The sequence below is a fragment of the Diuraphis noxia genome, unplaced genomic scaffold, assembly GCF_037042655.1.
Source record: "Diuraphis noxia isolate RWA-SAM2 unplaced genomic scaffold, SU_Dnox_SAM2 contig0008, whole genome shotgun sequence".
NCBI lineage: Eukaryota > Metazoa > Arthropoda > Insecta > Hemiptera > Aphididae > Diuraphis > Diuraphis noxia.
This window is the reverse complement of record NW_028301718.1, coordinates 4,342,926-4,464,821: the sequence shown is the minus strand read 5'-3', so window position 1 is coordinate 4,464,821 and position 121,896 is coordinate 4,342,926. Positions and strand designations below refer to the sequence as shown.

Sequence of the window (121,896 nt, the reverse complement as noted above, 5' to 3'; positions counted from 1 at the left end):
TAATGATCTATTAACTGACACCACGGATTTTTTCTTAAGGTTTATTGTTTTGGCAATTAAAACTTAAATAATTGTTTAAAAAAATAAAAACTTAAAAATATAATAATGATATTTGCAAGCTAGTAAAACCTACTGAATTTGGTAACACTGTACATTTCAAATCCGACGAGGAAATACTGATTATTGAGATCTAAAACGAACTAAATCGTATTCAGTGAGATCTCAGAAATTGTCTCAATAATAATTTTCAGTAACAAAATTGAGACCTTTAAAATAGAGTCTCAAATCAGACTTTAGTGTGTAACTTAAAAAAAACCCATGGTGGCCAACCTGTTAAAGAAAATGTTCTGTAGAGAAACAAACTTATGTTTTTCTTATGAGAACCTCCTTGATCCGTGAACCGTGATTTCCAAAAATGAAAATTAAGCGCTGTGATTGGCTGAATCAATAAGTGGTTACTAATTGTTATACTACAACATTACCATACACCAGAGAGAAGAATCCAATCCTACTCATGGTTTATTTTACATCAATCATAACTAACCATTTATTTGTATATACGAACACTTGATTCATTTCATCACATTAAAAACTATGTTAAATCAAAAAATAATTTTTCTCCAGAAATCATGGTTTACATTATCATGGTGCAGTATACTGTAAATTAATTAGCAAATGATTTTTATGAAAACGTTGACGTTTCAAAATCAAAATTCGAATTCACAGTTTTCAAGTTATTTCACTTCGTGTAAGTATCTGTAGTTTAGATTCTATACTATTAATATTAAATCTATAACGATAGTAGGGTTGTAAAATATGGAGGTTATGATGGTTTTAAAATTAAAGTAATCTGTAATCTATTAACATTCATCATTTCTAAATATGGTCTAAGTTTAATTTAGTAAATCTAATAATTTACATCTATTATATATTTTTGTAAAAACTGTCTTAAGAACATTATCTAATGTCCTTTTTTAAACATTTTAAATTATAATAACTGAAAGATCTATTCGTTCGATTTTTTAAAATTATGTAGGTACCTACCTAATCATATTTTTCTTGAAAATTATCCACTAAATAATTTAATATTTATAGTGAAAAATTGGTATTTCTCATTTGAAAAACAAGAGTTTACATTGCTTCAGGATACTCTTTAAAAATTAAATAGCACAAAATCCTTAAGAATTTGAAAATATGTTTTTCAAGTATATTTAAATATTCCAAGAAACAGAATTTTTATAAATTCATTATCAAAGGAATATATAGTGCTGAGCATGCTTAGTCACTCACTCTACTAAAGTAGTAATTTATAATGTTTTAATTATACAGTTTTCAGTATTCTATATGTATTAAAGTTTTTACAAGAATTTGTGATATTAAAGCCAATTAAAAATGTAGTTTATGTTATGAAAACGTTATTTAATTCAAATTATGTTGAGGTCACGATTGGTACCATCGATTTTTTAGTATAGAATGCGACAGTTATCAATTTAGCAGAATGCCATTAAAACCAAATGTGTACTTAAAATATTTTAACACAACGTGAAACGTTTAAGTCTTCTAAAATGTTGTAATTAAATTGTTAGAGGCCAAAAGCACTACTCTAAATTCTAATAGCGTGGTGCTATAGTGCGTACTGCGTAATACTGGTACTGACACATTCTATAATATGTATAGCTGCCAGCTGGTATAATATACTTTATCGCGGAAATCTTAGGCATACTTTATTACCTTATCTATAATATTATGTCTAAAATAACTAGTTTCGACCTAAATACAGTTTATTTACAAGCTAGTTAGTATTTGAACTGCATTGCAACTTCCAAGCAATAACAACGATTTTGACGGAATGACAATATTATCTCGTCATTAATCGAGCGCAAAAAACCCCCAAAATATTTAGTATTAACATCATAATGTAAAACGAGTTTTTGGAACTCAACGATGTGGTCGGGAGATAACTCGGGATGATGGTGAAACGTTTACAGCCAGTGGCGGAGTTTAGTCAGTTAACAGTTTAGACAGGGTTGCACTATATAACGGTCAATTTCATGGTCGTTCGAGAAAAAAAACATCGTCGATCATTAATAATAATGCATGAATGCGAGTGATATTCGGAATTATTTTAGCTGCACTTTATTATAGCATAAGCAAAATACTTTTCACTCATCGAACCTTTAAAAATCCGATTTTATTTAATATCCATGACCCATATTATATTATTTTTGTTGTTTTGATTGATTTTGTTCTAAATTTCACTCCAAAAGTTTTTAAGTATGATAATTATTTTGTTTTCTTCCAGATGATCTTATTACAAATATATTAATCTCTAATTAAATATTTTGTCAATTTCTGTTTATTTCGACCGTACGATTTTTGGTTGTTGTTATTGCTAATTATATATTTATATATAAATACATAAAATAATACATAAGTAGGTACTATGCATTTGTGCATAACATTTTACTCGGTATATTATTTAAGTCGAAAGTCCTATAATAGTAGATGATAATATTATAATTTATAATAATTAATGTTACACTTTGCTGTAATAGGTGTTGGAACTCTAGAAACACGTCCCCCTGAAGACTTTTACTTTATGAATAATAAGTTTAGATTTTGTTTTCATTTATTTCTAGCAAAGTAATGATTGATTTGTCCCAGGAAACGGTTATCGTCATTCGTCATGCATTGGTAAATGGTAGGTACCTTTAATATTATAATATTAGACACATAGTTATTGACTTATCAAACATATTATATTTTCATAGTTATTATAAGAAAAATATATTAATACTATTTACTTGGAAAATGGGTTATTGTCAATGACGATATAAAATATACCTATAACACGATAAAATTTTATTTTCTTAATTTTATTATGCGACGTAATTGCGGAACCAATTTTGCGTGGATTCACGGGCTACGCACATCCCATGTCATATGCTACGAATTGATAGACAATAAAATAAGTGTCTAAACATTACAATTATTACTGTTGTGTTAATTGTTTAATTTTCTATATTATTATGTATTTATGTGTAGAGGATGCTAGGAACAAAGTCCCCCGCGGGTTACTGTAAAAATTATCCGCTATGGAACGATATATTCTGAATTAAAATCAACGTCCATTCTCAATAACTATTTTTTCCAATTTTAGCACTGTCTATAATTTACCTAAATGTTTTTGGCCGTTAGTATTATTGTTTTTAATTCTATTCTTAACCACACGCTGCGTTTTATTAATTCATTCCAATAAACGTAAAATATTATACTCGTTTATTCATTAATGCTGTCATTAATTTTTCCATTCCCTACAGAGTTCGGTTAAAAGACAAGTGTGATGAACGCCGCACAGTGCTTCAACGCCACGGTAGCGCGTAGGCTGCGAACAGACCGGTTTGCCTACGAACACCGCTAGATGTCTCCGCCTCGTCGACCCGTCACTTTTTGCCCCGGACCCACGACCACCACGACCGGTCACCGGTACGAAGTTGTTCGGAGTGTCAGTCACGCGTTCCCTCCAAAAACTATCGCACGCGTCGGTCACGCCGATTTTCCGAATTTTATCATTTCGCCATCGACAAGACCATACGTGTTACTGTATAATTGCTGCTTTAAAGTTTTCGTCGTCGTGAAAAAGGACTCACGGGGTTAACTTAATGCCGTAAACGGTCTAGTTACTGGTCGCGTTGTTCTCAACTGCAGTAGCAGCACTTGCAGCTCTGCAGTCCTCGATAGCGTACTGCACGTCCAGAAGATAGAAACGACCAAAAACACAAGGTAAGAAATCCAAAAATTTTATTTTAAAATGGCAGTATTGGCCAACCGTACGTGCACATATTATTATGTACGAGTCGAAGTTAAGCAAATGTTGTAATTTATATTCAATAATATAATATTATGGAGGCGTGGTAGTAATATTAATTAACGAACGCGTGTCATAATAAAAATAAGACTTGCTGCTGCCCAATAAGCATCTACAAAGTATAAATTATAATAAATCCTATAGTTATATAATTTAATAATTAATTATAATATAGAATCACACCTCGTTGACATTGGAATTCACAATTCATAATTTATTTTTGTTTCTGTCCACGAATACCTACCTATTGTTTTGGGATAGGTCCACTATCCACGGGTTACATATCCACAAACACGGGTCGTGTGTTTGTAGTCAAAGGTCGTACATGGCATTCGCATTTTATTAAGGCGAAATTGAATAAAAATCAACAAGTTTTATAATAATTTTAGTGAAAAAATTGTAGCTTATCTAAAAACAAAATGTTATAGTTTAAATTATAATTGCTACCTACTGAGATTTTTAATTTTAATTTATATTTCTTAATATTCGTGGTAGTGAAAATACTAACAAAATAATAATAACATGGTTGGAATTTTCATAAATTTTATTCTTATGTGCTTTTTCATATTTACACTACATATTTAAAATAAATAATTATAATTTATAATATAGTAGAATATAAATTGGTATATTTTATATTTAAAATCCATCAAGCAAATTATGGTAAAATCTGGTTCGGAAATATTTTATGCTTGAGTTTCTCTACAATTTTCGTTGTTCTTAAAAATTATTTTAAGTTCCATCGTGATAAATTTTATATTACCTACCTATTGTTTTACTAATCTTCATTTTTCTTTGTGAATAAATTTAAAGTTAGAAAACAAATCGTTTTCTTAACACTTAACTTCGGGTATTTTCTTAAACAATAAAAATAATACAAAAACTAGTATCTAAAACATTATATTGTGGTCACTTTTACACTTTTAAATTAAATCAGAATATAGAAATATTCCATTAAAGTTGATATTGAAATACATCGTATTATAATTAGATCAGTATAATACAAAAATTTTCATAGGCTTTTTTTTGTGATTTTTATCATGTAATATGTAATCTGTACAATTTAGCACAATAAGCATATGCGAGAAAAGTAACACAACAGGCGAGAAAAACGAGATTAAAGAAGCCATCCATTAGTGACACTTTAGACATAGGCGTTTTAAGAGAGGTTTTAAGTTTCACCGCTTATTAATTTGAGAAATGCTGGATTGTTCGATTATCGTGTTTTGGCTTTATAATTTAATTTAGTTTGATTTATTATGTTAATTTCGAAAGAATAGTTCGCGTGCTAATATGTATGTACCACTACCAAGCTAAATAGCACTTATAAAATAGTAATAATTTGCCGGTTTTTTTTAAATTTAACAATAACACGTCGTAGTTACGTCTTACGTATATGGTACCTAAACATACACACATGTTTCGGCAAAGCACTCTTACCTCCGGTCAAAGATAAATAGTAATTTTCTGGTTTACAATAACACACGATACGGTGCGGTGGTTGTATTTGGGTGTAAGGTGTCGGCATACGTACGTGGGGGTTATGAAAATAACATATAAACACAGCGCGCATATACAAGATCTGAGAGTCAATAATTTTTTCGCATGTAGGTAGTAGGTACCGAATTAATGTTGCACACGGGACTATATTATGACCGCGCGCGCAAAAAAAAAAAACATAAATACTTTCGAAATAGAAATCTGCGACGTCTGCGTCTGTTGCAGAAAATAAGCAAATTCATATTCTCCGCGCGGTTTTATATACCATCGAGTATAAACTACCTTTGTATAGTGTATATTGTATATATATATGGGATAGGTGTGCACCTATATATACATATAATTTGTATTTATTTATACTTCATCATAATATTATGTTGTGATAATAATTCTCGACTCTACTTTCGTGTAAATTGAATTAGACGTCAAATCGCATGAATGCCTACGTCACAAATCCAGAATTTTTTAGCATTTTAATTTTTAGTCTTGACGTATACCTATGCCGTGCCTCCGCATATTAAAGTACTAAACCGCGAGTTCCTGGAACTGGAGAATTTGAAGTATGACGGATGTAACGATGACTAAGTCGGATGTTCGTCATCTGATTACGGTGTGACATCATAATATTATAATGACGTGATGGAGACGCGGTGCGGACAGAACCAATATGATATTATTATGAACAGGTGCAGCAGTACGTTTCCACTGTTCGCGGCGGCATAAAAATAATGGTTTAACAGTGACGGCGGTGGTTGTTTTTTAACGTGTCAAAATGCATCATCATTGTCTGGCATGCGTTGCTGTCGGCGTTAAACATATTATAATCCGAACTGTTGTGAAAACTCGTTGAAAATGCCTAATGTAGTTTTCAGTCTTTCGGTTATTTTAAAATGAGCTTTGCTATGGCGATCAACACTATATATACGTATTATAGCATATACTATATTATATACATACGCGTGTAAAAACTAATATAATAAAAGGCGGCTGTCATTCGTATACATATATTGTTGGTGCAATTTTATAGCACGTCGTCAAACTCGTCAAAGTGTTTTCAAATGATTAAATCGTTCGCTCGCTACCAGTGAAAACATTATTTATATAAACATAAAAACGCTGTCTATACTCGCGAGTACGCTCCTATATAATGATAATATATCATCACATATTGTATTGTTTAATCGATCGCATACGAGACGACGAGCGTCACTGCCGAATGGCTTACGCGTGCAGACTTTTAATCAAGTCCAAGTAGGTAGTCACGCGGAATATGTAAGAAACATTTACTGCAGGCAGAGTGGAATGAGAGTAAAACGAACGCGCATATAATTTTTAAATATACTAATTCCATGAAGCTATTGTCGTTTTCATGGATGTTAAACGTGAGGACGGAGACAAAACTGTGAACATTTATGCGTGTACGAAACGTATAAGATAGTATGATATATTATATTATATGTATGCGTTATATGTGAATGCTAAAAAATACCGATCTCGACCGACCGTCGTCAGCTGTAGCATTTTTCAAACAACAAATATAAAGAAATATCTCATCACGACAAGATCCTTGAAGTGTATGTACCTATATAATTCACTATGCATATACTGATGTTTAATATTAATAGTAATAATAATACACAAAAACGTGTACACACTCTATGATGACGACGACCTGCAAAGATTACATTTATCGTACATAATATTAAAATAATATTCAATATACCGATGGCGCGTTTGTGGTGGGGAAGGGGTGTTGTACTGTGCAATAAAAACAATAATGTTAAGGTTTGTCAGCTAGTCTGTTCATCGCGATTCTGATTTGAACGAAGTGTATTTGACGACACTTCGAATTATGTTGAATGTAAATAGCACGTTGTGTATATATTATGCATATCGTGATGGTATATTACAACTTACAATAAAACGTATTACCTATGTATATTGTATATATGTTTACATATTACATAGACAGTTTCACGATAGTAAGATTATTCGCTCCAATAATTTGTGTGAACTAAATCGATGGCAGCGCGCGGCGATGGACATCAGTGTGGCGATAAAAATAGAAAATAATATACTTTATTGTTAGTTTTGAATTGTCTCAATTTTTATGCGGAGAACGATTACTTACTGAAATGTCAAATTTGTATAAATTACAGAAAATTAAAAAATTTTAGATACTGCATATTTTATTTTATTTGTGTACCTACATAAATATAATTTGTAACATATACGTTTATCTAGGCGAATTTATCACATAAAATATAATATCTTGCATATCTTTTCATATTATGCAATATTCATACAGAATACAGAAAGTCAAAAGTTTTTGAATTTATTTTAAATTTTAAGAATAGTAAAAAACTTTTTAAAATATATCATAGCACACTGTTTATTATGATATTATGATTATGATAGATACTTGGAATATCATTTGAATGTTTTAATTTGTTAATCATTTATATCCAAAAAAATTTATATTATGTATAGCCCAAATAAAATGTATCGCAATATGGCTTACTACTAACTGCTAACGCTAAGTTAGCTAAATATACTTATCTTAATTAGCGATGCATAGTGCAGAATTATTACGTATATATTATGTGTATCAATTTTATATATGTATGTTGGATATGATACTTTAAATCCAAGATAGTGGGTGGACTCGTAAACTGCACTAGTAAGTTATAAATGTATAAACAAACTAAACAGAATATTATACTTATATGTTATAAGTTTCGGAGAAAATCGATTAAACGTGAAAAAATAATAAACATTGATTATTGTCCAAACAGCTTATAACTGATTTTATAATCAATTTAAAAATATTATAAACAGTTCACGTGCTGGAGCTACTGGATCTAAAATTATAGACGTATGCGTGCGGTAGATGTATATCACACAATATCCGTGACAGAAAAAATGCTTGCTTTATAGTTTCCATATACTTTCATATTATGGGTATTGGGTCTAGTTTATCTATTTGTATACTATTTGTACAAGTCTAGAAATAATAAATAAACGTAAAAATTGCAATTGTTGTTAAATCCGTTAAGCGAGGAATTTATGTATATTACTAATTATCAGGCATACCTCTGTGTATCAGCTTTACAGTGGCGGTCGTTGAGTGGTGACACTTATTCAATGTTGTATTTGACCCCGGTATAACGCATGCTGCAGCTGGACACAATCGAGTTGATTTAATTAGATATCGATACCATATAATATAATAATAAATTCAATTATCTTTTAACAAAGGTGGTAATAATATTCGTGATCATACAATAATGTAAACAATAACACGTGCACGGTCACCTGATACACCGCGCATATAGGTGCCTATCACGTGTCCTTGACACATATTGATTTCAGGTGATAATGTTACAAAACATCAAACATAAAGTGCCCATCCCCGGAGGCTCGGCAATGCTTGTGGAATTTTGTTCGACTAGGAATCCTTTTTCAGACAAGTCCATTAAATTAAATTAAATTTGATTTAAAATATAATCATGTTATTATTATACGGCGGTGACAATAATAATGTGTTCGGGTATTTTATGATACGTTCAATCGCAATTATAATATTGGCCGCAAATCTGGGTGAGACATGCTAGTAAAATAGTAAACTGCTGAAAAGGTATCAGCTTAGCGCAAAGCGTAGGCTGTGTTCAGCAAATTATTTTATTTTTTTTTAATATTGAAGTCTCTCACCGTGCGTCCTTGTTGACGGTGCGTGCGGCGGCGACTTCTGCCTATAATATTATACATTTGTACATTTATACATTATACACCATCGTTTCCGGCTGTATCCGCAAAGCTTCCTACCTGCTTTTAACAAACGAGTTATATAATATACATAAATATTTTAACTGGGTTATTACAATGCCACGGCCGTTCGTTCCTAGACTGATTTGTAAAGTCGAGCTGAGTTTGGCGTTAACCTTGAAAATCCCAAAAAAGTTAACAGGGCTGAATAGAGTAATTTATTACGTAGCAAATAGGTCTACACTCTATGTTGACTGTTATACAGATATAGTGGACATTCCATATGACTTAAATCGTATATAATCAAAATCATTTGTAGAACGTAGGTTTATACGTCAACTAATAAAATAGTGCCTTTATTTCCTATATATTATTATTATTAATCGATGTATATATAATTTAAAATTTCGTCGAGCATCACGGGTGTTATACGCAAATTCCATAAATCCCAAATTCAAAATTGTGTAAAAGCATAATTTTTGTGAAGAAAATAATATAGGTACGTAAATATATCGTTTTAGTTTTTACTATTGATAAAATATTAAAAGCATATAACAGTTAAGTGGCATGAATACTACTTTTTCTATTGCTAAAGTAAGAATACACAATATTCAGTCATGGAAAATAGAGCGTAAGTTTTTCAACTGTTGACCTCAGTCTTATTGTTTTTGATATAGAAACAGCGTTCGATGTACGTGTCTACAAGGCAGCATGGGACGTGGGTATTGCTTTTATTTGAGAATCCTTGAAACGAAGAGGTTATGAAATAATTCTAGGGAACTATATAAAATATTTTTAAAAAAAAATTACAAATGTTTCCTAAGGCTGCAATATTCATTAAAAGCCGCATATGAAGTATTATGAATTTATAAGAAATTAATTATATTGAGAACAATAAATCCATAACATTTGAAAATTGTGTACGTGTCTACAATTCAATTATAATTACTAAATAATATTATGTTCGGCATAAGTCAATGATTTTTTTATGTTTCGAAGAACAATAATATGTAATTTTAATTTTCACTGATCATAATTCATAATTTCGTACCTATACTTACAAATTAGTTTTTTAAATGAAAATAAGCCCGTGGATTCGCATATTATATATAGTGTATACTCTGTATACACACACACACACACAAACACATATATATCGAATGAGTGTTATGAAATCGGATAAGCAGCTAAGTACATTACGTGCATGATAAAAACAAAAATATAACTATAATATGAAAAGGCGTATTCAGCGTGAACCACTGCGATGAACGAATGAGTCATTCGATACTGTCCACCAGGCACCAGCAGATTTTACCTTGTTTGTCCGTATATGGACGAACGACTCTCGTGCCGGGGGACACTTCTATACATGGCCGTAACCTTAAAAACCGCTAGCGTTAATAATACGCGAGTATTAGCTAGATATTTCACAAACGGACAAACGAAAGATTCACCCCCGAAATTCGGAAATTCTAATAATATAATATCGTACGTGACACCTATTAATATTCTGGATGTCTGGAGGATATGTACACATCAGTACTGCTGAAAACATACGATTAATCCGAACGACACAATATTGTCCACGAATGGATGTGCAACACAGCATCATATAATACATATATTAATTTATTATATACAACAGCCGAGTGCATCCGATGTGTAATACGCGGTGCATTGACGGGGAAGTGTCGTGGTCCAATGCAGACGACTACTATTATGTTATTTTACACACGACCGCGTGCCCTTGAAATCTACACTAGTTTTTGGTCATGACACTGACGTCGTGACTCGCCGGGTACCGTGAATTAATAAGGGTGGGAATTATATAATATTATTGTATACCGAAAAACTAAAATGTAGATTACAATGTGAGCTGTATCATTTTAAACAACTTTTTTATGTCAATATTATTGTAGTTTTTGACAGTAAACTACAAAGATTTCAATTTAATGACATACCTTCCTAGTAGATTGCTGTTGAAAAAATCGTATTTATTGATTTTGGGGCATAACTACATATTCCATGCGCGTGTCTATTACAACACCTTTTACTATGCAATTCTACCTATTATTATTGATGATAAAAAACGTTACAAATTCGTAGCGCAAGTTTTAAGCTATAACAAATTTAAAAAAAGAGTTAATTTTAATCATAATATACTAATTAGTATTATGCGTTTTAGTGCGATATCTTCTTATCACCACAATTTCAAGGTTATCCTTAAATAAAATATTATCTTTTTAAACATTACTCCAAAGCTACTACTTAATAGTTACCAAACAAATTATATAACTTAAAAATTAGTAGGTATGCCAGTAATATAAATTCTTATATTTGTTGAATACAACACTGTACGTAGTGTAGGTACGTCATAATATTGCATAATAATAAAATATTAATATAATGCAACTTAGGAAAAATTTTTTGATCTGTAATAATCGCGTAATAGCTTGCAACAACGTGGTACTGCCAATCCCTTTATCGTTTACCGAGAATAATCTAGTTAATTATTTGTACACACTGACTACACAGGTATACGTATACGGCACATGCACTATAAAAATAGTTTTTAGAGAAAACGTTTTGCCCAATATAATATTGCACATGCAAATTTATCCCGGTAACTTCGACGATAACAATAATCATATATTAAGCTGTAATTAATAAAGAATAATAAGGGTATTTATTGATTTATAATTAAAACAGAACTTTTATAAGGGATATGTCTATATAAAATAGATAAAATAGGAGACTAGATAAAAATATGCACTAGAAATAATCGTACACCTAGTTAAATTATACGGTTATAAAGGCTAAAAGATATAATTTTTTTTTTAATCAACTATAATAAAGGAATGATTGTTTTTAAATATTATCTAAGGGTGCAGAGTTTCAGCCCACTCGGCGACTCAATCACCTCCTTATTGTTTTGTATTATCTTGTATCCCACCACTTGGACTAAGAATCGTGACTCAGTAATAAAAACAATAACGCAGTTCTAATGTCAGTGGTTAAAACAAATAAATAAAAACCATCTAATATTCAGGTGCGCGAGTTGAGCTTATATTACATGGCGTATTTTATATTCACTGTACGATAAAAGTGCTATCATTAATTAATTTTCCGTAGGATGAGGTGGTGGGTAAATTATAATTTAGGGTGAAAGTACGGTCGTGTCAAAGCACATGTGTTGTAACTGGTAGTTCTTGTTATGTTTTTTTATTTTTTTTTTTTACCACTGTCTTCGATAAATACGATAAACAACGACATATTATTTTATAAAATCCCATATCTTTGAGATTTCTCGTTGCAAACAAGCAATAACAATATTATTAATATTATTATTATTAAAAACTTTTATATAGACAGTGCACACACATAAAATATAATTTAATCGCAATCACGGATTAACCTCGTTGAACTTACACTCGAACGGATCACAAAGAGGGAAAGTCAGCGACGGCGCGGTGGTTGCTGCAGCGCTGACCTTGGCAATCAATCGAGGGATTTATATTCGTTATATAGACTTAAACTGCAACGGTAGGAGTGTGCTTGCTTTCCTTATCTTCGATAAAAAAAATGTCCCTAAAATGTTTACTTAATTTTCCATGCATCAGTTTGCTCATAATTACCAGGCACCCAGTTTACATACTTTGCAAATAAATAATAAACCTGAGACTATTTCTCAAGTCTCGTTTCTCGTGACACCACAAGCGACACTCTTCTCTCACGATTTATACGCATAATCCGTACCAAGTTAATGATAGTCACACATAAATTCATAAAATTATATAGTTATAATATAGATGCAGATCGTCATCGCGTCCACGAAAAGACCCAAAACCTCTCGTCAGTTGTTTCTATGTAACTCCTGTGTATAAATTCCATCTCTTATTTTCTTAACTGGTCATCATCTCATGCAACGAAATTCCCAGCGCCTTTACAGCAAACGTGTATTTTCTGTAATCAAATTCATTCTTTGTAATAATCATTATTTAAAATATTATATTAATTTCCTAACCTGTAACTCTAAAAAATCTTATAGGCTACAATAACATAATAACCATCGCATAGGGATTTCTCGTCGTGAATGAACACAATAACAATATTGTTATTATTATCCGGAGATATAAATCGCTATCACGGATTAACCCCGTTGAACTTATATACTCGGACCGTAGGGGGAAAGTTGACTATAGTAAGTTGACCTTGACAATCGTATGTACCTTACTCGTTTTATATCACTCGTAAAACGGCAGCTGCGGTGTCGAGGAATTCGCTAAACACTATATATAATTGTAATATATCGGTGTATATGCTTGTACCTATACATATGTACTCGACGTGGATATAATATGACTACGTCTCTGTCGTCGATGTTGTGTGAAAGTGGTCCTGGTGTGGAATTTGCTGGCGTCCAGTAAAAAATCTTCGACAGACGAGCTTAGGAGAAAAAAACGAATTAAATTTTTTTCTAATGTAGTTATCCGCGACTGGTTTTCACTTTTAACGCGCGCGGAGAAATCATTATTATTCCGTTCTCGATCTGGGTCAACAACAAAAATATATTATATGTATGTGCGCACATATGACTTTAGTACGTATAGGTACCTGATATATGCATAATTTTGTATACGATTCCCGGAGGGGGATAGGGAACAGATATATAAAAATATTATTATGATGTATTTATCTATATTACGAATACACGCAGGGCGAGCGAACGGTATCAACTTTTTAAAACCCGCGCGCAATCGTTAGCCCCGTGGCCACAGATCGTAATAGCTATTCGTTTATCATAATAATTGTTATTACGCGAACAGTGGCCTGAGCACCGTTTGGAATAAAAACGCACATAATTATTACATATTATATGACTTGAAATATCGAATATTATATTATATCAACGGTTGATAATATAATCTGCACAGAAAGTATATATTAATATTATTATTATAATATACGCGTAGGTACCTATAAATTTGGCTACCGGTTTTTACAGTAGCACCGCGTAGCTATATATATTATTTGATTATTCCTTGAAAGCGCTCGTTTAATTTCATTTTTCGATTCGTCTATGATGGTAGCCTTTATGTGTCCAATGTCCATCTATCCTAGTAAAACGTATAAAATATGAAATATAAGTAATCGACTGTTTGCTATAATAATTCCGTCACGTAATATCGACCATTTACTATACATTTATACATTTAGACGATCAAAAAATGTTCAGTTGTCCAGAGACACCTTACTTAACCCAACCTGATAACATGAAAAAACCAGATAGTGTGATGTCAACCAGGATTCGACAAAAAAAAAATCCTTATCCGGTTATAACGAGTATCTGACTTATTCCTCGCAGACATGTAGGTGATTTTTTCCACCAGTTATTCCTCGTTTATATTACGTACAAATTGTTATACTATAATACATTCGCATATCGCATACATAATAATAATGTATAAAATGAGATACATCTTGCAGACACCAGCCAATAATTGAGTTAAAGACTACATTCGTCTTATTGTATCGTATAATATATTATTATATGATGAGTGTAATTCTTGATGGCAAGCTGTTGTATAATTATTTACCAACGTAATGTTTTACTGCATAATATGAAAAAAAATTAGATTTATATTACTTATATATAGTATATATTTTATATATACTTTATTGTACGAATATCATATCATAGGATATTTGAATTTTCATTATGACATTATTAATCAATATCTTAGGATTATTTGTAAACGTTCGATTGTTATAATTAATAGTAACACATTATTTTATCAGACCAATTTTGATTGATGTGTCATTAACTCATTCGGTTTAGATTTGAATCGTATCGTAATTTGAATACCTTTGGAGGCCACACCTTCACGTCGGGCGTTAATATGCTAAAAAATCGGATTACATTACTGTGCATCAAACATAATTAGAGGATTAATTTGTTCGCACCCAATGTTGAACTCTTACAAAAAATGTGATCTCTGTTATTGTAATGTAATCGTGTATCAACTATTGACGTTTATTTAAATTTTAGAAGCATAAAATTAACTTCGACGTTATAATAAGATAAAATATATTTTTAAGTGTAAATAATTGTTACTTAAAACAATTATAAATGCTTGTAAAATTATTTTGTGTTAAACATTATTAATTTAATTTTTAAATTTATATAATCTTTTTAACATGATAGGAGTCTTTAAAAAAATATATTTATATTTTATTTTTGTATGCAATAGATATACAAATTAAATATTATGCCAATATGGTACAAGTATTAGGAACAAAATACTTAAGCGCAAGCAGCTTACCTAATACTTTAAGATTTAAATTTAAATTTAATAACCGTAATATAATTACTGAAATAAGAAAATTATTAACATATATTTAATTATAGATATCTGTAAAATATGGAAATGATATATTGAAAGAATTCTAGTGAAACAATTATCAATTCAGTAATATTTTAAACATACTAAAGCGATAGTGAATTTATTTAAATTTAAAAGTACTATAAATAAGAATCATAAAAATTTTTCCACAACAAAATTTAACCTTTAAATAACCATATAGAAAAGGCCAAGGTTAGACAATTTATTGAATAATAATTTAGAGTCAAATAAGTTAAATAAAAGTAATTGACTTAAGATGGTTAATTCACCGTGTAATATTTTTAAATACCTATAATTTAATCAAATTAAAAAAATATATGTAATATGTCAACTCAAGTTAACTTTTTGACTCCCGGGTGAAAATATGTATTCGGAATATCACACACGTGTAAAAGTGATAATATATTAAATCGAACTAAGATCCAATTTAAAATTAACTCGTTATTTTAGGAAGTTAAATTACTATTTTATAGTTAGATAACTTAACTTAAAATAATTAAATCTGTAAATATTTATACCCTGTGCTTTAGAAATATCCACACTTTATTTATCAGAAGTAACCGACGTGTAATGAATGTATTCTTATAAATGAAATTTAAAAAGAACTGTTAAGCACACGTGTAAAGAGTAGGCATGTGTGAAAAATCCATAAAGATGTTTGAGAGGAGAAACAAAATCTAAACGATGCAATTAATTATTGTATTGTACTTACATCAATACATCATAACTATGTTTTTGAAAACTTTGTTCAGCCACTCTAGTGTAATTGTACCTTATATTTGTTAAACCTATCTGCTCGTCGTTATTTTGTTATTATTGACTTAAACTCGAATCTGTAAACGTACGCACACAAAAGCGGTACCTACGCCATGCACTTTAAACGATGCGTTCAGATCGTAAGAATGAGTACCACGTGGGAAGAGACCTCCAAAACGCCCAACGGTGTGCTATCAAATTTTCGTCGACTTTATAATATTATATAGTATATAATATATATTATTATTATTAACGACGCCCAATCCGGTGCGCCGACACAAATTTCGAGGCCTCAAAGCAATTAACGATACCGTTTCGGGAACACCGTACACATGCCAATATATATGTACATAATATCTTATATTATAGACACGGTGTACCAATTAATCATCGACGGATAGTTATTTTGTCGGAGACACCCTCCGATGAGCCGTCCGCGGAATGCCGCGAATAAAATATTAAAATACTAATTAACACTTATTAGTATCATATATACCAATATCGTTGGCCGCTGTGTAAATAAATTACGAATAATTACATTATAATATTATAGAAAAACGGTTCCCATCATAAAGAGCTGAGAAGACGACTGCAGTTATCAGGATCTAATCAGATTGTAACCATAACAAGAGGAAGACTTAGACAATTTAGTATAAAGTTTTAAATATCATGCAAAAGTTATTAAAGTTAAAAAAAAAAGCAATAGTGTGGAGTTCTTAAAATACCTAGGTATAGGTTAAGAAATCTAAAAAATAAAAGTAACATTAACAAAATTCGCAGATAGTTCTCTTCGTATTACAGTGAAAATGTTTATTACTAGCCTACGATTTATAGGATTAAATCCCGTGTGGTTCTTTTTCATAAGAAACCGTTTTATCCAAATATTTTATGAAAATGTGCTCTTAAACATTATATATAGGTAGATGGGGTACTAGTTGAATATAAATTATAAAAGTGTATTACTCAGTGCCTCAGTGGCATAGTAAAAATGTATAAAAAGAGAAGCAATACAAAATATTAATAAATAAAATTTCTATAGTGATGCTATATTGTATATTATCGATATTATCACATAGGATAAAATTATATTATTCTACTGTCCAACTGTTGGATTCGCACATTCAATTATACGGATAAGTGTCGGTGAACTAGCGTTCCACATAAATATATTGTTGTATCAAAGTGTATAGAATATGTATATAAATTATAGGCACACCTTGTCAGTTTGATATCCAAGAACAGTTATTTCATTATTGATTATTGTATCTCGATTAGAATAATGTACAATATTATAAATCTACCTATTATATATTATACCTGCTGTGTTATAAGCAGATATGATAAGTATAATCATTTGTATGGAAATTCAATTGTTCGTGCATATAAAGCACTTGTCAAACACATACGCTACTGATTTTTCAATTATTAGTTACAATTGGATGGTTTATATATGTAGAATAGTAATAGACAATAGATTTACATATGTTATTTGCATCGCAGTTCAGATTTGTGTTCACGCTATCATGCAATTACCTAAAAGTTTAAAAAATGCACCAGTATCAATTACATTTTTAAAAGCATTTTATTATTCACTTAAACATTTGTGTAACATACATAACTTGTATAAGTTTGAGTAAGACTATGTAGAAGGTAGAGTTGCAGAAGAACATAATATACAATTTTTCATTCAAATTTATAGCGCGTTACATAATTTAAAAAAATTATTTTATAAAATACGAATGGTGAAATATCTGATATACATATTGTAATAGCGATATCATTATTAAATATCCAAGGTCGTTTTGTGGATGTCATATAAAGCTTAACATGAGAGACTTCCATTTTGGATGATTTTATCTAACTATGTTATCGACAAAACAACATAACAAGCATTACGATTTTTTTTCACTCGTCATGCACTAACACAATGAATAATATTAAGATTAAATGACTGAATTTCGAGTTAGTTAATTCAAGCTTCTAAAGCTAAACTGAATCTTGGCACATGATTGAATGAATAATATAGACAAAACTATAAACGTTATTTGGCACACTGTGGATAGTAATTACTAAAAAATTTAATTAAGTTTTATTGTTGTTCACTATATAGATTACAACAAGATAGAAAGTAGAAGGTATGTAGATAATAATATGCCTAACGAAAATTATGCGTTTAGTTTACAGTTCACTGGAGTTTTTAAATTACGTATTCAGATTCATATCTCATAAAATTATATCAAATCTCAAACTAGGTAGTTTATAAAGTGTATCTTTTTATAAGTATGTGTATTATGTACCTATTCATTGCGGTCATAAGATAATGCCGCGGAGAGTTATACTCACGCGTCATACACTTATACGTGTTTATAAATACCTTGGCCTATTGGCAATTTTTTAACATTGACCGATTTTTATCGAGGAAAATAATCTTTTCAAGATATTTATATTACTATTATTATGAACCATCATCATTCATCATTTATATTATGATAAACCAACATACCTCCTTAGGCGTTTTTACATGTCAATATTTAAGACAATGCGTTTAACAAAATTACAATATATATATTATAACAAGTAACGGCTATAACAAGAACAAACTTAATGTTGTATAAATTAATATTTTTAATTTCAGATTTTCGCTAAACACTATGCATAATATATTAAATTTTTAAGCCAGAAAATAAATTTGTAAAAATAGTTAATTTTATATTATGAAATTTTGGTTTTTATTTCATATGCAGATATAACGGTTATAATATATGGTATTTATATTAAAATAAAACATATCTTAGGTAACCTAGCTAAAGCTTAAATTTTAGCTGAAGAGTATTATCATCTCTGCGTTTAATATAATTACAATAATTTTCGAGATTATAAGGTATTAAACAAAACAATGTTATTGACTATTATAGTAGTTTAATCAATAGTTTGTGTATTGTGTATACAAAACTTAAATTTTGGTTGATGATTATTATCTCCATATCTACTTAATGCGTGTCTTTAATAATTTTGAAATTATTGCTAGATGAGTATAGATATATACAATATTAAATAAAACAATATTAATAGAAGTCAATTCACCTGCGAATAAATTGAACGAGGGGCGCATAGCACGTGTTTCGAATGGAAAATATAATCCTAAATATATTTTGTAACTAAAATAATAAAAAGTATACCTAAGTTTGTTTTTTTGTATAAAACCCAGGATAAAATCAATTTAAATCTGCCAGTTTCCGGTTGTCAATGAACGCCTTCGCAAGATATAGTACGCAAGCAGCTATACATATTAAAATAGCTGACAATAGTAGAATCGTCCAAAACCTGTTTGGTTGCGCTTTAAACAATATTAAATTTGTGCATATGATATTATTTCCTTCGGTCCTCGGGCCACACGTGTCAACGTGTAACATCATAAAGTAAAGATTTTTGATTAGTATATAATACTATGCTAAATATGAGTAAAAGTAGTTGTTCGTGTCTATAATATATATATTACATAAATACATAAATATAGATAAAAATATGTATGTAGGTAAATTTAACTAATACTGCACACATTACTTTCGTTTATGTACGATTATCGCCAAATTTTGCGCTACTTTAACAACCGTATTCATGTAAACCATCGCAATAACTTTAACACCATAACTTTTTTACTGCAGCCGTCGTGACGAGAAAAATATTACACAATACCCACAGAAATATTAACTAACTATTGACGTTACACTCATAGACAATCATTTTTCAATCGCGTTTTAAAGGTTACAGCAGAATGGAGTTTATACCCATCGTCAAATTTGAATTTCAAATTCACCTGTAACGTATTCAACTAACAGTGTCAAAATTGATTTCAATGTGTGCAGTATTTTACACAGCACACGAATATAGCATAGTATTGTCCCATATCATATTATAGTTGTGAAAGTCATATATAGTCACAGATATACTTATTTTGTTTTACGGTGCTTAAATGTTACAATCACAAATCAATTATATTCAGTTTTGGACGGTTTGCGTTTACCAATATTTAATATTCCTAAGTTATTTAAATAGATAATACCGGTATGCAGTAATTTTTGTGTATTTAAAAATCAAACTTGAAAATCCAGTGTAGCTTGGTTTTGTCTATCGTATATCTTAAAGAATTGCAATATAGTTTTGTATGGTCTCACACTCGAGCAATTTTTTGCGACTGTTTAACATTTATTTATATATCAAAAAAAAAAAATCAACAATCGATTGCAAAAAATCACCGTAGACCTTATAAATTATAACATATAATATAATAACATAATGGTTTCGCAATAATACACGAACGGGTGCTGCTGTTGCATAATGCGAGAACGTTGTGATTTATACGGAAGCGATCGAGAGGTATAATAATAATTATAACACATTATAAAACCAATTTGAATCGGCAAAGAAGTATGTATAATGCATGGTATAACTCTTTTTGGCAGCAATCTAGACGTTTCGAGTTTTCGACCGATATGTATAATAATATTATGTATCATGCGGAAACGCGTGTCTTACAATTATTTATCTTTAATCTATCATATACGTACTATTATCTCTATATATACATAATAGTATGTGTCTTTATTAATGAATAGTACGCGTGCGCATATACCCATACCGTAATTTTCAATCGTGAAAGTCTTATTCCTGCACTAATAGGGTGGTGTTCGACGAACAAGGCTGACACACGCGATATTATAATACATATTATAAGTAGACGATATAGTTTTCCAACCAGAGATCAGCGTCGTCGTCGGTAGCTGCAGCGGACACCCGTCAATTCGTATTAGGACCTATATAATTGATAACCGGTCCGTTGTAGATTTAGACGCATTCATTAAAATATTATACCTACATGTGGTATAATATGTGGTTATTATATGCCCAATACACAATGGGGAACGTCCTGTTTTATTTAGACCTAGCGTGTTGCCGTCGCCTTAATAAGTATGCGAGGAATTTTTACATATCATACGACCAGAGCGGCTGTTTTTTTAGGTCATGTCCGTAGAAAGACCACTATAATAATGTCATCATCGTCATTCTTTTACATCTCTGTACAAAATCAATGTTTTTGATGACGTGAAAAATGTACGTATGTACCTATCTCCTAATTTTATTCTCGTTCTCGTTTTGTATTTTTATGGCATTTCAACTTTTTGTGATCCTCGTAAATTTCTGTGGATATATTTGATGAAGATGTATATATTATGTAAGAAGTGAGCAGTGAAGTTGAAAACTAAAGATTACTTTCCAAATTTGAATAAACTGTTCGCAGAAATTCAGTGTCAATAAACATATATAAGTTTTTTTGTTTTTGTGTATTATTGTGTTTAATTAAATATAATGATAGCATAATGCGTAATAATAATGAATAAATGAAACAAAGTTTTTCTACATTTTAGACGTATTATTATGCTTTTAATGACTATCAACTCCTAATAAAATTGTTTAATTATATACAGTCAATTTTTGTACTATGATATGATTTTTTGTCTTAGCTACTGATGCGGCTCTTTGAAAATAATGATTTTGGAATTTTTTTAAAAATGGCTCATCTACTCGAAAAATTTAACGACCCTTATAGTGTCGTGCAAGTTATACTTTTTAAAATTAGTTTTGTTACCTACTCACTAACTGAACGCCGTCCCAAAGAGGATAATATAATATAATGGTACCTATATTATCGCTTTGTGTGTTGCTCTCGTATACAATAATGATCACAGCCAGAAGAAATATGATTGTTGGAAACTATAGTTGACTCGGCATGGGGTTAATCCTCTACGACAATAAAAGTCTGTCGGTATGTCAAAAGTATCGTTCTAATATTGTATAGGCACATGAGACGCAAACAAATTAATGATAAAAAAACGTGCGTAAATCTTATATAATTTATATATTCATATATTTTATTACACATATTAAAAACCTATGTAAATACTAAATTGTTATTTTTCCCTGAATTATTCTCTGAGTTATCTTATACTATTATTTACGACTTCCGATTATTTAATCTCTCAAATAAAAAAAAAAATGTTTTACATTACGTTGGCATAATAATAAATTAGAATTACGCGTGTTATATAGCTTGCAAGACAAATTATATTATTGTACCTATATTACAGTTGTTTTGAAAATATATAGGTTCAATATCTTAAGTTTATGGTCAACAGTTTTTATTTTTTATACTCGCATTATAATATTATATTACACGAAACGCGATTGTATTTTATAGCTTGATAATTTATTATACATTTTTGTATTCATCCGAACATTTTTGATGGCGAAAATTGTCGTAGGTTGTATTTTTCAATATTTCAAAATTTTTACGGTAGTCGTTGTTCATAGTCTTCAACCATAGATCGTTTAGTTAGTGAGAAAATTTTCAACCAATTAGATACTACCAAACTACTATTTAACAAAAAAAAAATAATTACATTTTGAAGAATAAATATCTATCTTTTTACATAATAAATCTTAAATCTACCTTGTAAATATTAAATTACAAGAGTTGTTGATAAGACTAGGTAAATAATAGATATTGACTAGCAAGTAAATGGCGAATGGCATAAAATGATAATGTTGGTTAGCCATTTAGTTATCTATTTGTCTTGTCTATGTTATCAATTTATCTAAATGCCTGCAATAATTTATAATTTATAATACAAACTAATTAATCACGTTGTACAGTTTTGTTTGTTTCACATCATAATTAATGTGTAGACTGTTGTAGACTACTTTAGTATATAAAATATTCTTTAAAATGTCTTCAGAATTTCTATAACAAGCAATTTAAATGATTTGTATTGGTACATAATTATAAGATATTATTATGCGTACTATAACAGGCGTAAAATGTTTAAAAATAAGAAGTTACTTTTGTTTGATGTAATAGTATAATACGTTTAATCGAAGTTATATAATTTGTATATCATATAGTAAAATAATTTTAAAAATATATTTTTTCAGAGGTTTTTAAAATCATAATAGATGGATGTACTTATTTATTAAAGTTTTCAAAACAATTGTTTTATTCTCACGTTGTTCCTAATCAAGAAAATTGATACAAAGCTATACATAGTAATTATTATATTTTACTTGACTAATACGAAAACCTAACATCATTTTCAAACAGTTTATTAAGTACTTATTAATCATCGAAGAACAAAGAAAACATTTCACTCTTTAATAATCTTAACATTCGGGTATTACATAAATTGTACCCACAAGCCTCAATTACTGTTACTGCACAGTTCAGCTTCTATACTCGTAAATCGTAATACCAGGGTATTAAGTAATTTCTGTGTTTTATTTTTCTATAAACAATAAAATGGCAATTATCATTGTTAAAATGTCATCCGTACAAATTCTATTAGAATTTAATTACAGAATAGAAAAAAAAAGTATTCTACTATTTTGCAATAAAATCGAAGACGTGATTTAATACTTGTGTGGTCGATGATGACCCCAAGAGGTCATGTTGCTTATGTTTCTGTATACTATGATTTGATTTTAATATCATTCCTTATTAAAAATATAGAAAAAAGTCATCGGAATAAAAAATATAAGAAATTGCACCCGCTCCCCAAAATTAATACCTCATTTGTCTCACAGAAAATACAAATATCCTTTGTCTTGTGCCGCTGACCTCAAACGTGTAACAATACATCTGTCATCGAATGTGTGTCCTTCGTATATGATTTATGTGTTATGGCACAGTAATCCAAAAATGCAATAAGTAAAACTATTGTGATAATAACTTTTCATAACAATTTTCACACACGACACATTCGTAAGATTGCATTATTACAATGTAGGAAATTAAATATTGCTACCTATTCAAGAATATTATAAATACAAATTATGTGACAACAATAGTCGCAAATGTTAAATATTATTATTTTACGGTTTTACGATCTTATATTTTAAGTACTTACAAATAATGACGTAAAAATTAAAAGTGTCTCAACAAACATTTCACAAACTTAATGAACTGAAAAAGTTAGATTATTATACTATAGGTACCTAATGATCTATGAAGTCAAATCTGGGCTAAACTTATAGAATCAATTATTTTTATATTGTTTCGAGTGATCTTTTATATTTCAACAGAAAAGTACAAATCGGAAAAACAACAAGTTTTAAAAAATGTTCTTTTTTAAAGTGTCATTAATTTATAAAACAAAATGTTTATTTTAATTCAAATTATTTTATATTTATTAATAAATTAAAATTTTTGTGAGCCCTTTTTATTTTAGCTTATGACTAAAAATAAACATTCATAGTTTTATAGTTTTATATAATGCATTTATCTTCATAAGTCATAACTATATTATAGAAATTAGAAATCTGAGGTTGTTAGTTAGAATAATAAGATAAATTAAACATAGACAGTCATAAATACTTAGTTAACTTTTAAATGCAAAAATTAAAGTGTTTAAAATATATTATGTTTTATATACTTTTATTTGGTTATTCATGTTTTACTAAATAATAAATTCATTATGGTACTGGGATTTTAACGTATCATTGTACAGATGTACATATATTGCCTATTTATTACGCCGTCGCTATTAGATTCGAGAATTTTATAATAGGCAATTATATTAGATATAATATAAATTATGTACTTCATCAGAATCAAATAAAAAAAAAAATCCGTTAGTTATATTATAATAAGTAGCATGTATTATGCTAGGTATTTTTCGTCTGCAAGGAACACTGAGAATTCATAGACATGTTTTTGGGTATAGTGCATTGAAAAAATATCTAGTAGTGTGCTACGTATTTTGCAAAGAATTTAATTTTTTAATTTTTTATTTAAATTTCTATTACAATAAAACAATGCGTTACAAAAATCGGTTGGGAAAAAAGTTGTGCCCCGTCCAAAAACATAATCTATACTCGTATTAAATATATATTTATTTATATATTATATAAATTATCAAGACCGTATATGGGGGGGGGGGGGTCAACCGGTAAGGGCTAAGTTAGGTTAGGGGTTCAACCCTAACTGAAATATTTTGCAACTAATATTTAATTTATAATATTGTATATTGTATATTTAACCCCCCCCCCCAGCTACGGCCCTGTAAATTATATTTTGCTAAAACCACTGAAATCTATAATAGCTTATGATTGAATATGGGTAATCAAGAAAACAATTTAAAATTTTCAAGCTTTCCCAAAGCACAATTAATTTAATAACTTATTTTTATCCGATGTACTGGGAATTTCTTGTAAACAAAAAGGATCAAGACCGAGAATCAAATAATAATTATTTATTTTGAATTTACAGGCATTATTACACTTCGAACTATAATTTCTATACCATGTACGACGGTACGTGTATATTTAATGAGCCTTCATATTACCGAGTTATTCTTATTTGAATCGCCGCTCAAAAGTGATTTCATAATAAATTAAGAAAATTTAGAATCGTATTCATATACTATTATGTACTAACTTTTAAAATACACTTCCTTAATACGCGTTGAAGAAATGCGTTTAAAAGAAAAGAAATTACGTGCCATAGGACATAGGTAGGTATATATATAATTATTATTATACGCATCGTAATAATAATTACACGTTTAATCTCATTGTGTCGAAGAAAAAAAACTTGTGTAAAGAAAAAAAAACACAACCTATTCGTTCGCACGTGAACAGAGCATCAACTGTAATTATTATTGCCCCTTGACTACCATTTGATAATTACCTTTTAAGCGAACGTATTACGGTTGCTCACTGTCAATTGCTGAACATCGTTCGCTAAACGTTACAATGTCGCACATATATCTATGCCTACCTACACTTAAAAACGATTTTATATCGTCGTAATTTGCCATCATTATTTTTATTAAGAAAAATTGTTCTGCTCACAGTAGACAGTGTGATGCGATTACTTCATTAACGTCCTCGTCGGGTTTTGATTTGTTTTTATCGCGATTATATATTATGATTTATGATACAATAGGCAATATTATCAACTTCAAAACACAATAAGAACAATTGAAAACCTACATCAGTCGTTTAAACCATAGACATATTGTTTTATATGTCTATGGTTTAACACGTAATTTAACGAAACACAGTGTTAATCGTCATTCGTAGCAATACACCAATAAATATTTTCAATATTTGGAAATTCTCTATCAATGCAAACTAATTTTGGTGTCCACTATTATCTACCAATAGGTGATTATTGAAGTACCCGGCTCTTTCTATATGTATATCAGAAACTGGTGACATTTTTTTTGCCGGACATAGATTTAGAATCCCATTTAACTCTAAAGACCACTGGGACACCACACAGGTCTATTAAGCGAAATCAACATTATCAGATTTCTATAAAGGTATTTAGGTATATTATACCTAATATAAATGTACAATTATTGTTTAAAGACAAAAAAAGGATATTATTATGATTACCCAACACATATTATGCAGTCGGTTTATTGTTTGTTTTCGCGTAATTATTATGAGTGCCTATTATATGTATACCTACTATAATTCACTCTTTTCACCCAAAATTTAATACAACGGATCCACATGTCCGTTGTATGATCTCATGTGCCTCTGTTAAGAAGAGTTACTATTTTTTTTGTTCGTATTTACACGAGGACAAACACCGTTCCGGCATTAACGGCCCGGAACATTTCTTATATATTATATACTTACCACTCGCCGTGTATGGTTCACTACTCGTCTACTCATATAATATATATATATATATATATATATATTTAAATATAATACAAATATATGTATATATTATGTAGTGACACTGGGCTAAATTAAACCGTCGAATGTTTCAGATGACTGAAGTGACAAGCAGGACCGTTGGTTTCAGAACATCTGCCGACGGTGACAGGAAAGCCTTGTCCGTGAGAAGATACGAAGCAAAACCTCCGGAAAACTTAGAACTGGTAATTTACACGTATAATCAGACTAGACTATGACGACAATAATAGATATCGACCGTCTTCTAATTTAATCTATTAACTGCATGGTAAGGTTGGGTTAGGTTAGGTCAGCCTAACCTAACTCAATCTTGTGTTTAAACCTAATCATATAAAACGGATGAAGTATACTGTTCAAGTTAAGCAGCAGTAACTTGAACGCAGGCACAAGATATGACTATACTTTTCGAAAGAACATAACTCTCATAAAATAGATAAATTAGAATGTTTAATTACTTCTAAATATTTACAACTTTTAACTTTTTATTGATAATTAATTACGCCGCATTTATGAAATAAATGGTAAAATAACATTATATTATATTGAGAAAGGAGGTAATAAAATAAATTATGATTACTGACGATTGAGCTACTAAGTGTCTGTGCTCCCTAATTTTTATTTTCCATAAAAAATATAGTACCTATATAACAATAAATAACATTTATTTAACATAATTATTATAGCTTTTTCTATATATATTTATCGTTATCGTAATTATTTATCATCGACGTCATTGATTTCAATTGAATTTATGAATTTGTCCAATTATTAATGTAGAATTATGACGAATATTCAGAATGTTTAAATGATGATTTAGGTATTCTTAACGGTTACAAAAATGCTTAAACCAAATGTTGTATAATTTCTTAAGGGAAATTTCAGATGATATGACATCTATGACCTGAGGGCTACTAAGACAAGAAATATAATCCCTATAAAATATTAATTATTAGGTCATAATTTGAATAATGTGTCGTTTTCATTATATATATATAAATTATAAATACATGCGGTTTGTAAAGTGTCATAACATTCTCCAAGATAACATGTCCAAATGCTTAACCCGTATAAACACATCGGCTTATTGTTTGTACACTTTCTAGTTGTTCAAAATATTATTCACGTTTATAACATGGCAAATATTTTATTGTTTAGCCCATATTTTTATTTTTTATTACAATCCGCTCGTACCTAATATCATATACCTAGCCTGTGCAGGAGTATTTTATAATATTAGTTTAGCATAATATGTCTATATTTCTATATTGTTTTAAGTACTTACCCAGTTTCTACCTATTATACCAAAGTTCTATGACTCTGTTATGCGTACGTTAATGTATTTTATTGGATAGTATTAAACAGCATTGTGCATATTATTATGTTGTATAGGTACTAAATCAACATAATTTACCGTATCATACGTATAGTAATAAAAACCCGTATGATGGTATGTCACGTAAATTCTCACGAAAAATAACTGGGTACCTCTATAACCATATTTTAATGACAATTATTATAGCCGTACAAGTTAATTGAAAAAAAAAATATGAACATACTGCTTAAAGCGTTGGGCAGTCCACCGTGGTTCGGGTGAGCCACTGGGACGGGCATGTAAACGATGGATTTTTTTCTCGAAAACGTCCTGGGTGCAGTTTTTTTGATTGTTAATTTTTTTTTGTTTTAATTTGTAAATTGTTAAAGTCAACAACGCGGAAACACATGGACAATCAACATAATTAAAATTCTTAGTTAATCGTAACTAAATATTTTAGTAGCTAATACTTCTATTACTATGTAATTAATAGTTACCTGCTGTTGCCTATAATATTATATTTCATAACCTGGCAAACAATATGAAAATTAAAAACTGAGGATTATTTAGGTAAATTGTGTCAGTATTGATCATATTAGATCTTAGAATTTCAGTGTATAAATAACTACTGAGAATGATTTCATCAATATAATATTATACCACATGCTTTCTGCAATAGTTCTGAATAATATCATAAGGGCTCGGTAGTTTCGTGCACTAATAATATTGTGCAAGTTTAAATTAACATCATTACAACAACTGTCCAAAAAAAATATAAAAATAAATAAATATTTTCAGATTACAATTAAATGTGAGATAATTTTTTTTTTTTATGAATATGAATGAATCGCAATTAATTTTCCAAACATATAATTGAGTTAAAGCTCCGGCATCGCAAACCACAGTTTATGCTGCAGTTATTCGAAATTAAGATCGTAAACGTATAGGCTCTGAATATATTATTTTACTTATATTATATTATTGTGTTGTGTTGTGTATGTGTTTTCGAAAATCCATCGGCAAACTAGGGTGAATGTATGCAGTTAATATTGGGATTTCGTTTAGTCTTCCATTTCCATATGTGACACATAAAATGATTATTATAGGTAGGGTAGGCATTAAAATCTAAAACCTCGTAGACGCTTCGAAGTTGGGACCCGCGTCGACCTTTATACTTGCGGTGACTCGTTTCTCGATCAACAGGTCAGATACCGCCATGGACTTCTAATAATACGAGTATATTATAAACTACAGACACCGCGTGGCGTTTAGTATACCGGAATTCTGAGTTTCCGGTTGTGCATGAAAAAGTGGTAGCGGCCAGTATAAAATTATAATACTTATAATATGCGCGTATAATATATTATAATAAATAGTGTCGATATTGTGGCGTGTAAGTGATATTTTACAGGGCTATTCTCCAAACATGTTTACACCGGGATAAATGCATTTAGCTATCTCTTGAATAGTTTATTTATTGAAATACTGATTTTTGAATTTTTAAATATAGGTAATCGAGGGCCATATTTTTAAATTCTTAGAATTTTTACACAATTTAATAGGGGTGTTCTGTGGGGATAAAGACTACTTTTTTAATACGAATTATAATTTTTCCGTACAAAATATTAATTATTAATTATGATTTTTTTATAAATCAGGATGTACCGCCTATCCGAATTGAAATTCGAACTTTTAATTTTTGAGTTATATATAAGTTTGTGTATCTACTAAGCTAGGGTAATATTATAGGTTCATGATAATAGGTTTAAAACGTGTGGGGGCTAAAATGATTTAAAAATTTTAACTATCAATATTAATAATTAATCTACGTTTCATATTTTTAGGAAAACCATATTTAAAGACTATTATACTTTTATTAACTCAAAAACTACTTGTTCGAATTTTTATCTAGATATGTAAGTAATAGTACATCAACATTTCAAAAAAAGAAGGTGACACACAGTGGATTCTTTAAATTGTATTAAAATTTAAATTATCGAAATCAACCTACAGAATTTGAAAAAATAATGTGGGTATTATTAAAAAAAAATGGGGATGAACATGCTCGTCACTTGGTGAATCACCCTGTATAGTCAAGTCTTGATACGTATGATTGTATAAATTAACGAAACGATTAAAAAAAATCGATCTGACCTCGAAACTGCAGCGGCTCGTCGAAAATACGGAAAAACAGAATTACGTGAATTAGGTATCCATATTATTATTATTATGCGTCGCGTAATAACCTGCGAGTGATGTGAATAGAGTGCATTGATTGTGTCGTACCGGCGCCCATTTTTTTCTCACCGACACGCGTTTCCGTAAAACGGAAACAAAAACTGTGATAATAGAAAAATAAAAACCCTACGAAATCGTAGTTCATCCTCGACCGGCAAAAAGTGAATGAGCGTGTGGTGTCGTACTCCGCGTACTCGTGTATAGGTAGAAAGTGGAAGTGCGCGAGCGCTCGTGTCGGATGGAACGCGCGCGCGGTAGAGGAGGATACCGCCTCGGCCACGGTACTCTGCGCAGTCTGTCCGTCCGTCGGCTAACCCGTCGCTCGCGCGTTGGCGGCAAAATAATCGCGTCCGACCCCTCTGGGCCCTCTGTCGTCGTTGTAGTCGCCGTCGGTGTGTGTGTGTGTGGTGTCACGCGGTGGTCAAATCGTCGTCGTCGTACTTTCTTATGTGTTTATTTTGTAATACCGTCTCAAAACCGTTTTTTACTACGTTGTATAATAATAATATAATACCTAATCGTTTAATATGCATACCTCCCACGCGATGTGCTGTTATTACGACCGTTACGTTATGGAATATCGTCGGTAAATCGCTGGTCCGACCTGCAAATCAAACGCATAGCCCATAATATATAGGTATTTTGTGTATACGTCTTTCGAATGGTAGTCATACTCATCGTGCCTGCACCTGCTTCGCCCGATAATGGGGCTGGGAAGTCCGGCAAAGTTGTCGACCCGGCCAAGAGCCCCGGTGACAGGTCCACATCGACCACATCCATATCGTTCGTGTCGTCTGATAACTCGTCGTATTATTGTTCGCAGGTCGATCCGGATAATCTGATTGCCACCACCAAAGAAGGTAAGACCGATATTATGATTGTATTATAATCATTTTAGTTAATTTATGATTTATTATACACCGTACCTGATAATAGCTAGATAGGTAGATATAATATTGTGTATTTATATTTTAAGATCAAAAACTTAGATATAAACATATAATGTATTATGTACACCTATATAGTATATGTATAGAGACGCATGTCGGTAGAGTTAACTTATAATAATCATAACTGTTCATGTGGGTTCTGCAAAAATCTTGGCTTACACCCTAAAACTTTGATTTATTATCATATCAGTATTTTACCGAGTCCCACAAATGGTGAGTAAAACACAATAATTGTAGGTACTTAACGAGTACTTCAAATACATTTCAAAAAAATTCGATCAAAATAAATATTTCCTATAAAATAAGAATTTAAAATTAAAACGTATGATTAAAAATGTATGATATTGTATTTTGCATTCAACAAAAAAAATAAGCCTACTCTTTTCTTAAAATATGTGATTCATGAAGTGTTTAAAATATTTTTAATTTTCTTTATTCTCTATGCATAATAAAACTAAAAACCAATCCCACGCTAGATTTAATGCAGAGTATACGGCATAATATAATATAATATATTAAACTAAAACTTGTACACTTACGGATTTTATTACACTTTATACGATTTCAAACTAATATTGGTCTCAAAGTGTTTACTTCGATGGGTATCTCAGATAGCAAGATCATTATAACACATAATATTTATTATTGAGAGTAATGATGTTCACATTTTCTACTAATTTTTCTTTTTTTTTCTTAAAAATTCAATTAAGATATGTACCAGGAACATCTGCGTCTAACCGTGAACATAATTAACGTTAAACTCGTTAGTGTAAGTGCGTTTTTCATATAGTAGGTACCTATTCACGACTACACAGACCTATAAATAATATAGGTACAGAACTGGCCACGATTGACCATTACAAATCGCAATAAATAGAACGTCAATAAATCTAAATGCTGTGGTCAATTATTCAAGTTTTTGCCCCATGTGGAATGTTAGTGTCATTAGTGCAAAAATGTTTATTTTTAAATTTGCATACCCGTCAAAAAAGCAGACTCAACCACATGTTTTGATCGATTGTGATGGCATAGATTTACTGATCACAATTTACAGGTGAATACACCACCAACGTGCCTTAAATCAAATAAAAATATTTACAACCAGTTCGATATTGCGTGTCTGACGCAAATCCATTGGACTTTAGAAATCGTTTCACGTACACGAATTCATTATGCTGGCGTCAGTACATCATATCGATAAACGATTTTCGAAATAATAATAATGTTCTTTGCACATCCGTGACACGAGATGAATATTAAACATTTTGAAAACAAGAGAAAACGCGAAATACGATCCCAAATCTATACGATTATGCTACTATGAATATGGTAATTTTTAACCATATATATTTATGATACCTTCACATCAAAGTTTCGTTGAACTCGCAAAAAAGACTGTAATAAAAATTAAAATGAACTCATAAAATTATACAGCGTCCAGAATGACGTACAATTGTTACCGAATAAGATAAAATAGTGAAATAGATTCGGAATAAATGTTGACAGTAAAATAAAATAATATGTTTTATCAATTTATATTAGTGCTCGAATAGCTGGTGCTTTTAAATATATGTGTGATTAAATAAAATAAAACACGTACAATACAATATTACACCGGTCACCGAGTAGGTATACATTTTCTTGTTCTGAGGTTTAAATATAACACGCATGATTAATATTTATTATTTTATTGCTAAAAAATAAAATCTTTAATAGTAATAAAATATACGAGCGTACGTAACTGTAAAAGCTATAAATATTTTAACTTCATCATACTTATAATAGTTAGGTCTTAGGTACCTAATAGGATATAGGATCAAGACCTGCCGTTTTTTTTCCAACATTTCAAATTTACTAGAAATTAAGAAATTATAATTAAAAGCAAATACAATTCATTCATACAAGTAGAAAAGTCACCGGAAACGCATATTGAATTTAAATAAATAGTTATAGCTGGTATATTTGATTTAGCTGTTAATTCCAATCTGTTAACCCTCGTGAAATATTTTAAACTATAATTAATATTATTAATTACTCATATAGTCATATAATATCATATATTATGTAGTTGAATGTTTACCGCTACTCTAGCTATTATCTCTCTATCTCTTATGTATAATATGTTTATCTTAGATATTAGTAATACAACTATAAATATATTTTTATTATTATGAAATTGTATGTTTACTTATATTAAGCAAGAATAATGTTTTGCACCAAATAAAGTAGGTTAAATAATAACATTTGTACGAATTGTCAACTTGTATACATAAGTATAATAATTAATATTGAAAGACACAACGTTTTGTTAAAAAGTATGCATTTATAATTTATGAAATAATACATTGATATAAAACACGCGTATCTATCACATTCCTGTTTTTTTGCAGTTTTTCAGATATGTTCTTTGAACATTTTGTATTTTAACTTTATATTTGTAATTTGTAATAATTGCATCACACAAAGTAAACAACTTTAAAAATGTAAGCTATTTTCAAACTCATAATAGTGAGAATACTTAGGTACAATAGTATTACGAATAAATTATATTACTTCGAACTTGACATCAATGACATTATATATTTGATTAATACTTAATATATTAAAAAATGTAGAGTTCCGATTTTTTATATTTTTTATAATATAATATTTAATACATTTTTTATGTATTTGACCTTAAGTCACCAATTTATATTATTAAATAGCAAACGCCTATAACCTACTCGTCGATAATAACTAAATTGTTGAAATCGTTCGATCTGAAAAAGAAACTAAAAATTATAGGTACTTAAGTGAAATTACTGAAACTCAAATAAATTCAATATTTCCCCGGACGAATAAGCACGCCATTATAGTTGAATAAAATATTATTAGCCAATAATTGATTTAAAAAATATGGGTGTCAAATCTCACTGACCTAATGCCAGTTACTAAACTGGGTGTTGGTGGTTTTATGGAGATTAAACGTCTGTGGCTTAGAATCAGTAAAGATCAGCGTACCATGACAATTATTATTATAAATTGTATAAAAAGTAAGATAAACTACATGGATCTATGTATATTTATTGATTTTGTATGTATTATATATTTTACAATGTATTGCAGTGTACTAGTGTGCAAGTTTTACATATTATTACATGGGATTAAAAATTAATTAAAGATAAAAAATGTTCGAATAAACATTATTCACGGGTCATCGATTAGTACTAAACAGCTTAAGAATGAAAGAGAAAATATCATATTAGGAATTATGTATCAGAGTAACTAGAATAAAAGCAAAAATCACCAATGTGCTATTTCTTGCACGTTAGCTTATTAATATTCGTGACGTACCTACCTAAAACACAATAGATGGATAAAAATCTGTTTTTATTTGTGTTTTGCAATCATTGCATGGTGTGCAATTAACTCTTTTGTTAAATATGGTTTATATACATTTACATTATTACAAACAGTAACCACCGTCCACCAGCTAACTATCAGCGGCTATAAATAACATGAAATAAACGTTATACACACACATATCTTAACATTCTTTAGTACTAAAGGGTCTAAGTTTTGTGTCTTAAAAAATCAGGAACAGTCAGATATTTATAATTTAAATTGTTTTTAAGAACAGTGAATATATAGTTTAGGTAGTAATATTTGTGTCAGACAAAACTAAATTAAAAGTTTAAAATACATGTTTGAAATTATTTCAGAATTATTATTACTTTATTGAATTCAATTACATTACACAGATTTAAAAAAAAAAAAAAACATAATAATAATAATTTCATATTTAAATCGATAATTAATTACCGTTTCATGCTTACGATTACATTTCATCGACGTAACTACGATCTATAAACATTAAACATAAAACATATTATAAAAAACAAGGATCATACTGATTGTAACCGGTTACATACAAATATACGATTAACTAACATAGATTATCGAATTATTTTAAAGAGTAATTCGATACAGCAAACGATCTAATTTAACTAGATTTTTATTTTATTTTGTTTCTGGTTTATTCTCTAATAATAATAATAATAATAATAATAATAATAATAATAAAATACATTGTTTAAATCAAAAAAAATTATATAACTAACTCGAAAAACTAATAGGTCTTATGAAATAATTTTATGTTACACTACATACGTATTATTATAAATTTTATAGTTTTTACTTTGACCAGTTTTCGAAAAGGAAAAAAAATCACACGCTATTTTATATATATGATGCTTAGTCAACAAAAATTTACCCAACCCAGTAAATAGGTACCTAACACAAAGTTTGTTTATAGAAAATAAGGATAACAGTTGTTTATTATTATCGCTTAAATATACTGTTGTGACATTACATACACTATTATAGTTTAAAATTAGCATACTTGCTAGCATATTACCACAATGTATCTCATGCGGAAGCATCTCGAACATCGGTTCGTCTGAAGCGTTTTTTGAACAGCATTGTGTACTTTCTCCGTGGTATTGTTAAATTGTTATGTTTTTAAGGCCTCTATATGAAGTCAAAACGTTTGTTATCCAATGAGTACGAAAAAAAAAACAATAACGATAATAATAATTATTATTATATTACTTACGTGGCTAGTGGCTACGTGTGAATGTTTTATTCATCGCAGAAAATTATAATAAAATATACATTATCCCTACTAAACATGGATACACGACACCCTTCTAATGCTATCGATGAGAAAAAATCGTCATTCCTACGTCTGAAGGAAATTGTTAGTTATATAGGTAGACAGTTTTGTATATTATGCATGTACCTATAACATATTATATGATATAGGTACGCTTGACTTATTACTATATGATGTGATAAAAACATTTTCGCACTTTAAACAATAATTATTAATAGTGTTTAGGCAATAGAAAACGTGCTTAAGATGTCGCTGTTGAAGGTCAGAAATCATATAAAATAATAAAAAACAAAAAACAAATTTAAACAAATGTATTAGACAAAATACCAGACATGATTACACTCTTTTACCCTTATATAATTATAGTTGCTTATTTAACAAACACACGCAATCGTTCACAACTCAACTGCAGTATACTGTTTATAAATTAAAACAATCATCTGTTGGAGTATGAAATTGTGTATATAAATATAGGCGTATACGGTAAATGTATATACAGTCTTACATATATAGATATAACGTATTTATAAAGTAGTTTTTAGCCAAATGTTTTTGACTACGACGGTATGTCGACATAATTTCATCAACAGAATAAATTGTGACAATTTTACGCGTACGAAAAATCAGGTGGTAGATCAAATCTTTTAATAATATGTCTTTCAATTTTGATTTATAGTCATTCGAAGTGTACAAAATGGTGTGCACAAAAGAAGGAAAAAAAACGTTTGCCCCTAATATATTTTCGCTTGTGCCGAAGCAGTATATATACTCATTAATAAAATTTCATAACTATACCGGTTGACAGATTAATAGGATCCTAGTCTAGCCTATATTATAGTTCGTATATATATGTACACTACACCATTATTACGTATAGTATTATAATATATTTATGTATGTGTGTGTGTGTGTGTGTGTATGGACTTGTGGACACAATGTTTCCAAACCGAGAATACACGGCAATATGTAATTTGTCAAAGAAAGTGCAATTTGCCCGTTTATGTATTATATACGTATCATTATACAAATGTGTGGGCAATTGTAAATATCTCCGTTTCCGCGTCTACTGCTGCTGCACTACTCGACCTATATAATTATATATACTATTATATTATATGTACATATAGCTCTGTGTGCTCTGCAGTTTTTTCAGCCCATTGATCATTGTACTTGTTTATATTCGTTATTCATTTTGTGTTTTTTTCACGATTTCAGAAGAGTGGGTGACTAAGAAAAAAGTTGAATTGACTACAAAAAAACAAATCGAAACGAGAGTTAAAAGACAAGTTGTTTTGGAAGACGGTAAAATCGTCGAGGACTCTGGACCAATCGTTACGACCAACACGACCGAAGATACCGAAAAACAGGAACATCAACAAACCGAAGTAATTCCAATTAACACGCTAACTCAAACACTTTAACTGCACCGATTATAATAAATTTAAACACCATCATCATTGATTTAGAATATTGTTTTCTACATTCTCCACAAGATTGAAATTAACTTCATACAATCACAAAACAAATTAAAAAAACATTTTAAAGTAGGTATTTAAATTTCTCGCAACGTATTCACGTTATTCAGCATTCTCATATTATAATAAAGCTTGTCGACTTTATCGGTGATCTCCACACACGACTTACACGACCATACAGCTAGACTTACTCTGTTCGAGTGGATTGGCTACGATATATATATATATATCGATTCTTATTAAAAATTGCTTACAATAATATATATTATTATACTATAATGTGTATAGAACTGAAAAGACATTTTAAACCAGTCTCGGTAAAACGCAAATTCGTTCGTATTAGCCTATTATTGTACAGGTACATACTACATACATAATATATGTATCTTCAGGCTCCTCGCGAGGTAATATAATTACGATTTCTTAGCGTATAATAACATAATGAGAATTATGATTAGTCTTTTTCACGCGGATATCACATCAGAGCATCACACAAAACAAGTTAAATTAGATCAGAATAATTATATTCGTTCTCGGTATGTACAGTGAAAGGTAGATATTATCAAAAATAATATATAATAAATATAACATGTGCCAAGTGCATTCAACACACTATTACATGTGTATAGGCTGTATAGTTATCGTGTACGAAATTAATAATTATTATTTACGTATGAGTACACGGTAACAGTATACAGTGGTAGGCAGGTAGATACCAGGTTGGTATACAAACATATCAGAGTAAAAAAAAAATCAATTTATACACAACATAAAGTATAGGGTTCAGCGAACGGTCCTATTGTTTTTGGCCGCTGTCTTGAGCCGGCTTTTACCTATTCATTATTACATTATAATTATTAATCCATCCATTCACTCTGTCACGTTCGGAATCACTGTAACACCATTGCATTCCTTAAGAGCGATGATCCTGCAAGAAATCGAGCTAGTATGAAGGTGAATGTCATATGGTGACTATTTCGGAATTTACAATCGAGACGTGATCGGAATAATATAATTTATTATTAACAACGTATTTCGTTTTCGGTTTTAACGCACACCTTTAAATTATAATAATATAATATACAAATTATTATTTATTACACCAACACCGCTTTCAGTAGTGTCTTTCGTAGTTTTTCGAATTATTTTTTTTCTTAAATACTATTGCTGATCGTTTTAGAAGATATTTTGCTGACCGCGATGTCTTGGCATAAATGATATCATATAAATGAACAAAAAGGTTTTAACCATTATAGATTAATTAAACAATAGCGTTTGAAAAAAGTACTGAAATTAAATCATGTGAAATAATTAAATAACAATATTATAAAGATCGATATTAATCTAATTATAATATTTTACTATTTTATTTAGCATCGTCAATTGGGTGACGAAGGCGACGGAGAAAATACTAAAGAAGTGGTCGTGAGAATATCCTCATTAGAGGGTAACCCATCATTATTGAAAGAAGTTCGAGAGAAAAAAATCAAAAGTCGAGAAGAAAAAGAAGAGCTTGTTGAAACAGAGGATGTGGTCCACCTAGGAAATATTAGCGATAAGGTTCGTAAACATTAATATAATAATATATTATTATACAATTTCATCATTGATATATTCGCTCACGATACAGAATCTGCAATTTAAAACCGCAATATTAAATATATACCATTGTAGTTATAACTTATAAGTATACAAAAGTATGATTTGCATATAAAACATCAGAAACTATTGTGATTTATTGTTCATTCAAAATCAAATCTGTTTGACGTACATGAGTCCGTCGTACGTGTGAACAGATATTATGTGTTTTTAAATTGATATGTCGTGAATTAATTAAAATATAAAGTATAGTGTTCGACAATTTTATTACCGGAAACCATTAAAACCAAACAGATTTATTGTCTAAAAATCGTTTAAATTGTTCAACATGTCTAATAGTATATATTCCGCTATATATTTAATTCGTTATTAATATTATAAAATATTTAATAATATAATTATAATGAAGAATCGTATACAAATATTATTATTTATTATGACGCGCAAGACGTATAATAATAATAATATTATATATTATCATAATAGGTGTTCAATTTCTTTCAAGTTCTTTCGAAACCGTCCATTATGCGTTGTATCGTGCATTGACATCGCGTCGCATATCCTGTGAACGTCCTGCAATGATTGCCTACATAATATGCTGTGCGATGTTATAAGTTTTGTCAGTTTTGATCTATAACACGTACGTGACTGGCGCTATAATACGCAAGTATTATATTCGTTACGCTCTATATACTTCGATGATCGTATTTATTCAAATGTCGCAGTGATATCGTATGTATATATATGTATAATGTATTAAGTGCTGTGGATATAATATGTATGAACGTTGCATAATATTCGTCATCAAACATACATTATTCGTACGGCAATGTCATTGTACAAAACACGATATAGGCACTACCTATACCGGCTATACCTGACTAACTATTATATACAGAGTGATTCACCAAGCATGATCCTCCTATGTTTTCCCTTTATTAATGAATTATTCAAATTTTAATTTTTGGAATTTTTAAGTAGATTTATTACTATTAAGAACTATATTTTCATAATATTAGATTTAATAGCCATATTGCCATTTAAGCATTGTTCTGTGGTGAACCATTATTTCCAACGTAAATCCTATCTTTTTCTAACAAATAGTTACTCGGATGACTTTTTTGAAATGTTGATGCACCTACTTATAAATTCTAAATCGAAACCCGAAAAAGTATAGTTTTTGATTCATTTAACTTTTCGTACTAAGGACAATAGGCCCGTGATAATGAATTTAGAATAAATGAGGTTATAATGATATGAAAGTTAATTTAGTACCTAACTATTATGATATTAATTTATCAATATTTTAAAATTTGTAAACTAATTACTTTTGATTAAAATAAATAAGTATAGGTCAATATAATTATATCATTTTATATTTTTGTGAAACCTTTTTTAAAGATTATTATCCTACATTTATGTACTTAAATTATATTATATTGGAAACCACTTGTTCAAATTTTGATCTTAATATATCGTGATGTTCAATAAATTCATCTCATTAGGTAACAATATTAACTGGAAAAAAAACGTTGGTTCTCTTTGAAAAATGAAGTTTGTATCGCTAGTTGCCATGGCAAATTTATTAAATGGTATTACAAATCTAAATAATTGAAAATATGCTTCTAAGTATGTTTAAATATTTAATAATACTCCAACAATCAGAATTTCATTATCAAAGTAAAATATAGGGTTGAGCATGCTTGGTGAATGGTGAATCATCCTGTATACTCTAAATATAACGTCATAGTGACGACTATCACAACAAAGTTATATTACAATATATGATCATAATATCAGATTTATAGATATTATGGTGTTGGTGTAGGTTATACACGTAATGAAAAGGATAATATTTGCTCGGTATCGCGGAAAGATAAACATCTTTAACAGTTTTATTTTGTACACGATTACATTTATTTTGACGAACTGTTTAGGTTAGGTTAAATACGATATTCTGGGTTCAAAAAACTAACAAATATTATACAATATTGAAATGATTTTTCTCTCTTTCACTGTAATATATTATATTGTATATTATGTAGTTCAATTATTATTCTTAATATTGTTCGATTATTAACGAACGGTCAAATGGGACACCCGTCTATAGCTATAGCTGCCAATAGCAACGAATGCTCAACTGTAGGACAACAATAACAATCATAATAATAACTATGGTCCTATAGACCGCGTATTACAGCTATACAATGTTCACCATACGCCGTCGTTACGTAACGTATCCATTATTTGTGATTTTTTCTCTCCATGCAAGACCATAATATTATTATCTACGCGCGTGTCTACATAATATGCTATGGTTACAACTTTACAAGAGATACTTCTGCTTCGATCGTATCTCTGTTTTATAGGTATATGTATAATATAGTATAAATACGTATTTAAACGCACGGACCTGCAGTGCTTGTACCTACCAACATTTTTTCATTTTGGATTTACAAGTCCGCAACAGCCATATAATATATACGCCCCGAGGAGTGTGCGGTGCAATTTAGTTTCGTCCGGCGCACATGCATAAAGTGCGGCTCGTTAAGAGCTCAAAATGAAACCGGTTTTCGAAACAATTTCTTTAACCACTACCCCTTGTGTGCGCTGCTTGCGATAGGCTACTTACGTGAGATTGCGAAAATATTTATATTTTTTAATCATTTCTTCGAGATCTATTTAATGGCGGTTTTTCTTCTTACATGTCGCGCGCACTTCCTTAACACGTGTACGATCATGCGCGCATAACATTATCTGAAGCTCGTGGTTTACCTATGTATAATATCAGCGAGTACATATGTTTACTTTTTTATAATACTTTTACGCGCCAAGTATCAGATTTTCGTGACTATTGCTACTATAATTGTGCACATATCAAGAGGACAAGAGGTATATAGCTGTTATATATATATATCATCATAACTTGTCAAACTCATTAAGAAACTATATAGGTATAAATACAACTATACGATATACAAATTAATAGCCACCCCACACTTTTTGTACCATTTATTTTGAATATTTATTCAGAATTCAGACTAATATTAATTCAAAATATCTGATTATTCTTGTATAATGCTTGTATCCCCGGTGGGTTGGTATTCAAATTCTGTAATCGGATTCAATATGTCAATTCGAGACGACGCATTTTTAATTTTTTAATAATATGGTTATTATCGGTTGAATATATTAAATTATTTTATATGTTTGAAACGTGCAATTACAGCATGTTTAATATATTACAAATTGATTGATATCTGCAAGTATATTATAACAAATTTTATAAGGTAACGTAATTTGTGTAGTGGAATAAAATCGTTTTAATATCGTATGCGCAGACAAAATGCACTTAATTATCATTTCATAATATTATTCTCTTTACGTGCATTCGGTGTATATTTCTTCCATAATATGAAACATAATATAGTATATAGGAACTGCATTTTATACGTAGTCATAAATCGACTAACCTAATAATTTGCTTGTTGCTCCTACATACCTTAATTGCACCTACTGTAGGAATTTCACTACACACAAGAGTCGAGTCGATTTACGACTTTTGCTAATGTAGTAATATGTAAACCGTTTGTCTTTTGACTCGTGCGTTCTGTATTTTTTTTAATGCTGTCTGTATTTCTCATATATTGGTGTCGTGAAAACCGGGTTTTTTTGTGCTTATAACCATTTGCTTTCTACCAGCGGCGTTCACGACCCGAACAGTCGACGCAAAATTGGAATTTCGTGTTTACTCGGCAAATTAACTGATTCACGGGCTTTTATATTTGAACAGTTATGTACATAATGTAAAGTACGGAAAACCTGTTTATAATATTTTTTTTATTGTTGTTAAAAACAACTATGCTCGGTCGAAATATATGTATTTAGCTAATTTTCTAAATAACAGCGGTGGTATAATTCCCGTCACCCGGAGACACCACACCCGTTGCAGGCATTATATCTATATAATGTATTTTTCTTACCACTTTTATATTCTGCGCTTCCCAAGGTGAGCCACTGCACTTGGTCTGTGGTTTATTATTCGTCGGACAGCACTCAAAACGGGGAAATAATATATACGATTGCGGGTACATAATGTAGTACGGATCTGCCCTCGTGTTTTATCACTTGCACGAACGCATACCTACGTGCAATTTCACCAAAAGTTCGGTTTCATATACATTGTGCATGTGTAGCCTTGAAAAAAATAAACATATATTTATTTTAGTGTGTATAAATTATTTAATACTAATTTACTAAATAAAATAAATATTACTGTATATTTTGCTTAAAAATTGTGTATAATATTGTAGAATTGTGTGTTTTTGGAAAATTAATAGGCAGTGAATTTTTTTATTATTAGGTATACCATAATAATATTATATCAGTATAACATCTATAAATGAAGTATCTACTACCATTCGTTATGAATAGCTTATTTGTCTTGTTTTTAAATATAATAACCAGATCAATAATGTTTATATTAAATGCTACTATTTTACTAAAATCACTGGTACCTATATTTAATTTGTTTAATGTAATTTATTGTTTAGTATTTATTAAACAATAAACTATGATGAGCTAATAGATTCTATAATTTGTAATATATTATTTTTTATGTAAATTATTACATTTTTGAAACAAATAATAGTTTTTGACTATGCGCATCTGCCTTTAAAACCCAAATGATTACTAAACGTTACTTATCAGATGATTTTGCTATCATTATATTATCCAATAATTCAGTCTTTGTCAATAAATTCTTTAACATAACTTTTTAAGTAATATATTTGTGAGTATAATTTTTAATTTAATTATTAAGAGTTTTAAATTCTATACAACATCTTAAGACGGGACGCTTATATCACATTATAAATTGTATTAATACCCCCATGTATGGCTTGTATAAATAACGATAAAGCCAATTAAGGTTTAAGCAACATTATAGACGCATTTACGCAAATTAGGTAGGTAGTTATTTTCAAAATATTGTAAATAATCATTAGCTCTAAATATGGATAAGATATATTTAGGATTTAAAAAAAAACTCATTAAAACAGAAGTTGTCTATATATTGTTGATTTTTCTCTTTTGATAGTTTCTTGGGAGCTATGAAATAAGTTCATTAAACATAATGATAAGTATAAATACAATTTTCAGCAATAATTAAATTATCTTACTAATTATGGTAATCATTGTTCATCAATTCATCATACATTTTGGTTGTATCTAAAATACATCAACACTTAAAGAACAATTCAGAAAAATGTTTTTCATGTTAACTTGTGTACTAAGCGAATAATTGTCATAACCTGTAATTAAACATTAAATAACACATATTTTGTATGCATATAATATATCGTTTTGTAATATACTTTAAACTATAAAAAACTGTTACCATAAACGATTTTGTTGGATAAATTATTTGTACTGAATTTTAATTGAAAATTAATAGAAAATATTAACTGATGACACAGAATATGTTATTTTAAAAACCCTTACATTAATTGTACAAAAATAGCTGAGTATAATTATTAATTATTAGGTACCTACTTATCGAATAATAGAGTAATATTATTAGTATTCATAAACTATGATATGTCTCCAAAAAATAATTAAGTATATATAATACCCTAATATAAAAAATCGTCTTTCGAGCGAATCGACCTGTGTAACGCGTTCGATTTCTAAACGATTTGGCGATTTTCCCATTGTACGCGTATCCGTATATATTGCATTATAATTTCATTGATGTTGGCTTAAAAAAATATAACATATAATTACTAGACAAAAAGTTTTAAAAAAATCGATCACAATGCATAATATTCATATAGGTACTATATTCGTGTATTATGCAATATGCATTATTATACTTACACCGTCGGTGGTATCTATAGGCATATATATAAAGTATATAGGCATATAATATAATATAATAATAACATTGGCGCGTGTAATCACGTCTCGGTCTTATTGTCCGCCTGCAGTCTATACGGAATTCTTGGAGACGCGAAGGAGGGAGTGAACGGCAGAGAAAACTGAAATATTAGAAAACCCGACGGACGCGGCGGCGGTGACAGCGACAGCGGCGAGCACACCACTGCTGTAGCATCAACGACGACGATGGTTGGAGGGAAGGAATATAATAATAATGCACTTATATTATTATATTTACGTGTACACATACGTGCGACGAAGGAGTAAAAAAAAAAACCGAGAGTCGGCGGCCGATCGATCGGGTCGTATATAATAATAACCGGTGTTCTACTACCACACGGGCGAGCGTGCGCGCGCCAGACAGCGTATATGTTGTGTTATATACATTGTAACGCGTCTAGTCCAGTCCGTGTAATTCCGGTGAACCGGATGGGTGTCCGTCGGTGTGATACAGTCGTGTGTTTTCGTAAAATATCGTTGTGATATTTAATCGAATCGTATGTAAACCTACAATTATTAGTGTCGAAATCAGTATACCTACGACGACGACCGCACGGTTTATTGGTGTATAATTTCGTTTTATAAAATAATAGTATACCGTGGTTCAGTCCCGGGCGACACCGTAGAGACGTGCTAGATTCTGCAGACAGGCATAATATATAATATTGTATAGGACTATTATACGTCGCGATCGCCGTAGTCTGTACCACCATATAGTCCGCGCAAGACAATCGGCGCGTGGGCCGTAATATACCTACACCGCGGCGGGATGTGTACATTATATGGTATATTTAACAACAGCTATAACGGTAAGTGTGGCATTTCCGAACTTGTTCTTGATATGATAAATATCATATTATGAATTATCATGCGTTTAATGTTATTTATCCGATGATAGGCGAAAACGAAAATATATAAATGCGACCTAAAGTTTCATGACGCGCCCGTTACTTGCAAGTACTATATTATATTGTATACCTAGGTACTCATATGTATATATATATACCGTGTATTCACCAATTTAGGGAACACTGAATTTCTTGGCCGTATTATTACGGTTAGGTTAGGTATTATTATTAGAGGTATATATTATAGCTGAGGTAGCGCAGCCAACGTGAAATCAATTTTTGAGGGGGAGGAGCTTGATGTCGACATTTTGACGACAATATTATACGAGGCGCTCGCCTGCAGTTCGTGTATTGTAAGCATTTGTATTTGGCGAATGATCTAATCGAATATTGATATTGGCATTATTAGTCATATTAATTGTTAATATATTATACGAGTATAAATTATTATACATAGTATACCTACATGCCTACGGTGGTAAATAAATGCATTGTGATCCCGTCGTTTTTGTGAACAAAAAGAAATGCTTTTAATTATCGATTCAATTAACATACTTTTTTAAACACTGCTTGCAGTGCTTACACAATACGAATTGTTTTGGTACTAGGTATGTATAAATGTATAATATATTATATTTATTTTACTGTTGTTCCCATCACTTGTAACCGGGTATTTAGGCTGATGATAAATTATCGTCCAAACAAACGTGCATATATTTATAATTATTTAATAACCCTCCAAATTATACACACTTAAAAATAGCCAAATGCCTTCAGATGAAACGCTATTAACAACAAAAACAAGGACAACAATAAAACGTCAAAAATAACCTTCTTTGTTTTTTTTAAAAAATATGTAATAGAAATAGAAAAATAATGGATACTCACGTTGTACTCTTGTACTATTAATATACAGTATTAATTGTATAGGTACGCGTGTGTACGGTCTAAGAGAGTATTTTCTCGTGAAAAATTCAGCTAATCCTATCGTGGACCGTCGTGGTATAGCCATTATTTCTCACGTATACAATATCGCCTCCGCGTAGGCGTGCGTTCAAGTCTCTGCAGCATCGACACGGGTCCAACGACTTCTAGTTGTCTGGGATTTGTAAATAATGGATTCTGACCACCGTGTATAACATTATGTCGATGTAGGTTCTTTTTTAACATCACTGTGTATTCATCAATTAAAATATTATATTATTATTATCTCGTACTAAATATAATATTGTAGAAGCAATTATAAAATGACATTCATACATCAACAAAAATTTATAATATGATGATATACAGAGACATTAAAAAATATAAGAAGAAAATAGTTTTTATTTTAGTCCAAAATTATATTTAAATAACCAAAAATGAATTACTATATTTTCTAATACAAATATATACATACTTATATTTAAACCGTTTAAATTTCTAATTTAATAATGTGTATGTATAATATGATACAGATTGTATATTACTTGTAAAAAAAAATAATATGTTTAAATTGTTTGAATTAATGACGACTCGATAAAAAAAACCATGTTTATATATGTGATTATAATGACTATATAGTATAATATAATATAATATAATATATTATGTAAAGACAATCAATGATTTTGTTTACTACGAATTTCATTTTTTATAGCTCTTCTGCCGGTGTTAACCGAAACGGAACCTGCACAACCTATATAATCACTGTTGATATTATATAAAGCCCAATGTCAGTTAATACTGTTTATAATATACTAATTTAGTATACGCTACTATATGTATATAAAATACTTAATATGTTCACAAAATCATAAAATACCTGTATCTGATCATTCGATATCTATATTCTGTATAGTTACTCGTATTTTGTATAGTGCCTAGATAATATAATATACCATCACACGGTAATTTCAGATGTTTCGGTGGGTTACGGGTGTCGGTATACAAAGTTTTTATGAAAGTACCGAGGAGAATTCTGTAAACGCCTCTCGAAGGTATACAACAGCATACCTACACGAATAAAATTGTATATAATACAATTTTTTTTTCGAAGTGTATACTGTATAATGATAAATATCCTTTGATATCGGTTATACTAGCTATGACCAAAGATAAACCACGAACAGAATATCCATATTCCGTGACCGGACTTAAGAAGGAATTCGGACCCCGAGGACATGAATATACACGCGATATGAAAAACGTTACCAAGGTTGCCTGTTTTTTGATATCATATGAAATATTGTAGGTATCTATAATATATAAATAACGTATTTAGTTGTCCACAGTATGCCAGTCTTTCCAGGCAAACATTGCAGTCATTAGGTTTTGAAAGTATAGAAACACTAAGTGAAACTAAATAATTTTCAACTGATATAATAATAATTATATTGATATCAGTTTTCGTAAAAGATGTTACATCCTGTACAAAAATGTTCAGAGTTATTATAACTACACACTGACTGAAAGTAGGTGCTGAGCGCTGACCACAGCACGTATTCCGAAAACGATTAACGTTTGGTCGTATGCACACAAACCATTGTTATTTGTTAGAGGTCCCTTTGCCAAACAGCTAGTTTTCGCTGATTTCTTAATGTTAGATACCCATAACTACCTATATATGCTGCAGTACAATATATACATACATAATTAAGTTGAAAGTGACTATTATCATATGTAGTTTTGGACACACATAACATTTGCAATATCTGTATAGCACGCCTATATATAAATACAACATTTCACTACACGATATCATCGTCTCCAATAAAATTTAACAAAAAATATTGGTACCTAATAGTATATACTTACATAAAAAAAAGAAAAATATAAACAAATATATTTTCTAATTTATCAATTCACGTATATATTGTTTATTGTATATATTTGATTGTAAGTAGGTATATAGCCGTATAGGTTATCAATTTGAATGCCAAAATATACCTATCTGATGTTAGAAGAAACAATAAATACTCGAGGAGAAGATAATATAGCTCATAATAATATATTAATATGTATTATGATAAAATAAAAAAGCGTGTACTAAGGAAAATATATTACATAAATAAATCCATCACATGCATTTAAGCTCGACGGGAAAAATTCATATTATTTTTTATTAATGATAAATCAACACAGTTAGCTGTAGTATAATATAAATAAAATGAAACCATATTATAACTAAATTTCTGTGTTAAGTGCCTTTCAAAAACACATAGGTACTTTATAATAGCGCGTGTCCTAATAGGATGACACCTTAACGGTGATGTGTTCTAGTCGTCTGTCATTATTGCATTGTATGTGTCCCCGTCTCCATAAAATATTATATGATGCATTGACGCCTATGGCTGTCGTGACAATGGAAAATACTCCGTTAAAGATAACATTTTGCACCGTTTTTCATATATACAGGCTGGTACACGATACATTTCAGTCGCCGTGGCATTCGACACGGACACATTTTACTATCGCAATAATACATTGGTATAATACCATAGAGTTGAGGCAACAATATATAAGCAACCGATAAACGCATTTGTATGATATATATAACAATAATATAATATTTATAATATGTTGTTTTGTATTGGACTTTGTGATCACGTTTTGGTCGTAAACGACGCTGCATTAAACTATTTTACCATTTTACCAAACTGTGTAAAGCCGAAAAGGTCAATCACATGGCCATGATTGATTCGTAGGAATCCGCCTGCAGAGTGAAAGTGTCGGGGCTTCAACGATAATATTCCAACCGCACAGACATATTATTCGATGTTATTTACGTAGATCAACGAACTAGAATATAATAATAATAATAATAATAATATAGTATATTATATCAATCGACTGCTAAATTGGTATATGCCATCTATATATGTTACTTATATACATAATGGTAGATTATTATTAGTCGCACGCGCTCTTTGACATAAGCCCCACGTGAATTTATCCAGACTATCAATTGAATAACAATAAAACGGAAAATTATAATCGTATTAAAGATTGGCTTTATGTATATATTATGATGTACAGCCATCATCACATACTGAATCGTAATAATATTTTTAAACACCGCTGCATACTTTATTAATATACAATATTACCCATTACATGTTGGCTAGCTGTTATACCTATACAATACCGTCAATTTACCCCCGAGCCGCCAATAGATTTTATTTACATCATTAATTTATATCTTCTGTCCATTGTACACTGCAACTAAAAAATATGTTTGGCATTGATTAATACAAGTAGAATTGCTTCCAACGTCCATCACACATGCCTATCCAAAGCGCAATCCAACCTCAATAGTATCATTATTATTGTAATGGGGTTTATCGGAATTCCATATTATGTTCTTTATTGTTAATTTAAACGTCCTTCATATGACGTGGCAGTGACCTTCATAGTCATAAATATTCCAGTCATAAACAAACAGTTAACAAGGGAATAGTTGTACATGTCTCTACACACTTACGATATAAGCAGATACATGTGTATAACTATTACCTACCAAATAATATATATATATATATATATATATATATTCTGTAGAATAAACCACGCTTGTTTACATAATTAGACTATATAGTTGAGCTGAGTAACCTAGTTGGTCAAAAGATCGTCAATTATATTGTTGATACAACGCTATATTTAAAATTAATATATTTATTATTATGTGTATTTTTGTATATGATTAATGATTATACTGAAAAGTTATTCTAATAAATTGATTAATATTTATATAATTCCAAAGACTGGACTGGGCAAATAAATTGAATTGCAGTGTTTTTACGTACCTATTCAGTATTCACGTATATTATGAACATGATAATGAAATTAATAGAAACTATTATTAAAATATTTTACACGGAAAATAACGAGTTGATCACTTAAAAATTACTTTTAAGTATCAAGAGGTAAAAAATATGAAATATTATGTACTAAAAACGTTTTCAATTTTGGTTTGATAATTAATAACTGCCATTTTTCATAAACTATGTTATTAAACATTTGGAAAAAATAATTGTATGATTTAAAAATATACTTACATCAGCTTTCTTTTATTTGTTGATATAGGCCTACCAAGAAGCAATACAGAGCAAGCGAGACATCCGTGAGGCTCTTGAAGAAGCCAATCACAAGTTGGTCCATGTAAATAGCACTGGACCTAGGGTAGTGCATCAGAGTACCAAAAATAAAAAAGTGACAGACACAGAAGATACCAGACACACAAGAGAAGTTCAAAAAGATGGTAAAATCGTTACCGAAACATCAAAAACCACCGAACATGAAGAGGTAACGTATTTGTAAATTAAATGATTTAATACATTTTATCCATTCAAAAGTGTAGGTAATAGTAAATTAAAAGTTCTAACTAAAATTGATTACTTTAAATATGTAAATATAATTATACTTTTATTATTTAATATACTTAAATATATATAAATATAAATATTTTATTCGTTTATTAATCAACAGATAATTTTTACACAGTACAATATGCATTTTACTTTCGCAAATTAATATTACAAATAATTAAATTTATTAGAGCCTATTTCTAGTTTCTATATTCACTATTGGCACATGTTTCTTTTAGAAAACAGTTCTATCGTTTGGACTAAGTGACTATATTATTAGAGTTGTATTTGACTGCAGATTTATGAATTTCAATAATTAATAATACGACTGTTTAACGTTATAACTGCAATTGGTATTATAATAATGAATTGTGTTTTCATAGGTAAATGGAGTTGATGAACCAGACAGTGTTCCGTTGCCACCTTCAGCACTACAAGAGTCGTTGCGTGAAAGTTCGCATCGATACGCCAAGACCAAGGATCAAGAGTTGGTTGAGTATTTAGCGGACGGTGAGAAAATTGGAGAGCAAATGCGTTACGAAGCGACCAACGAAGAAGGAGATCGACTTGGTGATATCAATCAACTGCAGATGATGACAAATGCGGGTGAATTGGTAGGTTGGGAGAGCTTATCGGAAAGAATACGCAAGATGCGTGATAGACAACAGCATCCGGTTGCCGGGAAAACTCTAGCTGACTTCGATGAAGAAGAACGTACAAGAAAAGTTAGTATAGTAAACTATTATAACTATACATATTAATAAATTACTTCTAAATTATAATTATTATAATTTTTTAATAACTTTTTTTTTTTTATAGGTGGAAACAGCTAAATGGCTAGAGCATCATTTTGGCAGCGAATCAACTAGGTCGTCTACCGGAAACTTATCAGAAGAAGAAGAAGAGGATAATCGAGGTCATCAAAAGACTACGTCAAATAGTTTCATAAATGTTACTATGAAATCAACAGAAACGCCAGCCAATGGATACTTCAAAGGAGTGTCTGAATGGAAAAATAATGATTCGCCACCTATCAGGCCCCCGATCAGAAAAAAAAGAGAACAAAAAACCGAAATTATTAAAAACTCTGTTAATGAATTAGAGTCATCTCCATTGTTCAATTCAGTACAACAAAGGGTCCAGGGATACGAAATGACAAAAGATAAATTGTCTGGACGGAATGCGATAAATGGTTTTAACCAATCGCATCACAATGGATATGTTCAGGTGAGATATCCGTTAACCATTCGCAATAATTTTGTTGATAATTTTGAATATACCTAAATTGAATAATATTTTATTTTTATATAAATACAAATAATACATAGTGTAAAAAATATGTTATAATATGTAAAAAAGGTGACTTGCGCCTCAGCTAGATATGTAGTAGGCAATACACACAAACACAAAATCATTAGTACTTAAGTAACATTAAATATTGTTAGATGAAATCTAAAGCCCCATTGTAGTTGATAAATAAGAATACCTCGACATTGGAAGAATATCAAATACTCAATTAAATTTATTGTTAACCACTTATCTTGGTCAACCCCCAAATTTAAGATACAAATATTTCAAGAATGCACTCTTCGATTGAAATTCGATATGGAAGCCAATAACAAGCGTGAAGATGTTTTAGATAAACATCTGAAGTAAAAAAAAAAAATAACTGAAACGTAAACCACACCCTAAAATATCAAATATACCTACCTATAGTAACAGTAGTACCTACAGATAATAAACTGATACACTAAAGCTAAATTTATACCTGCTATCATTGATAGACCACTATACAATATCAATAAACTTTATGTTGATTATGATAATTTCAAATTTATGATATAAAATCATTTTCAAGTATTATATTAATCATATTAATAGCTGTAAAACATAACATTAATTATTTTGTTTAATATAGATTATAGATACGAATTTTATAATAAAAAGTGATGTCAATATTATCAATATGTACTATACAAATATACGTGTCATCTACATAAATTTTAACACAATACATTTTTTCTTTTAATAAAAAAAACAATTAAATTCAGATTTTTTAAGTGATAAATTATTCATATTTTATAACTATATAGCCATATAGGTACTTATTACATTAATAATTTTTTATTTATTTGAATGTTTCTCTGTAATATTATGATAAAATCAATTAGTTTTCACAAAACCACAATATTTAGTTATAATTCCTCATTTAAGATAGGTAGTCTAAATTATTGTAGTTCATTGTAATCTTATTTAAAAAGTGATATAATATTTCTGTGATGTTAAAAATATTTGTATCATTAAATATTAATTTTTATTGTAATTTCTAAGACAAATTGTCATAAAAGTTAATTTTTAAGCATTAAGATATACCTAAAATTTAATTTCATACACTTTTTATAACAAATTAATAATTTTGGTGTTAAATAAGTATAAAACATTTTAAAGCGTCATTACTTATTGCCATATTCGATACAAATTTCGATAATGTACGATATTTGATACTTTAAGTGATAAATCATATCTTTGTTTCTTATAATTCTTATAAGTATTTTAAATGATGGTGATAATCCATATTACATCACTGTAATTAAATTTATCTATTGACTATTTTGTACATTTTTGTCAACTATTTTGACTGCCAGTGTAATTAATTGAATATAATATTTAGTTAAAATATTTTATCTAGGTACGTTTGAAACAGGCAATAAAATAAAAGGATAATTCATTTAAAAATATCAGTTTTGTTGCACATGTATGTTATGTATATAGGTAGTAAAATATTATGGATTATAATATGTATATTGTATAATGTATAATTTGTAATAGCTATGATAGTTTAAAGTAATAAATAAACAGGTTTATAAGATGTATTGTAATACCATTCTTCGAATAATTGTTTTATAAGATATAGATAAATATTTTACATTTTCATGTAGGTATATCAAAATTAATAAAATCCACGTTAACATAGTATATTTGTTTTCTTATAAGTTATAATTTATTTTAAATCTATAGTTAATCGTATTAAGAAATTGTTGAATATACATTATACTTCCTAATTAAAATTGTTGATGAAGTACTTTATGTGAATTAGATTCTATGTCTATAGTTTTATACCGATAGCTAATAAAAAAAAAAAACAAGATTCTATGTATAATATTATCACCATGGGCACCTTTAGTCCATAAGTAACTTTTCAAGAGGGTCAAAACAACAGAATTCTTAAATGTTTTATTTTATGCTATCAACATAATTCTAATATTTATTACATTTTAAATTCATATAATTTTTTTCCAGAGGGGGGAAATTGCCCCGTCATGACCCCCCCCCTTCCAAATGGGCGCCTATGACTATTATCACTAAGGCTCTCAATTGTATGCATTTGGATATTTTTATTTATTAAATTAAAAAATAGCTAGGTAAGATACAAATTTGAATCTTAATCTAATGTGTTGGAGTGTTGGTATGCAAAATTAAATGTTGCATATTTGGAAAATTTTTAATTTGTATGCATATTTTAGTATTTTTCTAAAATATAATGCATATTATTTATGAAAAAATAGTACCTATTTTATTAAGTTATTAATACTAATACTTATAACGCTAAGTCATACGTACAACTCGCGGATGTGAAAAAAAACTTAGCTGAAAATCGACATGCATTTTTATTTGAAAATATAACCAAGTCTTTAATAGTTAACTGTAACTCTCCATGTAATTTTGAAATTTTATAAAAATATATTAAATTTGTTTCGATTGATTTTTGTTCGTGAATTTTTATTTAGATACAATATACAATATTGAATACATCATACAAAATACAATTAAGTTATATCAAATTTAATTCGTTTTTTTATTCCATATTAATTATTTAATGAATTATATTCATTTTTAAACTAAATAAATTTAATTAAAATGCATTTTTGTTTACATATTTTCACATATTTTTGCATATTTGAATGAAAATCAGTGCACATATGCATGCATATTTCGTACATTTTTAGTGCATATAATTCCGGGCCCTAATTATCACTAATAATTGATTCAATATAGGTAAATTGTCTAAACGTGCTGTAACTATATATGTATAGGTTATGCAGTGTGAATAATAAAATAGTTAATACAACACTCGTATCAATCTTCTGTAAAGATTATAATATGTTTTAAATACGTTAACGGAAGCAAACCGTTTTTTACCAGTTTATACTTACATTATAAGCGTGCATTTTGCTTAAAAATATTCCATATGTAGTCACGTTATTTTCATAAAAATAGTAACTTTACGCCTCTAACCATGGTTATGGTTATTTAATTGCACATCACCTGCAGCAGCAGTAATACTGTTATAATGCGACACGACGATTATTCTGCTGCAATGGGTCTAACCGGGAAGGGAGGGAGTTAGGAGGAGAAGGAGGTCTTAAACTTTATGGATAAAAAAAAATCTTCTTGTTCTTAATACAATATATAATTATAACAATAAAAATGATGTAATAATGACAATAATAATAATAATAATAATGACTATGACGATTATTGCGTTGAACGACGAGTTAATTTTTTAATTTTTTTTTCATTATTATTTATTATTATAACCATGTTTTTCCTATTCCCGCAGACTACAGCTGCCGACCGACGTCACGACGAAACCGATTCGCCGGCGCCGTCGGACCCGTACCGGTCGTGGGACCACCGCCGGCGGCGATCGGCGGACGGCCATCGCAATAACAAACCGACGGCCGCGGTGGCGCCAGAACCGAAACCAGACTATTCGCCGGAACCCGAACGGCGGGCCAGCAACGGGTCGTCGACGGCGGGCGGACGTTCGAAAAAGGTGTACCAAAAGACGAGGTTTGCGGCGGATGCGCGACCGGCGCCCGACAACGGCGGCAACGGTAAACAGGAGCGGAAGAAATCGTTCGGCGAATCGTTCCGGCGGCTGGTGGGCAAGTTCACGGGCGGGCACGGCAACAAGTCGGACGCCGATCGGAAGAAAAACCGGAAGAAACCGGAATCGTCCGAGCGACGGCACGCCGACAGCGGCGACGACGGCGACTACGGTTACGACGGCGACGACGGCGAGAACACCTACAGGAGTTACGACGGCGGCGTCAGGCCAGCCGCTGACCGCCATCAACGGTTGTTCGGCAGCACGCAGACGTTGGACAGACACCGAGCTGGACGGACGGCCGACAACAAACGTAGCAATAAGGCGCGCGACGACGACTACGACTACGACGAAGACGACAACGACGACGACATTGACGGGTACAACGGGCACCGCGGTCAGCACGTCAGAGGACAATCGCCGGTGATGAACGGCGGTGGCAGGACCGGCAACGGAGTGCACAGATACTATTTGGGCGAAGATCCGTTCGGAGGTAGCATTTACGGCCGCGAGAGGGAATACGACGGTGGAAAGCGCAGATCGCACAAGAAGAACGGCGGCGGCACTTACGACTCACCGCAACACAATCACCAAACTCATTACGTCCAGAGGTAATATCAAAATCCCTGCCACGTTATTATCCTTAAGTTTTTACCTGCGTCGCTCCAGGTTAGGGCAGATCCTGAAATGTATAGGTTTTTGCCTTTCCACCACGACAGTCTTATTTGTTTTTTCATCGTTACCGCACACTAACTCGATAACGTATAGTTTTAAACTTTTCGGCGAATTTTTTTTTTACCATCATATAATTATTACGATAATTCAACCTCAAGTCACAAGACTAAAGTTTATATTAATTATTGGAAATTTAATTCTGGCGATTATTTAAAAAAAATTTATTTTAATACAGCCTATTATAGTCGAGTACGGAGTAACTAATACCAGTGTACTGCTATCATGCATAATATCAAAGTAATCGTATTTTTACTTTTCGTTTTAGTTATTTAGTTCGTAGAATACTAATTATTTGATCTCACACTATTAAGAAAATATAATATAATAACTGTTATAAACTTATAACTGTTGTAAGACAAATAATTGAACAAAGGATCCGAGTACCTAACCTTCCTATTTATTGTGATGTATTTTAAACTTTATTTTTTTTATAATACTTCATCAAACATTTTATAATATTTAACTCTGATAAGTGATAACAGATAAATATATAAGCTATATTTCTTACTTTGCCATTTTGATCTAGTTATCGAATAGATTATGTTGTATTACTATATTTACTAATTATATAAATGTAAAATATACATACCTAATCAGTTATTATCATAGAGTATAAAATATAAAAATTATTTTACTAAAACAGCGTCCTAATGATATTTTTAATATAATATCCTAATGTATTATTGGACTTAGCGACAATTAATTATTTGTATTATGTAAAAATAGTATTAGGTGGCTCAATTTTTGTTTTTTTTATCTTAATTCATAATAAAATAAATTAATATTACTTCGCGTTTATCTAAATATATTTATGCATAACCCATATAATATATCTTTTAACCTACGAATCATATACTCCGTCACCACTCATGTTAACTATTGATACTTATCGATTTACAATTTTCGGTCGATATTATTTCGTTACAATGACAATGATTATAAATAATAAAAATCCGAGATCATTTCCATTGTTATTGTGTATACGATTCAGCATCACAATATGGCAACAAAAAAACGATGGCCCTACGCTTTACAAGTCGTATCGTAACAATCAACCGTGTATAACATTATTAGCATAGAATAGAACACTCCTTTAAATATTAAAACGCCAACATGATTATTAGCCTGTTTTTTTTTTTTTGTATCTACAAGGAGGCTGGCGAAAATTGATAAACGCACACGGACTTGATTGTCAGTGCCGTGTGCTAATATCTTAAAAAGGCGAAACCTGTTTTTATTTTTTTAAATAAAGTATTTACATTAATTGCTACAAGCTGATTTCGCACGAGGCGTGTCTCGTGTCTGCTGTCGTTGTGTTGTTATTATTATTTGCGTGTGCGAATGAAAGTGAACTGCGGGCTACAATTTCCCCGTGCGAGGGAGACATGCCACAGAATATACTTATAGATTTGCGTAGGCCACAGACGATTTCTCTGAGATTTGCGGAAGCTTTGAAATAGACGCACACATACACACTCAATCGCAGTGATTTTTGTCAGTTTATGACACACCTAATTACATTGTGCGCAATACGTCGAACTAGATTATATTGGACGAAATCCACTCAATTAGGAATAATATTTTTTTAGATTTAAAGTTTATTTTATCAATATTGTGTCTATTCTTTTGAGATAAAATATTATATTCAGGCGTTATCTAAACAAATACTTAATACATAATATATTTTTAGTTAACATTCATATTAACGGTTTAAGTCTGCACTTGTTTTTTCGAGTGCAAAATGCACTACGATTACGTTTTGTGTAATCCCATGTACAATTAGGTGTCATTTGAAAATTTTGTTAAATTAGTTAACAAATAATATTGTTTTGATTTTAATTATTTATATATAATTCCCTACGTTGTATTTCCGTACAATGTACAAATAATATAAAAAGTATAGCTATTATATTAATTTAAAAAGTTTCAATAGGATTTTTATAGTTCAAACTAGTTAAGCTCTAATAATGTTTCTAATTTGTAATTAAATTTTGATTTAGTTAATTTATAATATCATCCAAAATCTAATTATAGAACACTTAATCAAAAATAATATTAATGCTTTACGCACATAGGTAATTTAAATTTCCAAGTGTAAGTTTCTAGTTTGACATTTTCTATGTCAATGATTGACTTCTCCTGTATTCGTAGGTAGGTTTCATTATAAAGTTTTAACAATTAACAAATTATAATAAAATATTAGTCATGATTATAGAATTACGCGTATTAGACAATCTAATGATTAGACGAATATCCTCAGGCTATATTATTAAAATAATAGAGTAAAGAATAGATTTAAAAAACCGACCTTGGATTTGGATACCACTTAAAATATAATCATTCGAAATTGGCAATGGCCAAGTCTTTTAATTGTTTTAATATATTATATAGACACATTTCCCTGGTATAGTGACCACCATAATACTATTATAGTTGGTAGTAACACACGCAGTTTAGATAATTTCGAAATATACATTGTGTGACACTATTACGCACTGTGGCTAGTCGATACTCCGTTTTCGGTGCTTTCAAGGTCGAGGCACGGCACTTCATTTACGTAGGGACCAATTATTCACGAGAAAATAATGTAATTAATTTGAAACGTTGCGTTGTAACACACCTACGTCCTGTTTCAAACCTAAACCTACCTGATGACATACATCGTCTAGTTTTGACTTGTTTACGTTTGTTTTCCACGACATATTTCCACGGACCGACAACAGCACGTAGAAAACGCCCACGTTAAAAATCCAAATCAGGAAATATACGGCTACTTCTTATTTCCTACGATATAATGTCACCATAACTTGACTAGATAGCGCAATTAAAACATTTTTTTACTAGAATATTAGATTTAAAAAAAAATCAATTGTAGATAGGTACTACCTATTTGTACATAATATTAAATGAATTACCGCAAGTACCTACCTATTAAGTAAACTATATGTAATACATACCCATAATGTCATGTCTCATGTAGGTACCTATACCTACTACATTTCATCAACACATTTTAGTCACTGGTGATTAATCAGGTTAATATAATAATATATTGAAAATTGAAATATAAAACGCGAATCAAAAAGTAAATGTTGATATTAATATTTTTAGTGAATAGTGTTATTCAGTTATATAGACTAAAAAATAAATGTTGCAGGACTATACCAGTGAACACGACCAGTACTACATTGGGTCGATTTAGTAAGTCCACGGGACGTCTGTTAGCTGACGATAACAACAGTAACGTGTCGGATAGAGCACAAACGTTGCCGAGAAAACTCCGAACGGAGAGCAAAATAAAAAAGCAGGTAAACTAATTTAATTAAAATCATTCGTATAGACCGTACAGTTGACCTGCACCCTAATCTAACCTGCAAAGTTGTCGTGTATCAAGATTATTGTCCGCATCTATCTAATAGTGATCTGAGTAAGAAAGTCGAATTTGAGCTAATTTTCAGTTCAATATTATAAAACATAGATATCCCTAGTACTGGCTATTACCATGGCGGATTAAATAGTACCTATATTTAATCTATGCTATTACTAACATTTGCCATGCCACAGACCATAGATCTATCATCTATATAATTATTATAGATTTTGATATAATTTATCTAGTTTTTACGATTTAAAAATAACGATTTCCATCGTGACTTTTATAAACCGAATTGTATCCAAGTCTTTGCATTCGTAAACGGTCAATATTATTTTAGTAATTATTACGTACTTATATGCTTATTGCTTACCAGCTATAAATACTTATAATTTAAAATTAAGTAGACCTATCGTAAAAATGTCACAAACGTAGACTCAGTATATTAATAAACACCGTGGCTCTTTGCTCGTCCCACTCCGTGTCTGCCGTCAAACTTTTAAATATTTTCGGTAATTATTCGTCCAAAATTCGACTTTTACGTATCGATAATATTCCACTTTGTCCTGTAACTATATATATAAAATTATAAACTGATTAATAATTATTTAAATAAAAAATAATAATAATAAGTGAACTTTGATAAAATAATTCGCCGGGCAGTCGCATAATACGCTATAATAATATTTAAACGGCACATTACAATAATTCGGTTTCGTTACCATCACAGGTGCACGCGTCCCGGGAGAACGAATACGGCGGCGTTACTAACCGGTCGGCGGCCAACTCAGGAAGCATGATCAACGTGTCATTCGCCAACGGGCCGACGAAACCGCAACGGACGTTCTCGAAACCGTCGTTGCTCCGGAGCCAGAGCTTCAACGTGCAACCGGATCAGGGACACCTGCAGACGCGCCGGTCGGTGAGCACGTTGCACCGGCTAGAAGAGTCACCGCCGCCGCTCAAGAGCCCGAACATCGTGAGCATGTTGAGCAGGAGCACCAAGGACCTGTCGGTGGGCGCGGACGACGGGTACAGATCGCTGTCCGGCAGTTGGGCCAGCCCGGGAGAGTTGAGCAACGGCGGCGGCACTGGCACTGCGTACCGGCGGGACGATCCGAAGAAAAAGATCTTCATGAAGGGCCTGCTGGACCACGCGCCCGAGCTGTACAAGACGCTCAGCTACCAGGAGGACGCGACCACCGCCGGCCGGCGTTATTCTCCCGTCAAAATGGACAGGCCGTATTCGAGCAGCGGCCACTCGTCGTCGCCGACCATCAGGCACCGCGGAGGCGGCGAGGTGACCAACCGGAGCGTGACGCGCCGTGGCAGCAAGGACGATTACACCGAGACGGTGCGGATCACATCCAAGTCTGACGATCCTTACCGGCCAAGCGTCACCAACACGGTGCAGAACTTCACCAAGAAAAAGGTGCCCAGGGACGGCCGGGTGGAGACCATCGAGTCGACCGAGACAAAGACCGTGACCAAGAGCCGGTACAACGGAGGCGACACCATCAACGGGTACAATAACGGTGTCGGCGGCGGCGGCGGCGGAGTGGTGATCGAGGTTAGGAACGGCAGGAACTGATTGTAATATCAATACGGCGAAACCTCTAAATACCGGACACCATCGGTCGCTGACAATTTATGAGCAGTTCGGAGTTGTTCGCAATTCAGAGGGCTCACTTTGGTCATGTCTATTCCCAAAAAAAAACTTCCACCACAATGTTAGGAGAGGTTTCACTGATGTAAATGATGATTATACAATATATGAGGTCAGCCGTTTTTTATTAAATATTGTCACCATCGACACACCTTCGATCGTTATTATAATAATATAATATTTCATACACTTATATTACTATCAATAACCAAAAATATTAAAATAATTTATGTGCGAGAAAATGATATATTATATGTTGTTGTTTCTACTGGTAAAAATACCGAATATAATATTTTGTTATTAGCTCTATAATACACCTAGTACCTAGGTATACCTATATATAAATAATATATGTATTTATGTCATAATCGTATATATATATATATATATGTATAATGTATCAAGATCGTAGCTTTAAAGTTTATGATCATAATCGATAATATAGTTATTAATTATACGTATATTTTTTTGTACCTATCTAATTGTTTTTAACATAATAATATTATCGTTGTATTTTTATTATACAGAGTTAATAATTATTACATTGAGGAACCGGTAACAAGAACCCATGCCATTAATACATTTTATATTTTACTTTATTATTATTGCTACTAATGAAAAAAAATACAAAACTACTGTCCAGCGACTAATTTATTTTTAACAGACATTTATATTTAAATTTAGTTAATTGTGTCGCACACGACGTGTAAGTACTAAACATTTGTAAATAGGTAATTATTGTTTTATTATAATATCGCTCAATAATGTTGTGATTTTTTTTTTTTTAATGTACTATGAGTGATTTAAATTAGTGTATGAGAGGTGTTAATAAAAATTAACGCTACTCGTGTATGTTTGTACTGCGTTTAAAATAAAATATAATCTTAAAACAAAAATATGATTGGTATTACCAAATGACTGTCTGAAAAAAAATACTAGATAGCCACTATGGGTCACCTTTTTTTCTGTTTTAACCACTATGGGTAACTTACGGTAGTATATACAGCATTTAGTTCGGTTAGTTTTACACAATGAGTAAATAATTTAAATAATTTGCTTAACAGTTTTTATATAATTAGTTGTTTTATTGTTTATATGATTAATAATTGAATTTATATCTATTAAAAATTACCAACAATTGATCAACTATGTGTATTGAAATGGTAGTAAATAAGATTTATTTTGTAAAACAAAAACATTTCAGGGGAGGGGGCAGAACCCTACCCCCGGGTACGCCACTGATTACCTAAATATACTCGAGAGTAAATATAAATATAAAAATCATTATCTTATACACTTCTCGTTTTCATTTAGTAGCTAAAAAAATCCATTAGTCATTTTCATTTCAAATTTTTGTATTTGAATGAATTTTACTTGTACAATATAAGTTAAACTATGTTCCTGGTTCCTGTATATCAGGGGTCTCCAACCTACGGCCAAGCTAATTAATGTTCTGAAAATAATATTATATTAGTTTTCTTGTTTTTAATTTATTTTTCTTTTGGCATTATTCATAACAACTTATAATAGTCATACATAATATATAATACTAACACTAACTATTAATAGAAAAAGTATGTTACATTGAACTGAAGAAACACTAAACAGTAACTCAGATGTTACATTTTATTTTATTGTCAAGTTGAATTTCCACAAGGTGGATATGAATTTTATGTATAATATGTCATCAGTGTATTTAATGGAGTATTAAAAAATATTAAAATTATAAATTGTATATAAACTTGCAATAACATGTAATATGTTGACACATTTTAAATATAATGAATGAAAAAAAAATAAAAAAAATATTAGAAGCATTATAAAATATTTTTTTAAGGCCAATTTTTAAAACTGTAATATAAACTGTACAACATAAAAAGTATTAGTATTCTGGAATAAAATACAAAGAAAAAGTATTTGTATACTTAACAAGACTGGTAATCAGTAACTGAAAGAAAGAAAGAGTCAAGCTTTAAAAATATTCTGAAAAAAAACATGATTGTTATTACATAAAACCAGCTTCTACAAAATTGATTTTTTTTTTTTAGTTGAAATTAAAAATTAATGACCAAAATTTGAAATTTTCGCCTAATATTCACATTAGTGATACAATGTTCAAAATATTTTTTGTCATTTTGTATTATTTATTAAAAGGCATTTATTGATTTTCAAGTCAATAGTTTCTTATCAACTTATGAATGAAACAAATTATTGTTTGTTAGTAAAAATAAACCTTAAAAAATGTAATACAATATTCTTGGGTTCATAAATTGTTCTTACAGCAATCTAAAAATATTAAAAAACACAAGTACATTATTTTTTTTATACATGTTTGAATGTTTCAGTATAAAAAGTAATAACTAATAACAGTTTAAATTATTTGATTAAGTAATAACAGTTGATATAACTTTGTTTGTAAAAAACAATTTTTAATTATTACATAGACATGAAGTTTACAATTTTTATTACCCAACTAATAATTGGTATGGACAAATCATTTTTTTTTTTTTAGTTGGAGAACTTGGTCCTTTTAGTTACCATCTACTGCCACCGTTGGTCATTAAATTTTTGAATATATATATATATATATATTAAGTGCAGGCAATCGTATTAGTTGAATAAAAAAAAAAACAATTTTAGTGAAACAATAAAATAATTTATACAAAAATAATTTGGAGCTAATAAAAATAATATAATAATATGGTATTAATGATTTTGTCTTTGACAAGAATATTTTATAGTATAATTTGTGTGATATTAAATTCCTGATAACAAAACACTTAATACTAATTAATATTAAAAAACTAAAATGTGATAAATTTACAGTAGGTAGAACTCTTGTATTAAACTAAAACAGATAACTTTAATAATTCATTATTTAAGTATTGGTATTTTGAGGACTGAGATGTTACATTTAAATTTTTTTTTAAACATGAATTTCACAGACTAAAGCTTGTTTCATTTGTTACGATTCAAAATAATTAGTTCTCCAATATTTTAAATTATTTTGCCTTACATTTTGATCACATTGTACACTATATTTTTGATATAGTATGTAATATGCATAAAAAATATTAATAATTTAGCAATAACAATTACCTATATATAACATAAATTAAATATTTCTTTTAAGATAAAAATTTATGTTGTTCTAATAGTATTAAAATTCTATAAGAATAATGATCATAAAAGTAATACTAAATCAGTCTTAAAGTATACTACTAAAAATACAATATATTTATCAAAACGACAAAATATGTTAAATTGGTACAGATATACATCATAAATGGAAAAAAATAGAAATATACCTACAACAAAAATAATTATTTAAACTTAGTAAGTTTGATTAATTAAATAAATAATGTTTCAAACAGAAATTAAAGTTAGATAAGTGATTTAACAGTAGAAGAGTTTCACTTAAAATAATTTTTATTTATATGGAGGATATTGAACTTAATAATATGTTAAAATTAATTAATTTGAACAAAAATATATATTTTTGGAGTCTTTTTTACAAATTATATTTTATAAATTATATTCAATGTTTACACATCATAAATACATACATTTATAATATTTTGTTTAATTCATTAGAATAAAAAAATAAAATCTTGTTAAAAATACATTGTTTATGTATGTAGGATGAGTAAAAAAAAATTATCTTTTTAGGTTATTAAATATTTTATAAGTCTTTTTTCTATGCACTATATAACTTATTGCCGATGACACTGTAGTAGCAGTTGTTAGCCACCACAACGCTTTGAGTGCAGGGTGATCAACAAAGTCGAAAACTGGAGCAGCTAAAGTAGCACAAACCATTGCTAATTGAACTGTAGTATTCACCTTGCTTATGAACATGGGTGCTAGTTGAACATTGGTATTGGTGACATCAAATAATTTACTTAAAGTCCTGGGTTTAGGTATTGACATATAATGAATTTGAAAGGCAGCACCAATTAAAACCAGATCCCTTAATATAATTATACCAGTAAGGTATATTGGGATTAAATCTATATAAGTCAATGTTAAAAACATAGTACCCACAAGTACTTTGTCAGCCATTGGGTCCAAGAAACTACCTAATTTCGATTTCTGTCCTTGGAAATTCCTAGCAATCCACCCATCAATTAAGTCTGTTACACTTGCTATGGCCACAAAACTGAGAGCATACTCAAAGTTTCCATTGACAATAAGATAACCCAGAAAAGGACTTAGGACTATTCTAGTCATACATAGCATGTTAGGTATTGTCCAAACATTCTCCTTTATAGTATCCCGTACCTTTGATTTAGTTTCCTTGATGTCATCCAGAATGAATTTACCTTTGGTTTGAAATTTTTGTTTAGTTTTTTGTAAAATAATCTGTTTATCTCGAATAGCATTTTTAAATTTATTGTGACGCTTTGAAAATCGATCATCCGCAAAATAAACATTTGCCATAATCCTGTGATTTTTATACGATCGGACTGACAAAAATGATTTATTATTTGGGAGTACAGTTGGAAAACACATTCTGTACTGAGGTAAATACATTTTACAGCAACATTGGCTCGAAGCAAATATATATTTCAATAGGTGATGCATTTTTCACTCAGCTTTATAGTTCTTTCTTCTTATCACTGTGAAAATAAAATATTTTAACATTAAGAACTAATATAATGTTTTATAATTGCATAAACAAAACATTAAATACAATAGTTATTTATTAATTCATTCTCATGATTTTAATGTTAATAAGTAAAAGCCTAACCAAATAAAATATACATAAACATAACCATCATTCATAATATTATAATATTAAAGTTGCATCAATCTTTAATTGTATTGTATTTTACTTTTTTTCACTTAGAGACTCTTCTCATTTAATTTAATTTATTATTACTACAAACAAAAAGGGTAGAATCCAATCATAACAATCATCATAGGCCTTATAAGAATCAGGTCATGTTTTTCAGATGACAACAAATATTTTCGTTACTAAAAATGAGTGCTCAAATGTTTTATACAAACCAATCAATAAATTGGAAATTTCATTGTGTCAGGTTTTAATTTCAATACAACTCAGATTGTTGATTCTGTGTTATTTTTAATTTGTTTGTTGTAAAAATATTTTGTAAGTAATAAAAGAGATAAGTATTGCTTTGCTAGTTTTTTCAAGTGCTTAGAATTATTTTATTTAATATGGTAATGTAATTACTACAATATATAACAATGGTCTTATTGTAGTGTAGAGTAATACTTTAGACATTTAAATCTTAATAAAACATAATATGACTATTACATGGTATTCTATTATACTCACTTAATATGTTAAAAAAATGCGTTATTCAACAGCAAAGAGTTATCTTGTTTTGAATCGTTAATGAAATTATAGATAAGTAATATAATTTAGTAACTTACTTACTTTAAAAGATTTAAATTTACTTCAATATTAAAGTATTTTCATTACTTTAGTACCTATTGTCGTGTCATAGTTAATAGGTAGGAACTTAATTACTTAATAATTTGGTAAGCTCGAGTAGTCAAATGTTAATGTCTGATATTGCCATATTGGTGCCCGATAGGGTCAGATCTCCCGAAAAGTGATAAGCGTACTAAGCGTGATAAACACTGAGCAATGACATAGATAATATAATATGTAAATACAAAACATTATTTTAATTTTAAAAATATTCATTAATTTATCTAAATTATCAGAACGAAAGGACATAAACGTCATAAACCTACAAAAATTTCGATTAGTGCATCGAAAAAATGCGTTCTTTGTTGTTCCTTCGTTCTTCCAAAAACGAACGGCAAACAGCTGCTGTAACTCTGAGGTTAGGTCCATTTAAAATCCCGCCAATTTATCAAAAATCCGCTATCACAAAATAATAATTCTATTGTTTTGAACAGTTTCGACTTTCGACCATTCCATTGCATGTTCCAACTGAAAAATTGTAATTAGTACTTTTAAGTTTTAATATCTTCAACAGTTTTAAGGACATTTTCCAACATGATGCACCCTGCCGAAATTGAGTTCATGGCCGAAAATGAGATCATTCAGATTGTGCCAACATTCAATCACGCCGGCCACGTACACCTTATTTGTGGTTCTTATGGTCCGTTCCGAGCAGGTCTGCCGTTGAACGTTCCCATTTGGGTGGCATTGAATCTGCGACAAAAAAAGACGTGTCGTATCCTAGCTCCCGATTGGATGGCCGTCGATAAGTTGCAAGAAAGACTTGAAGAAGAAAAAGCGTCTAAGTACAGTAAACACATTGACCATATTATTGTACCATTCTCTTTACTTTTGATTTTTTTTCAGATTTTTTACACAGCTACCAAGCAATTTCTACCTGGAAATTACACAGATGTTATTGACTGTAGCCAGTGAAGATATTCCGCAAGGGAACGATATAAAAACGGCAGTTAAAGTCAGTTGATATTCCTTGTTTTACAAATTATAATAATGATATAAAATTCACCTATATTTCATATTTCATATATTTCATCCAAAACTCAGAATTTAATTAATTTTAGTTATATTTTTATGCATATCAGGCAGTATTATGTTCAGATTCTTATTTTTATTTGTGATATTTTGATGGGAAATACATAATTTAAATATCTAATGTTCCTTTTTATTTTTCATGTAGTATAACAAACTAGTTTGAAATAACAATAGAATTACACATTCACCTATACCTAACGACTAATGCACCTAACTGACCTAACCAGTAATATATCAATAGTTGATTGACTATATAAATTATCTATTTCTTAAACATTATTAACGAATACAGTTCCATGTATAATTGCACTCTAACTACCTACCACTCTTTTTCTTTTTTTAAATCTAGGCAATATCTTTAGTTTTAGACTACATAGTCAGAATTGAGCTCAAACTCTGAATTTTGGCGGTTTTAAGTTTCCTCAACTATGCTACTGTATTATTGTATTTATATTTGGAAGTATTAAGAATACTCCCACTTTTAGGTAGACTATTTCCACTCCTAGGAGTTATGAAGTTCAGTCTCAATCTCATGTTTTACTACTGAGGCCGGCAAGTGTAGCGAGTGTTTGAACTAACTCTAACTAGCAAAATTAAATAATGATTTCAGATTCTTGTTAATTGTTTTTGACTTCAGTTTTCAAAATTTTTATTTGCCTAGTTTTTGCTTGATAACCAAATTGTCATAGTTCCAATAATTACCATCTCATTACATTTAAACATTTTTTTTAAATATGTAAAATTTGTTTAATATTTTTTGCAGAACGAATAGTATTGTCATTAACTAATACATTTGGATAACAGTATTTAGCTTTATATTATCATCATTTAACAACTTACTGATAATTTTTAAAGACTATTGAACTAATTACTTAATCACTTAAAAACTTAATACTCACACAACTTATAAGATAATTGACTTTCTATGAAATACTTTTTTTAGAATATTTGATATGTTAATTTAAATATTCAATATAGATAATATTATTAAAAATATATTTTCTAAAACAACCAGTTTCACAATATTAGTCCATCCTAATATTTTAAGTTTAATAATAATATATTTAAATATACAATCATTAGATTTTTTATTACAAAATATTAATTTCATTGATTTGTCTTTTAAAGGATCTATGGGATTTGAGAATAGCAAAATTAAGATCTTCTGTTGATTTATTCATTAAAGAAGGTCGTGTTCAAGCTTCTTTAAACCATTTGACACCAATGGAGATTAATTCTGTGAGGCCCGTATTCCCAGATACATTGGATGCTTTAATGACGCTCCATGAAGTAAGATATAATAAAATCTTTTAATGTATAATACACATATTTTTACAATTTTTTGAAAAAATAATACTTTTTAAATAATAGTATAATATCTATATAATATTATCACTATAATATCATAAACTTAAGTGAAAATAATCAATTAACTAAGTTAAATTTATTTTTCTATTCAGCACATTAACTCGAGTGACGACAGGGAAGACAGCAGTCAGTCTTCTGTAGCAACTCCTAGTTCAGCATCTTTTTCATCATCTTTGTGAAATAATGTATTTATACCTAAAATAGTCTAACTATTTGAAGTGTAAATAAACCTCATGGTACTGATCCTTTTCTGTGGAATCGGGTTAAATTATTTGTAATTCAAATTATGTAACATAATGAGTGTAATATATTTTATCTGAAAAGTCTGCAATATTTAAATTGTTTTTATTAAAACATTGATTTTCTTTAGTCAAGATCAAACACATTGTTGTATGTTTATTATGGTGATTGTATGTTAATGATAAGTATTATATTTATTATTTTTATCTCTAACAATAACATGTTATATGACTTATTAACTGCAGAGGCATAGAGTTTAAAAAACGTAAAATCTCTTATATTTAAAAGTTTCATAAAAATTTTATGTAAAATGTAAAAATGTAATAAGTCTATAAGTTTAGCTACAAACAACAATGATAACTAATATATATATATATGTTGTCGGGCATATAGATCATTGTGATTGCAGTATAATATTATTTTAAATGTCAAGATCAAACTACACTTACTATATATAGGATATAGCCAAAGCCCAAGGTTAGGTGAAAATGTTTATATTTTAAGTGTATAGACGTTTATAAATAATACATTCATAATCTAAACAGATGATTGTATTCTCGTATTAAATGTTTTTTTTTAAACAAAAATAGGTTTTTTTATTTTAATTTAAAATATATAGTCAATTGGTCACCAATAACTATTTACACTACACTTTACTGTAAAGTTGTCATTATCAGATTATTAAACATAAACTTATTATTTTTATGATGTATTATTCAATTATCTAATATAATGAAAAAATGTTATTAAATAATAAAAATGTATATTCTTTGTTTCTTACAAAATTATGCAATTGTTTTTATTGGAAGTATAACATTGTAAATATTTATTACTTTAGTATGTTATTTGCCCTCGACGTTATCTAATGAGTATAGAATTTGCAAAACCACTTTATTTTGTGCGATAAACATTGTTTTATAATTTTATTACTCTTTTAATCATTTAAAGTGTATCATAGTATTCAGGGACCTAAATATCTGGTGATCAAAATGGTTGTAACAACTGCCTATACCTGGTTATGATTATATTGTTAACAATACAAAATAATGGTTTTTTTTTTTTTTAATCTAAATTTCGTGTAAAAATAATATAATATTATAATTTTTTTTTTTTTCATTTATTAATTATAATTGTTTCAACAAAATGTTTGTTTTTAAAATTTTTTTTTTTTATACATTTATATTATTTATACATTTCATATATAGAGTAATACAATTTGTACATTATTTTATTTTTTAGTAAAATGAATTTAAATTTGAGTTGTTAAGTTAGGTCATTGATCTGATGATACCGATGATGAAGATGATGAGGATGATTCTGGAGGTAGCAAGATGTCTTGAGGTAGCCGTGGCTTTAGTCTGCAGTTTTTAGTTATTTTCCCAATTTTGAAGTGAAGGGCGCCTTCTATTGTTTTTAGTTTCGTGTGAAATTTTTTAAATTGTTCAATTATCCATGTGTTTATGTAAGGTATACCAGTGTCATTATGGAGTTGTGTGTTTCGCATGAACCATGGGGCTTTAAGAGCTATTCTGAGAAATTTATTTTGAATCGTTTGTAATTTTTTAATTTTTGTTTGGGATGCGGCTGCCCATATTGGGATATTATAATTTAAAATCATCAAAAATATTTCAGACACAAATAATGCTTGTGCAGTATATTATTTTAAACTCTGTGACACAGTCTGACCTTTGAAGTTCTAACGAATAGGTATACTGTAGCGTAACATTATTGTTACAAAATATGTACAAAGGAAAGAAGGTGAAATTAAACATGGTTTATGTACCATCTCAACTCATTTTATGTGACATGAGTGTTAAACATTTTTATTTTTATATAATATGTTATATTATATTAAGTATTAACAATTAAATATATTTTGAACTTGTCGATGAGAACAATATTATTTTTTTATAATTATACAGGAGTCGACGATTTCATAAGGTTTCTCGACTTACCAATATTAAAAATTTAAAACTTACTAGGTGACAATGGTTGATATGTTTACTTTAATAACAATGACAATAATAATATTTTCACAATAAATGTTGGGTAAATCGCAGCGCTTTCGGGTAACAGCAGCACCGGCAGTACGTATCGAAAAACACGAAGCGCATGCAATCCAACTGACAAAATGTAAACCTTATATCTAATAATAATCTTTTAGTAGGTTTAAATGTATAATATTAAATCGTACCTAATAATCGTTATAATAATATATTAAGTTTTGTGATTTCAGTCTTGTGAATGAAAACGCGTTCGCGCGTGGACCGTAACAATATGACATCATTAGCGATGTATTGCAATAAAATAAATAATATCAATACATCGATAACAACTGCAGTATTGCACCTCTAGTCGTTGGCCGTTGCCGCGTTGGTGGCCACGGTTTGGGCGTCGGACTTGCGGGAAGCGGCCGACGCGACGTCGCTGCCGTGCACCGCGGAACCACTCTGTTGCTGTTGCTCCACTTCCGCCGCCCCGTCGCTCACCGTGTTCGTCAGTTGCTTCCGTATGTCGCGTATGCTCTTCCGGATGGCCTGCGCCAGCTTGGTCGTCGGCTGCGATACCGCGGTGTCCGGAAGAACCGGCGCCGCGACCTCGTTGGCGGACGACGTCTTGTCGCATTCGTCGGGCGGCACCACCGTTATGGCGCAAGTGTCCCTCGCCGACCGGTGGCCACTGTCCATCAGTCGTTGCGGGTCCAACTTGATCGCGTCGTCGTAACTGGGCGGCGGCACGTCCACCACTGACGCGTAATCCGGCGGCTTCTCGTTCAGCCGCACCGGTGGGTCTAGTGATATCACGTGGATGTGGTCGATCGACTCCTGCGGACAGTTGACAAAAAAAAAAAAAAACCGTCACTTTTATTATAGGCACTTATACCGACTTACATCTTAGAGTATTATATAATTATTATGTATAGATGACTCATTCGTTAATAATCATTCCCAAACAAGGATATTCATGCAGGCAGTTTTATGGACTTTTTGACTATGATAAATCTCATAACTTATGATTATAGCGTGCCTACTTAAATTTATTATTGGAAATTAATGAATTCCAAAAATTTTATGATGAAGAATATACCTAACAAGTTGCAGGTACCTATATACAGCTAGGTATCTACGGCCATACCTACAAGTTATCGTGTCTACCTTTAGATAGGTACTCATAATTAAAAATTCTATCATTCTCCATGATTAATTTTGTTTAGTTATAAAATACATTCTAAATTTAAATTATTTATTAATTAAAAAAATACAGACCGGTATCTCAATGGATAGGTTAGGTTAATCAATTACTACAATAGTATGGCATTATAAATTATTCCTAAAATATATATCCTAGTTTAAGATATCAATAATGTAATTATAAAATTCATGATATAACAATAATATCTCATTCAGAATATTTATTTATAGTTATTATATCGATCAATTAAATTAACGTATATGAATTTATTGAGATAATTGTAGACATAAACTAAAATCATCGTTGGTTAGGTAATCAAAGTTATTATTTCCCAACACGGATTTGTGGTTACAGGCTTACAGCTGCTGAGCGATGGCATGGTATATGGCCATGAATTCCCGCGATAGATATTTTTTTTTTTTTAGATAAACCAAATATTTATAATATAGTATATTTATTAATTATCATTATGATATTTATTATTTTATACTATATGATTATAATAATATGATACATTAAGATGGGATTGAGAGATGGCAGTAATTGATAAGCTAACCTAGATCCTAATCGAATTAAGAAGTCGGCATTTACAAGAGGATATTACTAGCAAGGTAAAAACTAAAAACAATAGCAAACACTGCAAATTACAATTTACAATAAGAACAGAGTGACGGGATTGAAAAATCCGGTAAATCAAATAGAAATATTTAAATATATATAAAATATATGAAGTAAATTGTAAGATTACAAAGGTTTTCAGTACCTAACACGTTTCCTTAATAATTTGATATACTACCTAATTATTTATACAAATTATATACAAAATAATGGAACAGCGGGGTGCTATTATCATAGATATTCTTAGTCCAGAAGTTTTGATAGCTTAGAAGGTTAGAAACTATTTATTCAATTTTTGATTAGGTTAGATCCATCAACATTTAAAAACAAATTTTCTATTTTACAGTTTGCATAAAAAGGTTGGTTCTCATATGAAAAAAATATTTTATTTACTATACGACTTAAAATTAAAAACGGTACACGAAGAAGCGAAAATACATTACCAACGTTTTCAAAATCGACTATTATCAAACCAAAACCCACTAATAAAAATCTCGCTACACCCTCCATTCCCTGGTCCCCCCACCCCCACAGACGCTTAAAACGCAAATGGTGTCGGGATCTGCAATCCCTCACAAATTAAACCTATTATAAAAATCGAAAAAAAAATAGAGAGAAATAAATAAAAGCAAGCTATGAGTGTCATTAATGGATGATTTCTCTATACATGTTAATACATTACTGTAATTTAAAATTGTACTCAGAACACATTATTATGCCAACAGGTATAGATTGTATATTTTCAAATAAAGAAAAAAATATCACCTTACGATAATTCTTTACAAGTATGAAATTCGAAAAATCAAAGTTTGATTGGCCAAATTCATTAACAAAAAACAAAATGAATGAGAGTAAACAGCTTGACGAATCGTTTTGTTTACTTAACTTGTAAAACTATTTATTTGTAATTTAGAGTAGATATTGTATAATATGTAGGTTCGTATGTATAAAAACCTTCGTATCTTTACTATTTACTTCACGAGGCGTCGCCACTCAAAAGTGTGCACCGTTTCAAAATATTAGTATTAATTAGTATTATTAAACACCGTGAAATAACTCAAAACCTACTAATTTGAATTTCCATTTAGATTTGTAGGTACAACAGAATGCAGAATTTTCTGAAAAATTATCGACCTAAAAATGTACAGTAAAACTGGTGATTTTCATTTGAAAAAAAAAATGAAGCTTGTATAACTATAAGAAACTCCTTAAATAGTTTGAACATTTAATTATTTAAAAATATTCTACCGATATGAAAATTCAAAAAAAAAAAAAAAATCAAATGGAAATAAACAAATATTACTAAATGAAAATAATGCACATGATTATGATTGATGAATCACTCTGCATATCATATAGGTACATATAATAATATTCATAGGCACAGTAAAAAATTAGGCACAGTTAAAAATTCTATAAAAAGGCCACAACATCTGAATCAATACGATATACGAGAATTGAGAGGTACCCGCGGTATCATAAATGAGCTGTGTATGAGTGGAAAACAGACAAATTATTACTACACTCATCAATTATTATAGTAGGTATTAAATACAAAACATTTATTGGATTACATGATTAAGAATTTAAATGAAATTGATTTCTTAAAATTTAAAGCATGCGCCGTCATATTAAAGCGTTTACAACTTGAGCGCAAAGCAGAGAATTACAATTCTAAGTCTAATACGCATTTTTTTTTTTTTTATTACTATTTTGGGTATCTAAATTATTCTACATAGGTAGTGTTTATTTTTAAAAACATTCCGATGAGTTTGGTATAGTTGTCTTTAGAAGAGGTTGTCTCCTTTATATACTTTATATAGTTACTTATAAATTATAATAATATATTATATAAAGAAAGTACTTAGAAGGATATTTTAGAAAATAGAAGAATAGAGAAATACAAAAAATTTACCGAAACCCCGGTTTAAATGCTTACCTCGTGAGTAAACGAATTGAGTTGGCAGGGCATGTATGGAGGTCAAAGGGAACTTAAAGAAAGCTCTGGAAGGAAAGATAAATGGGAAAAGACCTAGAGGTCGCCTTAAGCATCGCTGGACAGACAGGGTCAACGATGATTTCAACAGCAAGTGCACCCATGGAGTGACAATAGCAGACAGCGTTGACAGAGATGGGTGGAGAACGTATTAGAGGCATCGAAAATCCTTCAATGACCGTAAAAGCTCGAGAAGAAGAAGATGTTATATAAAGCCGCATACCTACGTAAGATTAGGTTAGGTTGACGATGAGCGATAATTTATTCAAATTTTGTTGGTATTTACCTACATATATTTATACGAACTAATTGCATCATAAGTTAATTCTTTAATCAAACTCATTTACTCATTTATATTAGACTTTATCGTATACCTAAATATTTAATACCATAACACATTATGTATTTATCTGGTCTACCTGTGTGTTTGAATATTTGAAAAAGTAAATTTAAATGTGTAAAGAATTAACTAATACATATTATATTGGACAGGAATTAAAATCAGTACATGATTGACATTAATACAGTATTATAGACGTATCACGTATGACGTATCTATCATAATTTGAAATTATTTTCGTATGTGATAGTGCAAAATGTAATTTGATTTTGATTTTTGAGCTTATAATCTGCTTTTTCTCTATTTTAAAACTTTTTTAATAAAAAAATATACAATAATAATATATAATTACAATTTTAATTCATATTTATTTTTAATTATCATATTCGTATACGTAAAACAAATGTTATTCTTTAAACTATTTGATATTTTTCTTGACTGAAATAAAATAATCTTATTTTCATTGTTTTTATTTTATGTATAATTATGTATTTTTCCGTAAAATTTTTAAAGTGTATAAAAATATTTAAAATAGTGATAATGCTGTAATTTACATTGTAAAATATAAATTACAAATTATATATTATATTATCTCAGTCCGTGATTGAACCGAAAAGCGTTTATCGTTTTATTTTATTTTTTTTTTATATATCTAGAAAGCCATAATTATAAACATAGCAAACTTATGAAAAGATGATGCATTGAACATAACTTTACATAGGTACATATTAATTATTATACTAAATTATTGACGTCACTATATATGCCTAGCTGTAAGAAATTTAACTTAGCAATTATTGCAACTTTCGTTTATAATAATTTTAATTATTATTAATGCTGACTGTTTTTCAAAAGAAATATCAAATCTGAAGCGATTCTGAGCAGTATACCACTACAAGGTTTATCTAAATATATTGTTTTAATAACGCAATGATAATTTATTTCTCATTGTTTTATCATCATTATATTATTATTATTAATAATACGTAATGGAACAGGCAACAGCACGTCAATACGCGTCATACAAAAAATTAAAGCTGTTTTTGCTACAGCCACACTATACACATTTAAGTAGACACAAACACAATGATATTTATACTCATGAGTAAAAAATTTATTTTATGACATAACATTGCTATGATAGGTTAGATATGTACAAACTACTGTTTTCAAGATCATTTCGATGAACTTGAAAGATGCAAAAATATACAATAATAATGAAGATATTTAGTTATCGTGTCGTGTATTAGTGTTCAGAATTGTTTTTTTTTTTGATAAAATATCGTCTGCAAAGCACTAATGTCATTAAACATTTATGGCAGTCAATTATTATTAGATAAATCGTTACGTTACATACATTTGTCGCGACGAAAAATCGTAGTTTAATGTGCTCTATTTTTATATTTGTTAAAAATTTACGTAATTTTTCGAACTGCCACATATTTTATGAGTGGGAGTACCTAGTACCCACACCGGCTACACCATGCCAATAATTTACGTTTATGAGTTTATAACAATAATATAATAGGTAGGTAACATAGGTACCTATTTGATATTTCAATTCACGAGTGTAAAATATAATTGACTCGTTGGCGAACCTAACCTTTAATTTATATTTGTAAGTTTCAGAACACTTTGACGTGTTGATCTCTACGGAAGTCGAAAATAGTAATTGAACGAGCCTTGCCTTGAACTATATCGTGTCAAAATTAGTTGAATTTCGTGAGAATAATAATATTATTATATATATGTATACGAAATACGCCGTTCACTTGCGTTACTGCAACAGTCGGCGCTGCGCACGTCACCGCATATATATGCGGTAATATCGTCGACAATCTTACGAAAATGCCTATGATTTAAGATTAATGTTCCTAATTTTTTAATTTATAAGATAAAAAACTAAGTCTTGAACATTTTACTTGCATAAAATACTCGTTAAGATGTATTTATGTATGATACATCACGTACCTGTACATCAAATTTCAATCATTATATTTTTAAACGCGTGTTGTTGTAGGTATATATCCTGATACTGATTCATTTTTACTATAATTAAAAATTAAAATAAAATAAGTGTTTTTTTGTAAATATCTAATATTATATATTTTACATATCCATTTTGCATTAGGATCATTGCTAGTATTGCTACATGATTAAAAAAAACAGAAATGTATTCGCATTTGAAATCCAATGGTACGAGTATATCTACTATATTTTTAATAACCTAAGAAATATATTTGACGCAATTTTCGGGGCCCGTTACCCAACATACGCCCAACAAAGTTATCCTAAACCATGACAAATGTGTGTACATTTAACAAAAACTTATTGACTGATGATTTTTTTAACTCAAATTTAGTAGTTATACGCAGTATAAATGCACATTACATACAAACTATAATATTAACGGCTATTGTAGATAACAATGTTCAAGTTTATTTTTTTTTCAGGCTATTTTAGCTGTCTTATATTATAATATATCATTGTAATATTCAAACCGACTAGAATTAATTCAATGTACTTATGTATATTTTGGAAAAAGTTGATTCCGTTATGAGCAAGTAACATATGCATTTCTAATAATAAATGTGTCATATACTAGTGAATAGCTATCATATTAATTTGATGCTTCATGATATATTATATAGTGTATTAATATAATTAATTATTCTACCTACTACGCAATATGTAGCTTAATGTTTATGACTGCGTATTTACACAGTAACACGGTCGAGAGATGGTATTGCTACATTTTGTGTAATTTAAACTATTTTTTTTCGATTGTAGATCCTTAAGAGGATATTGCACCAAGGTTCGTTATCTTAAGGTTATGCGTTTAATCGCGTAGGTAGTAGAAAAAACATGTTCACGCGCAGACTGATCGATAAAAACAAATAGGAAATGATTGTGAAGCTAATACAATAGTATATAAAACGCTTGTACATAATAAACGTTCATAGACTCCTGATACATAAAAATGAAAATAAATCCATGTATAAAGTAGGTATAAAACTATAACGTATTAACAATGCGTATGTATCCAACATTATATCTCACACTAGTAACACAGATTTTCATATCATGAATTCAAAATTTATAATTTGATTTTTTTTTTAAACAATTTGCTAACTGGAGTTAATTAATATTCAAAGATGTACGCGCGAGATGTACTCGAAAATGTTTAATTTGTTTTTGTATGTTGTATGCCTATATGTTATGTTATGTACCTACCTATATATATATTATGTATAGTATACAATCGCGATTGATTAAAACTGATCACGATAAATTAATATTTTTTTGCGATAATTATGTAAAAATAATATTAAGTATTATTAATAGCCCACACAAAAAATCTATAAATAGTACCTTAACCCTAATTGTATATAGATATGTATAGGTAATGTATGCATGAATTACATAAAAAAAAGCTTCCATGTCATAAATGTCAAAATGTGTCAGTAAAAACTAAAATTATCGGTTGTTATTTTAATGACGGTTATTTTTTTTATAAGATATTATATTAACGTTAAAACAGTAGGTACGTGTGTTTGTTGTACGGCCGTTTTTTATTATTTATTATTGTATATCGAGTTAATGTACTCTAGGGCACAATTTCAATTTATTTAAAAAGTGTATTAATTTTACGTATTGCCAATTTCATGAGTAACTTCAAAAATGTACATTGCCTAACAAAAAGTTTGATAAGTTCCACCTATAATAGCGTATATAATATTATTCTAACAAAGGTTTCAGACTTCATGAATACTGTATTTATATTCTATGATCATATTGTGAATTATATTTAAACAATAATCGTTCAGAAAATTGACATTTCAGATACTAACGAACCAAATGATTAACAATTAAACACACGCGGTGATTATTTTACCAACACTCGTTATCTCACATTTTGGCTGCATACGAGTTGATTCCCGGGTACCTGTTTACCTGCACCAATACCGTTTAGTTGATTCCCGGGTCATTAAGAGGTACGTACGAGTTGATTCCCGGATCATTATGTGTTTTATTTAATATTTAGTAAAATATTTTTAAATAAAAATTTAGTTTTTTCATATTTTTAAAATCATTCAATTTTTATTTATTAATTGTATTATATTTATTATTTATTATAAAAATTATTATTAAAAACATTAAGTAATTATAGGTAAAAAAATAATAGTCAAGTCTAATAGAATCTGGTCTCGGTGGACAAGAGCGAGTTGTGTGTGACGGTCGAACTCTTTACTGTTATAAACTCTTTACTTGTGCAATCTATTGATAATTAATATACAACAATAGGGAATCAACTTGTACGTCCCTCTTAATGACCCGCGGGAATCAACTCGTACATACCTAATAATGACCCGGGAATCAACTAATACATAAAATAGGTCTCAGGAATCAACTCACCTACACCGCACATTTTAATCTCATATTCCAAATTTCCCGAAAACTTAGGTAGTTAATCAGTTATAACTTATAAGTATTTTTAATGCTCAGATGAACTTATCGTGGAGTAAATAAAAGAATATCTAGAAAAATGTTAGTTCTGTACCCCATTAATACAACTTTCAAAGAATATTATAAGTTATAAGCTTAACGCCTGAGTTGATTTAACTAATTAATACATGCTCGAAATTAGATTTTTTAAGATCAAAATTCTTAGACAAATAACCTGCTTTACAATAGAAAATTAAATAGGAATGTTGTTATTCAATAACTTTTCACTTTTATAGAAACAGCAGTGGCGTAGTTATGGTGGGGGGGGGTAAGGGGTTTCCCCCCCAACCACCCAAAAAAAACTTTTTATATTGGTATTTTATCTTCTGTGATACTAATTATTTTTAAAGTAATCTTTTTTTTTTTGTGCATTTTTCGATGATGATACCAATTTGAAACAAAATAAAAATGACGTTTAGTTTAACTAATAACTTGTAACTTTTTTCAAAAAATGTTCGATAAATTAATATAAACTGTTGAAAGAATTTCTCTGTAGTAAAACAACACAAAATATAAGGCTAAGAATCAATTTTGTTTCAAATCACCAAATAAGTTCCAAAAACTAAAATCATCCCCGTGAGCCATGGGTTGTACTATATATCGGTCACTGAATGAGACTACAAAAAAAATGTGATCCGGTACAGAAATATAAAATTGGTTTTTTAGTAAATTATACTACCTACCTACGCAGTACGCTTATACAGCTTGCGTATAGAGTTTCCAACCCCGCACAATGTGTTCGACACGAGTTTTCAAATAATGTCTGATACTCTGATCAATGTCTATATAGTAGTGAGTAGTGACGCTATTAATTTATTTTTAACGTGTATCATGGTTGAATAATGGGTGACCATTCCGAGATTGAATTCACTTAATATAGGTATACTCTAAACACGTAATATATGTTATATGTATTTTTATCTTTTTAATATATAACAAAAAATATAGAAAACCTCTTCGTTGTGTCGAACTTAAGAGGATGCCACACCCGCATGTATTGTCTTTGTCGTACAAGTGCGTAACATAGCAAATTTTACGCTCAGCAAATCTCGTTTATCTCCTTCAATTTAAAATTTAGAGAGAATTGACCTATAATAAAAATTAAAGGCAAGATTATTACCGAAGGCATCTCATGGGTTTTTTTATTATATTTTAATTTTAAACCAAGTTATGTGTATTTTATGATATAAAAATAATTTTAAATTTTAAAATACTCATAACTCGCTTTAAAATTAAAATATAATAAAAAGCCCATGAGATGCCCTCGGTAATAATCTTGCCTTTAATTTTTATAATAGGCCAATTCACTCTAAATTTTAAATTAACGGAGATAAACGTGATCTGCTGAGCGTAAAATTTGTAAAACAGTAATAAACTCATCATACTCGTTAAAACTTATATAGATATACAAGCAATACGCATCACACAAGTCCGCTGTTATAATATATATAGACAAACACGTTTTGTACAATCATTTATCTGATCACCCTATAATTGTATATAAATTCTATGATTATAGTTTTTGAGCAAAAAATTAAGTTAAATACTACATTTGTATAGATATTTACTTTAATCATCATTCGTCTTTTATCATATTATTTCAATTACTTTAAATTATTAACAAATTTACCTTTTGTATTAAATAGGTACTTTATACATTATTAATACTTTTAAGCTGTTTTAATATAATAAAGTAAGTCCAATGGCCTATGTTGCTAAGGGTATATGTACAATTAAATAATAATAAAGTAAATTCTGTACATTTTATTTAGGTAATTTTGTAATGTTGAAACTTGAAAATGACATTAATCAGTTTAAAATGTCTCTATTTTTTCTCTCTTTTATCTTATAATGTAGTTCTTGTGCCTCGAGGTAAAGATTATATATTATCTAAATACAATTATTCATTTATATCCTAAACCTTAGGTACTTATACTTTTTAATTTCATATTCTCAAGTAGGTATCTATATGATAATATTATCATTTTAAAAAAAAGATTTAGATATTGTGCAACGTGTATTTATTAATTTTGTGCTTATTCAAATATTTAATACTTAATCAATATTATACTATCTATAATCGTTCAAACTTAAAAGCATACAAGTTATAACTTATAAGATTAGATAGAATTTTCGTGCTTTCTTTCGCACATAACTTTCTCTGTATTTTCACTACACGTCATGGTTCTTATGTTTTAAGCTTTGACGTTTAATATAAGTCAAAAACTAAAAAAAATACTACCCAATACATGCATATATAATATTATACGCAACAGAAAAATGCGATCTGTATTTATTTTAATATAATTAAATTATTTAAATTGTATATATATATATACATATATACACTATACAGGTTCTGGTATATCGATACAGAAAAACTGCGTGGACGACAAAGATCCCAGCAAGTACAAGACTTGCCAGCGGTATCCTCTCGGGGTACTCAGTCCTATATTAGCGAAATATCGTTGAACAAAAAAGCAAAAAAATACTTTATAGTTTAAAATGACTTCACACTCGGCGATGTGGTAATATAACAAGTTTTTGTCACACCCAGTAACAGTTGCCAAATTACCTTGAACGAAGGTCTTTCTGGAGAAAGACTTTTCGGAGCCCGTTGTTGGTGTGTGTATGTATGTGTGTACATTCGTTCATTCGTATAATAATATGCAGTATGAACAGCACACACACACACTCAACATTCGCGATATTACAGGTCTGCGAGTTCATTAGCCTTATTCGCGTCGTCAATCGGGTGATTTTCGATTAAACGGTTTAAAGCGTTATTTTTCTATAGGTATATCCAATATCCATAAAGGTACGTAACCCGATGATCTAATTATTCACTAAAAAATACGTATAGGTACATGATCTAGAACTCCGATTTCCTTAGTTTCCTGTTCTAAAAACTAAGGTTAATATGATAATGTAAAGTAACTATTACGTGGTTCGTTTCTTTTTTAGTCCGATTTACATAATTGTATGAGAATTCGTATATATCTACACTATTATAATTTTACTTCATTGTCTTTAAAAATATGAGCGCAACATGGGAATGGAGATTTCAATCTTTCAACTTGTATAATATCACTTCAAAATAAATAAATAACAAACTTCAATTTATCCAAAAAACAAATGATTTTTTTATTAGTTACAATGTAAATTATAATATGATTACAGACCCTATTCGCTCAAAATGTAAAGTATTAAATATTATAATATTATAATACTATATATACCTTTCTAAAAACTTGGTAATAATGACAGTGCGCCTTACTTTAAATGTGTTAAGGAAAATTTATCTCAAGATTTTAGGACTATAGTTGCGCAACTATAGTTACAACCTTTTCTGGGCCGTGCTTAAACGATATAATGCGCTTAATTGTTTATACAATAAGCATAATTGTAGGTAAATAATATGACTAACAACGACGACGACGATATTTATTTGTCTTTCACGAAAATATTTTATCTACGTCTATATGAAATTGATTAGAAATTTTCGGTAATAGCTACACTATTGTGTTTGTATTAGCTCACTAGTAATCAGTACCTATTATTGTTACCTAATGACATTTTCCTTGCATATTATCGATTTATCGAATAGCTACTAGTGAACGGATCTAAAAAAAAGTAGCACGCCGCGCCCCCGTAATTTATTTCTTATTCTTTTAAACCGTCCAGAAGCATTCGTGTGATATATTATACTCAATAAATCTAAGCCTATGCATATATTAAACATCGCCACGCCACACAGTCACCGATACCGGCACCGTGCATTGACACGTGTGTATCACTCACCCGAGATAATAATGTAAATTATATATATATTTTCAAAAAGGACGACAACTGTCACACCGTTGTGTGTCCGCGCGAGGCACGCAATGACAGGTGTAATATTGTTAAGGCGTTCACTATTGATGTACGCTATAAACTGTCGTAAAAATGTAAAATGTATAACATAGATTGAACAATACCACACGGTCCACACACCACATATAAATATTTACAGGTATATAGAGACATTCGATCCTCGTCTGTAAATTACATTTCAAACACACACGGGGCGTGACACAAGTGTACAAATTAGTTTTGTGGCGATTTACAACAACGTTGGAAATGTGCCAAGAATAATACTGTATCGTATTACAATAAAATTTATCATCCTCGTAATCCGTGGATCCTTAAGCCGTGGATCAAGGATTACAATGTATAATACATAATATTTGTAATATTATTACATGTAGAGTAATGAATGATGAGTATTAGAGTATTATTTGTTTCGCCCATTTGCAGAGATTTGTGGATTCGGTAGAAATTCATTTTATTTGCACACCAGCCACCAGGAAACATTATTTTGAAATTAACTCAAAACATGTTTCGACTAATTTTATGTTTTAATTATTTTTATTGTAGCACACTATAGTTACAGCTATAACCTCTATAATAGTAGCTAGGATAACTATAAACGGCTGGACGCATCGATCAAATCAAATAAGATTGCAACGTTCTATACATATTAGTTATTACTTGCTACTGCTGTAATCGTTGGTAATTATTGAATTTTAATAAACTAATCATGTATTATACTATAGGAATAACCTAAGACGTGTATGCGTGCTGCAGATGTTGCACATTATAAAGCACGTCATATCATCTCATCAAGTATCAGTTATAATATGTATTATGCTAACATAATTATTATAATAACAAATAGTTAAATATATTTTACTATTGCACGTACGGGCGCAGTCACTCTATCGTAGCTATAATTTAATTATATTTTATAAAAATGGGATGTACCATTTTATGTAATGAATCCACGAAGATGATAGGTACTCGTAAATTAATTGTTTTTGTCATAAGTGCATATTGTTATAGATATTAAGCTGAAACGAAGAGCATAAATTCCATCTTAAACCTTTATAAGTAATAATGTAACGTAAGTTATACGGCAAAAAAAATCAGAAAAAAAAAATTCACAACATATACAAAATACACCTGTCTATACGACTATACTTATAAGTTATAACTAGTTAGTTAGTACTTTAGTAGTTATAAATGTTATATACTTGATAATAAGTCATAAATCAAGGAAGAGAAACGTATTTTAGGTCAGTAAAAGAAAAGTCTATACAATTTATATTGTTATCGTTACTATTTGTTCCAAATGTTCCAATATTCCATTGTGCGCCAACTATTCAGTGTACTACCGACAGTGTGCTCCTAACGTAATGAAGCAATATATATATATAGAAAACAATTTAAATTCAGATGTTGTGGGAGAACTTGATCTGTAAGGAATAGAAAATAAAATAGCGTAACGAAACTTGATCAGTTTTATACATAACATATTATTATACCTTGGTAATAATATAAACCAATGAGTATACAAGGTGCGTAGATGTAAACTTTATATTGAATTGATACCCAGTGGCGTAAATTGGGCTAAATTGTTAGGGTTGCAATCAGTTTCCCGATTATACAGACTTTTGGGAGACTAAGCCCATCATACCCCCCTAAAAAGTTTTATATTGTTCTAAATATAATATTATAAGTAAACAGTACACAATCTCAACAAAATTATTTTAACCTTAAACATATATAATATCTATTGGTGACTGGTATGTATTATGAATATACAATATAAATAGGGATTCAATATAACTAATTACCGTCAATAGAACATGTATAATTTTCTTAAACAATATATGAATACATAAAATACAACAGTTCTTTTAATCTAGACTCTAATAAATAATTGTATCAAACTTGTTCAATAATAATATTATATTACCTGATAAATTAATTTACAGATCAAATATAAATTGTTTTATTTGTCAAAATTGTAGTTTTAATATAATGTAAATCAGTAATATACTGACTAACCTAACCTAACCACTACTTTAAACTTAGTTCATACAAATCAAAAGTTATATATGAATTTAGAGTAAAAATAGATGCTTATTTTCGACTTCGATATTTTTACAAGAAAATTGTCTATTTTTGCAAGCTGTTGAAACACTTTTAATTTTAATCTATAAACATAAAATAGTGAAATATGTTTTCACTATAAATATTCAGCTACCATTGAGATTCGACTCTGCCGATCACAATAAATACATATTGGTAGGTATATTAATAGAAAATGGTCAAAAACAAAACTATAAGAAAATGTGCGACCCCCAGTTTACGCCACTGTTGATACCTACCTGGCTGGTGCTAATACTAATTTTTCACTTATTAAACGAAATGAATTTTATCCAAAATCAAGAATACAAATATTTTAATATAAAAATATCTTGTGTTATTAATATAATAATAATATCATTATTTCCAAGTATAGATTATTGCTAAGAATAGATAATAATATATCAGATTTTACAATAACACTTTAGGTAGGTAGTAGGTACAGTTGTCGTATTCGAATATAGACAATAGTATAGAAGATATATACAAGTATACAAAATCAACTGCTCTGAACGTGTTTTGCATATAAATCAAATACTTCACTATATTTTGTTTGGTTGCGGGATTTTATACATCAAAATATTATCGTATTCATAGGTCATGACTATCAATAAATTTGAGCGAAGTGGTCATTACGTGTTAAAAATAAAATAATTTTTTGAAATATATTGAAAAAAATAATAACGTATAACTTATTATATGTTATACGAATGATATTCAAATTTCAAAGTCAATAGCATTATCAAAGTGTCAATAAAAAATTATTATGCCAAACGAACAATTGATGATTAAAGATAAGATATTTAAATTTACAAATACTTTTAGATTTATGTGGTATAATATCGGTAATAATAACTGTTGTTTGATTGTTTCTTATTAGAGTAAAACTAGTACGAATTATTAGCATATCATAGATATTTTTCTCCAAGTGTCTACAAGGTACTACTATCGCGTTGACCTACGGGCTACAGTAGTAAATTATTATGAACTATGAATACATAACTGTTTTTCTATAATTTTTGTCGCGAATGTGTGATCAAAAATATTTTCGTTTAATAATATTCACATTCAATTACAAGAAATCCTATCAACGCGTATTTATTGTATCTGCTCGATAACTTTTACCACGTCGGGAGCTTCAGTATGCTACCAAAATTATTTGCAAATAATAATATTGCTTTTATTATAAAGGTGTACCCAGACAATTTCGAAGTTTTGTTAGTACGCTTAAAATTATCACGACGCTTGTAGATATATATATTTTTAATTTATTATTATTTAAGATTTAACTTGAGCTTTATTCAGAGAAAGGTAGTTAGTGAATTCGTCTTTTATTCAAAGTTTCAGACAGTAAAAACTAAAAATTCGTTTTTAATTAAAACATACCCTTAAGTCAATTTAATATTTCGGAAAAGGTATTAAAAAGCTGAATTAGGAAAAAAATGAGAATACTTTAATTTCAGAGATGTAATAACATTTTAAAACAAAATTATATTATGTACCTATTATACAATGTTTTATACAATTATGAAAGTAGATGGATAGCCTGGATAGGTAAATGATATTGAATAAAATCTAACGTTGAACGATTATCTATAGAAGCGATGAATTTTGAATTTTCAAGTGTCAAAAATATTTTAAAAATTTGGTAAAGACAAAGATATTATAAGTGTAAATTAACTCTATATTAGATAATCTTGGATGTTTATTATAATGTTCATAACTCGTGGAGGACAATAGACATGTCTACTTGTGTGAGTAGTACAATGCGGGCACGTCTATGCAAATATTTGATTCTTAATAATATTATAAGCATAGGTCATCGAACTAATTTACCGGAGTACTGAACATTATGACAATAAATATTATAAAGAGATTCACGTTTAGGTAAGTATCTTCTTATGGTAATTGTGTAAATATAATAGTTCCTGATTAAAAAATTGTTTTGCTAGAACCTTTGAAATGTGTTCGTATAATTACCTACCTACATAATATTATAGTATAAACTACCTAATAATAAATATTAAATACACCAAGCTATTTCTTACATGAGGTCACCGGCACCGCCTAATTAAAAATTTAAGCTCAAACCCGGGGCATTCGTTTGTGCTCTATTTGTGCAGCAAATCACTCCGTTTGTGCTCGATCCCTTTCAGGGTTATTTGAGATTTATCCTGGGTAGTGCCGGGGACATGATAATTTAGTTAATCACAGCTTAACGTTAACATTAGACCGAGCTAAGGTAAGTAATAGAAATGCAACTTTTGTATTAGCAGCTGTTGTTCAATCGATGGAACAAGATTTAAATAATATTGCTCTAAATAGAGAATTGATACGAAGAGCTCGTCGTCAGCATAGAGAAAACATTGCATCACGTATAAAAAGTAAATTTGCTCCATCCATTCATCTAGTTATTCATTGGGATGGAAAAATGTTATCAGCATTAACAAAAATGGAACATGTAGATTGTCTTGCAGTTTTAGTTTCTAGAAATGGTATTTTCAAGATTTTAGATGTTCCTCCATTATTAAAAGGTACAGGCAAAATATTAACTGAGGCTGTTTATAATCTTATTAATAACTGGAATTTATCAAATCGTAGATAATTTATGTGTTTTAACACAACTGCTAGGTTAGGTTAGGTTACTGGATTTCTAAGTGGTGCTTGTGTATCACTAAAGGAAAAATTTGGTCGACATTTAATAAAATTGGCGTATCAGCATCATATTTTTGAAATTGTTATAGGTAAAGTATTTGAGCATTTAATAGGTCAAGTATTTGTTAATCTAATATTCTAATATAACATAATAAATGCGCAATGTTTAGAAGCAAATTTTTTTAAATTTATTTTATTTTATAAGTCATTCCTAGCCATCAGTAGGCTATCTAGATATATCTAGAGATGAAGCAAATTGAAACATCCAATAATTAGTTATTAAATTAATCACTTATCAACTACCAATAGTATTTGCGAAATACATACTTTTTGTCTTTTGTCATGGTATTTGTTTCAATATTTTTTTAATTAAACAGTTAGACTTTTCAATATTTGTGTTATTGTATAGAGGTATATAAATTATCAGAATTTAACAAGCTTAAAATAACTTTCAGGGCACGCCAGTGGCAGTCTTTTGCATACCCTGAAAAAGAGGCCTATGCACGCCTATGTTAATGCTGGTAACATTTTCCCATCCCAATGAATAACTATATGAATGGACGGATCAAATTCACTTTTTATTTGTGATGCAATGTTTTCTCTATGTTGACGACGAGCTCTTCGTATCAATTCTCTATTTAAAGCAATATTATTTCAATCTTGTCCCATTGATTGAACAACAGCTGCTACTACAAAAGTTACATTTCTATTACTTACATTAGCTCGGTCTAATTTTTATTTTATTTTTTTATTTTTATTATTTTAAACTCCATACAGCTTTTACAATATATTACTTATTAATGAATATACATTATAACATATTTTTTTATATACATTTCCAAACATAACACATTGAATATCAATAAATTAAAATTATACAGTAGTATATAGTAGGCTCCTGAAAATTAAATTTAACGGAACAAAAACCTAAATTAGAAAAAAATGTTTAACTAGTTTGACTATTAACTAAAGACATAGTTCTCCTTAAAGGATCATCATCCAAATAATTTTTTGACACTGAAGCAAGGTAGTAGGGGTCACGAGAACGGGTTGTACCTACCTGGAATGCGAAAACCTATTCTAGATAACAAGTCTGGCGAGTCAATTACATCAGAGACTAAACCATGTTTAAGAAACGATGCTGAACACGTCCAATTCGAATAATATCACATTTGGTCCTTGGAGACCATACCACAGATCCATACTCTACAATTGATCTAACTATAGTATATAATATTAACAAACATTTTACAGACATTACCGACCCTGCATGTCGCCTTATAAACCCTAATGATCGCAATGCTTTGGCTACTATTCAGTCAATAAGAGGTGCAAACGATTACGTTGGAGTAAAAATAAAACCTAAATCTTCAACTTGGTTTATTCGCTGTAATATTATCACGTTATCAATAGAGTAATCATATTGAATAATTGAGTGACGTCTCGAAAAATACATAACTTTACATTTATGAATTGCCAGCTCTAACCCAACAGTATTACACCAATCGACTAACTTATTCAACGATTCTTGTAACGAAATAGCATCACTATCAGATTGAACGAAATTAAATAATTATACATCATCCGCAAATGATAGCATTTTGCTGTCAACAGATTCGCATAATGTATTTATTAGAGTATTAAATAAAAGTGGAGACAAGTGCCCACCTTGTGGGACTTCGGAAGTGACTAAATATTCCGCGGATTTTCGATTAAATAAGGATACAAACTGTCGTCGACCGGTTATATAGGATTTGAACCAGGATAGCAGAGGTTCACCTACCCCCAATCTATCCAGAATATCAATTAACACAATATGGTTTATGGAGTCGAAAGCTTTAGAAATATTAGTGAATATCACATCAACTTGAATCATATTTTTGAAGCTATCCCTGATAAACGCAGAGAATTCTAAGGCACTAGTTGTTGTGGAACGACCGCCATAAAACCCATGTTAATTTGTTGATAAAACTAGTTTAAATCTACGTTCAATACATTTATTAACAAACTTTTCGAAAAGTTTACCAATTAGAGGTAAACCAGAAATTGGACGATAATTAGATACTGACCCTGGGTCTCCTGATTTATAAATAGGTGTTACCTGCCTCGTTTTCCATATTGATGGAAATATACCTTCGGCTAATGAGAGGTTAAATAAGTACAATAGAGGATATTTTAACTGTGCCCTAATACTAAATAAAAATTGAGCTGATATACCATCAGGCCCACGACTCTTAGTTGTTCTCAGGGATAATAAATTTTCTTCTACCTCATCAAGTTCAATAGTAAGTCTAGAAGGTAGAAACGTAAATGGTTTAATGCCAATACTTTCAGCATTCCAATGTGGGGAGGGCGGGGGGGGGGGGTTAACGGTGATTTATAAATGGAATTGATTTAATTTTAAAATGGAACGGTGATTAACTAAATTATCATGTCCCCGGCACCACCCAGTGTAAATCACAAATAACTCTAGAAGGGATTGAGCACAAACGAATGCCCTGGGTTTGAGTTCAAAATTTCAATTGGGTGGTGCTAATATATCCCTGGCACCTCCCAGGATAAATCTCAAATAACCCTGGAAGAGATTGAGCACAAACGAAGTGATTTGCTGCACAACCCAGCACAAATGGAGCACAAACGATGAATTCCTCGGGTTTGAGGTTAAATTTTTGATTGGGTGGTGCCGGAGACATGGACCTACTTACAACTTACAGTACCATTGGACCATTTGGACCAGTAGTTATGCTTAAGTGTAGTCACTTATTATTAGTAATAATGTATGATCACTTCCATAATATATGAAATATCGTTTTACCTATCGTGAGTTTAAAACTCAATAAACGATAATAATGTAATGTATTTTTGCAAACCACGACGATAAATTATAATATAACATGTAATAACCACGCGCTGGTAAAGGAATTTAAACTGTCTCGTAAACCATTTAGATTATTATTAATTTGAAGGTTACTTGTATGATAATATTCATTACTGGTCATTACTTTCATTATTCATTGCATACACGATATACTGCCCGCGGTACCTATACCTATACAATAAGTACCTAATATTATATTTGTGAATTAGAATACCGATGGTTGATGGTGATATCCTGAAGCCCTCCTCCTCCACTACTGACCAACTGCTAAAAGTTTTCCAACATAAATGCCATTAGACGTTTAACTAACAATAACACAATGTCGGATGCCGCTAGCAGCAACGCGTTACAAAATATTATTATGATGATCAAAAATCGAATTTCGCTAACAGAACCGCTAGGGTCCGGGAACTAGGCGCGGCGAATCTTATGAGTTATGACATTATAAAGTGATCGCCGTCTGCCTACAAAAAAACAGAGACACTTTAATTGAATATTTCATATTAATTTTATATTTTCTGATTAAAACAAAACGATACTCTATTAATGACAATGGAAATTTTATATCCTGATTTTATTTTTTCCCTGGGTGATAAAGGTAATAAAGGTATTTTTTATTAATGTGAGAAATGTGTCACATAGTGAATTAAATTTACTAGAAACTATGTGTGTATAAACATAATATAAATATAAATGTGTGTGTATAAAAATAATATAATATAAAAATATAGACGAATTGAAAATTGGATACTAATTAGGATTATGTTTTTATGCATTTGTGAATGTAATATTGGCGTTTTATTCAAAAATATCATAACAAAAATAAACTGTCAAAAATCGGAAGCTAAATTCAGAGACTCAAATATCACGATATGTTTATACACATATAGTTTATTGGCGTACTTATAATTTTTTTGTCGTTGTAGCAACTAGTAGTGATTGTAAATATAGACGTAACGGTAACGAACAACTTGATTAAATTCTATTAACACTTAAGGCTACGATCAGACTTTTAGGACTTAGCTATATGATTATTATGTGTTCAAATGTTATGAAAACCTGCACATAGAATTTAATTTATCATGAAGATAAATAATATTATACATAATACATATACACCAATTGATGTGTTTTACCTATATATATAATAAAAATCACCATTTTCAAATTTAAAACGTAGATACCAAAAACCCGTTTAAAACAATTCAAAACGAAATTGCTTATTAGTTATTATGAGGTCAGAAAAATTACCAAAAAAACTACAATAAGCATTAAAATTTAAAAATCAAGTTTTTTTACTTATCTGGACATTAAATAAATGTGTATTTTAAAAAATATACACCTACTATTATAGACTATAGTATTATTATATAACAGCTCTACGATTAATTACTTCATCTAGTAACACAATATAAGGTTAAAAATTTTAAATCAAACAACTAAGAGATTGTTATTTGTCGTTTAAACACAATTCTTCAACGCGATTTAAATCTAAATTAAGATACGTAAAAGGTTAAAACTATTGATTTATAAAAGAAAAAAATCGTTGATTTTACAGCTAGGTAGGTATGATAGTCATTAAATTTTATAAGAGCCAAAACTGCATCGTTTAAGCGTTCTTGTAGTTATTAAGTTTGATTTCAGAATACTTACGTGGTTACGTCAAAAATTATTATTATTATATTAGTTTTTCTTGTAACCTATTTTTTTATGCAATGTAAAGTTACCGCAAACGTTCCGTTTTATAGACGTATGGTCTGAAACCTATTTAAAGCCTTTGATAATGTGACTAAATTATATACATACTTATTAATGGTATAATAGAATTATTGAATGCTCAGAACAAAAAGGTACTACAGTAAAACTTACTTTTTACGGACCTCCTATAAGACGGAAATACTTTTACTACTTAAAATAACAACAATTGGAGAGTCCCGTATATTTTAATTTCCCTACTATAGAAATGTACATGACTACATTTGTATATTGATTAGTCATTTTATCACCTTTTAGTTTTAGACAATAAAATTCTTTAAATAATGAGTCCATAATGCGGTTGTTCGGGAGAATTGTAAACTAAACATAATATAATTACGTATATCTATGATCTATAAGAAGGCGGATTAAAAAAAAAAAATCGATTTATCACTTTTTTGTCTCTAGTCCATACGTTTTAACTATATGTCAATATTAAATAGTTATACTCTACTCACGTCGTCTTCATCGTCGCGCACACTGTTCATCCAGAAGCACATGGCCATGCATATGAGCACTGCGCCCGAAGCCACCAGACCGACGCCGATGTACCGAACGGCTGGCACGGGTTTCGTGTGGTGGTCAGCCAGCCCAAGCCAGTTGAACAGGGCGCCAATGCACACTAGTGTCATGCCAAACCGGTACGGCCGCTGTGATTCTTCCGGGACGATCAGCGCCATTTCCTGGTTTGTGATCTCGGTGATGTTTTTATCGTCAGCCACCGCCAGTTGTTGCCTGTTGTCGCTGTGCTAGTTGTTTCCAGTAAATTATAATATTTTAATAATTTTATTCTGTTGGCTATCGCGCCGGCGGCAGTTGTTGCTGTGTCTGTGGCTGCTGAAACAATAATACGAGAACGCGGATGCAATGAGTCTGACTACTAAACGTTAAATTGATTTGCACATTTTCAAAAACAAAATATCGTAATTTAATAATTCCCACGCATATATTATTATGCAATAATATATTGTAGGTATAGGTATACAATTTTTGGTCGACAGATTGCGTGTTTTACGTAGTTTATTTGTCCGAAACCTATGAATTAATCATTATATTTGTTGTTTTCTATAGGTACAACATCAAAATATGTGTAAAAACATGGGAAAGATATAATGTGTAAAGTCGATATCTGTTTAATGTGCTTAAACGTAAATATATAACATTGTATAAGATTAATTAAATATGTGTTATATGTTATATTAGTATATAGTTTTTATAAAAATTACTAAAAATTCATAATTAATATTACAATGGTGGCTCAGTACATTTACTTAAATTTTAGATCAGTTTATTAATTATTTTATCTGATTTGCCAATTGTTTTAATTTAAAAATAGATTTGAAGAGTATATTAAAAGGCGATTTTTGTATTATTAAAATAAATTATAATAATATCGACGTAATTTATTTGCAAACATATTATTAAGTTATCCACTATTCGCCATTGAAAAGAACTGTGCATAGTACGAGTATTTTGCATGTAAATATTACAATGATAGGCATTGTGTTAGTTTCATTATTTCAGTGTTCATTAAAAAAAAAAAATCAGTTTTAATAGAAGTTGAACGGTTCACGAAAACAGTAAGTGCCTATGCAAAAACCTAAGGTGAATGAACCATTTTTTTTATAAAAAAAGTAATTTCTTATTTTTTGATTTGCTTTCCTTTTGTCAGTCATCACTGACTGATATATATATATAGCAGCAGCCGTTTGCTGTAGCCTGTAGACTCCTATACAACTCCACGGTTCACTAAACGCGTATAGCGCTTTACGCACTGTTAGTATCACTTCCTAACAATATACACACAATAAAACCAAAGTGAATGGACTGCCTATTATTTAAAATTCATTTCACGAATATATTATAGTGATATTCAGTGATATTTTTCTCTGACGAAAACTAACGACTACTATCAGTTTATATAATATTTAAATAATTAATTAATTAGTGTTATAAATGGAAATTTCACGTTTTATAATATAACAAATTAAATTAAAACAATAATTTAGTAATTAACTAGTTATATAATATTGAGTATCTACCAATACAAAATAGATATGCGTTATATCTATCCGTACATTAATTGTTTTAAATACTATACCTTTCCATATAAGCAACTACCTACATAAAATAGGTACAAGGCGAATCGCTTAACAATTTATATGGTTAATGTTTTATGGCGGATTATTGCTATAGTACTACGAAATAATGAACTGCAAACGTATAAAATGAAACACTTTTTATACAAAGCAAGGCGATAGTACCTATTTAAAAATGTATGTACAAATGCACAAATGCACAATAATACAATAAAATAATACTGATATTAAGAAAAATTTATATTAATTTGAATGTAATAACATTGTACTTGTCATAATAGGATATATTACATAAACGTACTCAAAAACACATTTTGAACCAACATCGATTTACCCAAAATTAGTTGAGATTTAAATAAAAATTTAAAAATATGGATATGTACCACGAAATGAAAGTTGATAAGCTTTTTAGTGTTAGGAATTTAGTAGTAACAAATTAAACATCTTTATAAATAAATATATCATAAAGATAATTCATAATACCTAATACATAATAATATATATGACACTTAATATTGTTCACATTTCACAATACACAGCGTTTTTAATTTTTATTGATATTATATAGAATTCGTTAAAAATATAAACATGTAATTACTATGAGGTAAATTTATGTAGCAATTATGTCTTAACCGACCTAACCTAACCAAGAAAAATAAAGATAAAAAAAAAATAGGTATAATAAATTATGATGTAGGTACCTACACAAATTAGAAACTAAAATAATGAATTTGCTTAATGAGTTGACACGTACTTGAGATACCATTGTATTGTTATTAACTATATTGAAAATAATATTAGGTAGATAATGTAAAAAAAACTGTGTAATATTCCAAATTCATTGTAGAAAGTCTTACAATAAACGATTGATATAAAATATAATTAATTGAGCTGTTTAGAAAATAACGTTATAATTGAGTTGAGACTTTTAACACATTTATTTTATAATAAACACTATTAAGTATAAATAGGCTTTACAAAAAATGAATAATAATGCATTAGATACAATTACATTTACTTTAACATACAAATATATATAATATACATATTATGCGATTTAAATAAAATTGGTTCCTTCTTCTCATTCGTATAAAACGTTTTAATCTAACCCGTCTACAATTATGACTGATACCAAGTTTTAATCATGGGTTATAAGTGGGATATTTCTTAATCTCATACATTATTATCAGGTGTTTTCTTCTTATAAAGGTTAATTATTTTTACCGACACCTTGACTTTGTTTAAACGTCAACTATACCTATCTAGTTCATTTACATGTAAGTACTACACACGAATAATATTTTGATGATACACCCATTAACAAACAATTTGTACGTAAACAAGATGTATCAACACAATGTAATAACAATAACAGTACGTAAAAAGTAATCAAATACGTCGCTCATGAATAAATTACATAAGTTTACATTTTACTGTAGGTATATGTAAATAAAAGAATTTATACGTCATTGTGGTATAATTATTCAAACTTTAATTGTTAATTTGTTATAATTACTATGCGTGTAAACTGATATGTATACACGTCATATAAACTAATGTATAAGAAAAATAAATAAGGATGTGTAATTTATTATTATTATCTATTAATAAATGATCTACTCATTTAAAACATTCTAATTATAACTTAAAATCCTCAAAACCCTTAAAATCATATTTTAATACGATATTAGAATAATATAATCGCTTTGATTTAAATTTAACATTTGTCATTTACATAGTATTTAGGATGTTATAAATTTTTGATATTCTAATTTTGAAATACATTTTACAGTTAGTATTATGCTATTAGTACCTATAGTCAACTTCAACTATAAACTTTTGTTAAAAATTCGATTTTAATACATCAGAAAATCGAAAATTGTTGTATCTGTTTTAGAATAGAACACGGAAAATGTATATGTATTTTAAACTAAATAAAATTAAAATTATTACGTTTAAAAAGACATTTTATTTGAAAAAAAAAAAAAAATGTTTTTTGTAGACTGAATTATATATGGAAAATATATTTAAAAGTTATTAGTTTTCGAAATAATGAGTGTCTTACATTGAAAAAATCACTTTGGACTTTTGGAGTAACTTAATTGTAATACAATTTATAAAATTTACATTTATAATTAGTGGTAAATAAACTAGATTCAATATTCTTCACAACTCAAAAAGTTTACGCACTGACACACAGTACATTAGTACATATTAAAAGTTATTTTATAATTTATAGTTACATAAAATATATTGAAATGCACTAAGTTAATTAATTGATGACTATATAAGCAATCGCCTATTGTAATTTATATGCCATAAACTTTAAAAAAAAATACCATAAGATATTTTTGCTCTGATTTTTAAATGTTATCTATATATTTGTAAAAAAACACAGTTACAAAAGAATTTTTGCAGTATTATTATTATTCTGTATACATTATAGGTATACCGTATACGGTATACATAAATACATAATACTTGGAAATCATCAATTTATTATATAATTCAAAATTTAAATTACCTTCTATGTTATAATTAACAATTAATTTATAATAATCAAAATAATTTGTTTATCTATTTGTATGTATTAGGTAGTGAACACAGAAAACGATAAGTTTTCACATAGGTAAGTATGTTAAATTGTTAAATATTATCTATGATATTATTTTTAAAAAAATTTGTAAGTAATTTCATCATTTATATAATACTATTGAGAATAAATTGTGAATAATATCAGTGGCGTGGTGAACGACGTTTACCTAATGGGGGGGGGGGGGGGGTCCGTACACACTGCAGTGGGAGCTAGCTATGGAGTACCTACTGTGGTAGTATGTACAGTATGGTGCCATGGTAGTAGCGGCATTCGCCGACTTATTATGGTCATTCTCATTGTAGCAGTATCTATCGATTTTTGACGACTATTGGCATTTAGCGATAAAAAGCGATAAGCTGTAACGTAGCCGCTGTGTATCATGTGTTATTCCCATTGACATAATATTAATAATTATGTATTATATATGTATGTATAATATTTATGTGATACTGTAAATAAATAATGATATTACTCAGTGGCGTAACGATAGGGTGGCATAAAATCTATTTTCTAATAATAGTTTTACATATCAGCAAAGTTTATGTTTACTGCATAAAAGACTGCTTCAAAAGTCATCCGGGTTGATAAGTATTTTTAATTATATTATTACTATTTAATGTATAATTAATTATTATAGTATTATTTATACCAAATTATTGATGACTTATAAAGTTATAACAAAAATTCAAAATTTGTATACAGAAAATTATACCTTTATGGGGGGGGGGGGTCATTTTATAAATAATTTGCTTAGGGTTTGAAAGATGTTGGCCACGCCACTAAATAATATATATAAATTTCAATATATACCTTACTCAATGATAATATTTTTTACATCTATACATTAAGTATATCGACTTTTGGAATTTTGAATAACTAATTTATTATTAGTATGTTGTATTTAAATTTTATTTCATGCATTAGGTGCATTAGGTACATATAGGTACATTAGGTACAAGGTAATCCTAAAACAATATAAATGTTTCATGTTTGACATTCAGTGAAAATCCGGCACTCTTAAAGTGATCCGGAAATATGGATTTACTACATACTACTATTAGTTATTAGTTATTATTAAACAACTCTAGCTACCACCTATATGGTTCAATTTATAACATTTGTTTTATAGAATAAAGTAATTATTCAATAGTATTTAAGAAACATTTAATATGTTCTTATGATTTGATACTAATAAGACAGTTATATGAATACAGGCTTAAAGTAGAAGTGACATTCAATAATTGATAAATATGTATATTGTATATAGCAGAGTTTCCCATACTTTGTTTGACAAATTTTTCAAATTTTCCAAATTTTGACGATCCACAACCTTCTTATGACATTTTTAACATTTTTTTATTGATTATAATTATTTTGCGGTGGCTTTTAGCTCAGCAGCGTAATGACATTATGTCACTGGTACACTTGAAATCGTCGTGGATAGTAATAAATATGACAAAACTAAATTCAAAAATCAATGTAAGTACACGTTCTATAAGATTTAGATACATGCAAAATCTGTATCATAACTATTTTAATTTATCTATATTGTAAATTGTAATATAATATCTTTTATATTTATATTTATATATTCTCAAATAATCAATATTAAATATTTAACATTTTTGAAATATATAAATATTCTAAAATATTATCTGAAATGTTATATGACCAACCAAAAATATAAACGCGATCCACCGTTGGGAACCTCTGATCTATATAGCAATATTAATAGACATTATTGTGTATTTTGCATTATCAACTAAAGATCTATCGTGTCAAATATAACACAGATAAATATAATCATAAATTACGAAATTATGACACTTAAATTTTTTGTCAAGAAAATTATTACACTCAAAAAATTTGGTACAAATAGGATAGAGCTAGGAGTGGGCATTCATCTCGCATCGCTATAACCAGACGCAAGGAAGTATCGTATTATTATTTACTATTTATTTTTAATTAAATACGTCATATTGTGCATATTTACTATGTAGTATGCATATCCTAATATTGTCGTTTTAATATATAGGTATTGGCATCTATTTATAAATTGATGTTAGCCTTCACTAACTTTTAAAAATTATTCGTAAACAACTCAAATTTGCATGTTTGTATCTTAACAAAACATAAGTCTGTAATATAAATATTAAAATATGCACAATATATACATTAAAATTAAAAAAAGAACCTATACTCTCAATGAAATTTAATGAAAATTAAAGTCATTTTTATTCCTGCTTGGTAGTCTTCTTTTCTAATTTACAAAAATATTCATATAGTGTACAAACTATATTATGATTCGTAAAATAATCACACGAGTATATTTATTTTGAGATTTTTTTACTTTTCCATTCTTTAGAAATTCTATATAAAAATGAATAATATTATTGGTAGATAGGTACTATAATATGGTAAATATAATATTAATTATTAAAATTTGTAAAAATAACTATCCAAATGCGAAATATGTTATGTGTATATATTTTTATCAATTGTAAACATTAAAACAACATAAATAATTTAATTTATTAGTTGTAAAATACTTATTAGTTATTATTGTTAATAATATGCATTTGGTTTGTGTACATATTATAATATATTATGATGATTTGATAAATTTAACGAAATACGTTTAAATTTATTTTACTATATTGTGTATAAATCTTTATATATATATAAAGATGTGTATATTCTTTACTCTATGGTATAAATGTATAATTAGAAAGGTATATTTAATGTTAATTGTGTCCTGCGTATCATTAAGTATAAAAATAGAAGTTAGATAATATGGCAAATAAATTATTCTTATAAATTCTTGTATATTCTACTTACAAGTAGAAATCATAAAATACAATTACAAAAAAAAAGATCTATATATAACAAGGAAGGTGGGATTTTTTAAGAAATTCATAATACCTACCTTGACCTTGTCAAGGCATAGGTATTAGGTACTATTATATAAAGTCTAAATGACAATGAAGGCTAATAAACTTTTTTATATAAAAATAATGCATGTGGGTTACCTAGGTTTCTTATGAAAAAAATCAGTAGTAAAACAATGTAAAATTATATTGAACTCCATAATGCATAAGTAGCTTAAGGTAAATAATTACATTTTAAACAGATATTTGTATTAACTTTTAGTGTTCTAATATGAAATTTAGTCTTTAATGTATCAATCATTAATACTCGCAGTATAATTATAGTGAATAGTGAATTCAAGAAAATAAAATTATGGGGATTCAAATTAACCTATTCTTATTATCTACACTTTACAGGCCTTATTAGTTATTACAATATAAGTGTTTAATATTGTAATGGTTTGTTTATTTTATACGCAATACTCGCACTATCGACCGGGTAAGATAATTTATTTTTAAGCATTACCAATAATATGTTATCAAAATAATATGGTATTTTATGGAAACCAGAACTTCATGAACGTATTATAAATAATATGCATAAATTAAACTAAAAAATATAATTTTAATATTATTCCCTTAGTACATTTTGATATTATTTTTATTATTAAGTATTATTTATTTTACGAAATACTAGTGTCTCGTACCTATATTATAACGTAATGCCATTATAAGAAAATGATTTATCTAACCAATCAAACCTAAAAAAATAAAACAAGGCAGTTTTAGTCTTATGGATGTTTTACTATTCATATATAGTCTAACACAGTGGCGCCGAACCCTATGTAAAGGTCAGGCCATGGCACATATTTTGAAAATTTAAGATAGGGTCTCTTCATATTGACCATTTTCCACTCCACAGTATGCCATTTTTTCCGATGTTAAGATGTTGGGCTTCTTGAAATATTTTTCGCCCTACTAGATTTCTAGGACTTCGGCGCCACTGGTCTAACAAAACAATACTAAAAAGTTAAAATTCAGTTATTTAAATATTTTTTAAACATAATAATTATCTTATTAGGTTTTTTCTTTCTAAAGCATTTTTACAGTTTTAGAAAATATTTTCAAAAAGTTCAAAGAAATTGCATTTAACTAGCTTTAAAAAAAATATATATATTCAGTTTTAAATTATATTCAAACTGGTTGATAAGAAAAATTTGTTTTTTCTCTGATCAATATTTTATGGTTAAAAGTTATAACTATTTAGAACAATAGAAATATATTTACTGCTATATTGTTTTTAATTTTTAATACTATAATTATTATCTATCCTCTATATCACATAAAATTTAATAACACAAAAACTACCAGTTTGTCATTAAATTTAGAAGAATCAACATTTAAAAAAATGATGCATTTGACAATCTACAATAAAAAAGACTGTCCTCAATGAAAAATATATATTTTAGTATCACCAAAGAGAACTTCTGAAATGTAATAATAAATCTAAGTTTTTAAAAATATGGTCTTGACATAAGTAAACCTACTTAAACATTTTAAAAATCAAAATTTGAACAGGTAGATACAATATTACAGGGAAAAAAAATACATATTGAGCAATGAGCATGCTAGGTAAATTACCAAGTACCTGTATTAAATGTTTATACAATCATATTTATGCTCTAGCATCATCTGAATTACATTATTAAACTATTGACAAATCAATATTTAGCTTACGATAACCTTTAAAACGGTTATTGATGATAGTTAATAAATATTGACACTAAATTTGGCTCATTGTCCAATTTGGAGATTCGCAGAAAAAATATATCATAAAAACTAAACATTGACCTTGCAACAACATAGAACAGTCATTAGCCTCATAATTTATACATTTACTTTCATTTTATAACTCTGTGTTAGATAGGTATATTAAATTAACAGTTACTTTGACATCCGGATGGGATCAAGTTTAATCCTAATGCAACCATTATACTTATTTTGTATTACATACAGGAACTAACCTTATACATGGTGATATGACTGAGTGATTCATAAACCGTTATGCGTCATAATATTAAGACTAAGAATTTATAATCTGAGGTTTATCAGAATTCGTCATTATCTTATGACTACTGAATTACTGAAAATTATATTCTTAAACATGTTGTGTAAAAGTTTTACCGGTTTAAGCAAAAATAAATTTAAAAAAATTGTCTAAATATGTATAATATAATAAAATATATAAATAAAACATTTAAGAAATTTAAAAATGTAACGCCGGCTAATAACCTCGATGTTGATGCCGTAAACCAGGGATGGGCAACTCAAAGTTACTTGAGGGCCAATTTTTAGAAAATTAAAATCTATAGCGGGCCAGAGCATAGAAAACAAAAAAAAAGGTCATTCAAAATATACATTTGAATTAGCATTTATTTTGTTTATAATGTAATAGGTAATACAAAAAGCGTTATTAAAAATAATTTAATTAAATATTGTTTAGTGTGAGTTTTGAGCATGTACGGCTTCTAATGACATCGCGGCAAAATCGACTTCTGTTTCGGACGAAGAAACACGAAGTAGGTGACTTAATGCTTCATCTGTAAGTCGATATCTATGTTTTGATTTAATATGTTTCATGTTTGAAAATGTACATTCACATGGATAACATTTTTAATGCGAACTCTCGTAAAAGTGGATATTTTAGAATAGGTAATTTTTTCCAAAAGTTTATGTCAATCTCTTTTGTAGATAATAATAATGGAATTATGATGCAATTTGTAAATGAAGCGCGGGCCAAATAAAAAAGGCTCGCGGCCCGCGGGCGCCTCCAGTTACCCACCCCTACCGTAAACAATTAATAAAATACATTTAGGTAAATTAAAATCTTTAAAAAAATATTGGTGGCACTGGCCAAGTGCCTGTTCATAAACGCTACCTCCTGTTATAAACTTAAATAAACATTGTATCGAATTTACTTACTATACTGATTGTATTGTTTAGATTGTAAATAAAATGTTTAATAAAATTAAAAAATTAAAATTAAAATACTAAATACTAAATACTATACAGTAAGTATTTTTAAATGGAAAATGCCAAATCAAAAGTTTATATGTTTAATTAATTAAATTTGTACAAGTACCTAATCGATATATATCAGGCTTAATAAATTACCACAAATATATAAAATATAAATTACCTTTGGATTAATTTATAATGTGTTACGTCTTACACTTTATAGTGCATTGAATAATACACATTTTTATGATTTATTAATCAAATATATATATATTATATATATAATTATATACTAGGGGTGACAAACCCACGGCACGCGTGCCAGAATTGGCACGTTTGTCAAATTTCAATGGCATGCGAAAAATTAAAATTGAGAAAAATTAATATTATTCTTAAAATGTTGCTTGTAAAAAATTCAAATAAATAAATTTTAAAAATTTTAAAAGTTATTCCTATGTAAAAATGTAAAATTGATTAGGTATGTTACTATATTATCACTATATTTATTATGTTCTATGATGTAATGTTTACAAACTTTGGACACGTGAAAAATAATCAAACCATTGATTGAAAAAATTGGGACTAGACCCAAAAAAATTGATTTATAAAATTATATATTTTTTTAAAATCATCTGCTTAACAATAATTTACAGCTGAAAAATGCGTAATTCTCGTTTGAAAAACAGAAATTTGTAGTTTGTATCACAACTAGACACTCCTTAAGTATCATAAAATATGTAAGAACCTATTTGAAAATATATTTTACATGTAAACTTACAATTTCCAAATATCAGAATGTGAATAAACTCATTAATTGATGAGCATGCCTGTCGAATCAGTCAGAATCACTCTGTACAAAAAGATTTCTTTCTACTATTACACAAAAATGCGTATGAGTTTTTCTATTCTGATGTATTTAGATGAACTTATTATTTATATCAATGTTGACATGTGGTACTAGGCCGCGGACGCTAGTCGAGAGTTTATGCTAAGAGTCAGAAAATTTTAACCTAACGTTGAGATTTTTATATGATTTTTACACGTCCATATTTTTTCTAACGTCTTATTGTCGTGTGTGTGTTTATATTTTATACCTATACAGTGTGTTTACCGATTTAGGGAACACTGAATTTCTCGGCCGGATTTGTTTGGAATAAATCGTTTTTTTTTTTTTACAAGCTGGTGATATATGAATTCATATTTTTCGATTCATTTCAAAATTATTTTAAATAGCAATACCTATTTTTAACACCATATTCGGATAGGCCTATTTTTTACGTAATTTTCATGTATCAACTATGGCTCTAAGTTCAATATTGACTGAATAAGAGCCAATTTTATTAAATAATACATTTTTAAACATTTATAAAATCATTTATAATTAATTCTTATTGGTTAGTTTTTGAATATTTGTACGTATTTCTTTTTTAGAAATGTTATAAACAAGACTAACATAATATGGATACATAATTATTTATTAAAAATCGACTATAGGTGCAACTGGTACAAGTGAACAATAGTTATTTTATAATTACACAATAAATTAGATAAATTGTTCAAAGTTTGCTCTCTATTTTCAGCACGACGTAGTCCTGCTCATAATGCTCATATTGTTAGAGATCATTTAAATCGGGTATATGAGGGAAAATGGTTTGCACTTGTGGCCCCATTGAATGACCAGAAAGATCTCCAGATACTACTACACTTGATTTTTTTTATCTAAAAACAATAATCTATGCAGATCCGCCAGTAAATCAAGCAGATTTAAAAAATAAAATCGTGGTTGCGTGTAATAATCTTATCGAAAACCGAATAATGTCAGTAACCAATAGAGGATGTCTACAGAATTTTCAATAACTATGTTTTGACAATCACGGAGCAAACTTTGAACAATTTATTTAATTTATTGTGTAATTATAAAATAACTATTGTTCACTTGTACCAGTTGTACCTAGTCAATTTTTAATAAATAATTTTGTAAAAGGTGTTGCTATTTAAAAAAAAAATTTACTTCGCATGCGCAGACCAAATTTACAAAAAATTTTTAAATGAATCGGAAAATGTCTATTCATATACCACCAGTTTGTAAAAATAAATCGATTTATTCCAAACAAATCCGGCCGAGAAATTCAGTGTTCCCTAAATCGGTGAACACACTGTATATGGCCTATATGGGCCTCAGTGTTTTTTTTTACATTATTGGTGCTTCACACAACTAAATAGGTCGGGAACCGCTGATTTATATAGGGCATTAGAAGATATTAATTGAATCTATTACGACCCTCATAAAACATTTGAAATAGATTAACCTTGTTTCAAATTTACCTGGTACCTACGCATATGACAAGTAACAATAAATAAAAGGTTGTAAAAAAGGCATAATCGGTATCCAACGGCGACGGCACAGTATACATTAAAGTGACCTTGGCGTTAGTTATCAAAATTGGTGAAAAAAAGTATGCAAGTTAATGAATGAACGTGCATACTACTACACACATATGACAATTCAAATGAATATACAGACATTTTGACATATTTTACACTGCAGTAAAATATAAGTGTATAATATTATTATTTTATGTCGTATTAAATTATAATACAGATCATGTAAAACGTGTTTACTAATAAAGTAAAAACTAACTTTACGTTTTTATATTATTACATTAAAAATAAAATAAAAATTATGCTCATATAAATGTAGGTTGTACCCACAAGTTAATAATAATCCATACACTGTTACCATAAATAATTATATTATAATAAAATATATTAAATTCATTTTTTAATTAATCAAAATAATGATAAATGATATTATTAGTTATTACATATTTTCACGGATATGAGTATTTAAATTGCACTTCAAATTTGTAAACAATTCAAAGCAAACGTCAAACAAATTTATACTTAGATTTATTTTATTTTAAGTAAAAAAAAAAATCAAAAGTTTATGGTTATTAAATACTAATAACTAGGTATAAACTATATTTTAATATATGCCTGTATATTTAGTGGGAAATCTTAATGGTGCTGTTAGGTTAGGTTAGAATTGTACCATAAAATAATGAATACATATTTGCAATTTTTTATTTATTGATTTAATTTATTTGATATCTTCCCAAAAGATTCGATTAAAAAATACTTCTTTGTTTCTATCATCAATAAAAGATCGTAATATTAATAGTCCGTTGCTTTTTCTAGTTTATTTTGATTTGGACTCTGAGTAGAGTGTAGAATATATTTTCATTTGAATTTTTTTTTAATATGAAAATCTTTTTTTTTTTTTTTTTTTTTTTATTCAAAAACAATCTGTACAACAAGCACATTTAGTAATTTTGATATAGAATATATACATAGTTTATTTAAAAAAAAAAACAACAACTTTTAAGGAAGTCACCCATTGGTAACACCTAAGAACTTATAGTCGGATTTAGATCACTTAAGGAGATCTCGATTCCAATTTCGTTTGAGCCTGCGAGGGGGGTTACCTGGGATATGCAGTGAAGCCATTAAATATGAAAATCTAAAATATTTTATTAGTTGTACGCATAAAAATATTGAATCATTATATTACAGATTGTAAAATACCAAATATAATCATCAATTAAGATATTATTTTTATATATCTATGACGTTATTAATAATAATAGAATTAATAAAAAAATTTCTTTTTTAAATTTAAATCTATAGATATTCTTTACGTAGATTTAAAAAATGTGTATAATCTCAACAATTTCATAGTTTTATACTAATAACTAATAAAAAAAAAAAAAAAAACAAATCTCAACAATTTATTTTGTTTTGTATAATTAAAAATTACGGGAAATTATTGAAGGTTTCATAAGTATTTTTTTTCAAACTAGTTACTTCAGAGTTATTTTGAAATTGAAATACTAAAATTAATTAAATATAGAACATAAAAGTTTTATTATTAAACTCATACAATACAATTAAAATGGTTAGTCTACGCAGCACTCATTAGTTACGTTCTCCAAACATAATACCTGATTAGGTATCTACGAGGGTATCTATAATGGCATTCCAAGGTTAACACATTCAGATCTATAAAAATAAAACCCATGTACAGTACCTACATTTAAGATTATTTCTGGGATTATTAAACTTCCTGTAAGTTTTTTAAGTGTAATTTAAGGTTGGATAATATTATGAATTTCGATATTTTTATTTTTATATTATAGTTATTAATTATTATTAAAGAAAAACTGATTAAAATTAATGTTGTCTTGAACCACTTTAACAATTATTTAAAAATGATATATTAAAGTTCCCCAGAATAATATAAAAATGTATGTTTTGTCTTTAATAAAGGCGTTACTTCTATGTCTGAGCTTATGGAAAAGAGTCACTAATTATGCGCACATGGCACATGTGCACATTTTCTGCAACTAGGAAACATAGAAATCCTAGGGGTTGAGAATTTGGGCTGTATAAAATACCAAAGTATCTATAATGGTCAGTAAACATTTTAAAGGTATGAAACAGTGAAACATTAATTCTTAATTTAACCAATATTGAGTTCCAATATATAAAATGTATTTAAACAGCATCAAACTATAATTTTGACCAATATCGTTTACTGAGGTGGCAACTGATTATTATTTGTTTATTTATAATGAATAAAAATAATTTTAGGGTCTGTTATTATGAAATTGTGATACAAAATTAAAAAATGTATGGTAAATTTTATGTTCAGCTTTACGTGGAATTATTTATCCTAACTAAACTGATGCACGAATAATTAGATATTCAGAATTTCAGAAGGTTGGTATAATATAGTGTAAAAAATGGGAAAACCGTTTCCAAAATCAAAACCTAACCTAATTGTATTGATAATGTGCGTATTGTGTTATTCGACTGGATAATGTCAATATGATTCTTATTTTATTAAAAAAATATTGTTTAAACATGTTTTTAGTGTATTATTTTAGATTATAGAGAATATTCTATAGCTAATTTTTTTATGTACGATTATAATACATGTATCATTATCTAGATATATTGTTTTATTATTATTTTTTTATTTTTTTTTGTTGCTTATTTAATTTTTATTGTGTCAATACTTCTGTTAGGTACAATATACGATTAATATGATTACAATATTATGTTTACGATAATATTTTCATTATTACAATGATTCTTTAATTTTGGATACCTTATAGTCTAGGTCAGAATCTGAGGTTGACGTGTCTTCTTTAAGTTCAAGTAAGATATCCTGTGGTAGCTAAGGTTTAAGTCTTAGATTGATGGATCTTCTGGTGATTTTGAAATAGAATGCTCGTGGAAATTTTTAAATTGTTGTGTTATCCAGGTGTATGTGGTATATGTGTGGTAGGCCCGTATCATTGTGTAGTTGTTTATTCCTCATGAACCACGGGGCTTTTAGGACTATTCTTAAAAATGTATTTGAAATGTTTTTAATTTTGTTTTTGAGTCAGCTTTCCAGATAGGGCACGCGTAGGTTACTAACGGCCGGTCTTATTATTGTTGTGTATAGGAGTAGAGAGCATTTAATTTGTATGGTGAGGTATGGTTTAATAAAGGGTACAGTATGCAGCCTAGTTTAAATTTTTGTTAATGTATATTGTTTTGTAACATAATACATTATTTTATTTAGACTTTGATTTAATGTCATTTTTAATATACTAAATTTAATTGGGTTATTTAACATTAATTATTTGTTTGAACTGATTTTATACTTATAATTTATAAACTATGTAGCAACGTTCGCATAGAGAATATAAATTATGGGCGGTTTGCGTTTGGGCGAATTGCCTTTTTACCCGTATAATAAAAGTAATGTGTTTGGGCGAGTTAACCGAGTTTCTTATAATGTGTTTGGGTGAGAAAATATATTTTTTTTATTCCTGAATTTTGTGATCGGGATTATCATTTTTCGTATTTTGTTTATCATTTATCTTTAGATTGGACATAATTAGTGAGCGAAGGTTCAACGTAGTACTGATGAGGATTCAATATTATTAAACAAGTGATTGACGTGCAGTTCGGACGGTGCGACACAATATAAAAGAAAAAATTGTAATGATTATAAGATAAAACAAAAAACAAATATATTTTTTCAATTTTAATTATATTTTAACTTCATTTTTGAAAAATCTAAATAATTTCAATTTTTAATTACACACGCACACACATAAATAAACAATCCATTTTTAATCATACCCGTGGAATTCACGGACAGTTCCAAGTCTGTCAAAGTAAGAGGGAAAATGGATTGATAAAATACAGGATCCCAGGGTATTCAAAATAAATAATAAAAAAATGGTCGCCCAAACGCATTACAATGTTTTAAAATCACTCGCCCAAACGCATTATGCTGAATTCCCCAAACACAATGCAATTTTTAAAAATTCGCCCAAACGCGTGACGCCCATAAATTATTATATATACATTCACTTTCTGTTTGTATAATACCGCAATTGTGTGAAGTATAAAACACGGTTTATACAAACATACTACCTATTTAAAGTCATGTGAATAGCTTAATATTATGGACATGTTAAATCTTATGTTTAGTAATTTTAAACTTTACAGAAGCAGAAGGTAGTTACTAGTACCTATTATACTGTATAGTGCATACATAATAACAAAATATTTAGAACCAAACATGTCAAAAAAAAAAAAACACCTAAGTTAATTACTTTTTTACCGTTTCTTTCGTTAGTTTATTGTTCAAATTACAATTTAATGTTAACTTATCTTAGAATTAGATATTCAACTGTTATTTGTAATGTATACACATTAATAACGGCATTATAATATTTATTTTCAAAGTTAAGCGTTTACAACATTTCTGTTCTCTAAAATAGTTTAAAAAAATATATTTATATAAAATGTATCTAATCTGTAGAAATGGATATCATCATTAAATGCTATTTAAAGAAGACATTTAATAAATTATAAAATATCACCATTTATTATAATCAAGTTTGATTTTTAGTTTAAAAATTATATGAATTTATTGAATTACCTAGTAATATATACCTAGTAAGTATTTTACGCTTTTTTAATTGTTAAAGATAACAATACACAATAGATCATTCGGAATTTAAAAATTAAACAAACATAACCTGCACGCTAGAAACTATATAATGTGACTGCCAGTTGCAAGAGTATAGTGTACCTAATAGTATTTAGTACTTTAGTAGTAGGTATTATATAGAACAGAATAACAGATAAAACAAATTAAATAATATATTTTCTCTATTAATTATAGGATAGTACCCATAATATGGGCGTAGACACGGGGGGGATATGGGGGATGGATCCCCCCCATGGACTTTTAAAATATTATTTTATATATGTATATGGGTCCCATATATGTTATGTTTATTGTAAATTATTGTATATATATATTATATATATATACATATTGTATACATTATCATATCAATAGCATAATAAATAAGTATTATTATAAGCATACTCACAATTTCAACAAACACATAAGTGCATAACATGAACTACTCATTGAATACTAAATAATCAAATATATTCCCAAACAATATACTGCAGAGTGATTTAACAAGCATACTCACCTACATTTATTTCTTTAATAATGAATTTATTCAAATTCTGATTTTTGAAATTTTTAAATAATATAGGTACCACATACCATAATTTCAATTTTTTTTTATTTTTTCTTACTACTTAAAAAGTTTTTCTTAGTGATACAAACTTCTATTTTTCAAATAAGAACACCTTTTTCTTATAAATAACTTAATGGATATTTTTTATTTTATTTTTTTTTGAAAATTTTAATATAGGTACCTAATTCATAATTCGAATGAGTAGTTTCTCAGTTATTAAAATTTTTGTACTTATTCAGCATAATAGTCTTTAAAAGTGATTTTGCAAAAATATAAAATTGACATACAATTGTATCTATTATTTATCAAACTTAAGAACTAAAAATATTTAAACATTAAAATGCTTTATACTTAAACTTATTTAAATATCATATTTTTATTCGGTACTTTCTTGTTATACGAGAAGAAAATTTTGGTCGCCACCCAGTATAGCGTTATCTGGGTGGCTGGAATATAATACCTACATCTGCATAGGTAAAATAAATCTTTACAAATTAAACTTCGATAAATTGATGACCCACATAAAAACAATTTTTAATTCATTGAGTTTTTAGCTTTTATTTTTTATATTAACTTTTTATCATGTACTAAAAAACTTTTTTAAAATATTATGTTCATTGATGTAAAATATTGATAATATTTGAAAAAAATAATTTTAACGATAAAGTTAAATTAAATGATTTATTTTATACAATAAATTCATTTAGATTGCAATTATTATAAGTATTAACGATTATTATAATAAGGTACCATGAATTATTACACAATAGTCTTCTAGTTTTTCTTAAAAATTAAGTAGGAATTAAAATAAAATATGTTTGGTCGTGATATTTTTAAAAATAAAATTTCAAATGCTAGTAGAACTTAAAATAAGAAAAGGAAAATCATTACCCAAAATAATTGTTTAAAAGTAGGATAATGATCTTCCGTCTAACCCGGGGGGTGTTATATGCCCACACTATAGACTATAGAGACGTTTGTTTTACAGAATATAATAACGCCTGTATGTAGTAGGCGTCTTATCTTAGTTATTTTGCTTTTGCGCGACAAGACGATAGTATCAGTCCTGTCGGCAGTTTAGTCTGAAACTCGACTCATTCGAGCTAAGTAGTGTGCTTGCTTATAGTATAAATTACATGTCAATTTAAAAACTAATAAAGTATATAATATCAATCATCATTTAAATCTAAAACGTGTGTTATTTTATTAATAAATTATTTAATAACATCTGATTATCACCCACTACACAGAGAACGGTTTCAACAAATTGTCGTCTTCGGATACAACCGGAGACACAATATAAAATATAACGGGACATCACAGGCGTACGCGGTGGCGTTCATAACATGCTCATAAAAATTTAACTTGACTTTTCGGTAGAAATTTTTTATTTGATAAAAGTTATCAAACTCACGAAAAATGTTGTATTGAATTTTCAAATCTTGGATATAAAACTATACATTTTTATGAATTTCGAAATCAAAATAAATTGCGAATTTTCGTGATTCTTTCGAATTTTGTCAAAATTCGAATTTTCAATACTAATATTTAAAAAAAACTGTAGGTAACTATGCATTTTTAATATTTTTTAACTACCATTGTTACAATAGTAGCATTGTATTAAATTTGGAAAATAACTTAAAAAGATTTGAAATATTTTGGAAATTTGATCAAGTATAGAATATGTCCGTATAAACATTCAGTGAAAATTTCATATGTCTACGGTAATTTTTTTTAGAATTGCATCAACATCTAAAATCGATTTTCTCGAAAATTGATTTTGCGTAAAAATTCCCATTTTTCCTTAATTTTTTTTTTGTTTTTTCAGGTGCTTTTGAAAACTTTTGAATTTCAAAATTGGAAAATCTACTGAAGTTGAAAATCGAAGCATTATTCGACAAATAATCGTGTACACACTCACAAAAAAAACACAACTCACAACATTGCAAAATCAATACATTCATCGCTCCGCTCAGAATCTAAAATAATTAATTTTCCCCTAAAATAATTTAATTTAATTTAAGCCAATGGTTATACTATTTTTTTTAACAACAACCTCAGTTTAAAAAAAATCTTAATGAAAATAAATTATAATATTCAATGACATATTGTCATATTTATTATTTTATAATGGATGATGGAGATTCGGCGAATTTGTATTGAATACTTCGGTTACTCAATAGTACGTAACTACCAGAAACAATGCGTCACAAGACTATTGCACGTTCCTATATAGAACGCAACAGTAAAATCGAACAGCGAAAAATTCCTTACCTCGGCTAGACTCGAACCGTTGTCGCGTGAGTGTAGTCGTAGTCGTTTACAGACGAAGATGTGTGTGGTTATTTTGAAAAACCGAAACACCTTCGATTGTTGTTTTGTTGGCGTTATCACAACCCTGACAGACATCCGACCGGTAGATGCAAAGACGAACTACGCGTACCGACGAACAACATGGATATGATTATTATTACTATTCATGCACTCACTTTCAGAGGTTTATGTGATTGGAAATTCGTTAACTCGATTGTAAGTTACATCCGACGCGCTATATGTAATATTATTATTTGCTAAATCCAGAAATAGCGCAAAAATATGGTATGAAAAAAAAAATTTGATAAACCGGCATGGGTGGAAAAACACAAAAAATCCACTACCGCGTTCAGCGAATTATACTATTCTCGTGAAAATTATAATCTCGCAAATTCGCGAGACCGACGTCGGTCTAACCGTCACTGAAACAAACCTGACACCGGTGAGTTTGACGCCGGACTACCAACGTGGTCGTGAATCGTGACTCGCGGTATACGCGCTGCGCAGACTCCCCGCTGCCACCGTTCTGCCGCCGCTAACAGAGCCATAGAGGTGCCGTGGTTGACGACAACCTGATAACGCGTTAATGGTATGTTATTAGGATCTGCAGTATAATCATAGATCGCGGCGTCGATTTGTCACGAAAATAATAATAATAATAATTACTATAAAATCTATTGACGACAGCGTTATTATCATCGTTATTTCGTATTGCATGTAATTATTATACTCATAATAATATTATTAAAGTACCCTCTGCTCCGTTTGTCGAGACGGTCGCGGTATAGCATAATGATGAAAACCAATTTTTTGTAAAGTTATCAGATTAATGTTTTTCTACAAGCACCTGTAACATATTGAATTAAAAAAAAAACACTTGAATCAGTTTTATTACGTAAATAACATTCATAATAAAACAATAAATGAATACCAACTAAGTAGTTATTATAGTTAAATAATCAAGTAGTAAATATATTAGTCTTCTAACCATCCACCACTTATTTTGATAAAAATTCATTAAAAATCGTAAAACCATGATATTAGCTTGAAACAGTTGAAACTTTCAATGTTGATTGCAAATGTTGTGATCTATAAACAGTATAAGCTATGGTAGTTTCATGTATAAGGCTCAAAGGTCATATTATAATCACTGAGCGGACGGGTGGAGTTTTACAGATTACCTACATGATGGAATCGCTTGGCAGTTATGCGAATTTCAGTTTTATAAATTATTTAAAAATCATAGAAAAAGTTATCGACTTGATAACTTTACAGTTTGATTAGGCACGTTGTCAGCTACCAGCCCTGCAACTTTTATTTAATGTTTAACACTTCAGAAGCCTTTAGTACAATTGAAGACGGCTGGAGTTTGATAAAATATGAGAAATCATCCAGCATTTATTGCAAATTGTATGCTTAAAAATTAATTTAAAATGTGAAAATTGTGGGATCGTTTTGAAACTTGTACCATTTAGATTACACATGTTCTTGGCTACCATATCTGTTAGTTTAATGTATAAGAATAAAAAAAATCCTGTCATCAAACGTAAATATACTATAGTATGAAAAAATATTACATTATAGTGCATCCTACATAATGTAAACAAAATAAAAAATGCCAATAGCAGGGGATCTGACCCCCCCACTTCCCTCCTTGTATGCACCTCTGTGATCCCTATATCTATTTGTATATGCCAATGGACTATTGTTATAGCCTTTGGAAGTAACATACATACAATACCACACTACCACAGCAATATATTTAGGTATTATCTCTGAGACGCTCGTGATCTGTGTAAGTGTGTTACGACGTGGGATGATCAGTGGCGTGGTGAACGACGTTTACCTAATGCAATTGCTTAGCCCTAGAAATTGTTCTGGGGGGGGGTATCCCTTGGCTCCCTGAAACTTTACCTGCATTCAGGTCCGTACACACTGCAGTGGGAGTTAGCTATGGAGTACCTAGCTACTATGGTAGTATGATGCCATGGTGGTAGCGGCATTAGCCGACTCACTATAGTCATTCTCATTGTAGCAGTATCTATCGATTTTTGATGACTATTGGCATTTAGCGATAAAAAGCGATAAGCTGTAACGTGGCCGCTGTGTATCATGTCTTATTCCCATTGACATAATATTAATAATTATGTATTATATATGTATGTATAATATTTATGTGATAGGTACTGTAAATAAATAATGATATTACTATATACTTAGAATATTTTTTATGTATTGAATTTTATTAATAATTAATGCATTATAAAATCTATTTTCTAATAATAGTTTTACATATCAGCAAAGTTTATGTTTACTGCATAAAAGACTGCTTCAAAAGTCATCCGGGTTGATAAGTATTTTTAATTATATTATTACTATTTAATGTATAATTAATTATTATAGTATTATTTATACGAAATTATTGATGACTTATAAAGTTATAACAAAAATTCAAAATTTCTATACAGAAAATTATACCTTTATGGGGGGGGGGGGGGTCATTATATAAATAATTTGCTTAGGGTTTGAAAGATGTGGGGTTGATACAATGGGGATACATTGATCATTCCAACATGGAATGTTGGAATGTTTGATACATTGGGGATGATAATGATGTGACGGTCATGTAGTACGTCTGCGGTCTTTGACTAGATTTCGAAGGATTGAAGACCGATTGCTGTAATATGTGAAACATTAAAAACTGGGAATCACTCGTTAGTCGTTAAAGTATAGTCATATTTGGAATACCCGTAAATGCTCAAATATTGTTATACATAATAATTGCATCCTTCATACTTTAATATATTTTCTTAACCACTTTGGTACTTAAGCATAAAAATAATATATAAGTAATAATAATATAAATACTTATTTAGTCTGTCAGTTCTAGGTAGATTTTATTCGTAATTCTATTTAGTATTTATACACTTTTATTATCATGTTATTACACAGTTTAAATGGCAACTTAAACCAAAATATTTAATAAAAGGTTCGGGCGTTTTTCCTATTTTTGACAAAAACGTCAAAAACAGAGTCGTTTGTGCAGTGGAAACATTCAGTAAGTATATAATACGTACATATAGTTAGTATAGAGTTATATTGTATATTTGTATAATATCTATTATAGGTATTTATATATCATATGATATAGCCATATAGGTAATATTATATAAAGGTACTAATACTTCGGTAATATAAATATCATTATCAATCAGGTATAACGTTAGTGCTATTATGTAGGCATAAGTGATTAACAATCGTTATTTTTATAGTTGAAGACTGGAGTCTAATGTCTTATAGCTATTATTTTTATTTAAACTGCCATTGTTAAATTAGTATAATAAAAGTATTTGTACAAAACGCGTTATCGGCAATAAACGACAGACAAGCCAACAAATATATGTATATATATAATTATTATAATATATTTTTACCTATCTCCTGCCAATAAATTTAACAAAAACTGTTTGAAATGTTTGAATACCTAGTTAAAATGAATTTGTGATTCATCTTAAATAATTTTAAATCTATAAATTAGCAATTTCAGATTCTTAAGAAATTGGAAAGCAATAATGCTTAAATTTCTATTTTCAATTTAACTAGAATTTTACTATAATAAATGTTACACTATAATATTTTTATGGCAATAAACAGTATAGGTTGAAGAACGTGGTACCTTTTGATTGAAATTTTTGCAACTATATTAATCCCGAGCTAAGAGCAAACTAATTTATATTATTGTTGTAATCTCCTTTGCCCCATACCTTAATTGTTCTACGTGTATTTATATAGACTTGACTGTATATATTCTTTTAAAATTAATAAAAAATATGTAGGTTACCAGAGCCGTGTTTGACGGGGGACAAAGGGAACGATTGCCCCGGGGTGACAAATTGTATGGTGTTTGATGGGGTCGTGAATTTTTAAGGATCAACAAAAAATAAAAATATATGATTATAATTATCTTAAGGGTGGTATATTTTAATTTGCCATGAGGCGGCAAACATAGCTTAACGCGACACTGTGTGTAGCGCTTAGTAACATAATTTGTAAATTTGTACTTAAATTCACTCATATTAGTCTTACGTCTAAATAATTATTAACAATTTTAAATTTAAAAAAAAATCTGCTCAACATTTGACGAATGACGAATGAGGTTGTAATAGTATATATTATTAACCCGTAAAAAATCTCTATATATGTATAGTAACTTGAATAAAATAAATGTCATTTTGTCCTCGCTCATCACGATAACCGACCTCGAAGTTCAATCTTATACTTTTAAATTGACTTATATTAGTGAATAATATTATCAGTACTCGATGTAGAACCTTGTCTACATTATCCACGAACTTGATTAGTTTTTTATTGTAATATTAGAGAAAATAATAATTATTATAAAAACAAATAATGGAATAATAATATGATATAATTAAAATTATGGAAATCCATAACAATAATACTTACCTATTTTTTTCTTTTTGATACAAAGCTTATTAATTTAAATTTATCTTAACAATTTATGAATTTTATACGACTATTGGTTGGTTGGTTTTTGAATAAAATTTCTACAAATGTTTAGGTAAAATTGGTAGGTACCACTTTTAGTGGTTTAGTACCTACACTAATAAAATCGTTTTATAGTTTTATACATTTTTTTTTGTATTATTTACATTAATACAACACTAAGACTGAATTTCTACTGTAAATGTTATTTATAAATTTCTTCCAAAAACAAGAATATTTTAATATTCACGAAAACTACTCGAAAAGTAAATTCTGGGGCTAATTACGTTTAATATTTATTAGTTTCAACAAAATAGACAATAGTATATTTCTTCTATTACTTAGGTACATATTTTTTGACATGTATATTAGAATAAAAAATATATCAATTATTATCAAACAAATTATTTAAGTACCTATACATAAACCTAATTATACCCGAAACGAATATAATTATCTGATATTCAGCATTATTAAAATTAAAAATATACCATATTCATGCGTTGACCCTGCGACAACAAATTAAAAAAAAATTAATTAAATATTAAATGCAATCAATTGTTTAAAATTTAAAATAATATTTAATGACCCATATTAAAAAATAAATCTTGTTATAATCTTATGTTTTATGAATTATATACAAATAAATTAACATCAGAATATTTTATATTATGAAATATTGAATGTTGATAGTTATAGTGCAGATGTAGGTATTGTATATCTACTTCTTCTTCAACAACTTAACGGTCCATTGAGTACTTGTGCTATACCACTAGTAAGCTTTTCATTTTTCGCAATCCAAATCCAGTCTAACGCTGCATGCTCATTTATCAGTCTCATATCCTTTTCTATGGTGTCTTTCTATCTTGTTCTTGGTCTTCCAAGTGGAGTTTTTTTATTTATTTTTCGTATCAGAACATTCTTAAATACATCTCCATCAGCTCTCCATACATCTCCCAGCCTCTCTAGACGTTTACACCTTATATATGTGAGTATACTTGGTTTTTCATACAGGTTATACAGTTCTTCCTTGTGTCTCTTTTCATAAATTCCAAGGTTGTCATTATACACCAGTCTATATAAATTTCTTAATATTTTTCTTTCCCATATAATAAGTTTTCTATTGTCATCTTTTGTCGTGGACGAAGTCTCACATCCGTAGATTACTATTGGCCTAAGATAGCTTGTGTACAGTGTAATTTTTTACTTTCTCGATACCGGTTTTGATCTCAATAGCTTTTTCCTTACCTCTACTACCTCGTACTTTTCTCTACTTTAAAATATTTATAAAACGGTTTGAGAAATCCAATGATTAGTATTGATTAGTGAATACTTTGAGTCAACCATGTTGATGGTGATAGAAAAACAATTTTTTATTGTTTAGATAATGAGTTTAAAGTTGGTATAAAGTTCAAATTGTCTTCTATACCACTCTTATAAATTATAGATTGTTAAATATTAAATTAAATTAAACAATAATTAAAATAAACTGAATGATATTTGTATGTATATTTTTTTTTGTCCATATAAATATTAAAACAAAAAATGCGTTTTATTTTTTTATTTTATAAGTTATGTGATAGATCAAATTATACATTTGTTTTCAAGTTTATGTCAGTGGGATAGTCCCCGAAACAGTCAACGAGTCAATGAGCTTATTGTGTCAAGTAAATATGTTTTACATGCTTGAAATTAGGTCTCACCCACATCTGGTTGTATTATTGCTTTATCAATAGTTATAAAATGTATATAATTTTAGCTTCAACTTTAAAATGCATAGAAGACGTTTTTAAAATGTAAATATTATAACCAATTAGGTCTGGGAATTAATTCAATAAATATAAAAAAAACTCCTAAGATGAATATTGCTATTGGCAAATATTTTTTCCTTGATGTACGTATAGTAGTATAATATTATGATCCTTAAATTAGTGTTACAAACATTAATATTCTACATTACTATTATAATAGATTAATATTTTGGATACAGGGTTGATTTTATGGCTATATTTTTAATTTTTAAATACTATTCCTCTACAAATTATAGATAAAATATTAATTTCTAAATAAAGAAATAATAATATTAAATGTCGTAAATTTTTTTGAAATAACGTTGATATAAATAATACTACAAGTTTTTGTTTTTTAATAAATTATTCAAATTTAATTATTTTTGATAAATTACAATATAGTTACATCAAATATATTTAATATTATGATGAGGATGAAAGTGCAATATAGCGTTTAAAGAAAAAGTTCACCATAATTAAATTAATAAAGATTTCGTACTTATTAGTTATGATTTATGAATATAATTAAGTTAAATATTTGATTTAAATTTTATAACTCCGTCGCATTATGCTACGTAAATCCTTTTACAATAGTACCTACCTTAATACTATAAAAACATCGTAAAAATACATATAATTTATATGATGAAAATTAAGTATAAGTTTTGCATTTATTATAGTAGTTTGAATTATTAAAAAAATGTGTTAAAAAAGGTAATTTTAGTAATTTTATTGTTCTACTGTACTGTAGAATTCGAGTGAACATCGTCAATCATCGTTGAGTAGACTACAAGTAATGGATGTGTTAAATTTAAATTCAATTAATAAATCATTGAGGTTTCTTGCAAAGACCAGTTCATCTTTTTCAACGATAAACCTCAATAAAAGTTGATGATCAGAGCATTTTTTCTACTGCGAAAAGTCTTTTCTGACACTAAAAAAAACGCACACATCCTTATATAATATCAATATATCCAGGGCCGGTTATAGG

At 29.1% G+C, this 121,896-nt stretch overlaps 4 protein-coding genes and 1 pseudogene across 11 annotated transcripts; 2 read left to right on the top strand and 3 right to left on the bottom strand.

Moving 5' to 3' along the window:
- The first annotated feature begins 3,503 nt into the window (after nt 1-3,503).
- On the top strand, nt 3,504-63,374 carry LOC107161979 (uncharacterized). 3 transcript variants are annotated; one of them, XM_015508647.2, is made up of 11 exons: nt 3,504-3,783; nt 27,132-27,242; nt 31,431-31,467; nt 37,427-37,596; nt 39,061-39,246; nt 51,135-51,353; nt 51,799-52,140; nt 52,235-52,642; nt 56,037-56,917; nt 60,199-60,349; nt 61,145-63,374. In XM_015508647.2, the coding sequence occupies exons 2-11, from the start codon at nt 27,132-27,134 to the stop codon at nt 62,003-62,005; spliced, it is 3,366 nt and encodes a 1,121-aa protein (XP_015364133.2). In that variant the 5' UTR covers nt 3,504-3,783; the 3' UTR covers nt 62,006-63,374. The 3 variants fall into 3 exon arrangements, with proteins under 3 accessions (XP_015364133.2, XP_015364131.2, XP_015364134.2); XM_015508645.2 differs by lacking the exons at nt 3,504-3,783; nt 27,132-27,242 and having other exon boundaries at nt 30,926-31,467; XM_015508648.2 differs by lacking the exons at nt 3,504-3,783; nt 27,132-27,242; nt 31,431-31,467; nt 37,427-37,596; nt 39,061-39,246 and adding an exon at nt 45,628-46,031.
- A 1,114-nt stretch (nt 63,375-64,488) lies between these two features.
- LOC107167980 (cardiolipin synthase) lies at nt 64,489-67,760 on the bottom strand. 2 transcript variants are annotated; one of them, XM_015517216.2, is made up of 2 exons: nt 67,383-67,760; nt 64,489-66,699 (listed from the first exon to the last, which is right to left on the bottom strand). In XM_015517216.2, exon 2 carries the CDS (start codon nt 66,662-66,664, stop codon nt 65,738-65,740), a length of 927 nt encoding a protein of 308 aa, XP_015372702.2. In that variant the 5' UTR covers nt 66,665-66,699; nt 67,383-67,760; the 3' UTR covers nt 64,489-65,737. The 2 variants fall into 2 exon arrangements, with proteins under 2 accessions (XP_015372702.2, XP_015372703.2); XM_015517217.2 differs by having other exon boundaries at nt 67,485-67,760.
- A 203-nt stretch (nt 67,761-67,963) lies between these two features.
- LOC107167981 (DNA replication complex GINS protein PSF2-like protein) lies at nt 67,964-70,274 on the top strand. Its single transcript, XM_015517218.2, has 4 exons — nt 67,964-68,326; nt 68,388-68,496; nt 69,702-69,863; nt 70,034-70,274. Exons 1-4 carry the CDS (start codon nt 68,076-68,078, stop codon nt 70,118-70,120), a joined length of 609 nt encoding a protein of 202 aa, XP_015372704.1. The 5' UTR covers nt 67,964-68,075; the 3' UTR covers nt 70,121-70,274.
- Nucleotides 70,275-72,160: 1,886 nt separating this feature from the next.
- Nucleotides 72,161-115,081, bottom strand: LOC149054295 (uncharacterized). Of its 5 annotated transcripts, none has more exons than XM_089230422.1 (3): nt 114,571-115,081; nt 94,550-94,928; nt 72,161-73,006 (listed from the first exon to the last, which is right to left on the bottom strand). In XM_089230422.1, the coding sequence occupies exons 2-3, from the start codon at nt 94,769-94,771 to the stop codon at nt 72,533-72,535; spliced, it is 696 nt and encodes a 231-aa protein (XP_089086548.1). In that variant the 5' UTR covers nt 94,772-94,928; nt 114,571-115,081; the 3' UTR covers nt 72,161-72,532. The 5 variants fall into 5 exon arrangements, with proteins under 5 accessions (XP_089086548.1, XP_089086550.1, XP_089086551.1 ...); XM_089230424.1 differs by having other exon boundaries at nt 94,550-94,925; XM_089230425.1 differs by lacking the exon at nt 114,571-115,081 and adding an exon at nt 96,896-97,169.
- Nucleotides 90,405-91,650, bottom strand: LOC149054296 (uncharacterized; annotated as a pseudogene).
- Nucleotides 115,082-121,896: the final 6,815 nt, after the last annotated feature.

Excerpts from the sequence above, each read along its gene's own strand:
- LOC107161979 (XM_015508645.2), top strand. The coding sequence starts at position 31,269 with ATGGTAGTCATACTCATCGTGCCTGCACCTGCTTCGCCCGATAATGGG. Across the intron at positions 39,247-51,134 it reads TAGGAAATATTAGCGATAAG|GCCTACCAAGAAGCAATACA; the intron begins GTTCGTAAACAT and ends TTGTTGATATAG. Across the intron at positions 60,350-61,144 it reads AGAGCAAAATAAAAAAGCAG|GTGCACGCGTCCCGGGAGAA; the intron begins GTAAACTAATTT and ends TTACCATCACAG.
- LOC149054295 (XM_089230422.1), bottom strand. The coding sequence starts at position 94,771 with ATGGCGCTGATCGTCCCGGAAGAATCACAGCGGCCGTACCGGTTTGGC. Across the intron at positions 73,007-94,549 it reads TGCGCGACGATGAAGACGAC|GAGTCGATCGACCACATCCA; the intron begins GTGAGTAGAGTA and ends AACTGTCCGCAG.
- LOC107167980 (XM_015517216.2), bottom strand. The coding sequence starts at position 66,664 with ATGCATCACCTATTGAAATATATATTTGCTTCGAGCCAATGTTGCTGT.
- LOC107167981 (XM_015517218.2), top strand. The coding sequence starts at position 68,076 with ATGATGCACCCTGCCGAAATTGAGTTCATGGCCGAAAATGAGATCATT. Across the intron at positions 68,497-69,701 it reads ATATAAAAACGGCAGTTAAA|GATCTATGGGATTTGAGAAT; the intron begins GTCAGTTGATAT and ends TGTCTTTTAAAG. Across the intron at positions 69,864-70,033 it reads CTTTAATGACGCTCCATGAA|CACATTAACTCGAGTGACGA; the intron begins GTAAGATATAAT and ends TTTTCTATTCAG.